At 48.0% G+C, this 142,776-nt stretch overlaps 1 protein-coding gene across 4 annotated transcripts; it reads left to right on the forward strand.

The window, feature by feature from the left end:
* Positions 1-3,969: 3,969 nt before the first annotated feature.
* On the forward strand, positions 3,970-95,704 carry PHF2 (PHD finger protein 2). Of its 4 annotated transcripts, XM_069865661.1 has the most exons (22): positions 3,970-4,121; positions 49,979-50,064; positions 55,462-55,576; positions 57,308-57,468; positions 60,367-60,508; positions 62,905-63,091; positions 63,635-63,797; positions 65,552-65,639; positions 66,576-66,682; positions 68,554-68,645; positions 70,129-70,218; positions 71,501-71,872; positions 72,866-72,985; positions 74,082-74,200; positions 75,055-75,233; positions 75,741-75,814; positions 77,516-77,673; positions 87,429-87,706; positions 88,777-88,872; positions 89,735-89,844; positions 91,242-91,503; positions 94,865-95,704. In XM_069865661.1, the coding sequence occupies exons 1-22, from the start codon at positions 4,024-4,026 to the stop codon at positions 94,951-94,953; spliced, it is 3,186 nt and encodes a 1,061-aa protein (XP_069721762.1). In that variant the 5' UTR covers positions 3,970-4,023; the 3' UTR covers positions 94,954-95,704. The 4 variants fall into 4 exon arrangements, with proteins under 4 accessions (XP_069721762.1, XP_069721765.1, XP_069721763.1 ...); XM_069865664.1 differs by lacking the exon at positions 91,242-91,503; XM_069865662.1 differs by lacking the exon at positions 88,777-88,872.
* The last annotated feature ends 47,072 nt before the right edge of the window (positions 95,705-142,776 follow it).

The following is a 142,776-nucleotide window of genomic DNA, read 5'->3' on the forward strand; positions in this document are numbered from 1 at the left end:
GGACTGGATGGTCTTAGAGGTCTTTTCCCACCTTAGCAATTCTGTGATTCTGTGACAAGTGTAGAATTTGGTGTGATGAGCTGCTATGCTTGCAAGTGCTGCCGTGCTCCTTAAAAATTCACATACTGGTTCTACAAAAGGAAGAAGGCTCTCCAGCATGTATTCTGTGTGTGCAGAGACAATGAGCTGCCTGGAGTCCTGTGTCCAGTTCTGGAATCCTCAACATAAGAAGGATATGGGACGGTTGGAATGGGTCCAGAGGAGGCCATGAAGTTGATCTGAGGGATGGAGCACCCCTGCTATGAGGACAAGTTGAGAGAATTAGGATTGTTCGGCCTGGAGAAGAGAAGCCTCTGGAGAGACCTTAGAGCAGCCTTTGACTACTTGAAGGGACAACAGGAAATCTGGGGAGGGACTTTTTAGATGGGCATGGAGTGGTGGAGAGGAATCGGTTTAAAGTGGAAGGGGAAAAATTTAGATGAGACATTAGGAAGAAATTCTTCACAATGACGGTGGGGAGGCCCTGGCCCAGGTTGCCCAGAGAAGTGGTGGCTGCCCCATCCCTGGAGGTGTTCAAGGCCAGGTTGGATGGGGCTTGGAGCCCCTGATCCAGTGGGAGTGTTGGAACTGGATAGGCTTTAAGGTCCCTTCCAACCCAACCCATTCCATGATTCTATGATGTCTATGACTGTCCCATACCTAAGGGCATCAAGATTGCTGAATATTGTGTTCATACCCATCCTGCAGAGTGCAGAGATGCTAGGAGATGCACTTGACCTTGCTGAGCAGTGAAGAGACTCTGTAAAGGTGTGTGCAGCTCTCGTGATAGTTCCCCAGCCTTTCCTCCTCATTCTACTTTACTCCCTAGACTTGCTTTTCCGCTTCTCAGTTGAAGCTAAAAGCAATTAAAATCATGATAGATAAACTTGAGAGGTCTGCTTTATAGAGGACAGATGCTTCTGCTGTTCAGCACGGTGAAGAATATAGGCCCCTTCATGTGTCTTGAGACATGCAAAACGTGGCATTCAAAACAACTGAGTCACGACTTAAACGGCAGGTCTATAATCTTCCTCCCGCATCACCACACCTTGAGCGATGTCAGAAGTCTAATTTCGCTCTCATAAACACCCCTGGTGGACCAGAGCGTGCCATTTCTGGTGCTAGTTCAAAGGGAGCTCTGCACAAACACTCGCTGAAAGTCACTTCTGTGGTATGTAAATTCAGTGGGCTATGCAAAGAATTTTGACATTCCCTCTTCTGTTGTCCAAAACAGGTTCTGCCTACAGGGACAACAGCCTTCTCTCTGTAAGAAAAACTTGGAAGTGAAGTCAAGAGTTGGACTTGATGGTCCTTGTGGGTCCCTTCCAACTCGGGACATTCTACAGTTATTTGGCCCCCTGCATGTCCCTTGTCCTCCACAGGACTTTGGAGGGGTTTTGCAGACTGATGATAAAAGGCAGAGAGATGCCCATTTTCTTATTTTTGGCTCTATGATAAATTAAAGTATTTCCCCTGCCCAAATGAGATGGATTCAAGATGCTGAATCCATCATAACTGGATTTAAAATCACACCTCAGCTGGGACGCCCTTTGTGTGTACTTTGTAGGAAGCTCTTGTGCTTCTCAGACAAGCAGTGGCTATGGAATGCCCTTGGGACACAGACTCCCCCAGATGCCCCACAGTGTGGTCACTTTAACCACCCTAACAGCTCTTCAGGGTCCTGGCTTTGAGGATGACAGATGTTCTGCATCCTCAGTCTCCGTTCAGACTCCGAGGTTCTTCTTGCTTCACTACTGCCCTTGACCCATCTATGTGGAAGCCGGTGGCTGTGGCTGTGTGTGGTCTTGGGCTCCATGGATCTTTTGTGCCCGAGGGGCCCTTCTCGGCACATATCCAGCACCCTCCCGCTTTGTTTGGTGCGTCGCAGGCACGAGGGTGTCCACCTTCAGCTCTTCGGTGTAGCAGCCCTGCTTGCAATGGTGAAAGGGCCGCCACAGGCAGATGCGGCGGGTACCTTTAAAAGCAGCGATACAACTCTACCAACTAAAAAGAAGGTAATTGTTTAATTTCTCGATGTAAATCAGCACCCGTGCACGTTTACAGGCCCTTACCAGCCACCACCACCCAGACAGCAGTCCATCAGGACCATTCTTTTTGCTGGTAGAGTAGCATGATACTTCCAGCTACTTTAGGTGTCCCTGCCTTGCGACACTCATCATTCCAAGAGAGGGGTTTTGCTTCCCTCTTGCAGACCTGCACTCAGCATCTCCTCACACCCTCTGTGGCCACGGCGGGGTCCCCCCTGCACCGCTCCCCCTGGTTGGAGACACAGGGGGTGGGAACAGGGTCCTGGGGGGACACAGGGGCAGAGCCACGCTCGGGCCACTCTCTAACAAATTCCCTGCTGCTGGCCGGCGGGCAGGGGAAGCCCCCAAAACCCACCAGGACTCCCTCAAAGTGCCCCCTGCTCCATCCCTGCTCTGTGATGCTTATTCATTCCAAGAGGGTTTTTGTGCCCTGCTCCTGCAGACCCACACTCAGCATCACCCCGCACTCTGGTTGGGAGACACACAGGGGACAGGGATTGGGGAGACAACGGGGATGGGAATGGGGATGGGGGGACCTGTGGGATGGGAACCGGGATGGGGAGACATGGGGGTTGGGAATGGGGATGGAGATGGGGACATGGGGTGAGAGCTGTGCCCGGGCTGCTCTCTTTAACAAACTCCCTCTGGAGAAGCCGGGCGGTTTCAGCCCCCAGACCCCTCCAAACTCCTCCAAATCCCTCCTGCCCCCTGCCTCATTCCAAGAGAGTTTTTGTGCTCTGCTCTTGCAAACCTGCATTGAGCATCCCCCCTCTGTTTGGAACAGGAACAGGGATGGGGACAGAGGGGCAAGGATGGAGGGACACAGGGACAGGGACGTGGACAGAGGGAAAAGGGTGGGGGCACACGGGCACACGGATGGGGACATGGGACCAGGGATGGGGGAGACACAGGGGACAGGGATGGGGACAGAGGAACAGGGGTTGGGATAGAGGGACAGGGATGGGGGGACACGGGGACAGGGATGGGAATCCGAGAACGGGACACAGGAACAGGGATGGAGGAGACACAGGGGACGGGGATCGGGGGGACAGGGGGGACGGGAATGGGGATAGAGCGACAGGGATGGGAGGACACGGGGACAGGGATGGGGACACGGGAATGGGGATGGGGACAGAGGGACAAGGATGGGGGGACACGGGGACAGGGATGGGGACACGGGAACGGGGATGGGGACAGAGAGACAAGGATGGGGGGACACGGGGACAGGGATGGGGACACGGGGACAGGGATGGGGACACGGGAATGGGGATGGCGCCGGGGGACAGGGATGGGGGGACACGGGGACAGGGATGGGGACACGGGAACGGGGATGGGGACAGAGAGACAAGGATGGGGGGACACGGGGACAGGGATGGGGACACGGGGGACGGGAATGGGGACAGAGGGACAGGGAGGGCGGGGATTTTGGGGGGGGGGGGGGCAGGGGCCGGGGCTGGAAGGGGGGACCCGGGGTCAGGGCCGCCGCGGGGTCGCTCTCCCGGCGAAGTCCCCTCGCCCCCCCGTCCCGTCCCCCGGTCTGACGTAAGGAGCTGACAAGGAGCGGGGTTACATTTCGGAGTGTTTACGAGGCGGCTCGGGTGCTGTACTGTCACCAGGGGGCACGCAACAGAATGCGTTTCGCCAAACATTTTGAATAATAACCATTTTCCCCAACAACAACAACAACAACCTCCTCCGCCGCCAGCGCCGCCGGAGCCATGCAGCCAAACTTTGGGAGCCGCTGCCTCTGCTGACGCCGCCGCCCGCCCTCCGGCAGCCCACACCGCCGTAGCTGCCTGGGTTTTTTTTTTTATTTCTTTCTTTTTTTTCTTGTTGTTGTTTCTTTTTCCCCCTCTTTCCCCCTGTTTCCCCCGCCCCCCCCCCCCCCCCGCCGCCGGAGCCGCGGCCGCGCCGCCTTGTTTTGAACGGCGCTAACATGGCGACGGTGCCCGTCTATTGCATCTGCCGGCTGCCCTACGACGTGACCCGCTTCATGATCGAGTGCGACGCCTGCAAGGACTGGTTTCACGGCAGGTAACACAAAGACATCGGGGTTTTCCCCCCCTTCCCCCCCCCCCCCCCGGCTTTCTCTCCCCCCACCCCCGTTTCCCCGCCGTGTGCAGTTTTGCAAACAGGCCTTTTTGGAGAGGAGGAGGAGGAGGAGCCACGCTGCCCCCGGCTCCCGCTCGCTCCTCGCTCTCCCCCTGCTCTATTCCGTTCGGTTTGGGTTTGGAAATGTCGGCGGATTCCGCGCACAAAGCCCCCACCGTGCGTGTCCCCCCCCCCCCCCCCCCCCCCGCGGTGTCACCGGGGCCATTGTGCTGCCCGCCCCGCCCGGCCCCGCTCCGGGGGCTCTGGGGGGCGCGATGGGGCCGGGGGCGCTCGGAGCCCCCCGGAGCCCCCCGGGAGATGGGGCTGGGGCCGCCGGGGCCGCCCCCTCCCCGCCTGTCAGCGGCTCCGGGGTTCGCGGCTGCCCCCTCCCCGGGAGATGCCGGGGGCGCTACGGGCGTTCTCCTCCCGGGATGGGGTCGCTCGGCGCCTTCTGCTCCCCCCGGGGGGGACTGGGGGGGCTGGGGGCGGCGGGCGGAGCGGCCCCGGGGCCGGGGGCAGCCGGGGGGCTCGGGCTGACAGCGCTGCCATCGCCGCCGAGTTAACCCCCGCGGCCGGGGCTGGGGGGACGGGGAACCCCCTGGCGCCGGGAATGGGGAGGGGGCGAGGGAACCCCGGGTCGCTCGGGATGGGACGCGGGGAAGTCGCCTGAGCTGGGGAGGGCGAGGGGAGACCCCGGGTGTTCGAGCTGGGGGGGACGGGGACAGGGAAGCCCCGGTGTTGGGCTGTGGGGGGACGGGGAACCCCCGGGTGTTGGGTTGGGGGAGGAGAGGAGGATGGGTGCTGAGTTGGGAGAGGACAGGGAGCCCCTGGGTTGCTGGGGACAGGGAACACCCCAGTGTTGGGTGGGGGGGACGACAGGGAATCCCCAGGTGTTGGCTTGGAGGGGACAGGGAACCCCCGGGGGCTGGGTTGCTGGTGATAGAGAACCCCTGGGTGTTGGGTTGGGGGGGGACAGGGAACGCCCCAGTGCTGGGTTGCAGGGGGACAGGGGATGGACGGGTGCTGGGTTGGAAGAGGACAGGGAACCCCCGGGTGTTGGGTTGCAGGGGGACAGGGAATCCCCAGGTGCTCGGTTGGGGAGGGGGCAAGGGAAGCCCCCAGTCTCGAGAGTCACACACGGATGACCCAGCAAAGTCCCCCGGCCAGGGGCGCGAGGGCCCTGTCACCCCCAGAGCCCTGTCACCCCCAGACCGGGCTCCCCCTCAGGGCTGTACAGGGGGAAGCCTGAGCAAGGAGGGGGGACCCCGCTTTTTTTGGCTGGATCTTGGGGAGCAGCGGGCAGTGGAGGGGGGTGGCTGGGAGGAACTTGAGAAGCTTCCTCTGGGGATGCTCCTGGCCGAGAAACCAAGGGCATGGAAAGTGTGGAATTGTAGAACCATGGAATGGTTTGAGATGGAAGGGATCTCAAAGCCCATCCAGTTCTAACTCCCTGCTGTGGGCAGGGACACCTCCCACTGGGTCAGGTTGCTCAAAGCATCCAACCCCTAACCTTAAACACCTCCAGTGATGGGGCAGCAATCACTTCTCTGGGCAACCTGGGCCAGGGCCTCATCTGAGGGAATCCCAGGGCAGCACTGGGGGTAGTGGGAGAAGAGATCTAGGAGGGGATTCCCTGCATCTTCCTCCTAAGGATCCTCCTAAGGAGAAGGATTGAGCGTTATTAGCTTCACAGCCATCCTCGGTCAGGGATAGAAATATGAAAAGTGAAATTAAAACCTGGTAAAGCCACCTGGCTGAGCACTTCTTGTGCCAGCTGTTCTGTAAGGTTAAACTGCAGCTCTGTCCTTTTATCCAGCTCTGATATTCACCTCCAGATTGCTGGTGGAGGAGGTAAAGACAGAGGCACCACTGCCTCAGTGCTGCATCTTAGCAGGCCCTGGGGTCCTGCAGAGCTTCTCCAAAATGGTCTGCGCACAGAAAAATCTGTGACAGAAACTTTGCTGTGGTGTCAGGGATGATGTTCTGCCATGGATTTAAAAAGCTGTGTTGAAGCAAAATGCTGCAATAGAGAGCTCTGGTGCTGACAGCGAGGTGCTCTGCAGGTGTGGTGCTGGGCATGAGGTTTCAAGGATCCGCACTTGCCCGTGGTCGTTAAGGCTTAGGCACAGGTGACAAGATGAGGCCAGTTCAGAGGCTGGAGACAATCATAGAATTATAGAATCACTATGATTGGAAAAGACCTCTAAGATCATCTAGTCCATCTGTCAGTCCAAGCCCACCGTGGCTACTAAAATATGTCCCCAAGTGCAACCTCTACACGTTTTTTGAGCCCCTCCAGGGATGGAGACTCTACCGCTGCCCTGGGCAGCCTCTGCTGGGGCTTCACCACTCTTCCAGTGAAGAATTTTTTCCTAGTATCTGATCTAAACCTCTCCTGGTGCAACTTGAGGCCATCCCCTCTCATTCCATCTCTTGTCACTTGGGACAAGAGCTCAGCACCCACCTCACCACACCCTTCTTTTTGGGAGCTGCAGGGAGTCATGAGGTCTCCCCTTAGAAACTTCAAGTGTTGGACACTTTAAACTTGTAAAACTTAAGAATATGAAAAAATTAAGATTTTAATGCCAAGTGGATTGGTGGAAAGCTAAACAGTAAAAGGAGATAAGCTTACTGCACACGGTGGTGAATTTTGATTAAAACTGATGAGAAGTGATTAGTTGCCACTGATCAAGAAAAGGATTTTTTGTGGACAGCTTGGGGACAATATTTCATTTTGAGGTATGAAGGGATGGAATAAAATCGTAGCTCTGTACCCTTTTTGCTTAACTCATGGTAGCATCCAGAGATTGAATTTAAAGTTTAGAAAACTGACGAGGAGGAGACTTTTCACTGTTAAAACCTAAGATGATTGTATTGGAGAAGTATGCTGGGTGACTTAGTAGACAACAGCCCATGTATGTCCCTGTTTGCTATTCTGCGGACAAACAAATATTCGATAAAGGAAAATAAAACTCAGGATTCAGTTGTATAAAATTGTCCCATCTCTCTCCTAGACACTCCAAGCGCTCGCAGTGTTAACTGCACTACAGCTGAAAACAAGCAAGTGGGCAAAGGTGCCTAAGGACACCTGCCCAGTTTTTGAATTGTTTGATCATAATTATGTCTCTTTTTAACAAGACGTTTGGTCGTATTTCACTGGCCCAGGTTGCCGAGAGAAGTCATGGCTGCCCCATCCCTGGAGGTGTTCAGGGCCGTGTTGGATGGGGCAACCTGATCCAGTGGGAGGTGGATCCAGAGGGGGTTGTAACTGAATGGGCTTTGAGGTCCCTTCCAAGCCAAACCATTCTGTGATCTATGAGATGGCTTTTTGGACTTGGAGAAGGCCAGGACAGGAAGAGAAGGGAGTCCCATTGTATGCTGATGGATGAAGAAGCTGAGAACCAGCAGGTGCCCAGGTAGTTGCTCTGTTGACCTCATCTGTGGGCCTGGCTGGGCAAATGGCTTTGTGCAGGATGTGCTGCAGGCTGAGGGAAATGTTTTCCATGCTGTAGACTGTGCTGTCTTGTGGTCGGAGATGTAGGACAAGAGTTCACCAGCTCAGTGGAGTGGATTAACCAAAGCCTGTTCCACCTGTGCTGTGTGAAGAGCACATGGTCTTCTCCTCTGCTTCTTGATGACAACACTGGCCATGATTTAAGGTCTGGTGTGTGTGGTTTAGGAGCTGCGGCTGCTGGAACACCCTCTGCTTCAGCCTCTGCTGCTGCTGGGGTGGGTTTGCTGGCAGGATGCTGAGGGCTGGAAGGAGTCGTGCTTATCGACAGGTCTCAGTGCCTCACCTGTAATGGGAGTGCTACAGGACCTCACCTTAAGGCAAGGCAGGTTTTTCCGTACAAGTTGGTTCAATCAGGAATCTGCACTGGGTTATTTGTTATGTCCCTAGATGAGGGAGTGTAATCTATTTTTTCTGCAGTGAATATTGTCATAAGACCCACCTGGTGTTGTGGGATGGGCTCATACAGTCACTTGGTAAATAAGTCATAGAATCGCAGAATAATGGAATGGTTTGGGTTTGAAAGGATGTCAAAGTCCTTCCAGTTCCAACCCTCTGCCATGGGCAAGGACACCTCCCACTGGATCAGGGGCTCCAAGCCCCATCCAACCTGGTCTGGAACCCCTCCAGGGATGGGGCAGCCACCCCTGCTCTGGGCAACCTGGGCCAGGGCCTCCCCACCCTCACAGCAAAACATTTCTCCCCAAGATCTGAACTTAATCTCCCCTCTTTCAGCTGGAAGCTGTTCCCCTTTGTCCTCTCTCTGCGCTCCCTGATCAAGAGCCCCTTCCCAGCTGTCCTGGAGCCCCTTTCAGTACTGGAAGGTGCTCTAAGGTCACTGAAACTAAGAGTAATATGTCAGCAATTTGAACCTGAAGACAAGAAGGATTTTAACAGTGTTCAAATCTTCTTCACCTTCCATACTAACAACGCATAGCTTTTTAAAGAGCTGGCTGTTCTGGTTCGTTGGGCTGCTTCCCTTCCCAGGCAAACACCCACTGAAGTGTCTGTGTGGACACTTTATCTGGAGTAATCAGCATGCTTTGTGGGCTCTATAAAATAATTTCTAAACAACCTGGTTTTCTTTTTGTGCTGGAATGGAGCAAACAGCTGAGATAACACGAAGGTAAACAGCACGGGACTTTTAGGAGTTTCCTCATCTTAAAATTCTACTCAAATTTCTGCCTCTGGCCACCATAAGCCAGTATGAAAGAGAGGAACTAGGAACTGTCATGCAAAGTGAGTCCTATTTTTACAAGGGACAATGCTGAACATGCCAATAGGGGAATAAAATCTCTCCGTAAAACGGTTTTTAGTTTTACTGTCTAAGAGACAAGCGCTTCGCCTATCCTGGCTGGGTTTCATTCTCTTCATGTGAGCACCTTGATTAACACCCGTTATAATTTTATGCTGCTCTGGTAACTGCGTGAACTACTTGCAGAAAACAAAACTTTCTGTGATGTTCCCAAATTACATACTTCACACCTGGTGTGATGTGTTTCAAAATATAATACAGCTGGGGTAGAAAAAGAAATGTGAAAATAGTTGTTATTTTATGCCTCATCCCTGGAGGTGTTCAATGCCAGGTTTGGTGGGACTTGGAGCAACCTACTAATGAAAAGGGTTGAATTCTGATCCAAAAAAAGTAGTTTGAATGGAATTTGAGGTTTACCTTTACCTTTTCCGCAGTGGGATTGTATTACAGGTGGGGAGGCCCTGGCCCAGGTTGCCCAGAGCGGTGGTGGCTGCCCCATCCCTGGAGGGGTTCAAGGCCAGGTTGGATGGGGCTTGGAGCCCCTGATCCAGTGGGAGGTGTCCCTGGCCCTGGCAGAGTGGTGGGACTGGATGGGCTTTGAGGTCCCTTCCAATCCAACCCATTCCATGATTCTGTGATTCTATGACATAGTGTTGTTTGTTCTGTAGCTTTAAAGCTGTTCAGAGAACTTAAGAAGCTTTTTTTTTTTTTTCATTTCAAATCCATTTTATATCTTTTAAAAATTCCTTTTAAATGGCCAGGGATGTGTAATGGTGGAAACATGTTGCACGCTTGTCCTGGTGCTGACACCGGGTTTGTTGCATTGTACTATCGTGCAGTCCCGCAGAGGTGATTAACACGGACTTCCAGATCATTGGGAGTCCGTCCAGATGGTAAAGTGAGTCAGTTTTGCTTGTAGCCAGTCGGTGTTGTGGACTCGGTCCTTTGGTGTAGTGAAATACACTTCTCATCTTACCATTTCACATCCATTTGTGCTCTGAGAAGGAGCCTGAGGTTCAGAATGGAAAATATGTCGGGATTTCAGTGTGCCATTAGAACTTCCAGTTGACCTCGGAGTGTCTCTTGGGCCGCTGCGGTATCGGTCACAGCTGAAAGAACACTTCTGTTAAAAGTATAGTCTCAACTGGAGTTGCAGATTCCCAAAATCCAAGTCTAAGTAATGGGAAGTGTGGACAGTAATGTGGGTAGAGTTGGCCTGCAAGTCCGTTGTTGCTATGCTGGTCCCTGGCAGTAAGCGCAGATCACAGAAGGGTGTTGTATGTAAACACTCTTCTGATTTCAGAGGGGCTTACCCAGATTTTACATCCAAAAGGACAAAATATTATGAACATTCAGCACATTTCGTGTTTAATTAAAAAAGAAAAATTTGTAAAAGAGTATGAATTAATGAAACAGTTTGAATTTATGAAAGAGTGAATTCAGGCGTGCTCTTCAGCCTCCTGGACCTTCAGCTCAGCTGTGTTTTGTGAGAACCTGCAAGCACCCAGGTGCCTGTTGGGGTCCAAGCCCTTACCAGGTACTGGCTTTTAATTGGAAAAGTTAAAGCCACGTCAGAACAGAGAAATCGGTTCTGCAACAAAGTGGGACTTGGTTACCCACTGCTTTTCCTTACTGCTGAATAACTATGTAATGAAGAGAATGGATGAAGAAATCTTGGAAAAGGTGATCACAGCAGCGTAACTGTGTATGGGAACAGACTGGGCAAGGGAAAAAGTGTTCTAGGATCACTATAAGGCTTTCTAAAACCCAGCAGTTTGAATATTATCTTAATAGATTTTCTTCTTTGTAGTCAATATACATTTTATGTTAGTGGTACTGTAGTGTCTCTACACACAAAAGGAAGGGCTTTTCACCATCCAGAGGGAGCCGGAGAGTTTGTAGAGGTGGGCTGTGCAGACCTGAGGAACCCGAACATATACAAGTCTATGGGACCTGAGCCCCAGAGTCCTGAGGGAATTGGCCGATGTGGTTGCCAAGCCACTCACCATGATATTTGAAAAGTCCTGGCGGTCAGGAGAAGTCCCTGGTGACTGGGTAACGCGGTGCCCATTTTTAAAAAGGGTAGAAAAGGCAATCCTGGGAACTACTGACCTGTCAGCCTCACCTCTGTGCCTGGGAAGATCATGGAACAGATCCTCCTAGAAGCTCTGCTAAAGCACATGGAGGACAGGGAGGTGATTAGTGGTGGACAGCAGGCAAGTCCTGTATGACCAACTTAGTGGCTTTCTCTGATGGGGTGACCGCAGCGGTGGACACAGGAAAGCCAGCGGATGTGATCTGTGTGGACTTGTGTAAAGCCTTTGACATGGTCCTCCACAACATCTTTCTCTCTAAATTGGAGAGGTGTGGATTTGATGGGTGGACGGTTCAGTGGATAAGAAATTGGTTGGATAGTTGTATTCAGAGAGTAGTGGTCAATGGCTCAAAGTGCAGATGGAGATCTGTGACAAGTGGTGTCCCTCAGAAGGGCAGGTTTAGACTAGACATGAGGAAGAATTTCTTCACGGTGAGAGTGGTGAGGCACTGGAACAGGTTGCCCAGGGAAGCTGTGGCTGCCCCATCCCTGGCGGTGTTCAAGGCCAGGTTGGATGGGTCTTGGAGCCCCTGATCCAGTGGGAGGTGTCCCTGCCTGTGGCAGGGGGTGGGACTGGATGGGCTTTGAGGTCCCTTGCAACCCAACCCATTCTGTGATTCTGCAATCTCTATGATTCCAGCCAGGGTTGCCGTCTGCTCTGTGGCAATCTGGAGTAATGCAAGATGGGTTTCAGCCAAGGGACAGAGAATGCAACTGCACAAGGACTCTCAGGAAATACTTGGTTCCTGGAACTATGCAGCTGCCATGAGTTTACAGTCAGCTTTGGTCTGCAGTGATATGTTTGGGTTACACATCTGGATTGCACTGGGGCATCTGCAGGGGCTCAGCGAGTGGTGCTCTGTGCATGAGTGCTCTGCTGGGACCGCTGGCCTTTTGTCTGGTGGGATCAGAGCATCCTTTCCCTGCCTAAAGCAAATGAACTTTTTGCTCACAGCTTTATTAGCAAAAATTTATTACACTTCAAAAATATAATCGAATACTGGGACAGCAGATAGAAAATCCCACTGTGAAGGGTGCGCTCCAATTGCAGTGTTACTCTGATGAACAGACCTCCAGCAGCTCAAGGGCAGTGGCTTTCTTGTTGTAACAACTTATTTTCCTGTTGGTCAGAAATTTACATGTCTAAAAATCACGGAATGGTGGAATGGTTTGGGTTGGAAGGGGCCTGAAAGCCCATCCAATTCAACCCTCTTGCAGTGGGCAGGGACACCTCCCACTGGATCAGGGGCTTCAAGCCCTGTTGAACCTGGCCTTGAACACCTCAGGGATGGGACAGCCACCACTTCTCTTGGAAATAAGTTATGCACAGTATACTTTAGGGTATTACCTGGCTGTTTATTATATTGAAATACATTTGAATTTTGAATGTATTTGCAATAGCAAGGATTTTAGCCAATTTCTCACTCTCTTAGATGGACTCATCCCTGAGGGGTTTGTCCCCAACTCCACATCATGGCTGAAGGACACTTTTCAGGATGGTGGTGGCCCTGTGACCACACTCACTGGGAGTGTGCTATGATCAGACTGCAATGTCTCCTGCTTTACTCTGGTGCTTGGTGCTCTCCAGGGCTGGGATCCCAGCCCAGGGTGCCTTCAGGGTGCTGAGGACAGTTTTCTCCTCATCTCAGAAAGTCCAGACTGCCCTTGTTGGGCTCTCCCGGCCCTTGGGTAGAGCTGGTGGGAGAGACTCAGAACGTGTGAAGGATATGTATTCAAAGCCAGGTTGGATGGGGCTTTGAGAAACTTGATCTAGTCGAGGTGCCCCTGCCCATGATGGGAGGTTGCAACTGGATGGGCTTTGAGGCCCTTTCCACCCCGAACCATTCCATGATTCTCCAATTCTCCAGTACCTTTGGAGTTCAAGAGGTTTGCACATGGAGTACGAGAGATCATAGTCTGCATTTGTGATTGTTGGTGTGTATAAAAATACACTCATTAAACGTGAGCCCTGTGGCTGTGACTGACTCTTTCGACTGAATTTGTGTTGTTACGGCTGTGGTGTGGAACAGTGTCTCATTGTCCATGCCCAGCACTGGGCACCCGCGCAGCCCTTTGCCTTCCAACACTTGATCCAAGACTGCAAATGGTTTTCATTATGGTTTGGTATGAACACAGAAAAACACGGGAGCACATGAAACAGCCAGGGGTCGTTGTTCAGAAATACAATCCCCATAGCCAGAACATAAGCGATATTTAGGCCCTTCTATTGAGCATCTCACCAAAGGCTCCGGCTTTGGACTGGAGGGGGAAGTGAAAGGGCTTAGGCTTCATTTGTGTTTGGCATGTGATGAGGGTACCTCCTGGATCATTGTGCTATCTATTTGTGATTTTGGTCACTCCGTTCTCTCACTAAATATCCTTAAATTCAATCGCAGCAGTTGCTAGGGAATGTAAAATTAGAGCATAACTGGTGCACTTCAATTTTTTTTAGCTAAAATGTGCAGTTTATTGGTTGGAATTAATTGGGAGCAGGACCACTCAAACATCCAACTCCTTACTGACTGGAAACTCCTATCCAAGCAATATTTCTTGTGGAATTAAAGAATGCTGTTGTGGTGAGGAATTGTGCTGGATACCTGAGTGAATACTGATTGAGCAAAGAGAAGTAAGCTCGGAGGCTTAGTAAGTATTTTTTCCGTGGTCACTTCAGAAGTCAGAAGTACCATGAGAAGCAGCAAGACACACAGGATGACCAGATAACTTAATGCTTCTTTCCCACTGTGTGTAATCTGTTTGGGAAAGAAGGCTGTAGGCAGCTGCTCGGCAGGCTCAGCTCACTCATCCCTGCCCATTGTGCATAGAATCACAGGATCATGGAATGGTTTGGTTGGAAGGGACCTTAAAGCCCATCAAGCCCCAACCCCTTGCTATGGGCAGGGACACCTCCCTCTGGATCCGGTTGCTTAAGGCACCATCCAACCTGTTGTTCCCCAGGGCTCCGTGTTGGGGCTGGTTCTGTTCAGTATCTTTATCCATGACAAGGATGAAGGGATCGAGTGCATCCTCAGTCAGTTTGCAGATGTTGTCAAATTGGGCAGAAGTGTCAAGGTGCTGGAGGGCAGAAAGGCTCTGCAGAGGGACCTGGTCAGGGTGTTGGACTGAGGCCAGTGAGATGGGGTTCCAGAGGGCCAAGTTCCGAGTCTTGCAGTTGGGTCACAACAACCCCATGAAGCGCTTCAGGCTTGGGGAAGAGCGGCTGAAAAGCTGCCTGCGGGAAAAGGCCCTGGGAGTGCTGGTCAACAGTGGCTGAACATGATCCAGCAGTGGCCCAGGTGGCCAAGAAGGCCAAGAGCATCCTGGCTTGGATCAGGCATGGTTTGGCCAGCAGGAGCAAGGAGGGGATCGACCCCTTGGACTCGGTGCTGGTGAGGTGGCACCTTGAATCCTGGGTTGAGTTTTGGGCCCATCACTACAATAAAAACTTTGGGGGGCTGGAGCACGTCTGGAGATAGGAATGGAGCTGGTGGAGTCTCCATTCCTGGAGGGGTTCAAACAATGTGTAGACGTGGTGCTGGCCTGGGTTGCCCAGGGCAGTGGTGGCTGCCCCATCCCTGGAGCGGTTCAAGGCCAGGTTGGATGGGGCTTGGAGCCCCTGATCCAGTGGGAGGTGTCCCTGCCCATGGCAGGGGGTGGAACTGGATGGGCTTTGAGGTCCCTTCCAACTCAAATCATTCCATGATTCTGTGATTCTATAAACTGTCTCTGAAATACTTGCTGAATTTGTAGGATTCCCATATAAGCCACTCTCTTGGTTTCCAATGAATTAAGAGAAATGTGTTTAACTGCCTCGGAACCTCCTTGATTCATTCGAACAGTGTGTGTCCTGACCTACCCTACTTTCTGCACTGACTTTGTCTCCCAGTTTACGCCTTATAAACAGTATCAGAAGTAGATCCATTTCTCCATCTGCAGCTGCCGTTCCCTCTGCGGTGTTCTCAGGCCCCTGCAGTTTCAAGTCGTCCTGGGTTATTAACGACACCGCTGGCTTCATTGAGACGTTCCCATTCCTTCCGCAGCACCCATAGCTGTTTTCTTCTGACGTGGGGGATGGAGGCCTGGAAGCTGAGCAGTGCTCAGATGAGAGGCCCACGGTGTTCGTAAAGGCAGTAACGAGGAGTCAGGAAATAACGTGCTGCCCTTGGAGTGGGCATTGTGAGCTCGTTCCCCAGTGTCATCGAACTGTAGAACCATGGAATGGGTTGGGTTGGAAGGGACCTCGATCCCACCCTGTTCCACCCCCCTGGCTGTAGGGGGGTGCTCTGGATTTGTAATTGCTGTGTTAATTGTTTTAGTCAGAACTCTGTGCTAAGCACTTGACATCTGTATGTTCAGAGAAACTGGTTAAACACAGAGATGGATGCAGAGGATAGAGAGGAGGGACCGCAAGGTTTCATTTTCGCTGGCTTTGCTCCTCCTTTCCACTCGTGTCTGTCAAATCCGTTAACCCCTCTGTGGGTGGGTTTGGTTTCACTCTCTTGTGCATGCACATTAATTAATACATTAATATTTTAAATGTAATATGTAATGCAGTGAAGAAAATGAGTGGTTTATCTCTGGAAGAGGAAGGGGAATGAAACTTATTCTGGAAGGTGGAGCTGGAGGAGGAGCAGGAAGGCCTGGTAGAAGTGTGGGCTGGGTTTGCTGGATTTCCCATCCTGCCTGAGCTGCCTCTGAGTCTGAATTCCCTCTTACAGGCATTCCCTTCCTCCCCTTCTGCCTGGCACTGGCTCATGCAGCCTTACAGCACAGCATGAGCCACCTTTATGATGGTTCTAGTTGGTAGAAACCCAGCAAACTTGTAATTGCACGAGTCTTCCTCTGCACTTCAGTATCTTCCTTTAAGGCAGAATGTGTGTCCTGAACAGCCTGTGCTCCTGTGCAACCTGGCAGGGATCCAGCACAGCCGAGTGGTGAAAACCCACTGTGGTGTTTCTGAATGTGTGTTGGAATATTTAGCTCCTGCTATACATGCTGTTTGAATCCATAAATCTGCGTACAAGGTGTGGTTTCTGGAATGCTGGTGTCAGAATGTGGGTGATGCCATTTCCTTGCTCTTCTGGAGTTTTTTTGGATTTCATTTAGAGTTTTCATTTTTTTCTCAGCAGAAGTTGCCTAATTTTACTCCTGCGTAACTCAAAGGTTTGGTTTGGATCAGCTGGATTTTCCTTCTGCATGTTCTCTGCTCACTGTAACTGAGAAAAAACTATGTGAGCAAGTTCTCTGGTGATGGGATTTTATTCTTTTGATTTTCAGGCTCAGTGTGGTCCGTTGTCCTTGTTGGATACTGGGGTGTGACTGTCATAGAATCACAGGATGGTTTGAGTTGGAGGGGATGTAAAAAGCCCATACAGCTGATCCTCCTGCCATGGGCAGGGTCACCTCCCACTGGATCAGGGGCTCCAAGCCCCATCCAACCTGGTCATGAGCACCTCCAGGGATGGGGCAGCCACCACTGCTGTGGGAAACCTTGGCCAGAGCCTTCTCACCCTCACAGTAAAGCACTTCTTTTTAAGATCTCAATCTCCCCTCTTTCAGCTGAAAACTGTTCCCCTCATCCTATCCCTGCACTCCCTGATCAAGACCTGCTCCCCAACTTTTCTGGAGCTTGTTTCAGCTGCCCTAAGGTCTCCTGGAGCCTTCTCTTCTCCAGGCTGAACAACCCCAGTGCTCTCAGCCTGGCCTCGGATGGGAGGTGCTCCAGCCCTCAGATCATCTGTCAGACTATAAAGTTTGTGTTGCAGATTCAGTTTTGATGTTTGCAATCTGCATTTCTTGGGGAGTAGATAAGAAAATTGGTGTCCACAGGGTGTCTGTGGTGGACCTTCAGAGAAGCCGTTGGTTAAAACGTGCACCACAGCCTCGAGGAAATGATGTAAAGCTCAGGCCTGCCCTGAGTTTGTTACCGGGGGTGAGATGCTCTTGCTCCCCAGCTAGCGTGTGCACCTCTGACCCTGCGTGGAACAGAGGCGAGCGCCTGGCAGGATGGGAAGGCGGTGGAGCAAGCGGGCTGGAGAGAGAAATAAAGGTGTTACGCTGTGTGTGTAACTCATCTGCAAGGTAATTATGGGGCTGCTCACCAACTACTTAGGTCTCATGTGTGATTTCTGTTAGTTTTTATAATACTGCTAAATTTTTCCATTTAAAAATGCTGACGTTAAGTTAATGCTGAAATGAATTTCTTAGAACCACAGAATGGTTTGGGTTGGAAGGGATCTTAAAGCCCATCCAGTTTCAATCCCCTTGCCATAAGCAGGGACATCTGGATCAGGTTACACACAGACCCACCTCCTCAGCCCGTCCAAGGCTCTTTGGGAATTTCTGGAGATATTTCTTCATGATGACAGTGGTGAGCCACTGGCCCAGGGATGCCCCATCCCTGGAGGTGTTCAAGGCCAGGTTGGATGGGGCCTCGGGCAGCCTCATCTAGTGGGAGATGTCCCCTGCCTATCACAGGGAGGTTGGAACTAGATGATCTTTAAGATCCCTTCCAACCCAAACCATTCAATTATTCTGTGATTCTCTAGATGCCATCCCTTCCCTCCAGTGTGTCAACCACACCACATAGCTTGGTGTTGTCAGCAAAGTTACTGAGGATACCCTCGGAAATAAAAGACAATAGGGAATGATCAATTCAACACAGCAGTTGTAATCAGAGATGCTTTACCTCTTGTGTTAAAGGAGCGATGAGGTGAGCCTTCAAGTTTTTAGTGGCCCAGCCCATTCTTTTTCCTGAGAGGGGCTGGCAGGTTTTTTTGTTTGCTTTGATTTTTTTTATTTTCAGGAGGCAGAATGAGCAGAGCTGTCATTTTTTTGCTTTGGTAGAAGGAAGTTTTTCACCAACACTGAGGACTTGCCATAAATGATGTTCAGAATATTTTTGACTACATTTTCCCGGTGAGAGAGCTGGCAAATTGTGTGAGGAGGAAAAGGAGGCTTCAGGGAGGTGTTTCTGAGTGGAATTCAGCAGCGAGTGGGAACATATTACGTGTTCAGAGCCCATCTGACTGCCAACGGTCACAGTCGAAACCTGCTGGCTGCAGCTTTGTCTTTGTTCTTTCTGAGTTTTGTGTTTCTTTGCATTTGTCAAGCTCCGAAATTCTGCTCAAAGCCGAGCTGTTTGCTTTAAATGCAGAGCACGGCTGTCAGGGCTGGCTGCAAGGGAGGTTCAGCTGCGCTGGCCCGCTGCCTTCCCACCAAAGTCCATGGCAAAGTGCCTGCGAGGGCAACGGGCTCCGTCCTAGGTCTTGCTCACACCACAGGCCTTCCAGGGGACAGAAACTGCACAGAAAAAGCCCAGTCATTTAAAGAGCGATGGAATGTTCTAGGGGAAAGCCAGCAGGCATGGATCGGGAGTGCTGGTCAACAGCAACTTAACATGAGCCAGCAGTGGCCCAGGTGGCCAAGAAGGCCAAGAGCATCCTGGCTTGGGTCAGCCACGGTGTGGCCAGCAGGAGCAGGGAAGGGATCATCCCCCCAGACTCAGTGCTGGTGAGGCCACATCGTGAATCCTGGGTTCAGTTTTGGGCCTCTCAAGGGGCTGGGGGAGATCTCATGTCTCTCTGCAGCTCCTGGAAAGGAGGTTGTGGTGAGGTCGGTGCTGGGCTCTTCTTCCAAGTAACAACCAATGCGACAAGAGGAAATGGCCTCAAGCTGTGCCACGGGAGGTTTAGACTGAATATTAGGAAAAATGTCTTTCCTGACAGAGTGGCCCATGAATTCAACCTAAGAGCCACTTTTGGAGCTTGCTTTTTGCTTTGCACTTAGATTACAGAAAGGATTACAAGCTTGTGTCTGCTCTGGCTGCCCAAGAACTTGTGCTTTTGCAACAGTGTGAAAGAGATAGTGAAAAAAGAGATAGCGAAAAAAGAGATTTTTTTTTTTTAAAAAAAAGGCATAGGATTAAACCATCATGGGAGAATGAAGAGCAGAAAGGTTCTGGGTTGAGTTGTGTAGGCCTTCAGTGATATGTTATTTGCCCATTTCAGCTGAATTAAAGTTTTTGTGGTGCTTTTTTTAATAGGGCAGTGTTCAAGGTGTCTCTAGGACAGTGCTGGTGGCAGGTGGTGCTGGGAGCAGTGGTCCTGGCTGCTGGGCAGGGCTGCTTCTGCCTGGGCTGTGTTTGCCCTACGGGCTGGGTGCCACGTGTTTCCCAGAACGGGAGCGGGGAGTGTGGTTACATTTAAAATGCCTGCTTAAATGGAGTTCAGATTTCTTTTTGAATTCTTTCTTCCTTGTATTCAGAGGAGCTTTGGGTTTGTCAGGTGTCTTGCCCAGCCTTGAAAACCCCACTCTGCTTCCTGCTGTTTCTTTGGTCTCAGTTACATTTCAGAGTAGGCAAAGTCACATTAGAGTGCTGGTATGGTGTGCTGGGAGTTGGTAACTTTTGCTTGAAGCTGCCCAGCACATAAAGGCCCTGAGGTGTTGGTTGACAGTGGCTGAACAGGAGCCAGCAGTGGCCCAGGTGGCCAAGAGGCCAAGAGCATCCTGGCTTGGGTCAGCCATGGTGTGGCCAGCAGGAGCAGGGAAGGGATCGTCCCCCTGGACTCGGTGCTGGTGAGGCCGCACCGTGAATCCTGGGTTCAGTTTTGGGCCCCTCAAGGGGCTGAGGGGAGACCTCATCACTCTCTGCAGCTCCTGGAAAGGAGGTTGTGTTGAGGTGTGTTCTTCCCCCAAATAACAAGCAATGGAACAGGAAGAAATGACCTCATGTTGTGTCAGGGGAAGTTTAGACTGAATATAAGGACAAATTTCTTTGCTGACAGAGTGGTGAAGCCCTGTCAGAGGCTGCCAAATGCAGTGGTGGAGTCTCCATCCCTGGAGGGATTCAAGAAGTGTGTTGATGTGACACTTGGGGACACGGTTTTGTGAGCACGGTGGGGTTCGGCTGATGATTGGGCTGGATGAGCTTAGAGGTCTTTTCCAACCTTGATGATTCTATGATTCTGTGACACTACATTTTATGCCAGACCAATGATTAATCTGGATGCCTGGTCCTGGAAGAGATGTTTGGCTTATGCCTCTGGGTAGTAGAAATATTATTACCACCTTTTTCTTTCTAAATGTGCAAGTTTGGTTTTTCCCCCCTCTCTCATGTATATTATCCATCATTCTGAGACTTATATCCTATCTGCTGTATCAAAAGAGATGTTCTATCTCCACGATGGCTCTCTTCAGCAATGAGATGATGCGGAGCATTGTGTGGGCAGAAGGACCCCATATTGTCACTCTGGTTCGTTATTGTTGAGGTGAGTTGGATGGAGTTGCAGAGACCTGCGCCAGAAGGACATTCAGTGCTGAGCACGGATGTGTACGTAGGCATGGAAAGCTGATTTACCATCTTGGAATAAGAATCAAACACGATAAAACTCTACCTAGGCCATTTGAAATGTAGCATTTGTCTTTTGAAAACATGTTTGAAGTGCTGGAAGTCAATGAAGTCAAGATACCAGAGCAGGTTACGCAACTCAACAGCAGAGTCAAGAATGGTTGTGGGGTTCTCGTAATGATTTGTCATTCTTAAATTGTGGTGGTGTTTGTTTTCACGTGGGAAGTTCTCCATCAATATGACAGTGAAAATAATTTCCTTTCATTCTCCCCTCCCTGCTAAACCGTGGGTTTGTTGTGGGAGCTTCCTCTGTGTGCATTACAGCTGGCTTGGATTGCTTGCCATGCAAATTAGAGCATGAAAAGGTGATGTCAAGGTACTATCAGAACCGCTGTGTGTTTATAGATATAAAGAATACATAAAAGTGTATGAAGGGTGAATGAAGATGAGAACCAACCAAACACTGGTGTCTGGTTTTAGTGAGATTTAGTGTAACAATCCCTATGCAAATTATGGGTTATATCAGATTTAAAAATAAGTTATGTAAATGGACATGACAATTACAGCCAAAACCACACAGGACTCAGCGTGGTATTTATGTGTATTTTACAAGTGGTTATTGTTGTACAGAGTTAATGATGTTGCCTGGAGCTTTGTTGCTGTTTAGTGTATTTGTAACGTGTTTACTTGCATTACGTGTAGTTTGGCTGTGTCCATATCTGTCGTTTCACACTGTGTATGACTCTGTGATCTGCAGAATGATCACATGCGGTGGATGTGGCGTTAGAAGAAATATAGCAAAATCCACCTTCCTATAAGAATAGTTTCCTCTGTGTGTTGCAGTGCGTGGCAGCGGCTGCAGAAATGAGCGTTTAGAATCATAGAATCATGGAATGGGTTGGGTTGGAAGGGACATTAAAGCCCATCCAATTCCATCTGGTTCCATAAGGACATGGGCAGGGACACCTCCCACTGGATCAGGGGCTCCAAGCCCCAGCCAACCTGGCCTTGAACACCTCCAGGGATGGGGCAGCCACCCCTGCTCTGGGCAACCTGGGCCAGGGCCTCCTCACCCTCACAACAAAAAGTTTCTTCCTAAGATCTCATCTCAGTCTGCCCCCTTGCAGCTGAAAACCGTTCCCCTTTCTCCTCTCCCTGCCTTCCCTGATCAAGAGCCCCTCCCCAGCTTTCCTGGAGCCCCTTTCAGTACTGGAAGCCACTCTAAGCTCTCCCCAGAGCATTCTCTTCTCCAGGCTGAACAACCCCAATTCTCTCAGCCTGTCCTTGTACGGGAGGTGCTCCATCCCTCAGATCATCTCTGTGGCCTCCTCTGTCCTTGCTCCAACAGCTCCATGTCTTTCCTGTGCTGAGGACTCCAGAACTGAACTCAGGGCTCCAGGTTTGGTATCCCCAGAGCAGAGGGGCAGAATCCCCTCCCTCCCTGCTGGTCCCTCTGCTTTGGATGCAGCCCAGGACATGGTTGGTTTCTGGGCTGCAAGTGACCATTGCTGGCTCATGTTGAGCTTCTCATCCTCCAGCACCCCAAGTCCTTCTCCTCAGTGCTGCTCTCAATCCATACAGCAAGACATGTCTGGTATTCCTCACCTGTGCCCAGGGAGCAAGTCCATACACACCCTTCTGGCCACTGGGGCAGGCCCTTCTCTTCCCTCCATCCTCCTGCGCACCCTCAGCTCCTCATCCAGTAGAAGCAATCTGTATTTGGTGTTTCATAGCATGAAGTTGGGATCCTCCACGAGGAGCAGCTGCACCAGAGGGCAGTTGGTGTTGCAGAATGTGTCTCCGTTCTGGCTGCAGGAGCGGCTGCTGGTCTGTTGGCAGCCAAGTGAAGGGTGCTGGGAGGGTTTGTGTGCGCATGCGGTGGGGATTTGGGGTAGGAAATGAAACAAGCACAGAGGAAAAAGATATTGACATGATTTTTAATGGATGCAGATGGCTACAGCTGAATTCAGTGTGATTTACATGAGCTGAATGCATGATCCATGTGTCTTTGGAAGGAAACATGTTTAGAGAAGGGATGAATGCAGGCTTTTCACTGCAGAGGACTGGATTTCTTTGTCTAAACTTTATGTTAGTTTCTCATGGTCTTCAGGCCGCAGAGCTACTTGCTCTCAACCGGTCATAGCAGAGGGCTGGCAGCGCGGATGTGCACAAGGGAGGGACTGAGCACTTTGAGAAAGACAGGAATGTAAAATAGCTTTTGCACATGGTAATGATCTGGTAAATAATTCCAGCATGCTTGGTTTGCATAAGGTAGATTGCTTTTATAAATAAGTAGCACTGCTTTATGCTGCTGGGTTTCAGCTGGCAAGCATCAGTGTGTATTTTTCTAATTCTGGTTTCAGCTCTCTGGAGTTTGCCTTTAAATTCATGTTGGGCCCTTAATCACCAGACAGAGCTGATCAACTGGAAACTGTCCTGCTGGTTACCAAAGCTAGCAAGTTACTTTGAGACAGATTGCAGAGCACTAAGGGAAACCTTCCAGTCACTCTTAGAGCAGCTTCCAGCATGGAAAAGGGCTCTGGGAAAGCTGGGGAGGGGCTCTTGATCAGGGATTGAAGGGGTAGGACGAGGGGGAATAATTTTCAGCTGAAAGAGGGGAGATTGAGATGAGATCTCAGGAAAAAATGTTTTCCTGTGAGGATGGGGCGGCCCTGGCCCAAGTTGCCCAGGAGGTGGAACTGGATGGGCTTTGAGGTCCCTTCCTCCCCAAACCATTCTGTGATTCTTTGATTGACCACATCCCACTAGGATCTAATGCCTATCCTGAGATGCTCTGTCAGCTGGAAGCAGGAAGAAATATGGACCCCTGAGCAGCAGAACAGGCATCTCCAACAGCAGTTCTGTGCCCTGTGCCTGTTGCTTTCATCCAGCTGACCTGCACCGTGGTCAGGTTTAGCACCAGTGTGGTTGCGGTGTCACAGAATGACATTACTCCGAGTCGTGAGAAGTGAGTACCTGAAGGGAGTGCACAAGAAAGCTGGGGGGTATGGAGTGATGGGATGAGGAGGAATGGCTTTAAATCAGAGGGGAGAAGATTTAGACTAGACATTGGGAAGAAATTCTTCATGATGAGGGTGGGGAGGCCCCGGCCCAGGTTGCCCAGGGAAGCTGTGGCTGCCCCATCCCTGGAGGTGTTCAAGGCTAGATTGGATGGGGCTTGGTGCCCCTGATCTCATGGGAGGTGTCCCTGCCCATGGCAGGGGGTGGAGCTGGGTGGGCTTTGAGGTCCCTTCCAACCTAAACCATTCTATGATTCTGTGATCTACTGGATTGCAGATGTGAGTTTTTAAGAGGCCAGTGTTACGGGTGCTCTCGAATGCTGGGGATATTGCATGGCTGTTTTTACTGTGGGGACAGGGCACTGTTGCAGTTGCGTTTGCAGCAGCATTGCTGTAGTAAGGAGAAATGAAATTCCAAAGTCATGGTAGGACTGCAGTCGATCTATAAGGTTTTTACGTAATGGTTTATTTCCTGATGTGGATGTGCTTTTTTTAAAGCTAATACCTATAATTGTAGCAGGCAAGAAATAAGGAATGTTTTACACATTGGTGCTGAAATTGTTTCATGTTGTGGTGCTGTTTTGCAGGAGGAATGAATGACTTCAGCTGGATTGGCTTGAACCCAGCTCCCACTCCATGGTTCTTGCTTTTAGCCCAGCTTGTGGTGTCCCTTCTTGCTCAGATCTTGAGGGCATCCTCAGGGCTCTTTCACAAAGGTGACTCGTGAAGCAGTTTGCCTGGTTGAGATGCTTTTCATCTTTGAGTTCTTGGAGCAGCAACGAAAGCCTGAGAGTGAAATGAAGCATCATTCCCAACAGTGTCCGTGGTGGGCTGCTGTCTTCCAGGGCTCCCTCAGACCGATCTTCCTCTGGAGTTGGCTGTGGTGGTCTGCAGGGTCTTGTGCACATCAGGACTGGATAGCTGGAAATGTCCATCCTCCTCTCCCGTCATGGATGCATGATGTGTTGTGTTAAACCCAGAGACTGTGACCTTGGTCTCCGGGGTCTCGAGAAGCCGAACAGTGTGTTGTTGCTGATTTGGGGTTTCTGACTTCCAACTTAGGAAGGTGTTTGTTCCTGGTGTGTCCCGGTTCTAGGTAGACTGCCTAGCAGTATGGTGCTGGTGACAGGTGGTGTCCCCGGGGCTCAGTGTTGGGCTTGGTTCTGTTCAATATCTTTATCAATGATTTGGGTGAGGACTGGAGCACCTCTGTTATGAGGACAGGCTGAGGGAGTTGGGGTTGTTCAGCTCAGAGGAAAGAAGGCTGCAGGGAGACCTTAAAGCAGCTTCCAGTGCTGAAAGGGGCTCCAAGAAAGCTGGGGAGGAACTTTTTACAAGGACACATAGAAATAGGATAAGGGGGGATGGTTTTAAATTGGAAGGGGAAAGATTTAGATGAGACATTAGGAAGAAGTTCTTCACATTGAGGGTGGGGAGGCCCTGACCCAGGTTCCCTGAGAAGTGGTGGCTGCCCCATCCCTGGAGGGGTTCAAGGCCAGGTTGGATGGGGCTTGGAGCAACCTGATCCAGTGGGAGGTGTCCCTGCCCATGGCAGGGGGTGGGACTGGATGGGCTTTGAGGTCCCATCTGACCCTTGACATTCTATGATGCGGTGATTCTTTGACTTTACCAAGGGCAAGTCCTGTATGACCAACCTAGTGGCTTTCTATGGGTGGGATAACCACAGCAGTGGACATGGGTAAACCTGCGGATGTGATCTATCTGGACTTCTATAAAGCCTTTGACATGGTCCCCCCGCAGTATCCTTGTCTCTGAATTGGAGAGATATGGATTTGATGGTAGATGGTTTGGTGGATAAGAAACTGCTTGGATGGTTGTATTCAGAGAGTAGTGGTCAACGGCTTGAAGCCCAGGTGGAGATCTATGACAAGTGGTGTCCCTCAGGGGTCTGTACAGGGACCAGTGCTGTTTAATGTCTTCATCAATGATATAGACAGCGAGGTTGAGTGCACCCTTAGCAAGTTTGCAGATGACACCAAGCTAAGTGGTGCACTTGCCACACCAGAAAGATGGGATGTCATCCAGAGGGACCTGGAGAAGCTGGAGAAGTGGGGCTGTGAGAACCTCATGAGGTTCAACAAGGTCAAGTGCAAGGTCCTACATGTAGGACGGGGCAATCCCCAATTTCAGTATGAGATGGGGGATGATGTGATTGAGAGCGGCTCTGCAGAGAAGGACTTGGGGTGCTGGTTGATGAGAAGCTTGACATGAGCTGCCAATGTGTGCTCGCAGCCCAGAAGGCCAACTGTGTCCTGGGCCGCATCAAAAGAAGCGTGAACAGAAGGTCGAGGGAGGTGATTCTGCCCCTCTGTTCCTCTCTTGTGAGACCTCATCTGGAGTATTGTGTCCAGTTCTGGAATCCTCAGCAGAAGAAGGAGATGGAACGGGTCCAGATTGGAGCTACAAAGTTGATCACAGGGCTGGAGCACCTTCCATATGAGGACAGGCTGAGAGGGTTGGGGTTGTTCAGCCTGGAGAAGAGAAGGCTCCAAGGAGACCTTATAGTGACCTTCCAGTACCTGAAAGGGTCCTGCAAGATAGCAGGGGAGGGACATTTTTACAAAGGCTTGTAGCGATAGGATGAGGGGCAGTGGGTATAAACTGGAGAGGGGCAGATTTAGATGAGACATAAGGAAGAATTTCTTCACGATAGGAGTGGTGAGGCCCTGGCCAAGGTTGCCCAGGGAAGTTGTGGCTGCCCCATCCCTGAAGGTTTTCAAGGCCAGGTTGCATGGGGCTTGGGCAGCCTGGTCTAGTGGGAGGTGTCCCTGCCCAAGGCAGGGGGGTTGGAACTAGATGATCTTTAAGGTCCCTTACAACCCAAACTGATCTATGATTCTGTGATCAAATACTCTCTCAGTCAGTTTGCAGATGACACCAAACAGGGCAGGAGTGTTTATCTGCTGGAAGGCAGAAAGGCTCTGCAGATGGATCTGGACAGGTTGGAATGATGGCCAAGGCCGATTGTATGTTCAAGAAGGCCCAGTGCCGAATCCTGCACTTGGGTCACAACAACCCCATGCAACGCTCCAGTGTTGGGGAAGAGCGGCTGAAAAGCTGCCCTGGGGAAAAGGACCTGGGGGTGCTGGTTGAAAGTGGCTGAGCGTGAGCCAGCAGTGGCCCAGGTGGCCAAGAAGGCCAAGAGCATCCTGGCTTGGATCAGCCATGGTTTGGCCAACAGGAGCAGGGAAGGGGTCACCCCTGTACTCGGTGCTGGTGAGGCTGCACCTCAAATCTTGGATTCAGTTTTGGGCCCCTCACTCCAAGAAAGTGCTTGAGGGGCAGGAGCGTGTCTGGAGAAGGGAAGCGGAGCTGGGAAGGGTCTGGAGCCCAGGGGTTGTGGGAGTGGCTCAGGGACCTGGGGCTGTTTAGCCTGGAGAAGAGGAGGCTGAAGGGAGACCTCATCACTCTTCTGGAAAGGAGGTTGTGGTGAGGTGAGTGCTGGTCTCTTTTGCTAAGGAACAAGGGATTGGATTATAGGAAATGGTCTCAAGTTGCACCAGGGGAGGTTTAGATTGGATGTTAGGAAACATTTCTTCACTGAAAGGGTTCTCAGGTGCTGGCAGAGGCTGCCCAGGCAAGTGGTTGAGTCCCCTCCCTGGAGGGATTTTAAAGACAGGCAGACAAGGTGCTCAGATTCCGTAGTGGAGAGGTACAGTTGGATTGGGTGATCTCAAAGGTCTTTTCCAACCTAATGATTCTATGATTCTTTTCTGTGCTGTCAGAGATTTTGATTGTGCATTAACTTTAGAGTCCTATGATCTAGAAACTTTACTTATTTCTGTTTGATTGATTTCCTTTTTTTCTAAGATATCTGGTATGCCATTTATACAACAACCCCAGCTGTTTTTTGCTGAGGGATAAAAGACACTAGTTGATAACAGGCACTTTTCTAAACCACTTTTGACCTGTACTCATGGATGAGGTGTTGTATTAATGAAAACAAATAAAGGGTAAATCACTGTGGAGAACAGTTTATGCTGGTTTTGTTGCACAGCTGTAATACAGGACTGTTTTGACAGTAACTTTCATATGGGCTGCATCATAGACTCATGGAATGGGTTTTGTGGGAAGGGACCTCAAAACCCATCCAATTCCACTCCCTGCCATGGGCAGGGACACCTCCTACTGGATCAGGGGCTCCAAGCCCCATCCAACCTGGCCTTGACCCCCTCCAGGGATGGGGCAGCCACCACTGCTCTGGGCAACCTGGAGTTTTTATGGAGCAGTGGTGAATTACAGAGGTGGTATGTTGAATGTGGAAGAAGTGCTGAGATACTAATATCATGGAAGTTTGTATCATACAGTAAAGGAAGGATGCATTTTTTCCCCCCCAAGATAATTCCCTTTCCTGCCCCTTTCTGCACTGGGCACAATTTACCCAGTGATTTCCAGTCTGTGTGTGAGTACGTTGCTATTATTTTTTTTATTTTATTTTTCTTTTTGTGGCACTTGGCTGTCAGGATCTGTTTGAGAAGGCACTTCATCACTGGATTTTTTGCATTTGATGAATATTGACATGCTTTGATCAACCCAACACTGAATTCCATGTAATTTTGAAGAGTGAGTGGAGAATTTTTCCACTATGAGGGAGGTCCTGGTCCAGGTTGCCCAGAGCAGTGGTGACTGCCCCATCCTTGGAGGTGTTCAGCGCCAAGTTGGATGGATCTCTGAGCAACCTGACCCAGTGGGAGGTGTCACTGCCCATGGCAGGGGTTGAAACTGGATGGGCTTTGAGGTCCTTTCTAACTCAACCCATTCGATGATTCTGTTGTTCTATTTTGAATTCCTATCCAGAGAGTTAAAAATGGTCTGTTCAGGTGTATCGCCTTGGTATTCTGTAACAGAGGAGCTCACTTGGTCTGGCTCACTGAGTCTGTCGGGGGCTTGGCTTGTGCCTGTTTGTGGTCATCAGCCAACACCTGGCACATCAGTGGAAGAGGAAATAGAAAACTGTATGTAAAGAACAGACGGTAACTGGCAAAAGGGGCGGGAGGGAAAAAGAAAGAAGCAGAGAAAACATGTCTGCCAGGCAGTTCTTTTTTCACACCTGCAGGCTATGAGCTCACACCTGAAGCAGGAGGTTCCGTGGCCTCATCAGCATCTGTTGTTGCAGGACTCGTGTACAAGCTGTGCTTTTGGAGGCTCGTGTCATGGTGCAGCCTGCCAGCCAGCACCTTGGGCATTGTGACCTTCCCCAGCTGCCTCGCCACGATGAGCTCCCTGCAATTCCCTTGTGTCCACATAGCCTGGAAAAAAATGCCTTTTCCATTACCGTGTGTGGCCAGATTCTTTTGTGGCCTGGTGCCACTCCTTTTCATTGGGTTACACAAGGAACACATTGAAAAATAAGAGGATGGCTTTGAGAGCAGGGTTATTTTTGTGTTATTTGTTTAATGCAATTCTTGACCTTTTGAGTTTAATTCGCTCTAGTATTGCAATTTTTTCCTTGAGTTTTGTTTTGTTCCTGCTTTTTACCACCTCCTCTTGCTCTGGTTCCTTCCCTCTTGGCTTGTTTCCCATCTGCTTTGGGGAAATCCAGGAAGGAGAAGGGGCAGAACAAGAACCAGAACAGCTGTAACCACACGGGGCCGAGCAGCTTCTCTGCCAAGCAGGCTGCGCTTGGCACGGCTCCGTTTCCAGCAGTGAATCCTTGGCACGGGAACAGTGTCTCCACAGATGTCCCGTGCCGGGTGCAAGGACTGTGTGTGGCAGAGGGTGGAAGGTTTGACCTGGGCTGGGTGACAAAGCGAGAGGGCAACAGACAAGAAAAGATACTCAAAGACAATCTCCATAACTGGGGCATGGATTTAGGAAAGAAACAGACAAAGAGTAAACTATAAATGCTAATCCCTGCTGTATTTGGAGGAGTCTTTTGGTGTCTGTTAGTGTGATCCTACATGGCAGGCTGGTGTGGCTGAAAACAGAATCAGGCTCTGACTATCATCACAGAATCATAGAATCATGGAATGGTTTGGGTGGAAAGGACCTCGAAGTCCATCCAGTCCCACCCCCTGACATGGGCAGGGACACCTCCCACTGGATCAGGGGCTCCAAGCCCCATCCAACCTGGCCTTGGACCCCTCCAGGGATGCGGCAGCCACCACTGCTCTGGGCAACCTGGGCCAGGGCCTCCCCACCCTGAAGGGAAAACATTTCTTCCTAATTTCCTAATTCCATGTTTCTTCGTCTTTCTTTTTTTTTCTTTTGCTTCTATTAGTAGCAAATAAATTAGGCAGCAAACTCGGTATCAATGAAACGGCTGATGAAAGACCTTGTACCCCAGAGTGTATGGGAAATGTCAGCTGGGAAGGGTGTATTTCCTTCCTCGCTACATTGCCTTGGTGAGAAGAGGCTGTTGGAAAATATCATTCATGTTCAGCTAAACCGTAAGCCTTCTTCAAATTATATCTTAATAAAAAAGAGAGCATCTTGGACAGTCTTTGATTTAGACACGCTGCATTTAAAGTGTGTCCTAATTATAGTGCTCATTGCTTAACATCAGTTTAATGAACATCCTCACTTATACGGACAAGGCTGGCAAATAGGAATTAATGCCGTTAAAATCTGCAAGTCTCCCAAAGGGAGAAAATCAAAAGGTTTATGAGGAAAATGTAACCTTATTATTTATAACAAGGCAAAGCACGAAATTGCCAGCTGTATGTTTTTGGAAGTGGCTCAGGGGCCCTGAAGGTGGCTTGGAAAGGACGGGTGCTGCGCTGTGAGAGGCCGCTGCCTGCCTCGTAGGAGCTGGTGGGGACCAAGAGGAGTACAGCTTGCTTTGGGGGACTTTCAGTCTAAGGTTCTGGTCTCACTGGTGGGCCCTTGGCTTTGTTCTGGTGTCAGTTGTCTGGTCACAGCCAGACCTCCTCTAATCAACTCTAGAAATGGTCACAGTGGCTCATCAAGGCCCCAAAATAAGGACTGAAGGAAGACCTTGTTGTTTTCTTGGTGAGTCATGAGAAAGTATTGATGATGCACGTCTCTGTTTTTATGATTTAATCACAGAACCATGCAATGGTTTGTGTTGGAAGGGGCCTTATAGCCCATCCAGTTCCACCCCTGCCATGGGCAGGGACACCTCCCACTGGATCAGGGGCTCCAAGCCCCATCCAGCCTGGCCTTGAACCCCTCCAGGGATGGGGCACCCACCACTGCTCTGGGCAACTTGGGCCAGGGCCTCCCCACCCTCACAGCAAAACATTTCTTCCTGAGATGTCATCTCAATCTCCCCTCTTTCAGCTGAAAATTATTCCCCCTTGTCCTACCCCTTCAATCCCTGATAGAGTCAGAACTGCTCCATTTTAAGAAATACCATCTTCAGAATTTCTTCATAGACCTTGGTTTCAACACACATGGAAGGTGGATGGTCCACTCACTCTTTTGATAAAGAAATGTTTCCTAGTTTCCAATCAAAACCTCCCAGGTGCAACTTGAGGCCATTTCCTCTTGTCCCATCTCTTGTTACTTGGGAGAAGAGCCCAGCACCCACCTCACCACAACCTGCTTTCAGGTAGTTGTAAAGAGCAATGAAGTTTCCCCTCAGCCTCCTCTTTACCAGGCAAAACAGCCCCAGGGCCCTCAGCCACGCTTCCAAAAGGCATGGAAGTGGTATTTGACACAGAGTAAAACATCCAACGTGAGGAGACCTCAGATGGATCTGTGTATCGCTGAGAAACAGCTTTAGGATTACCAGCATGCACTTAATTTGTCTCAGCACAGGTGGTTTTCCCCTTATTTCACTATTCATATTTACATTTCTTTCTTTTAGTAAGAAATAAGCAGATCCAAAGTCAGGTCCCACAGAGAAAGAGGATGGACTCTAAGAGTAGAAATTGGCTATGATTATTAACATTTTTGCTTGAATTTACATTTCGCAAGGCATTTTAGCTGAATGCCTTTTTGGTGTTTGGAAATGTTCTGTGTCTACTGTGCCAGGACGCTGGTGCCAGCCTCCAGGAGATGGAGCCCAGCAGGAGATGGACATCTCAAATTCCTCATGTGAATCGCACTTTACGTTACTGGTTCAGGAAATGTTCACTAAGGGTGTTTCACAGTTTATTTGTGTTAATGTTTGTCTTCTGCAGTGACTTCCTGCCTCTTGGGTATGGTTTTCTTTTTGTAAATTCACATCTTTCGCTTGAAGCAAGTGTGAGAACAAGATTACATCTCTGCTTGGCTCCTGACCTATTTAGTGTTGCTTCAGAGAAGCAGAATTGTCTCCTTGCCTTTCACCTGCTCACGAAGTGCAGAACTAAGGAACTGCTCAAGTGTTCATTGGCAGGGTGTGATGGCCAAGATTGTGAGTCCATCTCTTGCTGCCTAATTACAGAATCACAGAATGGTTTGGCTTGGAAGGGACCTCAAAGTCCACCCACTTCCAACCCCTGCCATGGGCAGGGACACCTCCCGTGGGATCAGGTTGCTCAAAGCAGGCTCCAGGCTTGGAGCAGCCACCACTGCTCTGGGCAGCCTGAGCCAGGGCCTCACCACCCTCACAGGGAAACATTTCTTCCTGAGCTCTCATCTCAGTCTCCCCTCTTTCAGTTGAAAACTGTTCCCCCTCGTCCTATCCCTGCACTCCCTGGTCCAGAGCCGCTCCCCAGCTTTCCTGGAGCCCCTTTCAGCACTGGAGGCTGCTCTAAGGTCTCTCCTGGAGCCTCCTCTTCTCCAGACTGAACAACCCTGACTCTCTCAGCCTGTCCTCATACAGAACATGCTCCGGCCCCTGGATCATATCCGTGGCCTCCTCAGGACCCGCTCTAACAGCTCCATGTCCTTCCTGCGCTTAGGGCTTCAGAACTGAACGCAGGACTCCAGGTGGGGTCTCACCAGAGCGGAGCAGAGGGGCAGAAACCCCTCCCTCGCCCTGCTGGTGGGTCCCACTGGTTTGGATGTGGCCTAGGACGTGGTTGGGTGTAATGGTTGGATATGTATGGTTGGATGTAACCTCTTCCACTGGACTCATCCAACCAGGAAAGCTCTGCATCCAGAGGCAAGCTCTGCCCCAACATTCAGGCTTCTGGAGAAGTGGAGCGGCCAGATGGTTGTCACTGCAGCGTGAAGCATAGATGGAGGAAGGGGGGAAACCACAGCCTGCTTATCTCCGGCAAAGCTGCACCTGGCCCTTCTGCAGCTGCGCCACTTGCAGAACCCAAGCCCTGCTCAGCCCCGCCGCTTTGGCAGCGCTGCCCAGCGAGCTGTAATGAGTGCAGTGAGCCTCATGCACTCTCAAATCCGCAATTCTGTTCCCTCCAGGAGCAAGGACAGCTGCGAGTGGTGGCCAAACAACTTCCTGAAAGCAAGTACAGTTTGTTTAAGCCAACCCTCCCTCCAAATTGGCTGCATACCTATCCCTCTGCTAATTGTTCCTATCCCAGGGTAGTCTCCAACATGCTTTCTCCCTGTGTGACTTGAAAGCCACCGCTATTCTGCTCTTAAGAAGATGTTTCAACAGCTTTAAAGTTCTTTGATCTCAAAGTCCTCGGCTGGCAAAACATGGCCTGAGAGAAGAGGAGAGTCCTTTGAGCAAATAGCTTGCATCTTGTTTTTCAAGGGTGCATTGGGGTGTGCGTGGATATCCCGGGTTCCTCTTCCACAACCTCTCTGAAGCTGAATTAGAATTAGAAGCTGAATTAGAATCATGAAATCACAGAATCATGGAATGGTTTGAGTTGAAGGGACCTCAAAGCCCATCCAGTTCCAAACACCCTGCCATGGGCAGGGACACCTCCCACTGGATCAGGTTGCTCCAAGCCCCATCTGACCTGGCCTTGAACACCTCCAGGAAAGGGGAGGTTTCTAGATTTCAAAAGGCTAGCCCAGTGCCTTACTCACAGAACCCAAGAACCCCTCTATTTCATCTGGAAAATAACATTTTTTTAGAGTAGATGTTCATTAAAATGCAGGCAGCAACATAAAGACTGTGGATGCCCCTCCAGAGAACCAACCAACTTTTATAACGAGCAGCATGAAAAGCCATCAATAGAAAATAAAGCTCAGTGTCTCTGTGCTCATTTCAACATGCTATGGGTCACTAATTATTGCTTTAATTTTCAAAGTATTCCCTTAAAAAAAGACAAGAAACTCCTCAAGGGAAGAGTGGTGGTCTTTGCTTTGCTGTACATGCCAATATAGAATTTCACTGCAGCCTGTGCTGACTCAGCTTGGGTTCAGGTAACTCTTTCAATGCAGCTGCTTTGATATTAGGGCCACAGAGATGATCCAAGGGCTGAGGCACCTCCTATATGAGGACACGCTGACAGAATTGGGGTTATTCAGCCTGGAGAAGAGAAGGCTGCAGGGAGACTTTACAGCAGCTTCCAGTACTGAAAGGGGCTCCAGGCAAGCTGGGGAGGGGCTTTTGGTCAGGGAGTGCAGGGATAGGATGAGGGGGAACAGTTTTCAGCTGCAAGAGAGGAGATTGAGATGAGGTCTTAGGCAGAAATGTTTTGCTGTGAGGATGGGGAGGCCCTGGCGCAGGTTGCCCAGAGCAGTGGTGGCTGCCCCATCCCTGGAGGTGTTCAAGGCCAGGTTGGATGGGGCTTTGAGTGACCTGGTCCAGTGGGAGGTGTCCCTGCCCATGTCAGGGGTTTGGAAGTGGATGTGCCTTGATGACCCTTCCAACCCAACCCGTTCCATGATTCTATGATAAGAGGCTGGCAGCGCTTGTGCGAATGGAGCTGTATTGTTTCAGCATGTGAACAAACTCTGTGATGTCCTGTAAACAGACCCAAGAGAATTGTTTGATTCCAGCCTCTGCAGAAAAGCAGTAGTTGGAGCTCTTGTTTTGATATCCACTGTCCACAGAGGAGGTCAGGAAGACCTTAAGGTAACTTCCCCTGCTGACTATAGACACGTGGGTGCTCTGCAGGTCATGAAGTCTGTTTGTGTGTGTATCTCCGTGGCACTGATATAACTCCTAGGTGTTATGACTTAGACTCAGGTTGTGCAAAATCTCTAGTTTGCAAGTTAAGAATCCCTTTTTCTGGGGATCATCTCAAACATAAATCTAGAATCTGCTTTTTCCAGGAGGTTCCCTGACACTGAACGCCTTGTGTACTGATTTGTGGTTCTGAGGCATGGTGGGGGCTATCGACAGAGCCAGGAAAACTGAATTCTTATGCAAGCTGATGTCTGTAAAGTATACTTGCAGCTCTTCCTGGAGGCTTCCTTGATGACTGGGTGAGAAACAGGGATGTTGGCTGACTCTTGCAAGAAGGAGGAATTTGGCAAGCAACGGGGAAATAGCAAGGCCAGAAGGAAGGTGTGGACTGCATGTTGACTTGTGCTCAAATCCCAGACAGCTGCTGCAATAAGGAAACAGTCTTGGGCAAACCAGTGAAACGCTTTGCAGTAAAACTAGTAGAGTGATGTTATTAACTTCGAATCTGAAGAGTTTGTTAACGGAGAAAAAGAGTATTCCCAGGTCAGGTTGTAATACTGGCAAGTTGTTGACAACCATCAAGCTGTTGCTGAGTTGATGGGACAGATTGTTGGTAGTAGAAGTAATTTGTACAAGTAATTTAATTCCTCAGTGGTCACTGAGTCCTGTTAGTAGTGCTGGGAACATCCAGGTTGAGTTGTCATAGAATCACAGAATGGTTTGGGTTGGAAGGGACCTCAAAGCCCATCCAGTTCCAAACCCTTGCCATGGGCAGGGACACCTCCCACTAGGTCAGAGTGCTCCAAGCCCCATCCAGCCTGGCCTCAAACACCTCCAGGGATGGAGGTCAAGGCAGTATTGGCACTCTTGGGTTCATGCATCGGCGTCTCTGTTGACTTCTGTTTGCTCCTTAATGAATGTGCTGGTTTGGTTGTAATCACTGATGGCTTTTCTAAATTAAAACAGATTTTGAGTTCCTCCTGCGTGCTTATAAGATTGGCTAGCCAAAACCTAAACTGTTTCATATCTTTTTGAGTTTCTCCAGATATCAGAAAAGGGTATTCCAGTTTTGCATGTCCCAGGAACCTCTTGAAATCATTGTCTGTTCTTAACAGACTTTTGATCTAAGAAAAATAAGCCTGATGTCAGTAGGCTAAATTTGCTCTGTGGAAGACGTCAGGAGAATATATAGGACACCCGGACCAGCAAAAGCAGGGAAACCATTTTTAAGTAATTACATTAGCTAAACATGATATTAAAAGAGATAAAGAGATGTTTTTGTAGCAGCTCACCAGGGCTTCAGTCCTCATCCTATGTGTTAAATAAGTGAAGATTATTGTTCTCTGCGGTGATACATCTGGGAGAGCTCTATGGTTTTAAAAAAAGAAAATTGAGTCAGTCTTGTGTTTGAGAGGTTGTTGGGCACTTCTGTTCCTTGCCCAGAGCAGTGGTAGCTGCCCCATCCCTGGAGGTGTTCAAAGCCAGGCTGGATGGGGCTTGGAGCCCCTAATCCAGTGGGAGGGGACCCTGCCCATGGCAGGGGGGTTGGAATTAGATGGGCTTTGAGGTCCCTTCCAACCCAAACCATTCCATGATACATTCTATGATTTTATGATATGAAACCAGGCTAGTTGTGTGGCATCCAGGCATTCCCCTGTGCTGGAGTAATTCTCACCTGAGCAATTAGGGTGATTTTTTGGTCCTTTGTGGCCAACTGGAGCACAGAAGGACCAGAACAGCATCTGGAATCTGGCTCATAGTTGAAATACAATACACAATTGAAGGAGAGAAAAATGCAGCCAAACCTGTGTTGTGTGGTAAGGAACTTTTCTCTGAAAACAGATTGGGACTGAGCTCGAAGGATGAAGATCCGTATATGGGGGGAAGGACAGCAATGTCCCTCTGCACTACAGGGAATATCGGTTTAGGAAGCATCAAACGCTTCATGTTGTTCATTCAATTATCATAGAAACATAGAATGGTTTGAGTTGGAAGGGACCTTGAAGACTGTCTAATTCCAACCCCCCTGCCATGGGCAGGGTCCCCTCCCGCTGGATCAGGGGCTCCAAGCCCCATCCAGCCTGGCTTTGAGCACCTCCAGGGATGGAGCAGCCACCACTGCTCTGGGCAACCTGGGCCAGGGCCTCCCCACCCTCACAGCAAAACATTTCTCCCTCAGATCTCATCTCAATCTCCTCTCTTTCAGCTGAAAACCGCTCCCTCTTGTCCTGTTCCTGCATTCCCTGGTCAAGAGCCCCTCCCCAGCTTTCCTGGAGCCCCTTTCAGTACTGGAAGCTGCTCTAAGGTCTCCCAGAGCCTTCTCTTCTTGAGGCTGAACGACCCCAACTCTCTCAGCCTGTCTTCATAGCAGAGGCGCTCCAGCCCTCAGATCATCTTTGTGGCCTCCTCTGGACCCTTTCCAACAGTTCCATGTCCTTCTTATGTTGGAGATTCCAGAACTGGACACAGGACTCCAGGTGGCATCTCATGAGTATTATTATTTTGTAGCAGTAGTATTATGTAGTAATGAACATACAGCTCGGAGGCTTCTGAGGGCAAATCCCACAAATGAAAATCAGAGCTAGACTGCCAAATGGCTTCAGGGGTGCTTTTAAAAATCACCCTGTGTTTCAGCGTCATTCAACTCGTCGCTTCAAGACAAAAAAAATTCCCCTTTTTTTCACCATATAATTTTTTTACTGCCTCTTTTTGGGTGAGAAATTACAGTTTTTCTTCTAATACATTCCTTCCTAAGTTAAAGTAGTGGTGTAGCGTGCAGTGCATTTTAAGGACTTGTTGTCTTACCATCAACTTAGAAGAGTCTTCCCTATGGCACTTTAACTCTATGTAGAGGCTGAAAGTGTGTTTTATAGAATCATAAAATCAAGAAATCATTAAGGTTGGGAAAGACCTCAAAGCTCATCCAGTCCAACCATCAGCCCAACCCCACCGTGCCTGCTAGACCACGTCCCCAAGTGCCACGGCCACACGTTTGAACTCCTCTAGGGACAGGGACTCCACCACTGCCCTGGGCAGCCTCTGCCAGTGCTTCACCACTCTGTCAGTGAAGAAATGCTTCCTAATATCCAACCTACACCTGCGCTGGTGCAGCTTGAGGCTGTTTCATCCTATCCCTTGTGCACCTGAAACAGTGGAGTATTTCAATATTTGTGCCCGAGTTGACAGCAGGGCAATCATGTATAACAGCCGCTCTCTGCAGAGTGACCTGAACTTCGTGAGGTGTTGAGATTATAGCATCGCTGGACACTTCAGCAAGCGGGTCAGATAGAACCTCTTTCAAAAGCAGAATGTCTTTCTCCACAACTAACCTGCTCCCACAAGCAGCAGCTGAGGACGGCTTATCATTAATAGCGTTCAGATTAATAGAGACAAAACTATTCTACCTTAGGGAAATATATCCTATAATAATAGTCTCTGTTGCTAAATCCGGTTTGCTTCTGCTGTTTTTAAACTTGTTTTATGACTCAGGCTCGAACAATGTGGGTATTGTTGATTACATGAATCTGTAATTCTCTGAATGTAATGGAAGTTCTCACTGTCTGCATTTTGTTTCTACACTGATTTTAGCTCTACTTGCAGTTAGGGGTGCACCTTCTGCACAATTTTCTGTCCATCTTTTCAAAACCCTGCATGGGAATTTTGGCTCTCTGGGCGGCTAAGTGTGGGGTGCCACTCGCAGCAAGAGCAGTGAGACCCAGCCTGAGCAGGCAATCATTTCACATCACTGGGGTTTGAGATTTCTGCTGAGATCTTTGCAGATATGACTCTGTGATAAACAGATAGGAGGACCCCAGGAACCTGGACAGGCTGGAGAGGTGGACCTGAGCAAACCTCATGAGGTTCAACAAAGCCGAGGGCAAGGTCCTGCACCTAAGACAGGGCAATCCCAAGGATGAACACAGGCTGGGTAAAGAATGGATTTGCATCAGCCCTGAGGAAAAGGACTTGGGGTGCTGGGGGATGAGAAGCTCAACATGAACCAGCAATGGACGCTTGCAGCCCAGAAACCAACTGTGTCCTGAGCTGCATCCAAAGCAGTGGGGCCAGCAGGGAGGGAGGGGATTCTGCCCCTCTGCTCTGCTCTGGTGAGACCATACCTGGAGCCCTGAGTTCAGTTCTGGAGTCCTCAGGACAGGAGGGACATGGTGCTGATGGAGCTGGTCCAGGGGAGGTCATGAAGTTAGTGGTACCCTTGCATGCCTTGTCATGGAGATGGTCCGAAGGCTGGAGCACCTCCCATACAAGAACAGGCTATTGGGGTTGTTCAGCCTGGAGAAGAGAAGGCTGCAGGGAGACCTTAGACCAGCTTCCAGTACTGAAAGCTGGGGAGGGGCTCTTGATCATGGGGCGCAGGGACAGGATGAGGGGAGTGATTTTCAGCTGAAAGAGGGGAGTTGAGATAATGTGAAGAAATGTTTTTCTGTGAGGGTGGGGAGGTCCTGGCCCAGGTTGCCCAGAGCAGTGGTGGCTGCCCCATCCCTGGAGGGGTTCAAGGCCAGGTTGGATGGGGCTTGGACCTCCTGATCCAGTGGGAGGTGTCCCTGCCCATGGCAGGGGTTTGGAATTGGATGGGCTTTGAGATCCCTTCCAGCCCATACTGTTCTGTGGTTCTATGGTTCTTTGGCCGTACACATGGATGCTTGGGTACTGAAGAGATAGGTTCTTCTCACCAGAAAGGGGGTTTATTGTCTCTTAATCAAGGAGGTGCTCAGCACCTGTGCTGGTCATTAGCATCCCTGAAGTCCCTCAGCCATTTGTGATTAAGAAAAATACCCCCCAGCTGGCGTAGCTGGCCGCAACATTTCTTTTTCAGGGAGGTCCTGATTTCACTCACTTTTATGAATAGTTTTATAGAGGTCAAGTGGTTCCTGCGTTCTCCCAGAGGGCTTGAGCTCTGCTGTGTGCTGCAAGGGCAAACAACGGGGGAAGAAATGGCCAAATGTTGTTCAGTCACACAAAGTGCAAAGTTTATCCAGGAGAGCAAAACTCGCACAACAACTGGCTGAAATGCAGGGGTGAAGAAGCGGAGAGAGCAGCTCCTTGCTGTGATTCAATCCTGCTTGCATTTCTCAACCAGACTCCTTTCCTCTTTTTAAAAGGGAAGGGCAACTGCTTTATGAGCAAGCGATTAACTTCTAGGACAACTGCACGCATGAAAGTTTGGGCAACACTCCCTGCACCAGAGAATTCCCAAATAATAAATAAGGTAGAAATGGAGATACAGCCCAGCCTCTGCCCCGAAGACACCATGCCCTCTCTCTGGGTGCTGGAGGTTGTGGTGGGAGTGGGCTTCTCAAAGGAGAAGTGTACTTAGAGAGTAAGGAGAGCATCATGTACAGTCATAGAATCACAGAGTCATGGAATAGTTGGTGTTGGAAGGAATCTCAAAGCCCATCCCTGCCATGGGCAGGGACACTTCTCACTGGATCAAGTGCCCAAAGCCCTATCCAACTTGACCTTGAACACCTTCAGGAATTTCAGCAGCATTCCTGCTCATGCCGTTTTTCTCATCAGAGCTTGGACCTGGCTCTCCGGAACGGCTGGTTCAAGCTGCTCTAGGGTGCTGGCGATGGCCTCATATCCTGTCTGGACACCCAGGGCTGGCCAGGGTTGGTGCTCCCCATGCTATCCTGACCTGAAGGGCTGGAGTGTATTGCACAGCCCTGCCCCCTGTGCCAGATTTTAACAGCACACAGCCAGGATTGACTGCATTGTGACTGTTCGCTGGAATAAAACTTTTTTCATGTTGTGCCTCCAGCAACTGAGTACTTGAATGGTTTTGTGGCTTTTGGGCATGACAGCTATGCCAAAATGCAGTGGTGCCTTGGGGAGCTGGGGCACCTCCCATACAAAGATAGGCTGAGAGAGTTGGGGTTGTTCAGCCTGGAGAAGAGAAGGCTCTGAGAAGACCTTATAGTGACCTTCCAGTATCTGAAGGGGGCTCCAGGAAAGTTGAGAAGGGACTGTTTACAAAGGCATGGCTTGATAGGATGAAGGATGGTGACGTTAAATTGGAAGGGGAAGATTTAGATTGGACATGAGGAGGAAATTCTTCATAATGAGGGTGGGGAGGCCCTGGCCCAGGTTGCCCAGGGAAGTGGTGGCTGCCCCATCCCTGGAGGTGTTCAAGGCCAGGTTGGATGGGGCTTTGAGCAACCTGATCCAGTGGGAGGTGTCCCTGCCCATGGCAGGGGTTTGGAATTGGACAGTCTTTAACGTCCCTTCAAACTCAAACTGTTCTATGATTCTATGAATATGTGTCCTATGTTAGAACAGCATTGCTGATATATGCTGTAGGGACTTGTTTATAGCCTAATGGCAGTGGCTGTGTGGAGATCTGATACTGTCTGCCTTGGCGTTCTCCTGGAGAAGCTGGCTGCTTGTGGCTTGGGCAGGCATACTCTTCACTGGGTAAAAACTGTCTGGATGGGTGAGCTCAGAGGGTTGTGGTTAATGGAGCTAAGTCTTGTTGGCAGCCTGGCACAAGTGGTGTCCCCAAGTCTCTGTGTTGGGGCCAGTCTTGTTGATGAGGGAATCGAGTGCTTCCTCAGTCAGTTTGCAGATGACACTAAATCAGTCGACAGTGTCGATCTGCATGAGGGCAGGAAGGCTCTGCAGAGGGACCTGGTCAGGGTGGATTGATGGACGAGGCCAGTTGTATGAGGTTCAAGAAGGCCCAGTGCTGGGTCTTGCACTTGGCTCAAAAACAACCCCATGCAGCACTCAAGGCTTGGGTAAGAGCGGCTGGAAAGCTGTCTGGCAGAAAAGGACTTGGAGGAGCTGGTCAAAAGTGGCTGAATGTGATCCAGCAGTGGCCCAGGTCGCCAAGAAGGCCAAGAGCATCCTGGCTTGGATCAGCCATGGTGTGGCCATCGGGAGCAGGGAAGGGATCAACCCTCTGGACTCAATGCTGGTGAGGCCACACCTTGAATCCTGGGTTGAGTTTTCGGCCCGTCACTACAAGAAAGACATGGAGGGGCTGGAATGTGTCCAGAGAAGGAAAACGGAGTTGGGAAGGGTCTGGAGCCCAGGGGTTCTGGGGGGGCCTGAGGGACCTGGGGCTGTTTACTCTGGAGAAAAGGAGGCTGAGGGGACACCTCATCGCTCTCTGCAGCTCCTGGAAAGGAGGTTGCGGTGAGGTGGGTGCTGGGCTCTGCTCCCAAGGTACTGCTTTAGAAGTTGGAGAAATTGATTCAAAGAAGTTGCGTGATTTAGTTGAGATTTAAGAGAGCCATAACAACTTGGCGAATGGTGCAGGTGTTTCCAGTACTCTTGCATGTTGCCGAAGCTCCTGCGCTCCTCAAGGGAACAGCACAGATGCGGTTTGGTTTTGAAAGGAAGTCTTTCCCTCTAAATTTATGTTTCTAATGCTCCAAGAGTGAGCATGTATGAAGTGATGTCAGGTCCTAGTTGCCCATATAGCTAGAATTATCTCTCACTTAGGCCATAATTCAACAAGTCTTATGTGTTGGACACTTGCATGTGTGCCCAAGCTAGCACACATGGCATTTCTCTCACTGTTACATGCTCTTTGGTCTCCTTCTCAAGTGACAGACGTGTGGTTTTTTCCTGTTCTCCCGAATGACTTCTGAACTCGCTGTTTAGCTTTAACCATCTCTGACAGCAGGTCTCAGAAATTTCTGTATGTGTTGTGAAAATAAGTGGCTGATTAGATGAGACAAATCCTTCTGCTTAGGAAAAGCCGCCTCTGTTTTCTCCTTAGATAATGGAGAGCATACATGGAAGAGCCCTGGTCAGACTACACTCCATAACAGCCACCAGAAAAGAAACACCAGATCTAAATCCAAGGAACAGCTTATTTCACTGCTCTTTGATGGCTTCTTTCTGTCCCCTTTTTTGCCTTTTCTTAACAGCTCTTGCTCTCAGTGTTGGCTGTTGCATTTATAGATGCTGTGAGGTGGGCACAAGAAACTGCTGTTGCTTAATATTGGCCCAGCATCAAAGTCATAGAATCATAGAATGGTTTGGATTGGAAGGGACCTCAAAGCCCATCCAGTTCCACCCCTGCCATGGGCAGGGACACCTCCCACTGGATCAGGGGCTCCAAGCCCCATCCAACCTGGCCTTGAACCCCTCCAGGGATGGGGCAGCCACCATTGCTCTGGGCAACCTGGGCCAGGGCCTCCCCACTCTCAAAGGGAAACATTTCTTCCCAAGATTTCATCTCACTCTCCTCTCTTTCAGCTGAAAACTGCTCCCTCTTGTCCTGTCCCTGCATTCCCTGATCAAGAGACCCTCCCCAGCTTTCCTGGAGCCCCTTTCAGTACTGGAAGCTGCTTTCAGGTCTCCTGGGAGCCTTCTCTTCTCCAGACTGAACAACCCCAACTCTCTCGGCCTGTCCTCATACCAGAAGTCAACCTTGGATATGGGGAATGGATCAAAAAAGCTGTTCTGGGAGAACACTGTGAAAATGTTTTTTGATGGATCTTGAACCAGGGCAAGATATTTGGTCAAGCTATCTAAAACTACCTTTAATGCACCTGAACATTTCTTTTTAAAAGCTAATTTGTCTGCTAATACAGTGCCAGGCTCACTCTGGAACATCCAAGCTCTCCAAAAGGCTATTTTTTCTTTAAGCGAAAGGAGAGATTCAGAGTATTTCTGAAAATCCAGCACAACTTTTCCCAACAGCTTTCGAACAAAAAATCCCAGGCGAACCTCAACGTGTGGACCCAGACACACCACCCCGGTGCTGGCACTGGATGCACTGGAGGGAATGGTCCAGGTTGGCCAGAGCAGGGGTGGCTGCCCCACCCCTGGAGGTGTTCAAGGCCAGGTTTGGATGGGGCTTGGAGCAACCTGATCCAGTGGGAGGTGTCCCTGCCCATGGCAGGGGGTGGAACTGGATGGACTTTAAAGTCCCTTCCAGCCCAAACCATTCTGTGGTACTATGAAAACGATAATTTTTTATCAGTGTGAAAATTCCCTAAACTTTCCCTAATTTCAGCATGCTCCCAGCAAAGTGATAAAGATTGAGAACAGAATTTAAGTTAAATAAAGAGTATATAACAAAAACTCCAGTAGTTTATTTGCTCGCTACAAATTCTGAACAAAACGTTTAACCACAAGCGCTGGTGCCCTGTGCTGGGCCGTCCAGTTGGCACGGTGGGAGCCTGAGCAAACCCTTTTGGTCCCACTCGCACAAATGCCTCATCTACAGAAAAGTTCAGTTTCTCTCCTTGTCTTCTGGTTGATAATGGAGATTACATGTTTTTGGTAGAACTGATTTTACGTGGGTGTTAATTTTTCTCCTAAAATTAGTTAAAATGTTATCTCGCTGGAGATGACAAATCAAGTTCCTCATATACATTCACGCTATTAACAGTTCTCATTTATGCACCTTATATTATTGTTGCCTGCATAAAAGAAGCATAAAACCATGGAATGGTTTGGGCTGGAAGGGACCTCAAAGCCTAACCAGTTCCACCTCCCTCTGGATCAGGGGCTCCAAGCCCCATCCAGCCTGGCCTTGAACACCTCCAGGGATGGGGCAGCCACCCCTGCTCTGGGCAACCTGGGCCAGGGCCTCCCCACCCTCACAGCAAAATGTTTCTTCCCAAGATCTCATCTCAATCATCTCCCTTCTTTCAGCTGAAAATTGCTGTTAACTTTGTCAGAATGCTGAAATTTGAACGTCCCCTTGTTGTGAACACAGAGGCAATTTCACTTTTAAGTGGCAAAGAGCAAGAGTTTCTAATGAAAATGTAATTTGTAGCTTCTGACTGCAAATGCTTCTTTTTGTGCTAGTTCTCATTTAAGCCTCTGTAAAGCGTGTGACAGATCAGCTGAAACAGCAGTAATATTGAAGGTCTTGCTTTTCATTATTATTATTATTATTATTTTCCCATAACAGTTTTGGTAAAATTCATCTGCATCAGTCACGATGTTTCACTTTTATCACACTGTCAGATTCGTTTTACACTCAACCTGAGTTAAATACCTTATGCCATAGAATCATGGACTTCTTAAGGTTGGGAAAGACCCCAAAGATCATCCAGTCCACCGTGCCTGCTAAACTGCGTCCCCAGGCATCATATCTACAAATTGTTCGAAATCCTGCAGGGATGGAGACCTCACCATGGCCCTGGGCAGCCTCTGCTAGGGCTTCACCACTCTGTCAGGAAATGTTTCCTAATATCCAATCTAAACCTGCCCTGGTGCAACTTGAGGCCATTTTCTCTCATCCCATCTGTTGTTCCTTGGGAGAAGAGGCCAGCATCCACCTCATCAGAACCTCTTTTCAGGGATCTACAGAGAGCGGTGAGGTCACCCCTCAGCCTCTTCTCCAGGATAAGCTGCCCCAGGTCCCTCAGTTGCTTTTCATAACAGTCCTTCACCATTAAAAAATTAACCATTAAGCTGTTTTAAATCATTCTGACAAGATATTCCTAGATGCACATGGGCAGCAAGGTGAGACAAGGTTTCTACAGGTGAGCAGCACAGTAGAGTGGTGCCTGCTGGCTGCCATGTGGGGCTGGGGCTCCTGCATCTTCTGCTCTGGCTTCATCCCTGGTTCCCAGCTGGCACGTTACTGCTGCAGCCCTGACAGACAGCGAGTGTGAGGCTCTGCAGGACATCTGGGGAGTGTTTTCCTTCCTTGCTTCTTTATTCTTCACCAAGTAAAAGTTTTGTCCTTCTAATTTATTTTGGGAACCTGATAGTTCCTCCAAGAGGAATGTGTTTGGTCCTGCCAAATGTCTTAATATTCACAGAGTTCAAAAGGAGCAGCTGGAGACAGGGACGTCCCTAAATGCTTCACTGGAGAACACCCTCTTTACACCCTTGCATGACTTATCACGGAGATGATCCATGGGCTGGAGCACCTCCTATACGAGGACACGCTGACAGAGTTGGTGTTCAGTCTGGAGAAGATGAGGCTCTGGGGAGACCTTAGAGCTCCTTCCATTGCTGAAATGGGCTTCAGCTAAGCTGGGGAGGGGCTCTTGGTCAGGGAGTGCAGTGACAGGATGAGGGGGAATGGGTTTCAGCTGCAAGTGATTGAGATGAGATCTTAGGAAGAAATGTTTTGCTGTGAGGGTGGGAAGACCCTGGCCCAGGTTTCCCAGAGCAGGGGTGGCTGCCCCATCCCTGGAGGGGTTCAAGGCCAGGTTGGATGGGTCTTGGAGCTGCTGATCGAGTGGGAGATGTCCTGTGGCAGGGGTGGAACTGGATGGGCTTTGAGGCCCCTCCCAACCCAAATCATTCCATGATTCTGTGAGTCTATGAAATCTGCTCCTTTTGTTGCTCCAAAGGCTGCTTCCAGTCTTGCTCCTGCGAGTTTTCCCTTATATTCTGTCCATCCTTTTCCAAGCTCTACCTTACCGACTGCCTTGCAGCCCCTCCACCGGACCTCTTCTGTCTGTTTTTATCTCATCGGCGGATCTGAACAGTTACACAAAGTGCTATTGAGAGCTTTTTCCAGGTCTTCCATGTCGATGGTAGCACATCCAGGACTGATCCTGGCAGATGCTGGCTGTGGCGGGGGCTGTTGCGGAGCTGGCTCCCAGGCCTGGCTGAGTCTGAACCCATTTGATCATTGTAGGGGGTCAAACACTTGGCTCAAGTCCTTTTCATGTTTGTGTTTCTCTCAGGCAAACTGGCTGATAAAAGAAACTGGAGGGACCAAAGTGGGGCATTCCCATGGAAAAAAATAGATGCAAACCACAAAGCACCATTTGTGCTCGATTTTAGGGGTTGAGGGGAAGAGCAGTGCTGTTTGGCTGCTAGAGATGACTTGGTTTTCTTCAGCTGGAGAAGGACTTCGATTCTTTGTTATTTAACCACTCTGTGAAATATGACATTTGTAAATGAGGCTGGGGGTCGCTTCAGGACTGGGTACTGACATCCGCCAAGGCTGGCAGGCTCCTGGTTCTCATTTGCAGGTGCAAACGCTCTGGAGACCTGGTCATCCCCGTGGAGCTGATGGACCCCTGGCTACCAACACTTTGCCGCTTAAACCCAATACACTTGGCAAGAAATCCTCATTCTCCTTCTGTCAGGAATGTCCTTGAAGGGCTGGAAATCCTTGTTCTTCTCCCTTGCAGGGTTGTTTCTGTCTTTCTGTTTTTAACTATGTAAATTCGGTTTTTAATGTGTATGTTGACACGGGGACCCACAGAGTTTTGCTGGTGAAGTGTCTGACTCTTTGCATTGAGAAAAGTGGCACAAACTGGAACTGGTTCATATTTTGCTTGAAAATCACCCGAGATATTTCAGTGGGGTGATCACCAACTGTGTCCTGAGGTGCATCCAAAGCAGTGGGACCAGCAGGACGAGGGAGGGGATTCTTCCCCTCTGCTCTGCTCTGGTGAGACCCCACCTGGAGCCCTGTGTTCAGTTCTGGAGTCCTCAGCACAGGGAGGACGTGAAGCTGTTGGAGTGAGCCCAGAGGAGGCCACGGAGATGATCTGAGGGCTGGAACAGCTCCCATACGAAGAGTGAGAAGGATAGGGTGAGAGGGAGCAGTTTTCAGTGGCAAGAGAGGAGATTGAGATGAGATCTGGGAAGAAATGTTTTGCTGTGAAGTTGGGGAGGTCCTGTTGCCCAGAGCAGTGGTGGCTGCCCCATCCCTGGGGGTGTTCAAGACCAGGTTGGATGGGGCTTTGAGCAGCCTGATCCAGTGGGAGGTGTCCCTTCCCATGTCAGAGGGTGGAACTGGATGGGCTTTGAGGTCCCTTCCAACCCAAACCGTTCCATGATTGTGTGATCACTAGGAAAGTTTGAACTGACAGTTTCAGATACAATGAGGGCAGCAGCTTTTCCCTATATAAATGTCTAAACCTCATTCAAAAGCTTTGTTTTAGTTGGAAAAGTTGACTGCATCTTTCAGGGGACCGTTGGTGTTTGAGGTCAGTTATTTTTACTTCTCTGTTTTGTTCTAGTTAAGTGTTTTTTCTTGCTCTCAGAACAATAGCTCCCACCGTGCCACAGCCTTTGCCCAGTGCAGTGGCTTCTCATTCCTCCTCTCATGGCAATCCATGCAGCGCCCAAGGGTCTCATCTCCTTACTTTAGCTAAATATAGACTTTTCAAGCCCTAGCGTAGAGCCTAATCCATACCTTTACTAAGCTTAACAAGCTGAATCCAGTGGCATAAGCAGCTGACACAGCTTTATGGGTAGAGGAATCCTCTCCATTCTCTTATGCTTGCTCTAATCTACCAGGGTTTGTTTAAATTTTCTGCTTAATCTGGTATTTTGCTGTCTGTGCGTGCTTGCTTCTGAGATCTGGGTTGTTGTGATGATTTTTCCTGTCTGCAGACTTATGTGTTTTCCATGCTGTCTGTCCAGGGAGACCCAATAATATAGTATTTCTTCAAGTAACTGCTTAGTAAAAAAAAGACCGTCAGCCAAATCTGCAGTCGCTTTTCCACCATTCAGAACAAATGTCCTGTTTACCAGCCCGTTCACAGGCTGAATTCAGAAAATGAAGGGCTGCAAAGCCTCTCTCACCCTCTGCTCTTGGTTTGGAGGGATCTCGGTCCAATACATGCTCCAGCGTCTGCATAGGGTGAAAATATCCACTGAGGTTTCTGGCAGAATCTTGCTTCGACGAAGCATTTGCTATGGTTGTGGAAAAGTTGTGTTTCTTTGTCTTGGCTAAGTCGGCTTTTCTCAGCTTGATTGCAGGCTCAGTATGGGGCTTGATGATGATCTTTTCTCAAAGCAAGTAGATCTGTGGTTTGTAATCGAGGTGCGCACATCACTGTGTGCCTTGGAAACCACAGTGGTTTCAAGCTCTCCTTGAAGCCCAGCTACCCCGTTCCTGGAGGTGTTCAAGGCCAGGTTGAATGGGGATTTAACAACCTGATCCAGTGGGAGGTGTCCCTGCCCATGGCAGCAGGATTGGAATTGGCTGGGCTTTGAGGTCCCTTCCGATCCAAACCATTCTGTGATTCTTTGCAAACAGAAAGGTTCGTGGTGTATTTTAAGAGTTGCTCACCCTACCCCAAGCATGGACACATTTGTGTAAGAGCTCACATATAGCTTGTGCATGCATTTGCATGCACACATCTTGCCAGGGTCCTTACAGCAGCTTCCAGTACGGAAAGGGGCTCCAGGAAAGCTGGGGAGAGGCTCTTGATCAGGGAGTGCAAGGAGAGGATGAGAGGGAACATTTTTCATCTGCAAGAAGGGAGGCTGAGATGAGATCTTGGGAAGAAATGTTTCCCTTTGAGGGTGGGGAGGCCCTGGCCCAGGTTGCCCAGAGCAGGGGTGGCTGCCCCATCCCTGGAGGTGTTCAAGGCCAGGCTGGATGGGGCTTGGAGCCCCTGATCCAGTGGGAGGTGTCCCTGCCCATGGCAAAGGTGGTGGAATTAGATGATTTCTAAGATCCCTTCCGACTCAAACCATTCTATGATTCTATGATACGTGGTCGTGCCTTGTCTGTCCTTTATCCGTGCACTTTCCTGTCTGCCAGCAACAACGAGTTTGTGTTCCTGCATCTAAACCATCACGTTTAGTCATTACCAGTGTATCCAACCCACCTGAATTTCTCCCATTATTTTGTTTGTAATTTTAGACATTGTATTGTTGTCCTAAAGAAGTTGAACATGGTGAGAATGGTTTGAGAGACCCTGTAAGTCTCTTGGCAGAACTGATGCCCTCCTTTGCCTTGCCTGCAGGAGAGGAACAAGCACGCTCCTCTCTGCTTCCTTTGAGTCAGAACTAGCAGCTAAAAACTCTGAATTCCTCATGGGTCCTCTTGCCTAGCTGGGCTCTCCTGGGGCCATGACACAAGGCTGTATCTCACAGGACCCAGCTGAAATACTTCTTTCCTGTGCTGGCAATGTGCCTTGCAGCCTGAGCCGCTTCAGACCAAGCAAGCAGGAGCTGAATCCTGATTGTTTTCCCTCGATCAGAAGGAATGGTGCCATTCCAGAGTTGGATTATTTGGCTGGCTGCTTGGCACTTCGACTGTGCAACAACTTCTTATCTCAGATGCTTCATTCCTGGGAAGTTGGGTTTTGTTTCTCCCCAGCGCCGTGCTCTGCTGTTGGATTGCAGTCACGCGGCGAGCCCGTGGGCTGCGTTCTATTGTTACGTGTGTTGTGCCATCCACAGTCAGCTCGGTGGGTGTTCGAAGCAGCTGCCATGGTACACCCCATCTTCTTGGCAGCCAGAAGTGCTGTGAGCTACGTGTCTTCTTCTCCTCTTCATCCACATATATTGTAATAGAAGTGGAACCTGTAGAAGTCTTGCATATGGTGTGGCTTGCCAACATGACTGTGGTACCTAGCAGCTGTCTGTACATGCTTGGGATAGAATGTGTGTTTTGTTAATTAAGTTTATGTGTGCTTGGAGAACTCTGTGTAGATATAAAAATGGTCTCCCTGGAGAAAATAAAATCCTTTGGGACTCTCTGCCACATTTTAATGGAGATCCACACCAAGCTGGTGTGGGCTCCTGAATGACACATCTTTTAGCATCACATCGGGAATGTAGGCTGCAAAAAATCCAGTCTGTACCAGTGTAAAAAGCAACCAAGCTTTCCTTTGGTATCACTGTTAGCAGCCAGCGGGGCTGCAGAGAAAATGCACGGTGTGTTGGGGTTTGCATTTTCTCATTATTAATTGTGCATTTGGAGATGAACTCAGGCTAATGTAATGCTTGCTTTTATCTGTTCCAGCTGTGTGGGTGTTGAAGAAGAAGAGGCACCAGATATTGACATCTATCATTGTCCAAATTGTGAGAAAACCCACGGCAAGTCGACTTGTAAGTATGTTCGTCCGCCTGGTCTGCAGACACAAGGTGCATTCTGTACATTCAATCAAAAGAAGCCTTTATTTTTCATTACAAAAAGACACGTCTAAATATCTTGTGCCATAAATATTAGAATTCAAACCATGAGGTGAAAACAGAGGGGAAGGAAACCATGAATGGGATTGTGGAGGTTTGGCCGCAGCTCCCTGCCTGGCCTCAGGCAGCGCGGATGAGCTGACACGAGGCACCTTACCTGGACGGCTTAGTACTGTGGGCTAGAAAAATCCTACAGGGACAAGTTCTAGCAGAGCGAGTTTTAGAGACTGTATGGTGTTTTGTGTCTTTGGATGAGAAGAGTAAGGGACAGCATGTTATGCTTGGCCTGGATATAAACCCAAAGGGGTTTCAGTGGCAGCCAGAACTGTAGGATGCACTGGGGTACCAGTTCTTGCAGTTCTTGCACACGAGAAAGTTCTCCTGGGTAAAAGTGATTGTTTTTCTCAGTGGGAGTTCTGTCTGGGAAAGAACCGTAGGATGGGTTTCCTTTGGTCAGGTTAATTCACAAATTCTTTCTATTATACAATAGGGGGTGAAAAAAAAAAACCAGTTGCTGTAGAAGATGAAGTGCTTTACTTGAAAGCCATTTATTTTAAATGAGCAACAGTGATGTGGTGGTTCTCACTGCTTTGCAACCCTAGAGCCGCACGCGGAAGACGAGCACTGTGCTCATCTCCCAGGAGCCGAAGGAATCACAGTGTTCCTTTGAAATATGGAAACTGATGACTCTCGTGTTAAAATTCAGTAATTTTCAAAGCAAACAATTATTTCTGCACAGCCTTAAAAGTTAAAAACATTTCTAGAGGGAAAGGAGAGGAGTCTGAAACATTCAAGTTGAGGGTGAGAATTGGAATCACTTTTCCACTTTGTCTTATTCAGACGAACTGGAAACCTGGCTGACCTGCAGCGATTCCTTTCTCCCAGCTGGGCTGCTAACAACTTTGGCCCAAGCAGGGCACCCACAAACTGGGCAAGCTGGCAGAAAGCCTCTTAGGAGGCTTGTGCTGCAAGACTTAACAAAATCAGTCTGTCTGCACAGAATGATTTAGGACACTCAGCCTTTCTGATGTTTTGTTGGAAGATTTCTGACAAACACACTGGAAATCGGTCAACCAACCAACCACAGAGCAGCTTCAAGTGGACAGTTGGATGTTAGATGAGTTGTGCTGAAGATGGGGGTGTGATTGCAGATGCTCCCAGGCTGTTGTTGACCCAGTCTGGAAGCAGCAGCAGAGGATTTCTAGTTTTGCGTAACACTAACATGTGTCTGACGCTTTGATTTCTTTCACTTTGCCTTAAATTATGAATGATGAAAGACACCTACTTCTCACTGCAAGGGGAAAAGTATCAGACAGGACAAGTCTATAATCGGGAATTAAATATCGATTCTATAAAAACTGTGGGGCGTAATCATATAGTTCCAGAAACATCAGTTCAATGTGTAGATTACAAGTTTACTATGACAGTTAAGACAGGGAGAGTGGAATCAGCAATAGTCTTCTGATGCCTGAAGAAGGATCTTAGCAATCAAATTCTTTGTATCTGAATAAAAATCCAACTTGGCAGTCTGTCCCTCAGCCTGCATGGTGCAGCATGGCAGAAAGTGCTGCTGCGCGTTAAGAGCCCTGTGGATGTAGGAGGTTATCGGTGTGGTAGGGACACAGAGCATGACATCAGTCTGCAGCGCAGCGCTGGGATTTTGTTTGCTCCCTTCAAATGCATTACAGAAAGTTTAATGGTGTGCAAGACCAATTGCCAAAGTAGCTGAGCATACCCGTTCCAGGAGTGTTTAAACATTATCTGTCGATGCTCGCCCTTTGGGCTGTAGTGAAGGGGGAGATGGCAGGTTCTCAGGCTGCTCGGCCATTTTCACCATTAACTCTGAGCCATGGATCCTGTTGAAAAATGAGACCATTATCCTGTAGCCCCTCCTTGCGGAGCGCAAAGGGCCAGAGAAGTTAAAGGACCAATTAAATGAAGGCAGGAGCAGCTTGGCTCAGTGCGTTCGTTCTGCCAGGCATTTGTATGCAGGGCGTCTTGCGACACGGCACTCGGGCTCTGCCGGGACTTCTGTGAGACGAGCGTTTTCATTTGTTTATTAAGCACTACAATATATGTTTAAACTCGTTATCTAGCAGTATCAGCTCTGAAATAACCGAGGAAGTGTTGTTCCAGAGCCAGTAGTTCACCGGGAGGATTTAATTATCGCAAGATTAGCTAGGGGGAAAACACAGACACCAATTGTCTGTTACGCAACTCGTCTGGATTTAAAAATATACGTGTATTTCTGGAGCAGCATTCCGCAATCTATGTTTTCCAGATGTCAAATTTAAAAATCATTTTCTTCCTCTTACATTTTTCCACTTCACCAGTGTGGCTTAGTGGCTATGATTTCAGAAGATTGCTTCCCGTCATCAGACTTTTGAAGCCATTTTGGTTTAATGCCATTTGTAGGGACTTGTCTTTGGGAGAAATTGCGCCCATTCCCACAGTGCTTTCTAACATCGTTTAAATAAAATGTGAGATCTTTGTTTAGGCAGGCTTGGCTCATTTTCATAACATGATCTGAAGTATTCGGTTTGATCGCTGCCTCATTTGCAGCAGGGAAAAGCAGGAGAGATTCTTTGGAATCGATGAAGTTACATAAATGCAAACAAACCAAAGTCAGGCTAAAACTATTTTTGAGTAGATACAACCTTTCATAGAATCATGGAATGGTTTGGGCTGGAAGGGACCTCAGAGCCCATCCAGTCCCACCCCTGCCACGGGCAGGGACACCTCCCACTGGATCAGGGGCTCCAAGCCCCATCCAACCTGGCCTTTAACCCCTCCAGGGATGGGGCAGCCACCCCTGCTCTGGGCAACCTGGGCCAGGGCCTCCCCACTCTCAAAGGGAAACATTTCTTCCCAAGATCCCATCTCAATCTCCCCTCTTTTAGGTGAAACCCATTCGCCTCATCCTGACCCTGCACTCCCTGATCCAGAGCCCCTCCCCAGCTTTCCTGGAGCCCTGTTCAGTACTGGAAGCTGCTCTAAGGTCTCCCTGGTGGCTCCCTTCTCCAGGCCTTATTATAAATCAATGGAGAACTAACCGGTTGCTTCTAGGTATCCGTGCTTCATAAATACATTTGAACAACTGTATGTATACCTTTGAAGTCCAGAATTATTGGTTTTGAGATACAGTTTGCATAAAAACCCATTCCCTTTTTCCTCAGGAGGGTTTTCTGCAGAAGCTGGTTTTACTTCCCAATAGTCAAATTTAGATCAGAAAGTTCTACAAGAAAAGAATCTGTGCACATTTAAGACAAAGTAACGTTTCTGGACAAAGCAAGTGTTCATTGCACATGTTAATGGGGCTTTAATCCTTGCTGTGGTGCTCGTGGTAGAGATGAAACGTAAAGGGAATGACTGAAAATGGGCCAGATGTCGATTGTTCGATGTAATGTAAGGAACTGCAGCAGCTGGCCAGGAGATGACACCGCCTGGCTCTGCCTGAGGGATGGATGGGAGAGTTGGATGGGAAAGGTGGATGGGAGAGGTGGTTGTGAGAGGTAGACGGGAGAGTTGAAGGGAAGAGGAGGATGGGAAATGTGGATGGGAGAGGAGGATGGGAGAGGTGATTGTGGGAGGTGGATGGGAGAGGCGGTCATGAGAGATGGATGGGAGTGGTGGTTGTGAGAGGAGGCTGCCTGCTGGTGCTCGGTGCCGAGGAAAGTAGCTCCCCAGGGCTTTTTGAACAGTTGCAGTGAATTTCTTAATTCAGCACTAACTTGCCACTTTTAATTCTCGACACTCCATGCTCTCTGAAGTGTAATAAAAGATAACGCTAATATGATAAGCTCTTTAATTTTCACTGTGGCAAGTGGCACCGGTGTCACTGGGACTTAGGCAAAGAGTCCCGGTGTTGGTTTGGGTCTGCTGAGAGGGGGAGGAGGCAGCCGTTGGGAAGGGAAGGAGAGGAGGAAGGTTTGGCATTCATGTAGGGCTTGTTTCCTTTGTTACCAGGAGCATTGAATAATACACTAAGCCTGAGAGTCATTAAGATAAAGAACTAGCAGCTTTAATGAATATATCCAGCTAGGCTGGAGAGCTGCATGGAACTAATAAACCCACCATGCTTTGTGCAAAACCTGGGATGGATTCGTTAGGAGATGTCGCTACTTGAGTTATTCCAGGGTTGTGGTCGGGAAAGCAGTTTCCTTTTTCTGAACCTCATGGCTCATAGCTCTGGCCTCCCGATTCCTTTCCTAATGAAGGAACGTGTGGATCTGTGTGTGTTTGCGTGTGCAAAGAGTGAGGAGAGAGTGCCGTCCACACGTGGTCACTGACGAGTCTGGTTCCTTCCTTAGCTGGTTGGAACTGTAAGAAAAGCTTGAGCTCTTGGTTTTGGGGTACAATACTGAGTTTCATGAGTTAAAACAAGGGTGAGAAATAGAAGAAAGTCATGACATATGAAAATCCTACTAACGGAGGCTGGAAATGGTAGGAATATGCACTTGGGACAAAATCAGGTTACTCTCAAAATGAGTGTGTTTGGACAGACTGTGGAAGTGGGAACAGCTGAGGGAGAGTGCTGACTAAGAGAAAAAGTGGGGCCAATTTTTCTTGCTCTGCGTTCTCTGGCTGTCAGAGAGGCAAGGCAAACAGAAACATTTGACTGACCAATTTGTGCTCATGTCAGCTGACCCTTTTCCCTGATGAACTTGCCCCTGTGTCTCATTCATGGGGAACACAGCGGAGGGGCCCTCAGGCCACTGTTACCACCTTCAGGCTCGCCTTTCCAAACCTAGGAATAAGAGGAGTTCAACAAATTGCATTTGTGGTGCCCTTACATCTTTTTTTTCCCTTCCTTTCCTTTTTCCTTCCCCGTGCATGCTGTGTGCAGAGCAAAATTCAAAGCCCATCACATCTGCCACTGCTGGACACACCTTTAGACCCAGGTAATTAATGGCAAATACATTCACAATGATCCAAACCGCGCACTGAGTAGGCAGAAAAGTGGCTTTCCAAGAGTTTTTATGATAAGGATGAAGTGTGTAGTCTAGCAAGTACAGAACGTCCAGAGCCTGTGTTTGCATAAAGCCTGTGGTAGCTGTGCAGCGCGGTAATTATCCGTCTGGTTGCCCTTATGTTACAAAACGAACACTGTTCAGCATGTAATAGATCTTCAGGCTACAGTATAATTGTCTAATGGTGAATTGAGAGCGATATTAAAACTTGTGGTGCAGCATAGTGGGGGTTCCCTCTTCTCTGCTCATGGAAGAAATGAAAGGAAGATTTGTCCTTCGTTCCAATGTCTGAATAATTACCCTCCACTTAACATGCGGTACTGTCCAACTCATTCTCTTCCAGTGAAAAAGAAAAGAAATTGGCATAAGCACGACACTGGGCAGGCGACAGAGGTCAAACCTGTACAGAACGGGAGCCAAGTCTTTATAAAGGAGCTTCGAAGTCGTACTTTCCCAAGGTAGGTTGTTCAGCGGTGTGTGTGATGGCGGCTGTTGAGGTAAAGCAGATTTACCCAGTTCCTGTGAAGGGAACGATGCTCCTATTGAAAGCTTGATATAGGACAGAACGGTGGAGTTTAAATGAGGGCTGTGTTATCATAGAATCATGGAAGTACAGAATGTTTTGAGTTTGGAAGAGACCTCAAAGCCCATCCAGTTCCACCCCCTGCCATGGGCAGGGACACCTCCCGCTGGATCAGGGCTCCAAGCCCCATCCAACCTGGCCTTGAACCCCTCCAGGGATGGGGCAGCCACCACTGCTCTGAGCAACCTGGGCCAGGGCCTCCCCACCCTCACAGCAAAATATTTCTTCCCAAGATCTCATCTCTTGCAGATAAAAACTGTTCTCACTCGTCCTGTCCCTGCCCTCCCGGATCAAGAGCCCCTCTCCAGCTTTCCTGGAGCCCCGTTCAGTACTGGAAACGGCTCTAAGGTTTCCCTGGAGCCTTCTCTTCTCCAAGCTGAACAACCCTGTCGCTCTCAGCCTGTCTTTGTATGGGAGATGCTCCAACCCTCGGGTCATCTTTGTGGCCTCCTCTGGACTTGCTCCAACTGATTGCAGAGGGCCCAGGCTTTTCCTTTTTTAGATTTGTGCAGTCATATTAAAATCTCCTCTTTATTGAGCCCAGTTCTTCTGGATTTACCTAGAACCTAGGCTGCGTGAGGACAAGAACAAGAATGTGTTTGGCCCCTACAACATTTCCCTGCATAAGAAACTAACTAATTTTTTGGATAGAATTATTCAGTCTTTAGATGCACTGGTGATTTTGCTGAAATCTCCATCTTGAAAAGAAGAACAATGACATCCTCAGTTGCTGCAGCGACAAAGACTCTCTTGTTTGGGATAATGAATAGTGCTAATTGTTAGGTGACATGTTCCACACTTTATTAGGCTGCTTCACAGCCATTTGTAAGAGTGGTGATTTGCTTTTGGTTCTTTAATATAGGCATTAGTCAAATAAATCCTGAATTGTAAGAACTGGATGAACCTTTGAGCAACCTGATCCAGTGGGAGGTGTCCCTGACCGTGGCAGGAGGTTGGAACTGGATGGGCTTTGAGGTCCCTTCCAACCCAAACCATTCCGTGACACTATGATTCTATAAATGACAAATTATTTTAGAGGAATCTTTGGAAACTGTTGAAACAGACTTTGCAAACACCAAACTTCTTCTGATATTTGGAGAATTTAATTTCATATTTAATTTCAGAAACTGATTTTTTTTTTCTCCCTAAGGTCTCACCTCAATCTCCCCTCTTTCAGCTTAAAAACATTCCCCTCGTCCTATCCCTGCACTCCCTGATCAAGAGCCCCTCCCAGCTTTTCTGGAGCCCCTTTCCGTACTGGAAGCTGCTCTAAGGCCCTCTCTTCTCCAGCAGTTGGGGCTGAGCAACCCCAACTCTCTCAGCCTGTCCTCGAATGGGAGGTGCTCCAGCCCTCAGATCATCTTCATGGCCTTGTCTGGACTCACTCCAACAGATCCATGTCTTTCCTTTGTGTCCTTTGCTTGAGTGAATTTATTCTGGATGATTTTAGTGTGCCCTGCGTGCTTTGCAATAAATGTCTTTTTGGCTTTTGTCTTATAGACCTAATTTGCATATAATTGCTTATTCATAACCTTTTATTTTCCGTAGTGAAATGCAGAAGATGTGTGAAAGTGCTTCACCGCTGAATCTGTGTTTACTTTTTCAGTGCTGAAGATATAGTTGTGAAAGTGCCTGGCAGCCAACTAACGCCAGAGTATTTGGAAGAAAATGGCTTTGCGGAGCCCATCCTTGTCCCAAAGAAGGATGGCCTGGGTTTGTCCGTACCTGCACCCACATTCTATGTCAGCGATGTTGAAAACTACGTCGGTGGGTATCTCCCATGCAGGTGGTGTTGTATGTTTTGGAGGTCACCTGAATTTTAAACAGAGGTTTTTATTATCTGTATTTAAAAGTGTAAAATATATTGTAAAATATTATCTATGTCTTGAGCTATCCTGACTTCACTGTTAGTGGTAGCTTGTAGTTAGCAGTTCTGTCACTCTCGTTTCTTGTACCAACTCCTGTTTCTTGCAGTGCACCTGAGCCAAACTGTACTGTATTCCTCAGCACTGAGAAAATTGTTTCTTCAGGCCAGGTCTTAACTGATCCGTGCTGACTTGCTTTGTGTCAAAGGGATCCCTAGACTGAGATACATGGGTTAACGCTGCTGTCAGTGAGAGCTATTTTCATTGCTGCTGGTCATTCGGATTCATTTTAGTATCTTCCTGTCTCTAATCTGAGCCCAAACCATTCCATGATCTGTGAATAAAGGAGAATTCAAGACCCTTGATTTTATTGTTCTCTCCATCTGGTTGCTTCTACAGGAAACGTATTTTCCTTGCCCATCTTCTTGCCTGACCTTCTAATATCTGAAGGGGGGCTACAAGAAAGCTGGGGAGGGACTTTTTTCCAAAGGCTTGTAGTGGTAGGACGAGGAGGAATGGCTTTAAATTGGAGAGGGGCAGATTTAAAGTAGACATAAGGAGGAAATTCTTCACAATGAGGGTGGGGAGGCCCTGGCCCAGGTTGCCCAGAGCAGTGGTGGCTGCCCCATCCCTGGAGGGGTTCAAGGCTAGGTTGGCTGGGGCTTGGAGCCCCTGATCCAGTGGAAGGTGTCCCTGCCCATGGCAGGGTTGGGACTGGATGGGCTTTGATGTCCCTTCCAACTCAAACCATTCCATGATTCTGTGGTGTGCTACACTTAGCAGGTGTTCATGGACGACCAGGGTGTTCCTGATCTGCTGGCTTCCTCAGCCTCCAGCTGAAATAATCCACCCTTCCAAGAAAACAGTTAGGGAATAGCTAGAGGGAAGAGGTTGTTTAACCTGGAGCTGGTGCGGGCTTTGGGAGTGAACGGAGCAAGTCCATGCTGATCTAACTGCCCTGGGGTCAGTTTGCCTGGACGGGATCTCCCAGGCAGGGATTTCTCTTTGTAGGTTATTGCTTTGGACCTAGAATGTGTTTTAGAAACAATCTAAAGTGAGTAGTAGTGGACAAACCACCACAACCGAGACTGCCAGATGCGTCTTTACTGCTCTGGCTTTTCATGTAAAAACACACTGATTTATTTTTTCCTCTCCTAATGTGAAAAAAAGCTATGAATGAAACACTGGGAGATGAAAACTAAGGCAAATTAAAACCGAAGGGAAGGACTGGAGAGATGCTTTTCTTGCAGAAAGAGTAAGAGTTTGCTTAGCAATGGGGACTCCAGAAAGCTCTCACTTTCTGCTGGTGCCCGGTGTTAAATTCCACCAACTGACTAATGTTAGCATCCACACTGGAGGTTTGTGCCCGGCGAGGACTGTTTGAGGAGATGTGTAAGTACGAGCAGCTCATTCTCCATACTGTGCTATGGCGGGGATGGAGTTGTGATAGGTGGAGTTTGGGATAAAATAACAAAAAGTTTTTTTTTTTTTTCATGGCTCACCTGAAATATCTCGTTGAAAATACAAATTTTTCTGCCAAAATCCTCCTTGGTTACTGTTACGGTTTAGCCCTGGCCTGGCTGATTTTGGCAGCTAAAAACGTGTAGTTGCACTCCTAATTCCATTCCCCTCAACCCCAGTGAAAGGAAAATGAGAGGAAAAGACTTGTGGGCTGGAAACTAAAACTACGGCTTTAATGAGATAATAATAATGATAATGATGATAATAATAATAATAATTATAACAACAACAATGATAACAGTGTTATAAAATACATACGAATATATGAGATCATGCCCCCCTCCATCCCACCCCCCCGATGACTCCATCACCACAAACGCTGCAGAGCAGACATGAGGGAATGGGTCGTGGCCAGGATGGAGCTGGGCTGAGAAACAGGATGCAGGAATGCACGGATCCAGCATCAGGGCAAACCGATAGATGAGATCCTCACTGGACGTTGGCCATTGCAGAAGAGAGCGAGACCCTCATGATCTCTCAGTTTTATCCGCAGTGTGATGTATGTGGGATGGAATCCTCTGCTGGTCAGGTCGGGTCACCTCTCCTGTTTGCCCCCCCCCGTAGGTGCCACCCTTTCCCTCCATTTCTTTTAAGACTCCACCAGCTCCAGGATGGCCTTGGTTTCCATAAGAATAAGCGTAAGCTCTGGCCTTTTTGCATCCCAGTGCCCCGTGTGATCCCTGCTGGAGAGGAACTGTCAGAAAAACATACTGAAAATGAAGTTACTTAGACGAGACTGAGTTAGAGTCAGAAAACTGACTCTGATTTAGCTCAAACCACAACAGGTACAGATTTTGTAAGCAAAAAAAAATTAAAATAGTGCATAAGAGACCTTACAGTGTTGGGAGTTCTGTTTGACAAGGTGTCTTGTGCAGGATTACACTTTCTACTATCAGAGAATCCTGCAGCGTGTGGGTAGGGCTGCCTGTAGACACGTGTGTATTTCCATATAATCTTCACCATGCAAATAAATCTGTAATGAAATGAATAGATAGAAAATAACATCTTTTAATAATAAAAAATAGAGGAATAATTATGTCAGGGGTATGAATACAAAAGCTCTGGCTTATGCATATACATTTGATGTCTATACACATCTTTTATAGATCTATGTATGTGTGTGCATGCATGAACAACCAGGAAGAAAAGTAAAAGCTGAAATGATGAGAAAATCCAAAGATGGAGATGTTTCTTGAACTGTTAGCTCACCCCCAAGCGTGCAGCGTGGGGCAATTCAGGCTGCCCTTCATCCTCTCTTTTTCACTGAATGAATTTTTAGGACCAGAGAGGAGCGTTGATGTCACTGATGTCACCAAACAGAAGGACTGCAAGATGAAGCTCAAGGAATTTGTGGATTACTACTACAGTACAAACAGGAAAAGGGTCCTCAACGTCACCAACCTGGAGTTCTCGGACACGAGGTAAGAGTCCAGCCTGATGCACTGAGCGGTGTCTGGGATGTGCGGTGGGGTTTGGCTGGGGGAGTTTGAACAACCTCTGTCTTCACTGGTTCCCAGTGCTTTGACTGTTGGATAGCAGCTTCTTGCTGCTCTGTCTCTCCACTGCGTCGTCCATGTGCGGGCAGTTCAGTCAAAGTACGGAGATGAAAATGCTGTTTGCTCTGTGAGAACGGCACTTAGCAGTCAAAAGGGGCGAGCGTTGTGGTAACCCACATCTGCGCGTCGTCGGCATCGCTGTGCCAGCAGCGTGCACCTACCAGAATGGAACATTAGGGGCTGGATGGGGCTTCGAGCAACCTGGTCCAGTGGGAGATATCCCTGCCCATAGCAGGGGGGTTAGAACTGGATGGGCTTTGAGATCCTGTCCAACCCAAACCACTTTATAATTCGTGGAGCTGTGCAGCTCAATTTGTACACTTCTGGTCATCCTGGGTGGCCGGTACTTCTGGAAGGGGAGTGTCAGAGCAGGAAAAGATTCCTTTATATACGAACACTATCCAGAAGACGATGAATGTCAAGATGAAAATAAAGAATGGCTGTTTTGGTGAGTGTTCCCTTTTAGCAAGAAGACTTTGAGTAGCCCTAGAGTAGGAGGCTGATGAATAATTGCGTGCTCATTTATTTTAAAGCTGTTACCTTTAGCTCTGTCATTAGTGTTTTGGTAGCGCACACCCATTCCTGCAGAAAGCATTTCTCGTAATTATGGGCTTCCAAGATTACCAGTATCTTAAGCTGAGTTTTTTTTAGCTTTCTGTCGTTATCTAGAATGACGGGAGGTCTTTTGTTCGGAAGGGCTGCTGGAGCTGTCAGTCATAAGCTGCTAATTTAGACATTAACTAGCAAATATTTTATTTCTTAGCACAGACAGTGACGCTTTAATTGAATGTGCTGCTCCATCTTCCCCTGCCATTTTAAACGGAGCCATTGTTATCAGTGCTTGACAGTAGCATAAATGAGACATGGGGGCATTTAATCGTAGTTTGAAGTGCAGATGTTTTCACTGATGTGATATCTGAGAGTGTCCAACAATGAATCTCCACCCCCTGCAAATATTAGTCCAAATTTTAGACTACTTAAGTATAAAATTGAGCACATTCTGGAAGGAAACACTTTTAGTACCCGTTTATCATGCCACTACATTATCTTTGCTGTGATGTATTGTATATGTTCTATATTAATATATAAACTATGCAAATAAATATATACAATATAGAAACATAGAATCATAGAATTGTGAAATGCTTTGGGTTGGAAGGGACATCAAAGCCCATACAGTTCTACCACCTGCCATGGGCAGGGACACCTCCCACTGGATCAGGGGCTCCAAGCCCCATCCAGCCTGGCCTTGAACCCCTCCAGGGATGGGGCAGCCACCACTGCTCTGGGCACCCTGGGCCAGGGTCTCCTCACTCTCACAGCAAAACTTTTCTTCCCAAGATCTCATCTTAATCTCCCCTCCTGCAGCTGAAAATCGTTCCCCCTTGTCCTATCCCTGCCCTCCCGGGTCAAGAGCCCCTCCCCAGATTTCCAGCAGCCCCTTTCAGTCCTGGAAGCTGCTCTAAGGTCTCCTGGGAGCCTTTTCTTCTCCAGGCTGAACAACCCCAGCTCTCTCAGCCTGTCCTCAGATGGGAGGTGCTCCAGCCCTGGGATCATCTTCATGGATGTGCTCATTGTAAATAACTATGTTCTTTTGTATAAATTATATAAATTAATATTATATGTTTTTTATTTTAAATACATTCACATTATCTCCCAGGGTCACACCTTTTCCTTCTTCTGAGCTCTTCATGTCATTTTGTCAGTCTAGATCAAAACATTTTCAAAATCAAATCAAGACTTATTTAGTCCTTACGTGTTAAAGTCATTATTATCAGGATTTTTAATGCTAAACGTGTGAATTTTTAAGGATTGTCAGAGCATTTCTGTAAGAGAGTGCACATTTCATGTTCCTTCTGAAAGGGCTGGAAAAGTGGCTGTGATATCAGCGCTGCTGATGATAATCTACAAGGTTAACCTACATGTTGAGCCTGCATGGCAAAAGGCAGTGACAGCATCTATGTGATCATAAATGCTGCTGGTGCAAGAAGTCAAGGGATCGCTGCTAGGTCATTATAGTTGAAAAGCCTTAAACCTCTGTCTGTAAGCAGTTCTCCTGGCCTGCAGAGCAGTTCCGTGGACATGTGTGGAGCTGCCTCAGAGTGCTGTGCCAGTGTTAGATCCCACACTGCTTCTTAGAATCATAGAATAACCAAGTTGGAAGAGACCCACCGGGTCATCGAGTCCAACCATTCCTATCAAAATTCTTGTTGTATCCTTCCCTAAAAAGCTGCATATTTGTTGTTCATTCTCTCTGAAAGGATGTCCAGTTTCGTAGAGCCTCCAGATATAGTTAAGAAGTTGTCCTGGGTGGAAAACTATTGGCCTGACGATGCTCTTCTGGCTAAGCCAAAAGTCACCAAGTACTGCCTGATCTGCGTGAAGGACAGCTACACGGATTTCCACATAGATTCTGGAGGAGCTTCTGCATGGTACCATGTGCTGAAGGTGAGGGGTCAGGTTTTTGTGCTGTATCTAATAACGAACTCAGTTTTATATGCAAAGATCAGCCTAAAATCCTCTCAAAAATTCAGGTCTCAGGATTTTTTTTCCCAACAGTATCCGTAGGAAATGCACAGAGTGGGTGCACTGTCGTTAGCACCAGAGAAGCCACTTGGAATGTGAAGTTGTCTGTGTGTCTTCAGTCTGTTTGGATTTTAATATTTGTTTAATGCCTTCTGCACATATGTTGCTTAAGACCCTTAAGGTGTGACATCCTGCTTTTGCAGGATCGTGGAATCTGGCACTGTAAACCTTTTGCAACACCAGTCCCACAAATGGCAGCAGATGTGGTCAGCTGGTGATGTGATTATTTCAGCCGTCCTGTACGAAGCTGCCAAGTAAATTTTATTTCAATAGTGTTAAAATACATAATGCTATGTATTTCTTTAGGTAAATATTTGTGTGCACATAAATGTGTGCATGTGTCTCTGCCAGTGCAGCAGTGCTTGCTTTGGCTGCTTGTTGCTAATTTTATGTTTTCTAATTCAGGGAGAAAAGATATTTTATCTCATCAAACCAGCCCCTGCAAATGTTTCTCTTTACGAACGCTGGCAATCGGCAGCAAACCACAGTGAGATGTTTTTTGCAGACCAAGTAGATAAATGTTACAAATGCACAGTTAAACAAGGACAGACACTCTTCATTCCATCAGGTGAGCAGGCTGGTGAAGGTGAGGTTTCCTGCTTGTTTAGAGCTGCTGAAGAGCAGGTCCAAAATGCTCGAGGGATGTGATGGGATGGCTTTCTCTGAGAAAGTACGAAGGAGGAGGCAGAGTGTTCTGCTCTTGGTCTGGCTGGGTTGTAGTAACTCATGAGTTCTCTCTCTTTTGCCGTCTAACAACGAACTCATGTTGGATTACTTTCTGACCATGACTCCCCACAAAATCCTTTCCACAGTTATTGATTTCCTGTGACAATGAGGTGGGAGTGTGCACTTACTGTTTCACAGAAGACTGAAGACCTAGGTGTCACTGATTTTTCATAGAATCATAAAGTCGTTTGGTTGGAAAAGACCTTTGAGATCTGAGTCCAGTCGTACCTGTCCACTCCCAAACCATATCCCTAAGCACCTTATCTACCTGTCTTTTAAATGCCAACAGATATGGAGACTCTAGCACTTCCCTGGGCAACCCGTTCCAGTGCCTGAGAGCCCTTTTGGTGAAGAAATATTTCCTAATATCCAATCTAAAGCTCCCTGGCACAATTTGAGGCCATCTCCTCTCATCCTATCACTGGTCAGTTGGGAGTAGAGACCAATACCCACCTCACCGCAACCTCCTTTCCGGTAGTTGTAGGCAGTGATGAGGTCTCCTCTCAGCCTCCTTTTCTCCAGGCTAAACAACCCCAGCTCCCTCAGCTGCTCCTCATCAGACTTGTTCTCCAGACCATTCCTCAGCTCCATTGCCCTCCTCTGGACACGCTCCAGCCCCTCAATGCCCTTCTTGCAGTGAGAAGTTTTATGGGTGACTTGGTGTGCTTGGGCTTTCATTGCAGATTTGGGATGGTGGATTTTATTTTTGTCATTTCCCGGGAGGATCTTCATAAGGGTGGGGAGTTGATCAGCAGATAGAGTAGAGTTTTAATTGAATGCATTTCTACTCCTGCTCCTGTCTGTCACCTGCCTCTCACCGTGAACAATTATTTCCTCATTTGTGTTGCTGCTCCCAGCACTCCCCGTTGAAACTGTAGTCTCTTGGGACAGAGATTTCCTCCTCCTCTCTGTGCCTTTAAACGATGCGCTGCCCACTCCATCCGTACTCCAAGCTGAGACATCTGGGCAGTGTGAGTAAGTCACAACCCTGGTACTTGAGTTTCAGGAGCAGCATCCAGTGATGCTGTTGTTTTGTGTGAGCATATTCTTGCACAGAATGTTTGCACAGTTGAATTTTACCTTGAATGTAAAAAGTGGAAAGCAGGTATTTCTCTAACGGCCGTATGTGGAGCAGATGGTGGAATAAACACTAAGCAATTTATAGAGATTCACTAATTTGAATGGATTTTTGTATGAAAATAAAAGTTTGGAAGGCACCTGTTCCTGACACTGGAATAAAGGCAGCGTCAGAAGCTGTCACATATTTTTATGGTCATGTGACAGCAGCTGCCACTGTGTTGCTGCTGCTGCTTTTCACAGTAACAAGAAAGCTATGTGAGCAGTGTGTCCCCTTTCGCTGTCTGTGCCACTGGAGGTTGTCCTGAGACTGGAAGCCAGAGTTGCATTGCACCATCCTGGGCCGGGCTTTTGTCCTGCATAACAAGAAGATCTAACTGGTTCTGGTGCTGTCTTGGGCTGAAGAGCCGTGTGGTACCTAGAAAGTAGGTTGCTAAGTATGAGCATCATATTGTGAATAAAGTCTTTGTTATTGTCATTCTGGTTTTTATCCTTGAGACTCTTCTCCTTCTCTTACAGGTTGGATTTATGCAACTCTAACACCTGTAGACTGCCTGGCCTTTGCAGGACATTTCCTACACAGTCTAAGTGTTGAAATGCAGATGAGGTAATCTGTGTTTGAAATCTAAAGTGAGGGAGAGGCTCAGTTTTTCATAGAATCATAGACTCCATAGATTGGAAAAGACTTTTGAGATCATCAAGTCCCACTGTACCTGCCCACTACTGAACCCTAGCCCTAAGCACTTCATCTGCCCGTCTGCTGGGATGGTGACTCAGTCACCTCCCTGGGCAGCCTCTGACAGTGCTTGAGAACCCTTTCAGTGAAGAAGTTTTTCCTAATGTCCAGTCTGAACCTCCCCTCGTGCCACTTGAGGCCGTTCCCTCTTGTCCTGTCACCTGTCATTTGGACAAAGAGACCAATGCCCACCTCGCCACAACCTCCTTTCACGCAGTTGTAAACAGTGATAAGGTCTTCCCTCAGCTTCCTCTTCTTTAGGCTGGATAAACTGATAAATTGGCCATCCGCTCTCCTATTAATTAGTCCACATTTGCAGTAATGTTGATTTAGCTCTGTTGGGCAGTAGAGTATACCCATCTTTGTCCCCTTTGACCGTGTTCTCCTGTGCTGAGTTATTCCAAGCTGTCTTCACACCCATTGTGTAGCGCATGGAAGGGTGTGTGAGGCGCTTGGGTTGATGTGGACAAATCCTGAAGGAAGAACTGTTAAAAACTCAGGAGTTTTACCCCAGAATGGTTCGTTCCTCTTCTGGGTAAGCCCCCACCTGCCCCGTGTAAGACAACACAAGTATTTCTTCACTGATGCTGGATGAATAATGCTATAAAGCTGTCTCACACTGTATCCCACCATTTCTTACTAGTGTTATTTTTATGTTTTGCTTTGGTCTGATGCCAGAACACGTGGCTGCAGCACAAAGAAGTGAAGCACTGCAAGGTGAATTGCGGGTGTTTATAAGCAGCGCTTGTCACGTGTGATGGACCTCTAACCTGCTTTGCTCTAAGTTCATGTGGCTTTGTATTGCAGGGCATATGAAGTAGAAAGACGATTGAAAATCGTCAGTCTGACCCAGTTTCCAAACTTCGAAACTGCATGTTGGTATATGGGAAAACATCTACTAGAGACGTTCAAAGGTAAAGCTGCGTTTTGTTGCCTGCCTCAGTTGCTCAGCTTGGGGGAGGTAGTTACCCTGTTTCTGCTGACCTGTCACGTAGAAGGTGGACAGGGCCCAAAATCAGTCTGGGAAAATTACTTCTAACGTACCAGCAGAACATGCTGATCTGGTCCAGCTCTGCCCTTACTGTCCCACTGTCTCACTCGAGGAGGGATCTTAACTGCCCTTCTTACCTGTGCCTAAGGGAAGGTTTCATCTTCTTCATAAAATGCATTTATGTTGCCTCAGAGGCACAGAATGGTGCAACATTTGGTTTAGGTTTTAGTTACCTGTCAAGTCTGGACACGCTGTCAGCCCAAGGCATAGAGTGGCAGTTTCTTGTCCCATCACTCTGCCAATCCCAGGTGAAGTTCCTGGGCAGGTCACATACATGCGAGGCCGCAGGGACATCGGAGATGTGGCCAGCAGGAGCACTGAGAATTTTAGCCAAGTTTTCTGTGGACTTCAAAATCTCCCCTGTCAGATTCCTTTGGAGCTGATCCAAACACCCGTGTGCGTGTGATCTTGGCAGATTCGGTCTCACTTTGCTCTTTGCCTCTATTTTTTTATCACGGAATGTGTCGAGAGACACCACCAGATCCTTTTTATTAACGAGAAAAATGTGTCTAATTAAGAAGGCAGGTGAGGGGTCCCTGTGAGTGTGTCCTGGAAGGGGCTCCCTAGTGACCAGCGGAATGGAAGCTGGAGTTGAAGGCGAGCATTCGGGCACACTTGGACCTGTGCAGAAGTGAAATGCTTTGCCCACTCTAACCTTTGTTTCCACCTATTGGTACTTGCTTTTTCAGCCAGAATCAAGGAGCTGCTGACAGTACCTTTTTATTCCTACAGCCTAGAATGTGTGGCCAGGGAAGCTAGCTTGAGTGTGGGACCAAGAAAGGAGCCGGAAGGATTGCCAGTGTAGACATAACTGACAGGAGCACGGTGTAGGAAGGCTGAGTTGGATTTATGACACAGTAAATATACTCCTTATTACTGTCCAGTTACAACAGGGATTCGTTGGTGGTTTCCAGCTTTCAGAGATAGCTTTCACAGTTAAACTTTTTCAAATTAAAGACTTTATATAAAGCAACATTTGCTAGCAGCGTGTCACGGGTTAGCCCTGGCCTGGCCGATTTCGGCAGCTAAAACCAAGCAGTTGGGCTCCCAATTCCCTTCCCCAAGCAGTTGGGCTCCCAATTCCCTTCCCCTCATGCCCAGGGAAAGGAAAATGAGAAGGAAAAAACCTTGCGGGTTGGAAACTAAAACTACAGCTTTAATGAAATAATAATAATACAATTAAAATAATAGAAAGTAATAAAATCTATGCAAATATATGAGATCACATCCCCACCCTCCCCCTTGGTGACCATATGTCACCACAAATGCTGCAGAGCAGACACGAGGGAATGGATCGTGGCCAGGAGGGAGCTGGGCTGAGGAACTGAATTCGGGAATACACGGATCCAGGACCAGGGGCAAACAGACAGACGAGGTCCTCACTGGGTGCTGGCCATTGCAGAAGAGAGCGAGACCCTTGTGATCCCTCACTTTTATCCCAAGTGTAATGTACATGGGATGGAATACTCTGCTGGTCAGGTTGGGGCCACCTCTCCTGTTTGCTCCTCCCTGCAGGTGCCACCTCCTTGGTTTCCAAAGGAATAAGTGTAAGTTCTGGCCTTTCTGCCCCATATGATCACTGCTGGAGAGGAACTGTCAGAAAAACACGCGGTGAACTTTCAGAAAATGAAGTTACTTAGATTAGACTTAGCTGAAGTCAGAAAATAAATTCTACTTTAGCTTAAACTACAACACAGTGTTTAATAATGTTCCTTTTTTTTTCACTCTCCTCAGGCTTGCATAAAGCTGGGCAGCAGCCTCCTGCTCATTTACTTCAAGGAGCAAAAATTCTCAATGGTGCTTTCAGGTCATGGACTAAAAAACAGGTAGGAGAAGCAGCCTGCTTTAATGTTCTGTCCCTCACATTTGTCTGTCACTGGAACAGTGAGCAAATGCTACAACAAATAATACTTCCATAGCAAACCAGCTAATTTGAAAATCCCAAAGAGAAGGGATTGGGTGGACAGGTGAAGAGGGGATTCCACAGTGTCACATGAGGAGTCAGCATAAAAAAGGCACCACCGGAGTTTTAGAAGAGCCAATTCTGTCCATGACCAAAAGGGTACTGAGTGATCTTATGACTCTTAGCATATTCATAGAATCATGGAATCACAGAAAGGTTTGGCTGGAAGGGACCTCAAAGCCCATCCAGTTCTACTCCTGCAATGGGCAGGGACACCTCCCACTGCATCAGGGGCTCCAAGCCCCATCCAACCTGGCCTTCACGTGCCAAATCAATGAAGCAGACAGAGGTTGCATATATAGAACAATACCCGCATTTTTGTGTTCTCAAGGTGACCATTTCCTGCAGGTCAACATGTTAATTGAGCCAGGAAATACATCGTGGTTGGAGAAAAGGCTTCAAGGGATTTGCAGCCTCAATTTCCTGCTGCAGTAATTTCAGAAGTGGTGTTCTCGCATGTGTTGCTCCTGAAGTTTTGGAGAATTAGCTGCAGGAGACAAGGCCATTCAATCATAAAACGTGAACAGGGCTTGGACTTGGTGAGCTTAGAGATCTTTTCCAATGTTAATGATTCAATGATTCTATGAACTAGCAGCTTTGGGATTCTCAGACATTTTAAGAATGGATCAGTACCCAGTGTTATGTACGCAATTAGGTTGGTTTGAGGACTGTCCCAGGTGAAAATTTGGCAGCTCCCTACTGCGGAAACCCAGTGCTCGAGGCTGAACTCGGAATTGCTCCCTGGTTTCTTGTAGAAGGACTGGCTGGTGTGGAAGCTCTTCTCCGGTGTGGAAGCTCTTCTCTGTTGCGGAAGCTCTCTTCTCCATGTTGCCCCATTTCTTTTTCCACTTGCCATGCAGATGGGAAGTAGTGAGTCACAGCAAGTCAGGCTGCTGGTATTTAGGTAGAGTTGGGCTTTGAGTGTTAAGTGACAGGTGAGTGCAAATGGTGGTGGTCCTGTCAGGGAGCTCCCAAGCCACTCTGCTGACAAGGTATGTGCCTGTTACACGCGTTGAAGACACAAATCTCTCCTTATAGATAGTCAGAAAAGGAATTTCCTACAGAATCTCCTGTAAGGGTGTGAGCAAAGCGATGTTACAGTTGTGAAAAAGCAATAATATCCAGAAAAGTCTGTTGATGTAATTGTCTTCTCAGGACAACTATTTGCTATAGTGTCCAGAAGGGGGGAAAAAAAGTATATTTTTTCCTTATTTGGACTAGTAATGGCAGTCAGTGTTGATTTCAGTACATAGGGAAAATAGAGATGTGTCACCCAATGAGGGGATTTTTACATTTTGTTAAAAAGCCATGCATGGAAACAGCAATCTGGCTTTGTTCTGTTTCAGGCATTAGCAGAGCATGAAGATGAACTACCGGAAAACTTCAAACCAGCACAACTTATCAAGGACCTTGCCAAAGAAATAAGATTAAGTGAGGTTTGTGCTCTTTTCATGCTATGTTGTGGGTCTTCTAATGATCTAGTCTACAAAAAGGATACTGGAAATAAAGGAATCTTTTTTCCCCCTGTCTTCATTAGAAGAATTCATATGAGGTTTTGCAGCAGGGGGACTGCTCAGTACTCTTACTTGTGGCTGACTCGCCACGTATCCTGGGCTCCTGTTTGCTTTCTCCACAGCTTTGTGCCATGTCTGCCTATCCCACATCCTTCCTCCTCTGCTTTCTCCTAGCTTGACTGGCCACACCTCCCCCTCCATCCTTGTTTTCTCTTTCCCTTTAGCTACTCCCTACCCCAAAATATGATAGAACTCCAGGAACACTGTTGCCGTCCCTGTGATCATGCTCCCTATGTGGTAACTCTTTTGCCTTATGTTCGTTGGTCTATGATGTTGTCTGAACTTGGGACAGTCTTCCTGTACATTGTCCCAGTTGGAAGCCTTGGTCTTGGCTGGCTCCTAGGTGGAGTTGCTGTAGCAGATGCAATAATAATGATATACACCTTCCAAAACCCAAAACCAACCCAAAACCTGCCAAAAATAGAGGTTACATGGAGGCATCATCTTCCACTTAGTGGAGATGTGTGACCGTGCCAGGTGACCATAGTGTGTTCAGTTGTTTTAAGAAGACACTGCATTACATTCCATCTCTTTTCTAACTATATCCAAAGACCTCAAAATTGAACTATATCTTGTCCTTTTATTAGCTTTGATGTAGTATTTAAGTTTTCTGATTGTCAGAATAGCAAGTTAAGCAGAAAATAATTTCTTTTTAATTAGTCAGACAGTGTTAATTTTAATTGGGCAGCTATTTTACTGATTATTTTTCCTGAGGGCACAAAAGATGATCATGCTACATTTATGACAGCTGAATTAAATGGAAGTGGTTTGTGCTTGAGCTGGTTAGCATTTTGAACAAAAGGCCATTCATTTGATACTTTTGTTTGTACGGGCAGCGCGTTTAACAGCCCTACCTGATGACAGAACCCGGCGAGCGCTGCAGTTCTTATGAAGCCGCTGGAGTTCCTCCAGGCCAAAGTTGTGTTTGAGCAACTCTGGGGGCAGGAATTAGTGGTGAGCCCGGCTTTATCATTGCGTGGGATGGGGTCTTCATTCCCTGGCCAGCCTGACCTGTGGATGCAGTTCCCCCATTATGGAAGGGGCGATCTTCGGGGTTTGTTTCTGTAAGAAGGGGAAGGGGGCGAATATCTAACATGAGCCTTGAATGGGTCTGAATGCCTCCCTGCTTTGTGCTAAACTACAGAACGCTTCGAAAGCCAGCAAAGCAGACACGAGTGCCAACACGAATGCCGAGGAGATCTGTCCTGTGGAGAAAGAGGAGGCACCATCTCCTGTCCAAGTGACGCCTCTGCCCCCACCGGTAGAAAAACTCCCTAAAAAAAAGACTCCCAAAACTGTGAAAACCCCCAAACAACTCAAGCCATCCAAACCTCCCAAACCTCCCAAGCCACCCAAACCCCCTAAGCCTCCCAAAACACCTAAAGTTAAGGGAGAAGGCAAAAAGAAAGGAAAGAAGGCAAAAGAGAGCCCGCCGCCAGCCATCCCAAATCTTGACTTGCTGGAGGCGCACACGAAGGAGGCTTTGACGAAGATCGAGACGCCAAAGAAGGGGAAGGTGGGTCAGATGTTAACCTCTCTCTTTTCTCTCATTGAAATAGGGGTAAAAATCACTCTTATGTCTCATGAAAAACATAATTTAAGCAACACAGTGTAAAACTCTGTCTTCACTGAAGGTTAAAGTTTTGTAAATGCTGGGTTATCACCTTTTATATCTTCTTGATTTGATTTAACTGTTTGCTTGGTTATCCATTTGATTTGGATTCTTTTGATTCAAACTGAGTCTGGCAAACTACTGCCAGTTCCCTGCCTAGACTGAGGTGAGATAAAAACTGAAAGACGTCTTTAATGGCTTTTTTTTGCCCCTTGCATCTGTAACATCCTTATTTCAAGTGTTATAAGCACTCTTGTGTGCATTTTCATTGTTGTCCACGTCCATGAAAGGGCAGGCGGAACTGGATGGGCTTTGAGGTCCCTCCTGACCCAAACCATTCTGTGATTCTGATTATTGGTTATCAAAGATGAAGGAACTCATTTCTGAAGCATCTTCTTTACGTGAGATTTTGCCGCAGAATGAGTGAATGAAGATAAAAACAACAGCTTGCTTCTGTTTTTGCCCATGTAGGACAAGTTTCAATTTGATGTCCTTTAATGCGACGTGAATTTTGCTGACTTCAGTAGGGGCCAGGATTTCTTTGAGGCACTGACAGAGCAACGTGTTGTACGCTGTTTGTTAAGAAGTATCCATAAATCTTTTCTAAAATCCTTCTGAACTTCCCAGTGGTTCCTATGTGTTTTGCAAACCTGTCCACGGAGCAGTGGGCAGGGAGATTCGTATGTTGGTGTGCTGGTGTTAAGGAGAAATGCAGCTCACCTTCTGCCTTCTCTGCAGCAGCAATATTTGATGGAATCTCATGTTTGGATTCAGAAAGAATGAATCAGAAGAGGAGTTTCCAAAAATATCTCATGTTATATTCCAGCTAATAAATGTGTTTCAGTAACATGCCAGCACTCCATCCTCATTACGATTCTGTGCTGACTTTTTCCCCAGGCTGCCAAGAATGTTTTAAGTGTTCCCAATAAGGAAACTGCTGGTAAGCAGAATGAGGTGGAGAAATTTGAAGTTCGAGAGCAAAATAAAAGCAAAACTGAAGCCAAATGGAAATATAAGGTAGTTATATTACCTGTTAAATACTTATCTCCTGTTAAATTCTGCTGCTGGCTCTGCCATGTGGCAACAAGTCAAGGGTGGAGAAACGTTCATAGCTCTACCTAAGCAGCGGGTGCGAGCCAGTTTTCAGTTCCTAAAGGAAGAATTTTGAGTGGAAAATAACCAAGTAATCGTGGATAAAGGAAGTGGGGGATAGAGGGGAGATTTCTTCAAAAACAAATGCGGAATTGTCCATCCTTACCCTTGGTGAAGGCAGTGGGAACGCTGCTAATAGTGAGATTTTTCAGTGCTGATCTCTTCAGTGATTCTAACTTTAACATTGTTTTAGAGAAATCAAGAACTAATAATGATATAGAAGGCGAATTAGTGAAATCTAAATTATGCCATATGGATCAAAAGCCTGCCTTCCTGGAGGGCTGGTGTAAGATGAGTAAAATACATTCATAGAATAATACGCTTTTTCTCCAGGTACCATTTAAAACATGGTGACATTGAAACAGGTGTCTGGATTTTGCCTGCTTTGAGAACTTCTGGTGGCGAGGGTGCAAACAAATTCTCTGAAATCAGACAAATCACCTGTATTTTCACATGGGGAAACTTCTATGAATTGTGAATCATTAACATTAGAGACAGCTAATTTTTTTGTGTTAACAAAAGTCACGGTTAATGTGATTAGATCAATAGGTACCAATTAATCCCACAGCCAGTACTGCTTAGGGAAGTATTAAGGTGATGCTTAAAAAATAAGCTTTCCTTTGCATTGAATGACTTCGATATGAAATTATTACATTCATAATTCAGGCTTTTCTGAAGGGGTGCAAGGAGTGGAGCCTGGGAATAAACTGCAGTCATATTTGTGAGGTTGCAGGCACAAATAGATTCTCTCCTTCACCGTGAAGCGCTTCTTGACTGGGCACGAGTCCCTGAGTCATGTATTCTAGGGAAGACGGTGAGCCTTTTTAGTTACCACATCTGGGGCAACATACTCTTCATTGCATATGGATCGATGGATTCTCGGATGTTACCTGGGAATCTGAAATAGCAACAACTCATTCAGCTAATTGTATTACTTGATTTCGGGTCTTTTGCCTTTCAGAACAGCAAACCTGATTCCCTTCTCAAAATGGAAGAGGAGCATAAATCGGAAAAGACCCCTTTATCAGGAAATAAGGATAACAAATTTACATTCTCATTCTCCAATAAGAAGTTGCTTGGGTAAGGAAGAAAAATAATACACATCAACATTAAAAAAAACCAGATTAAAATGTCTTGTCATTATTTATGTTTTTTAGACAAGAAGATGAAAATTTGCCTTTTTGGTCCATGTAGAAAATACCTTACGCAAAGAGTTCTTTGCTCTAGAATTTGATTTTGCCAGAACTCAGCATAGTTGGCTGTAAGGGCAACGACCTGCCTTTGAGGCTGGTGCTTTGCTTCAGAGCAGTGATTTCAGTATCTAGGCAGTGTCTCATGTTCTGGTACTGCAGGTTCTTACTTGTCAAATTGTATTAAGTGGGTGGTGTGCAGATCTGACTCAGGCGAGGTTTTTAAGACACTGTTAGATGATCTCTGCAGACCAGAATTCCCTGCTGGTGTGCATGGTGCTTGTCACGATATACCTTGAGTTAGTTTTAAATGGCATAGTGCTCATTTGGAGATGACCGAGGCCACTCTAACTCAGCATCAGATTTTGAGATATAAACCGTATGTACGGAAATGTGTTTGTAAAATTATTTGAATTTCTGTGGCATCTCTTTACTGGAAGAGTGATGAAGCATTGACACGGGCTGCCCAGGGCAGTGGTGGAGTTTCCATACATGGAGATGTTCAAATGACATGTGGTGGTGGCACTTGGAGACAGGGTTTAGCAGGCACGGTGGGGTTGGGCTGACACTTGGACTGGATGAGCTGAGAGGTCTTTTTCAACCTCAACAATTCCATGATTTGCTGGAAGTATTCAAGTTGACTGAGCTTTCTACATGAAGATATTCATTGCCTTCCTTTCTGTCGATTCACAAGGTGTTTTCCTATCAGAGTATTGTTACTGATCTGTAATTCTTTCTTTTCAGTTCAAAGGGAGTCAAAACCCAGGTGAATACAAGTGTGTTTGGGTCACTGCAGAATTTTAAAGAAGATAAAGCAAAACCTGTACGAGATGAATATGAATATGTGTCAGATGATGGTGAACTAAAAATTGATGAGTTTCCAATCAGAAGGAAGAAGAACACTACAAAAAGAGAACTGCCTTGTAAGGATATTTCCCATTTTGTTTGTATCTGCAAAACAAAGTCTTACCTGTTGATTGTCCCAAATTAGTCTTTAAAATATATGTGGTATATGATATATGCCTACAAAAAAGCTGTAAGGGGGCTCTTTATTAGGAAGCGCAGGGACAGGATGAGGGGGAATCATACTGCGCTGCAAGAGATGAGACTGAGATGAGATCTTAGGGAGAAATGTTTTGCTGTGAGGGTGGGGAGGCCCTGGCCTAGGTTGCCCAGAGCAGTGGTGGCTGCCCCATCCCTGGAGGAGTTCAAGGCCAGGTCGGATGGGGCATTGAGTGACCAGTGGGACCAGATGGGCTTTGAGGTCTTTTCCAACCCAAACCATTCCATGTTTCTATGATAAAGAAACCTCATCTCAACTGCCAGTCCAATATTAATGGTGTTGAACTGCTGTAGAAGTTACAACTTAGGAGGGCTTTCTTTTGAAGGGCAAAGAACAATGATGTTGTTTTTCTTTTTTTTTAATGCAGTTTTATCAGATAAAAAAGACACTCTGCAGCACACTCCTGTTAAGAAGCCAAAGGTGGAGTCGGTATCGTACAAGGTATGGTCATTATTGTATCTGTCACAAGCAAGCGCCCTTTGTGTGCCTCTTAACAGCAACAGCAAAGCGTTCTGCCAGGATGCCGTCACATCCTCTCCATTATTCCACCATCACAGCCTGCCCAGAACACGGAGCATTCAGACAGTGCAAGGACTAAGCATAATCTGGAGCTGTGGCTTGGGCTCCTTGTACATGGTTGGGCCTGGTGGGAAGCGTGTGTGGGAACCGAGGCAGTTGCACAGAACCACCAGACCTGGAGCGAACCGTAAAAAGGAGTGAGAAGGATTAGAAGGAGTTTTCTGTCGTACCAGGCTTGATCCTACATTGCTGACAGACACAGGGTCTGTCCAAGCTGTGCCCCCAACATGTGTCTGTCCCCGCCCTTTCCATGTGCTTTAAACACTGGCCGTTAAATTTCCATGTTCACTTTTGACAGATAAAACTCAGAGTCAAGCTCACACAACTGAACTCATGTCGTTTGGCATTTCACATTGCTAGAAGCCGTTTAATACCTGTTGTTGCCAGTGAAAGATTTTTTTTGCTGTAACTTAGAGTTTCCCTCTGCCTGTTACAGGCTTACATCCAGAATGCCCTTGACTCATCATGATGCTTTCGTGTGTCCCTGACTTGAGTCAGTGTCAAAGTGCCTATACTTTACCTTCAGGAAGCCAGACAGCACAGGCTTAAGTTTGCTCTGTGTTAGCACTGGAGGTCAGTGTTGGAAAGGAAATGATACTAAATTACATTAAAATTAAATGTTTTACCTGACTGTGGTTCATAGAAATTCATATCTGAACCGATCAGGAAAAGCAAACCAGCATGTTAACAGAGAAGTGTGGGTTACCGAAGTGTGTGGCCTTAAGAACTAGAGTCTTTTCCATCTTGGTTTGGATCAGGGATGTTGAAGAGCAAGTGGAGACCTCCCTGCTTCAGTCAGTAAACGATGCCTGGTGTCTGGTGCACAGAGAACAGGGTAATGTTGGTAATCCCTCTGCAGAAGCCTGAAGAGAGAGGCTGGTGCCTGGAGAGAACGGGGATTGGCAGTGTGAGCAATACCGGACTTTTAGAGACCTGAAAGCAGGGCAGCGATGGGGAAAGAAGTAGTTCTGTTATATTCTAGAAAGCAGTGCAGAGAAATCCCGGCCCCAGAAAGATGGGTGAATGCAGGTAGCTGCTGTCAGTGGTCTCATGCTGCTGTTTGTACGTGTCTATCCCATTCCTCTGTCAGATCAAGCTGTTCTCTTGGAATAGGGATGGCAGAAGTGGATCTGTCCCTGTATCTGAATTGGCCCTGTTAATGGTCCTGCTGGACATAGACCCGTGCCCTGACGTGTATCTTGGCAGACAGAGATCTGGCCACACGTTTGCTTCTTTTGCCGCGTGGGTCGTGACCCAAGAACAGGAGCCAGGGCTGAGAAGGCAACACAGCACCTGGAGACAACACTGGTTTGATCCCATGTGCAGGGTCAGATCTCAAAGCTGACTCTCCCAGGATTGGTAGGGGAAAGAAAAACCTACCATGCTGACAGGTTGCAAGGACAGATTTTTACTGTGTACCTGGTTTTGTTGCTGTTTTTCTTACGTGAAAGCAAATTATGAATGCTAGCCCTGTGTTCTTGAAGGAGCAGCTGAAATTCTGGTGATGTTCTTGTCGACTTAGTGAGATTCTGGGGGTTTTGAGCCATTTCCTTCTTTTTGCAGAGTGATGACTCGTCAGATGAAGATTTGCTTCACATTGACACAGAGGCAAAGCCAGGGCGCAATTCCAAAGTAAAGAAAGAGAGCGGAAGTTCAGCAGGAATTCTTGATCTTTTGCAGGCAAGCAAGGAAGTTGGGGGTTTAGAGTATAACACCAACAGGTATGCACCGAGGGATGGTTTGTCCTCTTACCCATAAACAAAAGTTATTCTTTTGTGGTTGTGTGTGTGAGTGAGAGAGAGAATGGATTTAGCAGTTCAGTAACTGCTCTTTCTCTGGTAAGCAAATCGTTCCTTGTGTGCTGGAGGGAGAGGTGTGTGGGAAAGGTTTTGTTATATAAACAGACAGAGGCATTTCATGTTTGTAAATGCTGAACGTCCATTTTAGCAATATACCATAATACATAAATCATTCAAAAGGAAGAGAGAGCTCAATGAATGCAGCTTGAGAGCATGCAGAATGCTGTTTAATGTAGCAATAATTGAATAGTCAAATCTTATGAGGAGCAGCTGAAGGACCTGGAGTTGTTTGATCTGGAGAAGAGGAGGCTGAGGGGAGGCCTCATCACTCTCTGCAGCTCCCAGAAAGGAGGTTGTGGTGAGGTGGGTGCTGGTCTCATCTGCCAAGTAACAAGTGATAGGATGAGAGGAAATGACCTCAGGTTGCACTAGTAGAGGTTTAGATCGGATATGAGGAAACATTACTTTCCTGACAGAGTGGTGAAGCTCTGGCAGAGGCTGCCCAGGGCAGTGGTGGAGTCTCCATCCCTGAATGGGGTTAAAAAATTGAGTAGATGTGGCACTTCAGGACATGGTTTAGTAGGCATAGTGGGATTTGTGGTTGGACTGGTTGTTTTTGAGGTCTTTTCCAACCTTAATGATTCTCTGTTTCTAATAAGATAATCTAAATTACCAGCGTTCCTTCCACAAGCCACTGTAAGGTGCCACATGGGTTGCCGAATATTGAATGTTTGAAAGAAGAAAATATCTACCCTCTTTCGCACCCCTGGTCATTGTTCTTCTCCCCACTGAAACACATGGTTTGGGAAAAACTAAACGTTTTCCTGGGTACCTCTATACCTAAAATGCAAGTGCTTGTCTGGTCTTGGTTATGTTTCACGTGGGATCATGGTAGGCGAACAGTGAAGTTGACAGTGAAGATGATCTGGAGTATGGTTAATGAGGCACAGCACTAGATCGGTTAGTAATCCAAACCATGAGCAGTTAAAAGAAATTCAGACTTGGTAAATATGGTTCCTAGACTCAAGTGCTGCAGTGTAGAACTGTCTGGAAGGTTTCTTTAGGGCCCATCTCAAAACAAATGGATGGGTTGACTGCCTCTGCTCCTCACAGGCTGAGTCTGATCCTGAACTACTGATAGAGGATTAGGTAATTGAAGTATCCTTGTCATTTCAGAAAAAGCTGAAAGAGCTGGGACTTTTCTCATATGGAAATAATTTGCTTAATGCGAAACTTAGGAAAAAGTTCCCAGGAAGGGGGTTTGGGGAACTCAGCTGAGTTTATGGCTTCCACATGCAAAATTACACTGCAGGCATGAACTTCTCCATCTTATGTCCTGTGCTCCCTGGTCATCTGCTGATTAAGTGGATCTTTGCTGCTGCAGTCCCAACTGAAGTGGTGGCTGCCCCATCCCTGGAGGGGTTCAAGGCCAGGCTGGATGGGGCTCTGAGCAACCTGATACAGTGGGAGGTGTCCCTGCCCATGGCAGGGGGTGGAACTGGATGGGCTTTGAGGTCCCTCCCGGTCCCAACCATTCCATGATTCTATACCACCTTCAGTGCTGCTGGGATGCCCCGATGGCATCTTTTCTTCTCCCTAGTTTCTCTAGGTCTGCCGCGGTTATACAAAGCCACAGAACATGTGGAGGAAGTAGAAGGAGCTGTAAGAGTGATCTGATAGTTGGGAACAGGCTGGATGGAGAGGCTGGTGCTGTCGTCCTCACCCATGCTGTGCCCCCGCTGGGTGTGGGGTGTGCAGCTTGCAGTTTTGAAAGTTAAAGGGAAGTGAAAACATGGCCTCAGAGGGGAAGATAGTATCAAAACCTAGGAAAGACTGGAAGTTAAAAGCCATAACTGAGAATTCCACAAGATAAGCCTCGTGGTCAAAGGGGAACATATGGAATAAATTACCAAGGGAAACCATAAAAGCAAATTTTATCATTGATTTTTTAAAAAAAGGGGGGGAAAAGTTTTTTTTGATGTGGAGAGAGAAAATGGAAGTATTAAGGTTGTAGCGCAGTGACAGAGCTACAGAGACATCTAAAGCAGGCAGCGTTACTGAAGCAGAAACACCTTTTGGTTCAACCTTCTTCAATTTTCCTCCATGACTGCTGTCCCTCAGACATGGAGAGGTTGATGAAAACAGCCAGCCACCTCCTGTGATTGCGGAAGGGATGGGAAGAGGAACCAATGTGTCTGCAGCTCCCAGGAAATATAATTGTTGTTGTCTGAGCTCAAGTGGTTCTCGACTTTCTTTATCTCTTGAGATTTGGCCCAGCCTGGTGTCTGCTCTTCAGAAGAAATAATTACATTGGCTGTTCCTGTCAGTTCCTTTTCCATTTTCTATTTTGGTGCATAATGGAACTAGTGTTTATGTCAAATTTACACTTACATTTTGGCAGGTAGTTAGCCCAGAAAGCCAACAGAATCGTGGGCCACATCCAGAGCAGCAGGGCAAGGGAGGGGATTCTGCCCCTCTGCTCCACTCTGGTGAGACCCCACCTGGAGCCCTGTGTCCAGTTCTGGAGTCCTCAGCACAGGAAGGACATGGAGCTGTTGGAGTAAGGACAGAGGAGGTCACTGAGATGATCTGAGGGCTGGAGCAGCTCCCATCCGAGGACAGGCTGAGAGAGTCTTGTTCAGCCTGGAGAAGAGAAGGCTGTGGGGAGACCTTAAAGCAGCTTCCAGTGCTGAAAGGGGCTCCAGGAAAGCTGGGGAGGGGCCTTGATCAGGGAGTGCAGGGATAGGACAAGGGGAAATGGGTTTCAGCTGAAATAGGGGAGATTGAGATGAGATCTTAGGGAGAAATGTTTCATTCCATGGTTCTGTGATTCTATGTCAGCAGGTAGTTTGGTGTAGCTGACTCTGGGAATAATGTTGCTAGTGTAATATGAATTCCCTGCTTGAAATTTGATATAAAATCAGAAAATTTGTCAATCACTGTTAGATTTAGAAGAAATCTGCCCTGGCCATGTTCACACTGCTGCCATGCCGTGTCTAACGTGGTTTGCTGCCTGCTTGCAATGTGCAGGAATGCAAGAGTAAGCACGAAGAACAGAGTAAAGAAACGGTCCTCAGAGATTCTCTTTGTTGCCTGGAAGGTGTTTTTTTCTGTCTCCAGTGGGTTAAAAGCCATTCAGTGATGGTGTAGGACTGAGGCCTTTCATTTTCTCTCCCTTCAGCTTGAGCTCCAGACCCAGTGTGTTTGTAGCCTTTGTGGTTTCTGAAATCAAAGTTGCAAACACAGTCGCGTAACTGAACTCCGCATGAATTACTGCACTGTGTGTGGTGGTTCAGAGGGAATGTGTCGTATCAATTTTGGCTCTTGTATAAACAATTAAACTTTGGCAGTGTGTGTTGCAGCTTGATTGAAAAAAGCTCCTGATAAATGCAATTACGATGTTTCATTTCATAATTAGGCTGGGCTTTTTAAATGGCCATAACATGCTTTTTTTCAAAGAATGGAAGAAACATGATACACAAACATACTGTGTCACAAAGTAATGCCAGTGTGGTCATGTCTGACCCTCAGGAACGATTTCCATCTTTCTGTCCTTGAAAGGCAGATAAAGGGTAGACAAAATGCCTACAGGAAAGCTGGAGAGGGGCTCTGGATCAGGGAGGGCAGGGAGAGGACAAGGGGGAACAGCGTCCAGCTGAAAGAGGGGAGATTGAGATGAGATCTTAGGAAGAAATGTTTTGCTGTGAGGGTGGTGAGGCCCTGGCCCAGGTTGCCCAGAGCAGTGGTGGCTGCCCCATCCCTGGAGGGGTTCCAGGCCAGGTTGGATGGGGCTTGGAGCCCCTGATCCAGTGGGAGGTGTCCCTGCCCATGGCAGGGGTGGAACTGGGTGGGCTTTAAGGTCCCTTCGAACACAAACCATTCCATGATTCTGTGGTTCTGTGATTAAATCATAAAAGCAGAGACGTGCATCATCAATACTTTTTCCTGACCCAGCAAGAAAACAATGAGGTCTGCGCTTTGCACAGCCTCCTTTTCAGGATTTTATTGTTTCCTTTTACTCTTGTAAAAAGACAAGGACATCTGATTGAGAGACTAGTTTACTGCAACAACTTTGCTGCCTGTGTTTCATTATCAGCCACGCACAGTGCAGGAGCTGAAACTGGTCTTCACTGCAACCTGCCAGCTTCTCTGCAAACCCCAACACCGCATGATGGAACCTCAGCAGCCACTGCACAGTCCACAGGCTTAAGCACCACTCAGATGGCCAACAGGGCATGGCCGAAGTGGCTCTGTGGCCACTTGAACAATCCACAGGGCTGGGGAGGACGAGTCCAAGGTGTGCCAAGCCCAGCTCCCACCCTGCATGCATGCTGAGCTGGTGCAGAGCCCTGTGGGCCGAGCTTGCACCATACTGAGAGGCCTGAGTTTGCAGCCTTGCCGTGAGCCACTCTGTGTCGTCATCGCCAGCCACGGCCTTTCTGCTGCTGCTCCCAAGACCTGCAACTGGCAGCGTGTTTGCACATGAGTATTGGAAGGAAGTTTCAGAAAAGAAAGGAAAATGCACTGTTAAGTCTCATCCCAAGTAAAATTTCCCCCATGGCCAACCAGCCTGAAGCGCTGGTCGGGACAGTGAGATGAAACATAGAACAATGGAATGTCTTGGGTTAGAAGGGACCCACAAGGACCATTGAGTCCAAGACAACTCCGGTATTAACACGGTGGAGCTGAGGGTGTTGGACAAAGGCTTCTGGAATATTGTCAAGCTTGGGGCCATGACTGCTTCCCTGAGAGCTGTTCCAGGGCTCCACCACCCTCTGGGGGAAGAACCTTATTCTAATGTCCAACCTAACCCTCCCTTGGCACATCTTCCTGACATTCCCTCAGGTGCTATTACTTGTCACCAAAGAGAGAAGGTCACTGAATCTTCTGCTTTGAGGAAGATGTTATTACACAAAGGCTGGAGAGCAAGTCTTATGAGGAGCAGCTGAGAGAGCTGAGGTTGTTTTTCCTGGAGAAGAGAAGGCTGAGGGGAGACCTCATTGCTCTCTACAACTACCTGAAAGGGGGTTGTGGAGAGGAGGGTGCTGGCCTCTTCTCCCAAGTGACAGGGGACAGGACAAGGGGGAATGGCCTCAAGCTCCGACAGGGGAGGTTTAGGCTGGACATTAGGAAAAAATTTTTCACGTAAAGGGTCACTGGGCACTGGCAGAGGCTGCCCAGGGAGATGGTTGAGTCCCCTTCCCTGGAGGGGTTTAAGGGACAGGTGGATGAGGTGCTGAGGGACATGGTTTAGTGTTTGATAGGAATGGTTGAACTCGATGATCCGGTGGGTCTCTTCCAACCTAGTGATTCTATGATTCTGTGATTCTACACTGCAGCATCCTGTTTGTTCAGCCTGCTTGCAGATGAGGAGTAGTTACTGGTCTGCCCCCTCTCCCTCTCCCTCTCCCTCTCCCTCTCCCTCTCCCTCTCCCTCTCCCTCTCCCTCTCCCTCTCCCTCTCCCTCTCCCTCTCCCTCTCCCTCTCCCTCTCCTCTCCTTCTCATTTTAAGTCATAGCTGTAACTCATAGATAGTTTATTTCCATACATGATATTTTTTTAATTCATTGCTGAGGCTACAGCAAGGCCTTCCAGAGCTCAAAACCTGCCTCCTGACTCTTCCTATTGGGTTTAGAAAGCTGGAATACATCTCATGGAAATATACTCAAGCACATGCCCTAGCGAGAAGCCCTTTGCCCGTGGGCAGCTCTGCCTCTTGGAGCCGTTTCACCCACAGTCAGGTTATGGTTTGACTCTCAGTGGTGCTGGTTTTGATCAGATTCCACAATTTGTTTGTTGAAGCTTGCGTTGCTTAAGGCGCTTCCTCTCTGCTTTGCCCATTTCGTGGTCAGTGCTTGATGGTCTGTTTGCAATGCTTTGAGAGCCTGGTGTTTGCAGAAATAGTTGGGGGAAAAAATGGAGAGCAAATCTGTTAATTTCTTATAGATGGTGCAAAATATTCCTTGGACGGGGAGAAGGCTGAGGCACCTGGCATGGTAATGAAGGGATTAAAATATCTCTTTCCTAAATAAGTTTTTCGATGTTCTTCTGTTTGCTGAGTTGCTCACTGTCAGCACCAGTCTTAAATAATTTTCAGGATTATTTATAAGCGCAATTAGTGCACAGAAACTCTCATTATGTCTTGTACATAACTCTATCCAGAGTCCTGTAATGATTTAATGTGGATTAAATTAATCATAGAAAAGAACCATTGAATCGTTAAGGTTGGAAAAGACCTCTAAGCTCGTCCACTCCAACCATCAACACACCAGCACCCTGCTTACTTAACCATCTCCCAAATTGCCACGTCTTCATGTTTTGAACCACTCCCGGGCTGGGGACTCCACCGCTGCCCTGGGCAGCCTCTGCCAGTGATTGAGAGCAGCCTACAGAGAAGGACCTGGGGAGCTGAGTGATGAGAAGCTCGACTTGAGCCAGAAATATGCACTCCCCACGCAGAAAGGCAACCATGTCCTGGGCTGCAGCAAAAGCAGCGTGGCCAGCAGGGAAAGGGAGTGGATTGTCCCCCTTTACTCCAATCTCATATAAGATCAATATAGATCTCATATAGATCAATATATAACTTCTATATGAGATCAATTAAGAACTTATATCATGTAACATAAGATCTGATATCTCAACAAGATATATAAGAACAAATAAGAGAAATCAATGTGGTACTGCAAATTTACTTGGGTGATCCTGTGCATTGGTGGCTTCCAGTTTTATAACTGTAAAAAATAATCATTGCTACAGCAAGTTTTTTTGCATTTCACTATTTACCCAAACTCTGAAGTTCTGGGAATATTTGATGATATGTTCTGCCTGTTGCAGAGTTAATGGCTGGTGTTCTGTGATGAGACTATCGTTCTTTTATGTTCTTTTCTATTGCGGGGAACTTTCCCATCCTGCTAGGGTGGGAAGCAGGCAAAATTCGCAGATCATTTTACATCAGCTACTCTTTAGGAATGTGTTCCATTCTGTAGTAGATGTGTCGTGCCTGTTGACTGCCAGCAATAAAATTCCAAAAAGCAGGTTTGATGAAAGCCAGCTTTCCACCCACCCCGTAGTCCGCCCATGCAGTCCGTGTATCTCCAACATCTCCCATAATCAGTCCATCCCAGAAACCTTTCCAGTGACTGCAGAGATCTCTTGAGTTGCTTGTGCCCTACCCCAGTTCCTCTTCTAGAGGAGCACAGAATCACAGAAGGGCCCTCTGGAGTTCATCCAGTCCAACCCTCTGCTATAGCAGGGTCACCTCCAGCAGCTGCACAGGAGAGTGTCCAGGCAGGTTGAGATCTCTCTGGAGAAGGAGACTCCACACCTCCCTGGGCAGCCTGTTCCAGTGCTCCATCGCTCTTGCAAGAACGAAGATTTTCTTCACGTCCAGGTGGAACTTCCCGTGCTCCTGTTTGTGCCCGTTGCCCCTTGTCCTGCTGCTGGACATCTACAAAAAGGGCCACAGGGAGGACCCAGGAAACTACAGGCCTGTCAGTCTGACCTCAGTGCCAGGGAAAGTCATGGAACAGGTGATCTTGAGTGCTATCATGAAGCACATGCAAGAGAACCGGGTGATCAGGCCCAGTCAACATGGGTTCACAAAAGGCAGGTCTTGCCAGACTAACCTGATCGCCTTCTATGACAAAGTGACCCGGCTACTGGATGAGGGAAAGGCTGTGGATGTGGTCTTCCTGGACTTCAGCAAAGCCTTTGACACAGTTTCTCACAGCGTTCTGCTTGAGAAACTGTCAGCCTCTGGGCTGGACAGGCACACACTCTCCTGGGTGGAAAACTGGTTGGATGGCCGGGCCCAGAGAGTGGTGGTAAATGGTGTGAAATCCAGCTGGAGGCCGGTGACAAGTGGGGTTCCCCAGGGCTCAGTGCTGGGTCCAGCCCTGTTCAATGTCTTCATCAATGATCTGGATGAAGGCATCGAGTGCACCCTGAGCAAGTTTGCGGACGACACTAAGCTGGGTGGAAGTGTCGATCTGCTGGAGGGTCGGGAGGCTCTGCAAAGGGATCTGAACAGGCTGGACCGCTGGGCAGAGTCCAACGGCATGAGGTTTAACAAGGCCAAATGCCGGGTCCTGCACTTGGGGCACAACAACCCTATGCAGTGCTACAGACTGGGAGAAGTCTGTCTAGAAAGCTGCCTGGAGGAGAGGGACCTGGGGGTGTTGGTTGACAGCGACTGAATATGAGCCAGCAGTGTGCCCAGGTGGCCAAGAAGGCCAATGGCATCTTGGCTTGGATCAGAAACGGCGTGACCAGCAGGTCCAGGGAGGTTATCCTCCCTCTGTACTCGGCACTGGTGAGACCGCTCCTCGAATACTGTGTTCAGTTCTGGGCCCCTCACCACAAGAAGGATGTTGAGGCTCTGGAGAGAGTCCAGAGAAGAGCAACAAAGGTGAAAGGGCTGGAGAACAGGCCTTATGAGGAGTGGCTGAGAGAGCTGGGGGTGTTTAGCCTGGAGAAGAGGAGGCTGAGGGGAGACCTCATTGCTCTCTACAACTACCTGAAAGGACGTTGTAGAGAGGAGGGTGCTGGCCTCTTCTCCCAAGTGACAGGGGACAGGACAAGAGGGAATGGCTTCAAGCTCCGCCAGGGGAGGTTTAGGCTAGACGTTAGGAAAAAATTCTTTACAGAAAGGGTCATTGGGCACTGGAACAGGCTGCCCAGGGAGGTGGTTGATTCACCTTCCCTGGAGGCGTTTAAGGCACGGGTGGACGAGGTGCTGAGGGATATGGTTTAGTGTTTGGTAGGAACGGTTGGACTCGGTGATCCGGTGGGTCTCTTCCAACCTGGTTATTCTGTGATTCTGTGATTCTGTGGGCAGCACTGAACAGTCTGACCCCGTCCTTCTGCCCCCCATCCTTTAGGTGTTTATCCTGGGGTGGTGACAGTTCCCAGTGGGATCTGTGGGAACTGGCCCTGTGTTTGACCTCCCTCTCAGTAAAGAAATATTGCCTGTTTTCACATCTGAGTCATCGAACCTGGTGCAGCTTTGAGCCATTCACTCGCGTGCTATCTCTGCATCGCAGGAAAAAGGAGATCAGCACCTGCCTCTCCCCTTCCCCTGCTCAGGAAGAATCTTGCAGAATTTATGCATTTCACTGATCGAAGTGCAAGAAGGGGGTATGGACCTAATCAAGGCATTTCTGACACTGGTCAAGAAATGAATTAACAGAATAATAGATTGATGGCATTATGCCAGACTAGAATTAAACACCAGTACCTTTTCCCTAGCAGCAGGAGTAAGTGGACACTACAAAAAGAAAAATAGCTCAAGTATATTTACGATTTCCCAAATTGCTTTTCTGCCTCTAACCTTTTTTTTTTTTTTTATTGCATTTCAGGAAATTTCTTGACTCAGATCAGACATTCTCTGCCTATTTAGTAATGCTTACTAAAACTTCTTTTATAAAACTGCCCAATCAGCCCTTAGACCTGTTCAGGTTTTTACAGCGCGCAGCATCCCTTGACGAAGAGTTTCATTAATCTGAAGAGTTTCATTAATCCACTGCCTGTTGCGTGAGGGTTAAAGAAAGCCACTTTCCATCCTAAACTTACCTCCCAGTAGAATGATTTGAGATAGGAAGCAAACATGAACTCTTCGAGGGGTTCCTGGTTTTCTGGAGGTGCTGATAGCTCTCGTATTTCTCCCTGTTTCCCTGCAGTCAGCCACCAGCCTCGCCCAGCACACAAGAAGCCATCCAGGGCATGCTGTCGATGGCCAACCTCCAGTCGTCCGAGTCCTGCCTCCAGACATCGTGGGGAACCAACCAGACGAGGAATAACTCCATCTCCACACAGAACTCTAAAAAAACAGGCGGGGGCAGCAACAAAAACGCTGGCAAGCGATTACTGAAGAAAAGCACAAAGAACAGTATTGACATTGAAGATTACGATGAAGATCAGGACCACTTAGATGCTTGTTTTAAAGATTCAGATTACGGTAGGTACAAACGAAGCCACATGCCTGCGTCTGCCTGTACATAGTTATGCACGTTTCCATGTTTCTCATGATGCGCTTGCTCACTTTCTGCCACATTGAAATCTCCTGGGTGTTTGGTGAGGAGGAGGGCAAATATGAGGTCTGCATGGCAAAATGCAGCAAACAGTATGATAGGTAGACTGACTTCAGAGCCGGTGGTGGTGTGGTCATCCAGGTAGATGGTACTCGAGGCCCTCGAGGCATAATCAGAAGATCTTAAGAAGCATGGAAGCCCACTGAAACTGCAGCAGTCAGCCAAGAAATAGGAAACAGTCCCAAAAATGTGCCTCAGGCATTGGTACTTGTGACAGAAATATCCCTGTCTGCACAACAGCAACAAAATACCTGGCTAAGATGAGCAAGAGGTCGGATTTGTACTTCAAAAAGGGATCTAGCAGTGGCAGGGAATGCAAGCATTTGGATCAGAAATGGGCACAGTTTTGCACCAGTTGTATAATTTCTGCCATAATAATTGTCAGGAGCATTTTTTAATATAAGAAGTGGGGAAATGAAGAAGAATAATCATGTGAAGACTGATAGGGAGCAGAAAGCATGAAGTCCTGAAGAGGGCATGAAGTTGGTGAAGGTTTATGCTGCGTTATAATAGCGTCTATGCTCATAGGTGTCCCTGGCAAGCTTGGCCGTCAGAAGTCATTTGTTACGATTGGAAAAGTAGAGTGTGTGCTTGCACAATATTAAGAGATGCCAAGGTGAAGTGGAGATGCTGTGATACGTTGCAGAAGGTGGCTGCCCAGCCCTTTAGGGCGCACTGGGATGCATTGGTAGTGCTGGAAGGTGCTTTGGGAAAGGGCAGCCCCTTGAATAGAGTTGTAGCTTCCAGACACATGCCACACATGAGCAAGATTCTGCTCTGCCAAGGTGTGGATTTGCTCATTATGTGTCTGTATGTCACCACATGCCTGTAGTGACTACGTGCACATAGCCACCACACCTGTACAGAGCAAGTGTGCCTCTAAGCAGGGTAGAGCTGTTCCCTGCACTGAAACTATTGCCTTTGTTTCCTACTGTAGTTTACCCTTCTCTTGAATCAGATGAAGATAATCCAGTATTCAAATCCCGATCAAAGAAAAGGAAAAGTTCAGATGATGCCCCTTACAGCCCAACGGGTAAGTCCACATGGTCTGTGCTGCCCACACTCAAGCCAAGTCCTGCAGGCCCATAAAAAAGCAGACAGTTTTCAAGGAGCGTGGAAATTGCAAGACCACAACTACCGATTTCTTTATCTTGTGAAGGATTAATCCTTTCCAGCATGGTGGGAAGTGATACTATGGCACTGGGACTCATGCCGAACAGCATTAGCCTTCCTCCATCTATCAGTTGACAGGAAAAAGCAATTCCTGGATTTATTTGCCTTCACACTCTTGGTAATGAAACATTTGGTGGCCGCCTTAGCAGAGAAACCCCAGACAGCTGTGCAGCCATGGCTTTCACATGCTGACTGTAAAAAGTAACAAGAGAGCATGGGAATAGTCTCCTCTAGGTTCAGCCAAAGCTGATGGTCTGGAAGGGTGGTTTTGTTGCAGCTCACCAGAGGGTCCTTAGACCCTTTCGATGTAGTCCACTAATGGGATTCTTCGTGGCTTGCTCTGTGTGTGTGACAAGCAGACCATGTTGCATCAGCTTGTGGCACTGCATGTCCACCCGCAGCCGATGTCACGGTGACTGCTGTCCATTTGGAAATGATGATGGGGCGGCTCGTGGCTGCAGCACGGGCAGAAACCTCCGGTGGCTTTGGCTTCAGGTAACAGTGAAGTTGCTGAGCTACATTACATCAAATGGTTTGGGTTGGAAGAGGCCTTAAAGATCTTTATTGGCAGCTTCTCCCCAGGCTGACCAGGGGCTGTCAGTACCTCCTGCCTTTGCACACATGCCAGGGAAGCGGGGGTGGAGGCTGTGGCATCCCTGGCCCTCCCCACGCAGGACACGGGCACGTTCTGCTCATCTCACCAGCATCTGCTTTCCTTGCAGCACGAGTCGGCCCCTCGGTGCCTCGGCAAGACAGACCAGTGCGAGAGGGCACTAGAGTCGCCTCCATTGAAACTGGACTCGCCGCTGCCGCTGCCAAGTTGTCACAGCAGGTGAGGTTGCTTGGGAAGCAGTAGCTGTCAGGAGATGAAAGGCCTCTTCCCCAGCAGCGGTCATGCCCGAAGAGCAATGCAGTGTCAGTTCTTGGTGGTTTTTCATGCCAGTGACACAAGGCTTGGAAGTCTCAGGGGAAATAAATAAGATGAAAGTCTGATAGTGTCCACAGCGTGTCTGACCCCACCACAGCACAGGTGATACATAGTGGGTGTAGAGGAGTGTGAGCGAGTGAGCATAGGACTAAAGGAGGCTGCCTGAAAGAAGTGTGCATGAACCACATATTGATGCATAGATTTGAGAGCCTGACTGGTGTGACTGCCATGTTTGTGGAAATCAGCTGCTGGGAAGCAGAAGGATTGACTTCCAAAGACTGGGTCGACCTTGGGTAACCGTGGGTCAGTTTAGCAAAGATTGCGCTTTGGGTGTTGATAAGTGTCAGGTGTGTGAAGAGGTCAGATAGACGGTAAGAGCTAACACACAAGCGTGCCTCAAGTTGTGCCGGGGAGGTTTAGATCGGATATTGGGAAACATTTCTTTTCTGAGAGTGGAGAAGCCCTGGCAGAGGCTGCCTGGGGTAGTGGGGGAGTCTGCATCCCTGGAAGGGTTCAAAAAATGGGTAGGCGTGGCACTTTCAGACTTGGTTTAGGAGGCATGGTGGTGTTGGGCTGATGGTTGGACTGGATGAGCTTAGAGGTCTTTTCCAACCTTAGTGATTGTATGGATCCAAGTGTGACGCTGTGAGGTGTGAAGGTACTGGAGCAAAGTTGGTGCGACACCCTGGCAAGGTGCTGGCAATGCAGGGTTTGGTGGTGTTGGGCTTCTTTGACGTTTACTGTTGAGAAGAGCTCTGAGAATGGTAGCTGGGTGCATCGAGAAGGGGACTGAAGGCAGGGAAAGAGGGCGGTGCCAGCCCACTGCTCTCATGCTGTGTGTATGTAAGTGCAGTTACAGGTCAAGTGTGCATCCTGGTGGGAAGCAGAGCCTGTGAATCAGCGGGGTGTTTAATATCCTCCCTGCTATTGTGAAAGTGAAGATACATGAAGATAGGAGATGCCAGCTTTTGTGGAACATCGAAAGATTTGTTCATGCAAAGCCACACTGGTCTCCCAAGGCAGGGTCGTTGTGGTCCTGGCTGGCTCCTACTCGCCGCTGAGTTCGCAGAGTTAAGATACAAGGAGGCTCTGCACAAAGCGTTGAGGCAAGAAAGGCAAGTGTGTGCGTGCAGCAGAGCAAGCTGTGAGCGAGATGCTATCCGAACAGCCCCTGAGCAGTTTGTACGTGGCAAACCTCGTGGGTTTTCCTTGTATCAGGACCCTAAGCAACGCCGCTGGCCCTTGCCGTAGCTAAAGGTCTTCTGAGGATTAATCTGAGCTTCATCTTTGTCATTTTAAAGGAGGAACAAAAAGGGAAGAAGAAAAAAAATACCAAAAAGAAGCTGTCACCCAACAACGCGAACAAACCGGCTCAGGAAGGCAGCTCTCCAGAGCCGAAGCTGGAGTCACAAGCCAGCAGCCTCACAGATCACGAGTACACAGCAGGGGCCAGCACCTTTGGGGTCACCCAGCCCAACAAGGGATCGCAGCCGATGGCACCCGGTGTTTTCCTCACACAGAGGAGACCCTCATCATCCTCGCCGAACAATGCTTCCGCCAAAGGTACAAGGAAACGCCTGGGGTTACGGTGTAGGAATGGGGAAGGGTGAATTGATCATGTAATCCGTGCCTTTTGCAGGGCCTTCGTGTGCAGGGTCTGTCACGGGTGTGTAGAAGCGCTTCAGCAGGTCAGGGCTGGTCAGAGATAGGGCCCATGGCCTTGGCACCGTGGGCCTAAATAGGCGTTTGCTGCTGGGCTGTTTGTTGCAGGGTGCAGGCGTCCCGGTGCTACGAAACAATCCTGAGCATGCCCCGAGGCTCCTGAGGAACACCTGAAGTGGTGACATCCCAGCCCAGCCTGTCTGGTGAAGGCTTATGCAGGGGAAGATGCAGCCGTGAAGTTCTGCCCAGGGCTAGGTCAGGCACAGCTGTGGTTGGGTGGTGTTCGTACACTGATCCCCACACTGACACGAGCGTGAGGACACCCTGTCCAGTGAGTGCAGAGCAGTGCAAACCTGCAGGCCTCCCTTGAGAATTGCTGCAAGGGAGAGAAGCTCCACATGAGCCGGCAATGGGCGCTTGCAGCTCAGAAACTGTGTCCTGAGCTGCATCCAAAGCAGTGGGGCCAGCAGGATGAGGGAGGGGATTCTGCCCCTCTGCTCTGGTGAGACCCCACCTGGTGTCCTGAGTTCAGTTTTGGAGTCCTCAGCACAGGAAGGACATGGAGCTGTTGGAGCGAGTTCAGAGAAGGCCGCGGAAATGATCTGAGGGCTGGAGCACCTCCCATACAAGGACAAACTCAGAGAGTTGGGCATGTTCATCCTGGAGGAGAATGGAGGGAGACTTAGGGCAGCTTCCAGTACTGAAATGGGCTCCAGGAAAGCTGTGGAGGGGCTCTTGATCAGGGAGTGCAGGGACAGGATCGGGGGAAGGGGTTTTCAGCTGAAAGAGGGGAGATTGAGATGAGATCCTAAGGAGAAATTATTTGCTGTGAGGGTGGGGAGGCCCTGGCCCAGGTTGCCCAGAGCAGGGGTGGCTGCCCCATCCCCAGAGGGGTTCAAGGCCAGGTTGGATGGGGCTTGGAGCCCCTGATCCAGTGGGAGGTGTCCCTGCCCATGGCAGGGGGTGGAACTGGATGGGATTTGAGTTCCCTTCCAGCCCAAACCTTTCTGTGATTCTGTGAATGTCAGACCTCGGGAGTGACACAGTCACACAACCTAAGCCAAGAGAGAGAGAAAAAGGTGACTTGTTCACAGTAGGGAAAGTGTTGCAATACTCAGGCTGTCCTGGAGTCTGGGCTGGGACCTCCTGTTCTGTGCTAGAACTTTGCTCAGCGGGCATGACAGAGGCAGGTGTGTAGAACGGACACCGTGTAGAGTGTAAGTGTGCGATACCTCTGGAGGAGACCCCGGTGTAGTGAGGTGACATCACAGAGTTTCCTATGTTCTCCGTATTTGAATGGAGCAAATAAGAGTTCGTGCATATTCTCCTGCCAAAGAGTAGGACATCCAAGCAGCTGGAATGGGCCGTATGAAAGGACCTTCATAGCCCATGGTAGGCACTAGGGCCCTGCCAGGACCTGGTACACCCATGGCTGTCCATGGAACCAGAGTGAACTGTCCTGCCTGGAATTGTCTTTGTGGTGAGCTGGTGGCAGTAGTGAAACAGGTCCAAGCCAGTAGAAGATGTGATGGGAAGTGGAGCACTGGGTGGAGCTGAAGTCTGGCCAGTAAGCTGGGTGACCCAGTCGGGGCACTGTGAAGGGAGCCTGACCAGGAATGTGGATCACACTGAGCTCGTGGTGTAGCTCAGTCGTCAACAGAGGGAAGGAGCCATCTGCTGAGAAAGCAAGTGGCTGACCTGGCAGCGAGCAGAGCACTTCCAGGCCCTCCTGTGCAAGATCTTGGGACAACTGAGGACACCAAGGACGTCTCTCTGCCCGGAGCACAGGAGAGTCCTCAACCAGGGAATCACCAGCCTGGTCATCACTGGACTGAAGGGGCTGTTGAAGGAGGCAATGGGATGAAGCATAATTAGGGAAATCTGTGACCTCCTCAAGGAAGGTTTCTCAGTCTTAAAGAGGTGAAAGGATGAGAAATGAAGAAGCTTCCTATGATAAACCTTAAGGACACTTAATGCTGATGGGAAAACTGGAGAGGAACCAAGTCTACAAGTGTCACACACGAGCGCACCCACGTCAGCATGATGGGAAGAGAAGAGGCTCTGTGGGTTTGTGTTGTGCCTGGGAGTCCCTGGTGCCTTGGTGAGAGGTGGATTTTCTGGCCGTAAGGCGTCAGCTGGCGAGCAGGGGGGCAGTGAGCAGCTGTGGTGGCTGCACCAGTTCCTGAGGAGCAGAACTCGGAGCACAGAGCTCCCAGCTCATGAGCAAGGACCTGGGCTCCTGGTGGTGGTGTCCTCTGATTGTAATGGGGCACAGGGAGGGTAGTTCATATTGGATGTGTTGTAGGGCCTTGGGACTGGCCTAAAGCCGTGGAAGGAAGTGTGTGTGGGGGTGTCTCTGTGTGCATCTTTTCAGTGTCCTGGCAGGGTGGATGCAGGTGGTCTCTCTAGCGCTGTGGGAACAGAGGGCAAGAAGAAACATGGAACAGGCTGCCTAGGGAAGTGGTGGGGTCCCTGTCCCTGGAGGGATTTAAAAGTCATGTAGATATGGTATTTAGGGACAGGGTTTAATGGTGGAGTTGACAATGTGAGGTTCATGGTTGGACTCGAAGGTCTTAAAGATCTTTTCCAACCTAAACAATGCTGTGATTCCATGGAACTGCAATGGGATGGGGGTTGGTCTCAGTGTGGTGGGCGAGGGACCAGGTGTCCTCCAGGCAGTGCTTGGCCCAGGACTCAAAGTGGCATGTGAGCTCTGCGTCCCTGTGCCCTAGAGGATGCCAGAGGTGCTCAGTGACCCTAAGGGAGAATGAGGTCACGTGGTGGTGCCCACGGCTTCCTGCAAGGTGTGACGAGCTGTGGGGCACCTGTGCACCTGCGGCCTCTCCTGTTGAGCACCGAGTTTGGATAGTGCCCCCCATGCAGACGGGTCACCCGGGAGCAGGCACTGGGGCAAACGGCAGTGGGGCTGGCGCTGTGGGACCAGAGGAGCCACAGCAGAGGAAGGGGATGAGATGAGCCCCAACACGAGTGCTCAGAGGGATGTGTCCCTGGGCACTGGGAGCTCAGAGGGCTGTGTCCCTGGGCACTGGGAGCTCAGAGGGCTGTGTCCCTGGGCACTGGGAGCTCAGAGGGCTGTGCCCGTGGTGCTGGGTCAGCAGAGACTCTGCTCCCCACCGGCTGCTGCCCGCAGGAGCCCCCACATGTTGGGGGAGTCGTGGCTGTGGTGTTTCTGGGTGGGGGAGGTGGTGGCTGGCGCGGTTCTGTGGGTTGGGAGCAGCCTCTCACCCCCCTCTCCTTGCAGGAAAGCGCACGAAGAAGGGGATGGCCACGGCCAAGCAGAGGCTCGGCAAGATCCTGAAGATCCACCGGAATGGGAAGCTGCTGCTCTAGCAACGGGCAGCCCCGCGCCACCGTGCGCTTAGCCCCCACCACGACTACCCTGCAACTTTCCGCGGTCGGAGTGTACAGATCCCTGCTATAAATATTTTTTACTCCAGCTGTCCGGCGAGCGGCAGCGAGGGCGGCGGCGGCCTGGGAGCGGCCGTGGGGCCGAGGCGTTGGGCTGCGAGGCGTTGGACGCGTTTCTCAGGCAACCCCTGCGTGGCTGCGTTTCCGGAGGCATCATCCTTTTCCTAGAATGTAGCTTGTACATAGCTTTTGGAATAACCACCGCCGGTTTTTTATAAGGGGAAAGTCTCTCCAGGCGCCGGTACCAGCTCTTTGCGTAACTTCTTGTATGAGGAGGGAGACGAGTTATTTTACTAGCACCTTGTGGAGTGTTTTCCGTGTTTTGTGACGATGTAATTTATTAATGTTTGTAGCTTTTTATATTTGTACATTTCTTATGGGCTTTGTTTATATACACACATTACCGGGGCGCGGCGCCCGCGGGGAACCAGAGCCACCAGAGCCACCCGCGGCCGTGGGCGAGGGCCGTGCCGGCCGGGGCGTCGCGTCGGCTTTTTTTATTCTGATTATTATTCGTAGTATTATTATTTTTTTCGCGACATGTACATTTCTAACAAAAGTTTATCGTGGCTATCTATCTATGACGGTGTTTTATTTACCGATTCATATCAAAATGCTCTTGTATCGAGTTCACAAAATCGAAGTAAACCTAGAGCAAAGTTTAAAAAAAAAAGGGGGGGGGAAGAAAAAAAAAGAAAAAAAGAAAACAAAGTAAACTATTTCAGGTTTTGTACACAACTGCCTGGGCCTGGCGTTTTTGTTGTGGGGGCAAGGGGTGGCGTGCAGGGTGCCGGGGAAGCAGAGGTGGCCGTGGAGTCCCTCGGGGCTGGGAGGGAGCAGGCAGGGGTCCAGGGAATGTTCCTCAGGGGAGAGTGGAGGTTTAGATGAGATAGTAGGGAGAAATGTTTTCCTGTGAGGATGGGGAGGCAGTGGCACAGGTGAAGTGGTGGCTGCTCCATCCCTGGAGGGGTTCAAGGCCAGGTTGGATGGGGCTTGGAGCCCCTGATCCAGTGGGAGGTGTCCCTGCTCATGGCAGGGGTGGAACTGGATGAGTTTGAAGGTCCCTTCCAATTCAAACAATTCCGTGATTCTATGATATATGGGAATTTGTTGCTACTAGTACCAACTTATTAATTGTTGATATAAAATCAAGTGTTAGGTCAAAACTAGATCTGGTTTTGGTTTGCTCCATGATTCAGGTGACAGTGCACTCAAATTTCAGGCCAGCAAATTACGCAAAGGTATTTCTGAGCTACCTGCACTTTCTGTTCTGATATTGGTAATATGTTGGCATCACCCAGTTTGCAGACCGCCATTTATCTCCTATTCATGTAATCATAATCAAGCCCACCGATCATGGGGTGTACGGTTACGTGCCAGTGTGCGCCTTGGATTCAAAAGTGGTTTCAAGCCCACCTTGAAGCCCACCTGCCCCACCCCTGGAGGTGTTCAAGGCCGGGTTGGATGGGGCTTTGAGCAACCTGATGCAGTGGAAGATGTCCATTCGCATCACTCCGATTTCCCTTCTGGCTGACGGGACCCCAAAGGCTGGTGAGTTCTGGGGTTGCCCTTGCAGATGGTTTGGGCTGGAGGGAGGTGGCTATAGCAGACGCTCACCAGCGGAGGGAGTTCCCAGCCCATAAACCACCTCAGCCCAGGAGCAGGACCTGATGCCATAAAATGCCTGGCACTTCCCAAAACTTGGCGACAGGAGCAGCCTTTGTTTCCCAAGTGTATCGCAGCGCAGGAGGGGATGCCCTGTGACCGTTCCAGTCTGCAGCTACCAGCAACCCGAGGAGGCCACCACTAAGTTGGCTCGGTCTGTGTAGAGAACACCCTCAGAAATAAGCAGTGAGAGAGCGCCGCTGCCACAGCCAAAGGGAGATTCAGCACTGGCAAAGCAGCACAAGCTGGTGCTCTCATCCAGTGACTGAAGGTAAGTGCTTTTCCAGCTCTCCTTTGCAGTAGCCCAGGGCCGGCCTGGGCTATGGAATCATAGAATCATTCAGGTTGGAAAAGACCTCTAAGACCATCAACTCCAACCATCAGCCCAAACACAGCTGTGCCAACTAAACCATGTCCCTAAGTGGTGTGGCCACACAGGTGTTTTTAACCCCTCCAGGGATGGGGGCTCCACCACTGCCCTGTGCAGCCTCTGACAGGGCTTCACCACTCTGTCAGGAAAGAAATTTTTCCTAATATATAATCTATAACTCCCCTGGTGTAGCCTGAGGCCATTTCCTCACATCCCATCCCTTGTTACTTGGGAGAAGAGCCTAGCACCCACCTCACCACCTCCTTTCCAGGAGCTGCAGAGTGATGAGATCTCCCTTCAGCTTCTTCCAGACTAAAGGCTCAGTGTGGGACCTGACTGTCCACATCCCTGGGTCCAGCCAGGAGGATCCCGACTTCCACAAAGTCCCCTTTGGACAACTTTAGAAAGCACAGCCAGGAGAACCCAAACACTTTGTCTTAACCCACAGCTCAGGCTGGCCTCGCTACAAGCAGAGTGGCTTTTCCAGCAACATAAGCCCATTTTTTCCACAGGTAACACGGGTGCTGTGCGCTCCTGCTGAGGGGGGCTGGGAGTCTGCCCTGGGGTGCCAGACACACCCCAACACGGCACCAACTTTCATTGCTGGACAACGTGGATTCCAATACAGCAGCACAGACATCAGATGTTTGAACAGCGTTTTCACACTTGCCAGAGCATTTGTTACCCTTCCCTATCATCTGGCAACCAATGACAGGATCCAAGGGAATGGCAGGAGGATGTGCCAAGGGAGGGTTAGATTGGACATTAGGAAAAGTTTCTTCCCCCAGAGGGTGGTGGAGCCCTGGAACAGCTCCCAGGGAAGCAGTCACAGCCCCAAGCCTGACAATATTCCAGAAGCCTTTGGCCAAGGCCCTCAGCCCCACAGTGTGAATGTTGAGGTTGTCTTGTACAAGGACAGGAGTTGGACTCAATGATCCTAGTGGGTCCCTTCCAATTCAGGGCATTCTATGGTTCTATGATTATCCATAGTAGGAAGGCTTGAGGCTGGTGCCGCAAGCATCCTCCACGTGCTGCTTCTCCAGTATTTCCATGATGCCATTTCAGAAAAGACGGCCTTGGGTTGCTTGGGGCTTCTTACTGTTTTACTATGGATTTACCTTGGCTTTTTCAGTCTTCTCCCTAGGAAGAACAGAGGGGATTGTTGCAAGTCATTCTTCAGTCCATGAATCCATCCAGTCATTTCTGATCTCTTGCCTATTTCCTGAATTAAAATTGCTTCCTTTACCTGCCCAGTTTTTGTCCCCAAGTAGTCCATGGCTTTCAGTCAGGTGCTTATGTACCCACTGACAGGGGTGTAGCTCAACCCTGGCCACCCTACGTGTGGCTGATGGAAGCACAATTAGTGCCTTTCTCTTTAGAGATGGCCTGATGACCCTGTACCGTTAACACCTTCTCCAGGCAACTCCTTCACACACCCCATCTTGGCCAAGATCCAGAGGGCTCTGCCTTTGACGAGTTCTCCTCTTACGCAAATGAAATATAAAAACTAGAGCATAGACAAGAAAATGGGAGGAGGGACAGCCCAACTTACCTGCTGGCTGGCTTGGTGCTTCCCATCAACACAGCAGCCTCGCACTGACAACAGAGACAAAGGTGCCCGGCACAGGTCTGATCTCTCTCCAGCTGCTCAGCAGACCTCCCCAGCAGCCCTCAGAGCAAGCACGAGGGAGATAGAAAAGTCACTTTTTTGTTTTCCTTACCCACTGGCAGCCCCTGAACTGTCCCAGCCCCTTCTGCCTTGCTCTGTGCTTGGTGGATGCTGCCGCAAGGGGCTCCAGGAAAGCTGGGGAGGGGCTCTTGATCAAGGAGTACAGGGAGAGGATGAGGGGGAATGGATTTCAGCTGAAAGAGGGGAAATTGAGATGAGATCTTAGGAAGAAACGTTTTGCTGTGAGGGTGGGGAGGCCCTGGCCCAGGTTGCCCAGAGCAGTGGTGGCTGCCCCATCCCTGGAGGGGTTCAAGGCCAGGCTGGATGGGGCTTGGAGCCCCTGATCCAGTGGGAGGTGTCCCTGCCCATGGCAGGGGGTGGGACTGGATGGGCTTTATGATCCCTTCCAACTCAAACCACTCCATGTTTCAATGATTCTATGATTTTAGTTTCACAGTCACTGACAACTTGAAATTCATAAATCTGCTGCTTAAAATGTGAAGGATGTCATCGCTGAGGAGGTTTATTCTGTATTCGTGTATGCAGAGAGGCTGTTGGCTGCTCCTGGTGAATGATTACGTTTGGGTTTCTACAGTTTCTGTCTTTAAACTGACAGGAATCGTTCAGAAATGGCCATTTGGCACAACCCCGTGTTAATCTCGCAGACCCTCCATCCGTCTCTCGTCTGTGATCAAGGCAGAAGCTGCCTGCGCTCAGGGACCGCGTTTGTTACTAAAACAGTGGCACGATGCCATCGTGCACTGCAAACGCCGTTCTTTCCATTAACATCTGCCAGGGATTTGTAGCACCCACCCCGCAGAATTCACAGCATTCGTGTAAACAGTTGAAGTTGCTCTCTGTGTGTCACAAGAGAAAGTCTGCTTCTCTTCTTCCCTTCAAAGTGTAATAAATGTAATTAATTAGATTTCCTTCTGTTTCCAGTCTGCTGGGAAGATGCACTTTGAGGTCCATTTTTAGGTCCCTCTTCTCTCAAGCGTTACACACTCCTTTCCCCCAGCAAACTGTAGTTAGTTAACATTTCGCTCCAAGGCCCATCACAGCCTGTAGCTCCCAGGCAGGGCTCGGCTCACTCCCTGCCTCACCCCTGGTGGGCGTTTGTAGACCGTATGCAGCCCCTGATGCTTCCTCTCACCTTCGACTCCATCAAATTAATAATTAGCAGTCACTGCAGTGACAAGGAGACACATCCTAAAAGGCTTTGTGTTTACACTACTCCTTAATTTGCCTTTTAAGAAGCTTTCTTAGGCAGACCAAGGAAGACACGATGTCCCCTTTCTTCCCAAGGTCACTGGGGCATCTTTGGTTCAGCTCCTCGTGCCGGAATGTGCATAGTGCCTGTAACATAAGGGTGTTCATCATTCATTTCTTGCCCTTAGCTGGGAGAGGGCGGTGAGCGCCAGAGGCCAGACCCCTGCTGGGACGGCAGCTCTTTTGCAGATGTTGTTTTGTGGTCACTTCATGAAGGCTGCTGCAGCTCTCCATAAGGACCATGCAGTATGCAGGGCCATCATGGGCATGGATCAGCCTGGGAGGTAGAGCAAAGTCTGTGTGCTGGTGTCTTCCATACAACAGGAGGACTTCTAGCACAAGGCTGTTTGTGTAGAACCTCCGACACGTCTTAATTCTTGGTCCACTTCACACAATGAGAACCGTCTATCTCAAAAAGGATTTATTTGCATTTGTGGTGTGGAACAAATAGTCCTTTTCCAGAGCTGGATCTCTCTTAAAGTTTGTGCTACTCAGAAACCTACTGAGAAATAGGGGAGATTGAGATGAGATTTTAGGAAGAAACTTTTGCTGTGAGGGTGGGGAGGCCCTTCCCCAGGTTGCCCAGAGCAGGGGTGGCTGCCCCATCCCTGGAAGGGTTCAGGGCCAGGTTGGATGGGGCTTGGAGCCCCTGATCCAGTGGGAGGTGTCCCTGCCTGTGGCAGGGGCTTGGAATTGGATGTGCTTTGAAATCCCTTCCCACACAAACCGTTTCATGATTCTGTGATTCAGAGAAGTCCCTGATCCCAAAATCTCCTTTCCTTCCTTCTCCCTCTTCTTTTTCTCTCTCTTTTGTAGCACCATGATGTGCCTTCAGCGCCCGGACCAATAACTCCCCCTCATCTGCAAGCAGGATGAACAAACAGGACGCTGCTGTGTAGGAACATCTTCCTCAAAGCTGAAGGTGCAGTGATGTCCTCTCTTTGGTGGCCAGTCGTAGCACCTGAGGGAATGGCAGGGAGATGTGCCAGGGGAGGGTTAGGTTGGACATTAGGAAAAGTTTCTTCCCCCAGAGGGTGGTGGAGCCCTGGAACAGCTCCCAGGGAAGCAGTCACAGCCCCAAGCCTGACAATATTCCAGAAGCCTTTGTCCAGTGCCCTCAGCCCTACGGTGTGAATGTTGGCGTGTCTTGTGCAGAGACAGGAGTTGGACTCAATGGTCCTTGTGGGTCCCTTCTACCTCGGGACATTCTAGGATTCTATGATTCTAAGTTGAGGCCTTTCATCCAAGTGAGTTGCGTCTCTGCTGTAGGCTGGGCAAATAACTCAAGCATGTCCCATCACACACGTGAGCCTCTTTGGCGTCTGGACTTGGTGAATGGGCAATAATAATATAACTGGTTTATTAACCGCAGCATCCTCTTGAACCCAGGTGTGGTGGTGGGCAGAGCACACCGGGATAATGTCATCCAGTGATCCATGAGCAGAATGCTCAAGAGGTCCTTAACGCAACAATGAAAGAGATGGTTCATCACTGTCATTTGAGCCATTTAGATGAGTTAAGTGCCTCTCTCCCTCTGTGCACAGCCAGGGAGGGCTTTCTTCAAATTGCACCTGATATGCTCATAGGTAAACCACTCAATACCTAGTGGCATCATTTTTCTTACTGTACCTCCAGTTTACAAGTCTGAGCTTAGTAATTACTTTTCTCTCAAACAAGCTGTACCCTGAGGAATTACAGTTGGATTTAGTCTGCTGCCTAACAATAGCCCACGATGAAGAGAATGAGAATACGCTGGCTGGAGCAGCTCTGCTTTGACATGTTGCCATAGCCAACTGAAGGCTCCAACCAGCCTGGGCTTGCATGGTCACCCTCTTGTGCTCAGCTCCAGGGAACAGCTTCCCTCCACAGTCAGCACACATCCCTTGGCCAACCTCAAACTGGCTCCCGTGAGAACTGATGCGAAGCAAAGGGTGAGAGGTGCTGCTGCACAGCCTGTCTTGGACAGGGCTGAAACCTGGATGAAATCCCAGGTTGGCCAGTGGCTTCTGTGGAAGTTCAGAGGAATCAGGTCTGCCTGCCTTGTGAGTAAGTAGCTTATCTTTTTGCCTTTCTCTTGCGGGGAGAACCCTGAAGCTGAGACCCATGGTGAGTGACACAGTTTAATCTTTTAGAATCACAGAATCAGAGAATGGTTTGGGTTGGAAGGGACTTTAAAGCCCATCCAGTTCCAACCCCTGCCACTGGCAGGGACACTTCCCACTGGATCAGAGGCTCCAAGCCCCATCCAGCCTGGCTTTGAACCCCTCCAGGGATGGGGCAGCCACCACTGCTCCGGGCAACCTGGGCCAGGGCCTCCCCACCCTCAGAGGAAAACATTTCTTCTTAAGATCTCATTGTAATCTCCCCTCTCTCAGCTGAAAACTGTTCCCCCTCATCCTCTCCCTGCCCTCCCTGATCAAGAGCCCCTCCCCAGCTTTCATGGAGCCCCTTTCAGCACTGGAAGCTGCTCTAAGGTCTCCCCAGAATCTCCTCTTCTCCAGGCTGAACAATCCCAGCTCTCAACCTGTCCTTGTATGGGAGGAGTTCCAACCCTTGGATCATCTCTGTGGCCACTCCTGGACTCGCTCCAACAGCTCCATGTTCTCCCTGTGCTGAGGACTCCAAAACTGGACACAGGGCTCCAGGTGGGGTCTCACTAGAGCAGAGCAGAGAGGCAGAATTCCCAGCCTGGCCCTCCTGGTTCCACTGCTTTGGATGCATCCCAGGACACAGTTGGCTTAGCTGCTTAGATGGTTATGATCTCGCTGGTAATGACTGATGTGGTGGCCAACACATCACATCTGTACGAGGGTTATGGGTCACAATGTTCTTTGCCATGAAGGCTGGAAGGCCACCAGCTTGCTTTAGCTCAACTCCTTGCACTTGCTGGCAGCACAAACTCTCCTCCACTGGTCATTTTTTCTCCTTTCTCTGATGAACTCAGCAGTTCCAGCCACAGAGCCACTTTGTTTTATTGCCGTCATAAAATATATTTGGTGGGTTGGTTTGGAAAACAAACACCTCTGCAGAATATGGAATATCAGATGCTGCAGTCCAGAGGAGGTAGAAAGGGAAGAAGGGGCGAATGATTCCTAGCAGCATTTATGAATAAATTTATTGGAGCAGCCTGTAAAATGGGACACAGAAGAAGTTCTACAATAAGAAATTGCACTAATACCGGATGGTTTACATGTCCCTTGCCCAAGGTTAAAGACTCTAACAGCTCCTTTCAACATACTTTCTTAATTCAAGCTCACCGGCCACGTTACTTTGCCTCAATATGTGCAAACCTTTAACTCCTCTCGAGGGATAACATGAAACCCGCTCTGAGAATGAAATATTAATTAAAGAATCCAGCCGTGCGCCGGGGCACTGTGTGGCCTCTAGGAAGCTGGAGGAAGGCAGAGAACCCCAGTGCTCGCTCTGTGTGGGGCTTTTGTTCCCCACATTCCACCCATCCTGCCCTGTCACAGCTGATAACAGCTCGCAGCCCACTGAAAGCAAACTGTCATGGCTAAGTGTACCTTGGCCCCTTCCACTCAATATCCGCTATTAACGAGCTCGTTATCTCGAGCAGGTTTTACACAAATTGTTCCCTGTCCGGCATTTGGCATAAGCAGCGATGACAACTTCTCGACAGATGCTGTGGCTTCAACCATCTGCAGGGATTAAACCTTCATCACCTTAGGTGACATTTTTGCTCCAGAGACAAAGAAAACTTTTCTTTTTCTCCAGCTGCGCGCCTCAGTTTCTCCGAGACACCGTTTCTTCACCAGACGCTTTCATTGTAGCTTGTCTGTCACAGAGCCATTTGAAAACCACTGTGAATTGACTTCTTGCCTTTCTAACATCAAGCAGATTTAATCCATGATGCTCACTCATGCTTTTTTAAATCTCCACCTGGAATCTTCTGCTTGATCCCAGAATGTCTCAGAAAGGTTGTGGTTGCCGCTTAGGCCACCAGCTCCCAGCACTGGTGAAAGCTCGCGCCCGCCACAGGTGTCCAAAGAGAAAGTAGCCCTGCTCTGTAATGCGTGACCTTGAGAGGCACAGATTTTCATGAACTTCTGAGCTATGTGCAATGGGAAAAAAAAATCACCAAGAACGTCGTGATTGTCTGTTTTCTGCACAACGCTACAGATATATGATTTGAGGATCAGAAAGGAATTTAAAAAAGGGAAAAGCTTAACACTAGGGTTTGTTTGTCCAATGCTTAAAATTGGATGGGGAATTAAATACATCCAGGCAAAGCAATTAGCTTCAATTAGCAAACTCTGTTGTTTGTTTTTAGTGTGTTTTAGCTAGGTACAGTAGCATATGAAGAGGAAAAAACATCAGATGGGGCCTGTTTATACGATGGTTTGTCTCATGAAAATGAGTCAGTCCTCAGGTCCAATGTTTCTCAAAGTGCTGTGGCTCACTCCCCCCATTGCACTCATCTTTCCATTGAGCTCCCAATTATCACTTTGCATTTTGATTCCTTCCAGAGCCCTGCTGGATATTTGTCAGGTAGGACTAACCATGTGTTCAGCAGGATTCCTACAGACTTCACCTGTTTGATTGCACAGACCTGCAAGCAGCAGGATCCCACGTTGCTCGTGGTGTTACTGGCCAGAGCAGATGTCCTGATGACACTGTGATGGAGAAACACTTACTCTTCGTACTAGCTGTACTGTGCACAGCATGATGAGTTTTTCTGAACAGTTTTTGTAGCCTTTCCAAGTGTATTTCCAGTGAGAAAAAGCCATGAGAGTGTCCTTCCAGTGCAGCTCAAACACCCTTCGTGTTCTAGAGCTGCCCTGGCTCTGCATTTAGTGCTCTCCTCTTGATAGAAGTTCCCCTTGCCATTGCTCTTTAGGTGAAAAGGAGAGAAAGTACTCCTCTCCTCTTCTACTCCACTCTCATGAGACTCCACCTGGAGTCCTGTGACCACTTCTGGAATTCCCAGCATAATAAGGTTATGGAAATGTTGGAAAGGGTCCAGAGGGGGCCACGAAGATGATCTGAGGGCTGGAGCAGCTCCCATCCGAGGACAGGCTGCGAGAGTTGTGGTTGTTCAGCCTGGAGAGGAGAAGGCTGTGAGGAGACCTTAGAGCAGCTTCCAGTGCTGAAAGGGGCTCCAGGAAAGCTGGGGAAGGACTTTTTACAAGGGCATGTAGTGATAGGACAAGGGGGAATGGCTTTAAATTGGAAGGGAGAAGATTTAGATCTTAGGAAAAAGTTATTCACCATTAAGGTGGTGAGGCACTGTCACAAGTTGCCCAGGGTAATTGTAGATGCCCCATCCCTGGAGGTGTTTAAGGCCAGGTTGGATGTGACTTTGAGCAGCACTCCTCTAGTGGGAGGCGTCCCTACCCATGGCAGGGGGGTTGGAACTGGATGGGCTTTGAGGTCCCTTCTAAACTAAACCATTCCATGATTATGTGATTCTCCTGTGCCTGCAGATTGTCAGAACTTCAAAATGGCTTTTCAAAGGACATAATATGAACACAGGTAATAAAATACATTTATTGGAGATGCTGTTACAGTGAACATTTCTGATGATTGCCCATATGCCCTTGTTAGCGAGGACTGCCTTCTCACTAAATCCCTAAATATGTAGAAATGACAAGAGAAGCTTCACCGTCCAAGTCACCTTTCACATTCAAGACAAGCAGGTGCTCCCAAAAGTACTCTCAGAACTCTCATAATTGTGAACTATTGACACCACATTGTCAGAGTCGCAGTGGTGAGGATTTATATCAACACTCTATGATTCTACCCCAGGAAACCACACATATGCACTCTAAGGGTCTGATGTCATCCCCCCCAGGTAGTTAACCTTCCACCCGCTATGACAAGATGGGAGCGATGCAAACTAAGCACCTGAAAATCTCACCTTGGTATGTACCTTGATACAGGTGATGTTGTGACTGTTTTCATAGAATTACTAAGTTGGAAAAGACATCTAGGATCATCATGTCCAACTGTCCTATCAACCACTAAACCATGTCCCTGAGAACCTCATCCACCTATCTTTTAAATACCTCCAAGGAAGGTGAATCAACCACCTCCCTGGGCAGCCTCTGCCAGTGCCCAATGACCCTTTCTGTGAAAAATTTTTTTCTAATGTCCAGTCTCAACCTCCCCTGGCGAAGCTTGAGGCCATTCCCTCTTGTCCTGTTCCCTGTCACTTGGGAGAAGAGCGCAGCTCCCTCCTCTCCACAACCTCCTTTCAGGCAGCTGTAGAGAGCAATGAGGTCTCCCCTCAGCCTCCTCTTCTCCAGGATAAACACCCCCAGCTCTCTCAGCCGCTCCTCATAAGGCCTGTTCTCCAGCCCCCTCACCAGCTTCATTGCTCTTCTCTGGACTCGCTCCAGAGCCTCAGCATCCTTCTTGTGGTGAGGGGCCCAGAACTGAACACAGGATTCAAGGAGCGGTCTCACCAGTGCCAAATACAGAGGGGGAAGAACCTCCCTGGACCTGCTGGTCATGCCGTGTCTGATCCAAGCCAAGATGCCATTGGCCTTCTTGGCCACCTGGGCCCCTGCTGGCTCATATTCAGTCGCTGTCAACCAACACCCCCAGGTCTCTCTCCTCCAGGCAGCTTTCCAGCCAGACTTCTCCTGGTCTGGAGCTGCACAGGGTTGTTGTGCCCCAAGTTTAGTGTTTGATAGGAATGGTTGGACTCAATGATCCGGTGGGTCTCTTCCAACCTGGTTATTCTATGATTCTATGATTCTATGAAGTGCAGGACCCGGCACTTGGCCTTGTTAAACCTCATCCCATTGGTCTCAGCCCAGCGGTCCAGCCTGTTCAGATCCCTTTGGAGCCTCCCGACCCTCCAGCAGATCGACACTTCCACCCAGCTTAGTGTCATCTGCAAACTCGCTAAGGGTGCACTCGATGCCTTCATCCAGGTCATTGATAAAGACATTGAACAGGGCTGGAGCCAGCACTGAGCCCTGGGGACACCACTTGTCACTGGCCTCCAGCTGGAGTTAACTCCATCTCTCACCACTCTCTGGGCCCAACCAGTTTTCCACCCAGGAGAGTGTGCGTCTGTCCAGGCCAGAGGTGACAGTTTCTGAAGCAGAATGCTGGGAGAAACTGTGTCAAAGGCTTTACTGAAGTCCAGGAAGATGCATCCACAGCCTTTCCCTCATTCAGTAGGTGAGTCACTTTATCATAGAAGTCAATCAATCAGGTTAGTTTGGCTGGACCGGCCTTTCATGAACCCGTGTTGTCTGGGCCTGACTGGTTTTCAAAAACGCCACAAGAATTTTTCCTACCCTTTCTACTATGAAGAACCCAATATGATGAGAAAATCAAAACACACTTTTCAGAGGGAGGGACCCCATGACAGTTCACAGGAACAATAGAATCCTAGAATGCCCTGAGTTGGAAAGGATCCACAAGGAACATAGAGTCCAACTCCTGTCCCTGCATGGGACACCCCAACACTCACACCGTGGGGCTGAGGGCGTTGGCCAAAGGCTTCTGGAATATTGTCAGGCTTGGTGCCGTGACTGCTTCCCTGGGAGCTGTTCCAGTGCTCCACCACCCTCTGGGGGAAGAACCTTTTCCTAATGTCCAACCTAATCCTACCCAGCACATCTTCCTGTTATTCCCATGATTCCTTTCATTGGTGACCAGAGAGAAGAGCTCAGTACCTGCTCCTCCTCCTCCCCTTGTGAGGAAGCTGTAGACCACAATGAGGTCTCCCCTCCTGGAACATTACTACATGCACAGAAGGGATCTTTCAAAAAAGGAAAAAAAGAGGGAAGGAAAAAAAAAAAAGGCAAAGATTGCCTAGGAGAAGCAAACAAATGGATATTCACAGAGTTGTCATCTCTAGAATGGGAACAGAAAGTGAGAGGTTGGGTTCATTATGGGGTAAGACCTCGTGAGTTCATTCTTCAGATCATCAAAGGTCAGTTATCCTGTTGCATACAGTGAAATTACTGGGAATGGAGAATGCTGATGTACTGCTTGGTCTGGCCAAGTGTTGTGTGCCTTCTGGCAGGCCAAAGCTATTGAGCTGTGAGCCTGGAGAAGACCAAGGAGACAGGAGGAAGGGTGGCAGTTATCCATTCATCCTTATCTGAAAATAGGGCTCGTTCTTCTGAACATGTTTCTTGTCAAGCAGAATATCAAGTCATCTATAATGAAAGCAAACGAGCAAATAAATCAGAAGTCCTGGTTATTGTGGTGCCCAGAGTTAAAATGAGCAGACTCTTCTGTTTCTACAGCTTTTGCTTTTACTGTCAAAAGCACTATTTTTGTAGTGCTATTGATACTGTAGTTCTCTACAGTGCTCACTTCCAAAGCTTCCACCAGTCTCTCAGCAGTACATTAAGAACCGTTCATAACCAGATGACTGCTGACAAAGCCCACAGTTAATCTCCCCCATACCTCCTGCTTTGGCAAGGCTGAATAACCTGTAACTCACAAAAATAGATGGCAAACCAGCCGTACCTTGCCCAGGCCATTTCTGACCTCCCTCGTCTATCATTTTTATTGAAGAGTAACACCAACTCAATCATTACCCAACAAGATCATTGTGAAGTATTTTCCTGAGTTTTAACAATCTTGGTTCACTAAATGAGGAGCAGGGGGAGAAATAAATCTGTAAATCTTGGGCAGCAAGTGGTTTTTTGATTCATACTTCCCTCGCACTAGAAAAAGAGGCTGATGAACTGCTAACACGTCTCTTTCTGTGTCTGCAAATGAATATCCTTGGCTCTTGGAGGGCTGACATGAGCCTAAGAGTATCTGCTTCCAGTTGTTCTTGGCTGGGATTTTGTCCCGGTAAGGGCAGAGTTGGCACTACAGTCTCTACCATCAGAGCTCTGCTGGAGGTGGACTACAAGCCACATCCCACCACCACCACCATCACTTTCCTGCTGCTGTGCCTCTCCTGAAAAGGCAGGTACGTTGGTTGTACCTCTATAGAACTGCTCCTTTGCAGAAGCATGTTCTGACAATTAAGGGCAGAAGAGACTGGGAGGGGGCAGTACAACCGCACATCAAGGACAATGAACTGTCTCATTGAAAAAATTTATTGTTGATTGCTAATAGACCCTGTTACGTGGGCGGCACAGATTCCTACACCGGATGGTGTTGAAGGCAAGGTTGGATGGGGCTTTGAGCAACCTGATCCAGTGGGAGGTGTCCCTGCCCATGACAGGGGGTGGAACTGGATGGGCTTTGAGGTCCCTTCCAACTCAAACCATTCCATGATCCTATGATCCTGTGAAATACAATATTAAATGGTGAAAGGGAAGGGACTGTGCACAGAGCAGAGCTTCTGCCTGAACCCCAGCACCTCACTCTGCATGGTCAGCATGGTGCTTTCTAGGAAATTCCCACCCAACAATCATCTTCATTTGTTCATGTGCTGCAGGCTGGCCTATTCCAGCAGCGCTTGCAGTCGAATTCACCTGGAGTTCCAGGTTGCCATGAAGTGTGACCAGGAACGCTGCTGCAGAGAAAGCAGCGAGAGACATATTTGGGATGTTGCCAACAGATCCTTGTGTAGCTCACTGCTTGTACACAACTCTGTGCATATTAAATACTGTAAATACATAGCAACTATCCAACCACACCCTCACAAACCTCTCAAATGGGTCTATTTTGCCACCAAACAGGCTGAGAAAGTTGGGGTTGTTCAGCCTGAAGAAGACTCCAGGGAGACCTTAGAACATCTTCCAGTACTGAAAGGGGCTGCAGGAAATCTGGAGAGGGGCTTTTTACAAGGTCCTGTAGTGATAGGATGAAGGGGAATAGCTTTAAATTGGAAGGGGGAAGATTATGATTAGACATTAGGAAGAAATGTTTTGCTGTGAGGAGGCCCTGGCTCATGTTGGCCAGAGCAGTGGTGGCTGCCCCATCCCTGGAGGTGTTCAAGGCCAGGTTGGATGGGGCTTTGAGTGACCTGGTCCAGTGGGAGGTGTCCCTGCCTATGGCAGGGGGATTGGAACTGGATGGACTTTGAGACCCCTTCCAACCGAAACCATTCTGTGATTATATGATTCTGAATTTTGTTTTATAGAAATACCTTATTTGTCAGCAGTGCACTCTGTGCTTCATAACACATTGTCGTACTTAACCCAGTCTCTTTTTGAAACGGAATAAGTGAGCTTGAGAGAAACCACAGCACTGAAGATTAAGAGGAGGGATCAGAAGTAAGCCACCTGTCAGACAGGATAAGAACCCAGGGCTTTATAATTTGGATTTAACCAGTCATTTAAAGTATAATAGTCATATGTTTTAGTGTTGTCTGTACAGTCTAACTTTAGAATATGCGTACAACATAAAAGGGTTCTCTGCATTTAAATCCAGTTTTTCGGCTATTAACTTCTTCACTGCACTAACCAGTAATGGTGACGAACCGGACTCTGTTACAGCTATGTCTTCTCAGCAGCAATTTCTTGATATGCAGAAGTCAAGGGAGATTTCTTTCTTAAAACCCTCTCCACTCTGGCCCTAAATAGTGCTTGGCCAGGTGAGGCGCTTCCTGCTCACACATCTGTCCTGGGAAGTCACATCAGTTGTGCCACGTGTGCAGAGTACAGATTTGCACTGATATAGAGAAATGGACCATTCTGTGCCCGCAGCACTCAAATACGTGCATCTTTCTCTACTTACACGTTGCGCTGGATGAGATAAACCTTGGCCCAGGTCCCTTTCCCAAGACAGACCCTGGCTAAGGTGTCAGATCTGGAGAGCAGGCGCCCCAGCAGCATCTCCTGCTGGATACACGGGGCTTTTGCTGGGCTCAGCCCTAAGAGGTGAACAGAGACAAAAATCATTCGTTGTCTGCACAGTGATTCTGAAGGAGAGAAGTGTCATTGCCGCTGCGAGTTAAAGATTTGCTGTTTCTTAAAGCACTGTGGTTGCCAGCATCCCAAGAGCAAGCAGTTAATTCTGTGTACTGAGGCAGGACACTGTATTTAAGAGGCATTTCTCTGAAAAATGTGCTCAGTTTTGCTATGAACCAATGCGCCTGGTGGACTCACGTGTGATCTGGCCACAGCTTTTCTGCGTGGCTCCACGGTGGAGGTCCTGAGCTCAGATCTACCTACAGAGTCACGAGCCATTACACTGCTTCTTCATCCTTGTTTTCCATAATGAATAACTGGCATGAGAAATCTAGAATAGCTGGGGCCTGTGCGGATGTCATCTGGAAAGGCATCACTTTGCCCTTAGACATATTCTTTTTATATATATAGATAAACACACACGCACACATTTATATATATGTGTGTATTTATATATACGAAAAACTAACTTTATATATAACAATAGCTAAAAGCCATACTTTGAATTGTTATTCATTGTTATTGTTATTTAACGGCTGTTACTCATAACAGCCCTACAGTACTTTGGATCATAATCTCCTTTTGTGGTATAAAATGGTCCAAACAGCTGCTAAATGGAACAAAAGTGTAATCCATCAGCATCAATTTGAATAAACATAAACATCCCATTTCCTTGCTGACAAACATGGCATGAGCTGAGCAGCTCGCTTGGACCGACCAAATGATGCTCCTGGCACTCGAACAACGTGGAAAACTGGGGTATGAGGCTGAGCCTGGCATGTGGCGCTGAGCTTGGGGGATGTGAAAGGAAAACATCATGCATGCACTTTTTAAGGGATTGGAGGTTGGGGAAGATGGATTTGTGTGGCTGCGAGTGCTGCAGTGGGCAGTGTTGTTTCACAGCCCTGGCTGCTCACGCCTGCTCAGAAAGCCACCTGGGGTATGAGACAAGTGGCTCACCTGCCACTAGAGTGGGAAAACTCCAGCAGAAAAGAGTTCTTCTTGCCTCTGCTGTACAATAATCCACACTTCATCCATCTTCTCCATGAGGAGATCGTGCCCAGCGTGGTCCTTAAGCCAAAACCGAAGAGACCTCAGCACAATGTTGGGCTTTTGTGGGGGGGAGCTGGGCAGGGCTCTTGATCAGGAATAGGATGAGGGGGAATGGCTTTAAGTTGAAAGGGGGCAGACTGAGATGAGATCATAGGAAGGAACATTTTCCTGTGAGGGTGGGGAGGCCCTGGCCCCGGTTGCTCAGAGCAGTGGTGGCTGCCCCATCCCTGGAGGTGCTCAAGGCCAGGCTCAATGGGACTTTGAGCAACCTGACCTAGTGGGAGGTGTCCCTGTCCATGGCAGGGGGTGGAACTGGATGGGTTTTGAGGTCCCTTCCAAAACAAACCATTCCATGATTCTAGGTTTTTAGTGCCTTTCCACTGCCCCACCAGCACGGGGCAGTATCCATTCTTGAGCAAGCTGACAGATTTCTAAGGACTGACAGGGAGGGACACTTTTAGGTAACAAAAATTAAACCTGGAAACTATTAGCATGAGATTCCTCTGGAGAGCACACTGCCAAGTGCTTTCTAAGCGCCTTCTTCCACAGCAGCTGCACCTGCCAACATGCTCCTGGCAGCTTAGAAATGACCATGGCTGGAAGAAGAGCATGATCAGTAAAGTCTGGTGTTAAAGTGGCAGAAGTGCTTTCTCTGATTGAATTTGAAAGTTATAAACCTGAAACTAATCAGAAAAACATTTTTTCTCTTTGAGATGCACAGCTATTTTGAAAACATATACATTTCTCTTCATCTCAGGCTCAAACAAAAGCAGGCGCTTGGCATTTGAGTGCCCCTTAGCTGACAGGTTGGGTTAGGATGGATGAGGTCATGCTTGTCAGCCCCATCCCAGCACGTCTCCTTTCCACTGTGCCTCTCCACTGAGTGACTGAAAGTGAGTCTAAAAACAGCTAAAAAAAGGAGACTTGAATGCACAGTCCATAACTTCTACTGAGGTGGAGAAAGACTCTACAACTTGATCTGCTGGGGAAGGCAGATAGGACAAGAGGAAATGGCCTCAAGTTGTGTCAGGGGATGTTTAGATTGGATATTAGGAAACATTTCTTCACTGACAGAGTGGTGAAGAATTGGAAGAAGCTGCCCAGGGCAGTGGTGGAGTCCTCCCCTTGGAGGGGGTTGAACAATGCGTAGACATGGCACGTCCTAGCCAATCTAAACCTCCCCTGGCACAACTTGAGGCCATTTCCTCTCATGCCATCCCTTGTTACTTGGGAGAAGAGACCAGCACCCACCTCACCACAATCTCCTTTCAGGGAGCTACGGAGAGCAATGAAGTCTCCTCTCAGCCTCCTCTTTCCAGACTAAACAACCCCAGGTCCCTCAGCCACTCCCAGAACCCCTGGGCTCCAGATGCTTCCCCAGCTCTGTTCCCTTCATCTGGACATGCTCCAGCCCCACAATGTCCTTCCTGTAGTGAGGGGTCCAAAACTGAACCTAGGATTCAAGGTGCCAGCTCACCAGTGAGGTATTGGGCTTCATTAATTTTGAGGCAAATCACTGTGCCATCCAGGAGAAATGACCTAATACGCAGCAAAGGAAACATTATGGTTTTGAGTCTGAGACTACATAGGAGTTCTTTATCTAAACAGCCAAGCCTCTAAATCTTTCTAAAAGAAAATTATCAACAACGTGGCTTTGTTAATAGCTAAAAGATTTTAACGTATCGCAAGTGCATGCAAAATGTCCATGTGCTCTTAGCTACCATCAGCCCAGGCTCCCAGTCCTGTTTCAATGTGATCTGCTGTGTGAAAGTAATTGGAAAAATATGGCTGAAAATGTGTGTACACATGCACATAAGAAAAACAGCTTTCGTTAAACAACATTAAACATTGATACATGTGCCAGAAGATTTAAACCACAAGAGCTTCCTCCGCTTTACTACAACAAGCAATAGTCATGTGGAATAGTATCTGCTCAGATTGCTTGAGTTCAATATTGGTAATTCCAAGCAAAGAGGTGAAGTCAAAAAAGAGAGGAGGGCTGAAGCTTTGGAGACTGGCATCCGAGTACTGTGGATCTTCACTGGTCACAAAATCAATGCCAAGTCACTAAGAGAAGTCATCACCCTGAGACTTGTAAGAGTGAGACTTCCACATTTGCTCGGAGCAGCTGTCAGTGCAAGAACCGTGTCCTGGGGTGCATCCAGCACGGCATCGCCAGCCGGGAGATGGAGGGGATTGTCCTTCTCTGCTCCACACTGATCCAGCCCCACCTTGAGCACTGGGGGGAGTTCTGGGCACCACAGGATAAAAAGGGTCTGAATATACGGGAGAGACTCCAGAGGAGGGCGTGGAGTTGGGGAAGGGATTAGAGGGAAAGTGTTTGAGGGGCAGCTGAACTCACTGGGTCTCTTCAGCCTGGAGAAGAGGAGTCTGAGGGGAGACCTCTTTGTGGTCTACAGCTTCCTCACAAGGGGAGGAGGAGGAGCAGGCTCTGAGCACTTCTCTCTGGTGACCAATGACAGGACCCGAGGGAATGGCAGGAAGATGCCAGGGGAGGGTTAGATTGGACATTAGGAAAAGGTTCTTTCCCCAGAGTGTGGTGGAGCACTGGAACAGCTCCCAGGGAAGCAGTCACGGCCCCAAGCCTGACAATATTCCAGAAGCATTTGGCCAACACCCTCAGCCCCACGGTGTGAGTGTTGGGGTGTCCTGTGAAGGGACAGGAATTGGACTCGATGGTCCTTGTGGATCCTTTCCAACTCAGGGCATTCTAGGATTCTATGATCTGGCAAAGATGTAAACTGATTTCTATTTTCATGGTGAAGCTTATTTTTTTGTAACAAATGAGCACCCCCACAGATAAGCACAACTTGAATTTCTCGCTACAGCCCATTTCCTGCTACAACCCTGCCAAGCAATGTAACCCCACATAAGTGATGAAATTGCACCTGATGCCCTCTGTTTGCTCTCGAGGAACCTCTTCTGCCTCTCCCCTGCCCTGCATTCTGCCCTGCTGAACTGGAGGGATGCTAAATCAGAGGAGCGATGCCTCTGCTCAACGCTTCTCCTCCTGTTTACAGTATGAGAGAATGAGCCAATCTGCCTGTTTACCCGTGACGTTGGCCAGCATGCTGCTGTAATGGGAGTGCAAAGGTCATGGGTTTAGTTTGTAATGTATTTAACTTGTTTGTTTGGGGGCTAAATTACCAGAGTTTTCTGTTAGGGGAAAAAGAGAATTGTTTTTAAGTGGCCTCTGTAACATGAACCCTGAGGTGCGACATGGCCTTTGAATGTCACCTGTGACCAACCAAGGCTCAAGTGTGACCCTTGAAAGAGATTTTGTAGAGGTCTCAAAAAAGGCAGATAATATGGCAAAGGAGATTTTAGTTAAATGCATTTGTTCATGCCATCGCTTACAGCAGAAACACATTCCATGCACCAAGCTGTCCGCATGTGTGCAGATGAAAAAGTCCCATGCTCAGTGCTCCTGGCTTGGACTGTGCAGACAAGCTTTAGTTTCAGCCTGGCCAGGTGACAGAGTTAAGGGATACAGTCAGGGTAAATGGCTGTAGCATTTCAAGACCCCATTCCTGCTCATCTGAAATTCACAATCTCCCCTCCCCTCCCCTCCCCTCCCCTCCCCTCCCTTCCCCTCCCCTCCCTTCCCCTCCCTTCCCCTCCCTTCCCTTCCCTCCCCTTCCCTCCCCTTCCCTCCCCTCCCCTTCCCTTCCCTTCCCTTCCCTTCCCTTCCCTTCCCTTCCCTTCCCTTCCCTTCCCTTCCCTTCCCTTCCCTTCCCTTCCCTTCCCTTCCCTTCCCTTCCCTTCCCTTCCCTTCCCTTCCCTTCCCTTCCCTTCCCTTCCCTTCCCTTCCCTTCCCTTCCCTTCCCTTCCCTTCCCTTCCCTTCCCTTCCCTTCCCTTCCCTTCCCTTCCCTTCCCTTCCCTTCCCTTCCCTTCCCTTCCCTTCCCTTCCCTTCCCTTCCCTTCCCTTCCCTTCCCTTCCCTTCCCTTCCCTTCCCTTCCCTTCCCTTCCCTTCCCTTCCCTTCCCTTCCCTTCCCTTCCCTTCCCTTCCCTTCCCTTCCCTTCCCTTCCCTTCCCCAAAAGAGCCAGTAGGGTTTTTATAACTGGGAGTGTGGAGTTTTATTATTTAAAAGGTTTTATAAAGGAGTTTTAAATAGACCATAGAATTGCTCTAGCAGGTTGGTTTTGGTTTTTTTGCTGTTGGAAATTACCCAGCCATTTGGTTTCTATTTTTGCAAAGAGCACAAGGTTTTTGAACAATCATTTGATATGCTTGTTGATGCATCACAAAAAGGAGACAGGCTTTGAATTCTCCTTAAAAAAAATCATGTAAACACAAGGCTTATGTATAATTGCAACAAAATACCATCTCCTTGTTGAGCGCTTTCACATGCAATTTCCTCTCCAACTACTGCATGTAAGCACACTTATTGTATTTGGGAACCTCCTAAATATCAGGACAATCAGGATCAATAGCTCAGCAAAGGCAAATTATAGTTTAAAATGTCCATGTTTTACAACAAGATGTCTAGATGGTAACAGAGGAAGAAAGAAAGAGGGGTTTTAATGGAGAAAGGTGGTCGGATGGCCCATTTCCCACTCCCTCGTGTCACAGGACCGCCCAGCGCACACAAGCAGCGTCCACCATATCCAAGGACCACAGAGCAGACAGAATCACAGAATCATGCAATGGTCTGGGTTGGAAGGAACCTCAAAACCCATCCAGCTCCACTCCCTGCCATGGGCAGGGACACCTCCCACTGGATCAGGGGCTCCAAGCCCCATCCAACCTGGCCTGGAACCCCTCCAGGGATGGGGCAGCCACCCCTGCTCTGGGCAACCTGGGCCAGGGCCTCCCCACCCTCACAGTAAAGCACTTCTTTTTAAGATCTCATCTCAATCTCCCCTCTTTCAGCTGAAAACTCTTCCCCTCATCCTATCCCTGCACCCCCTGATCCAGAGCCCCTTCCCAGCTTTCCTGGAGCCCCTTTCAGCACTGGAAGCTGCTCTAAGGTCTCCCTGCAGCCTTCTCTTCTCCAGGCTGAACAACCTAAACTCTCTCAGTTTGTTCTCATTTGGAAGGTGCTCCAGCTCTCAGATCATCTCCGTGGCCTCCTCTGGACTCATTCCAACAGCTCCATGTCCTTCCCGTGCTGAGGACTCCAGAGCTGGATGCAGGGTTCCAGGTGATTACATTCAGGCACAGGAGTGGAATTCCAGTCAGATGAGGGCATTTGCCTCTCTGCCCTAGATTTCTATTTCTTTTTGTAAAGAAAAGGCAGTGACTTCCACCTAGTGGGTCTGTGTTCATTTTTTCTGGCATTTTTGTTTCCCTAGAGCAGTGGGAGCCTGTAACAGGTTGGAGCTCGGGGTCTGTGGCTGTGCTGGACCCAGCCCTGCTCCTTGGCTGCGCCAACCTCACCAGCTGGAGGAAGGGGCTTCCTGGGAGACGGTGCCTTAGGAATGCCATAACGAAACAAACAACAGCACCAGAACATTACACAGGTTGGAAGAAATCACAACTAATGTAAAATTCATCATGACAGCATGTAAGAAAATTATGAAACACCATGGAAATGAGTGGATTGCCTTGGTTTCCTGTTTAGTTTCTTGGTTTCTGTGCATAGGGCTCATTCCTATATGCTTCCCTTCTTCTTTCTCCCAGAAGCCGGCCAAAATGCTGTATGCATTTTTCATTTCTTGATCTTCAGTGTCTTCATAGAAGCTTGTAAGTTCCTTTTAGCTTAGCACGTAAGGCATCACCACCTTCTTCCCTGCAGTTGGGCCTTCCAGACAAATAGTTGAAAGTCTAAAACCTATTTATTTGTACATGAAAAGCCTCAAAATTCTCAGAGGAAAGGTCTAAGGTACAATTTGTACCACTAAGGCCATTTGTGGTTAGAATGGTTACACGGTTGTAACCATGGTTATAATCATCTAGTACTTAAAGGGGCTCCAGGAAAGCCGGGGAGGGGCTCTGGATCAGGGGGTGCAGGGATAGGATGAGGGGAAGAGTTTTCAGCTGAAAGAGGGGAGATTGAGATGAGATCTTAAAAAGAAGTGCTTTACTGTGAGGGTGGGGAGGCCCTGGCCCAGGTTGCCCAGAGCAGTGGTGGCTTCCCCATCCCTGGAGGGGTTCCAGGCCAGGTTGGATGGGGCTTGGAGCCCCTGATCCAGTGGGAGGTGTCCCTGCCCGTGGCAGGGGGTGAAACAAGATGGGCTTTGGGGTCCCTTCCAACGTTAACCATTCTGTGATTCTCTGATATTTATGGTTACAATTTTCCTCTTCTGAAACTGATATTAAAATTTAAACTACTTAGAGTTCTGTCTGTACCTGGAGGCAACACAGGATCAAGTTTCTGGTTCTTCAAAGCCCTTCAGCTTCCCCTATGCTGAATTACAGAGCTCTGGGCTAAGCACAACAGGGAATTCATGCAACTTGGACTCTGCCAGAGCTGCAATACAGCAAGGTGTGTTTCGTTTTATCCACATAGAGGCAATCACAGTGCTAGGGCACTCAATATTGTTGTGAACTAAAAGAGCTGCATAACATGAGCATCCTGGAAAACTGGCATGACTGCAAGCTGAAATGGGTTTCCCCTCTACTTTCTGTATATTTTTTTTATTTTTGAGTTTGTTTCTGCCATGCCCTGATTTATCAAAGCATTAAAACATATGCTTGACTTCAAATGCCTCACTGCAGCTAAAACCAATGACATAGTTAGTCTTTGATGGATCAGGGTCATAAAGAAATCACTAGTGTTTCCAAACAAATACTTCACTATGTTAATTGCTAGCAAACCAAACCCTATAACCTCTTCTGTTATAGGGGTGGGGTGGTACGTCTGACTAGTGGGTTAACATGTTCCTAATTGGGATGCCCCAGCACAAATATAGACATCACACAATAGAACTATAGAATCATTAAGGTTGGAAAAGGCTTTTAAGATCATGACTTCCAGCCATCAACACAGCACCACCATGCCTACTAAACCATGTCCTGAAGTGCCACATGTACATATTTTCTGACCACCTCCAAGGATAGAGACTCCACCATCAAGTCCTGAAGTACCAGAGCACTAGGCTTGGTTGAATGCTGATGCATCACATGTTTACCTGGAAACATCTGTCCAAACGTGCAGAGGCTGGGCAGGGCACGGGCACAGTGCGAAACCTCTGCTCTCCACCAGTTTGCATCTGCGTGCAAGAAAAGCACAGGGCACAAGCTTGCAGCACTCCTGACCCTGCTGGCACATCTCTGGGTTGGAGACACCAGACGTGTCACGGTTACGTAAACACATCTGTGAAGTCCTAAGGTCCCTTCCAACACAAACCATTCTATGATTCTGTGATTCAGCATCTCTTCAGCAAATATTTCCCATCTGGCTGTGGACACGGGGTAACCCTCTCCTGACCACATAGTCCTTGCAATCCATGTTTTGCCTAAAACTGCAGAGGCTGGGAGGGGAGTGAAAAGCACAAGCATAAGACATGTATGGTGAGGTGATGATGCTCAGAACCAGGTGGAGAGGATGACATTGTTTTTGATGGGGACATTAGCCAGTCCAGAGCCCAGTGCAGCCCAGGACACTGGCACGTGGCTTCCTCTTTATGTGAAGCTAAGAAAGAACCACGCTTTTCTCTGAAATCATAAATCCTTACTTATTTGTGGAAGCAGGAGGTGAAACTAAGGATACTGAATGTCTTATATCTAAAAATACACCCACACTGCATACGCTTGTGTATACACCATGTGTACACACCATAGACACATATACATAGATATAAACCCATACATAAATATATAAATATGTAGCTAACATATAAATACATGAACACTTACGTAAAAATGTGAAAGCAGTACTACAGGAGCAGCCCTCCCATACCCATTTGCTCTGACAGCCTGGGGATATTCCCTTTCTCTCTCTATACTGGCTGCTTTCCCCTCCAAAATTCTTAGTAGAACAATAATATTTTAACAGTTGTGGCTTTAAAAAGCTTGATTACGACCAATCCTTTCTCCCAGGCAATTGTATATTTAGCAGAAGGGAAAAATTAAACTTCCCAAGAATGAGGTTATTTAGGGCATAAAATTCAAGGAAATAGGTATTTAGGTCATTGCGGGCATGGTTTTTATTTTCCCTAATTTTCAGATTACTTTCGATGAAGTCTGTTCAGAGTGGAAACTTCTTGATGTGAAATAGATACTATCTAAATCATTAGAGCTCATTCATTGCCATGTGCCACCTTTTAGGGCAATTAAACCTGACCTTGAGGTTATGGAGCTGAACACTCACCGACCCAGGGCACTTCCTCTGAATACGAATAAGCTTGTAGTGCAAATACAGTCAGGAGGCAGCATCGCTCCTGGCACAGATAATGCCTTTGTTAAAGGGAGCTGGGGTCTACAGACTGTGGAGCCTATTGATTCAGAACATTCTCTGTTGGGATCAGTTCGGGGTTGGTTGTTTTTTTTCCTTGACATCTGGAGTTTATCCCTCTGCCAACCTCTCAACCCCCCACTGAAAAAGAGAGAGTGAGGGAAACAGCCAGGGGGACTCACGGACAGGGTGAGCCCCAAGTGAGCTTTGACAAAGTTAGAGAAGGAGAAGAATGTTGTCTTCATTTTTAAGTCTTTCGGATGTTAATATTTTTGTGTGGTATTTACCGGCTGAAATTGAGGTGGTCTCAAACCCTCATCCCTGATTCTTCCCAGCTTGGTTTCTTCTCACTTTCCAACTTTACTTAGTTCTTCCAGCAGCACCTGTGCACCAGATTTGTAGCCCTTTGATCACTGTGTATTTACAGGGCAAGAAATAGCCAGCATGCGAGTGACTGATTGCCCTGGAAGTGTCTGGGAGGCCAACCTACCCATCAGGCTTGGTTCAATGCCTTCTTCCTCTGGCAAACCAAATGTGGAAGCTGCCTCTACTTATATTAAACAGAAATGGAGATGCTGGTAAACAATTAAATGGGGTCTTATTTAGAGAACAAATCTTTTTCATATGCTGCCAAGCTATGCTTAACAATAACTGTCAGAATCTGTTAAAAGAGCAGAGAAACAATATTGCTTGGTACAAAACTAATTTTGCAAGTGTTTGTTCACAAACTGCATCTCATGTTTGGTCTCATTTATCCAAAAACTCCCAACAACCCGAGACAGCTTCAAATGATATTTCTTTTAGCTTTCATAATGTGTTAAGTAGGGAAAAAAATCCATCTGGCATTCCTTCACCTGGCAGGATGGCTCCTCATTAGGCTGCTGACCTGAAACATGATCTCCACCATGACCTACGGAGAAATGAGCATGAGGGGGACCCACCTGCAAAGTAAAAGCCCTTTTTGAGACATAATGTCTGACAGCTGATATGTTAGCATTCAATTGTAGGAGACTGTCAACTTGTCTTTTGTTGCTGTGATGTGCAAAAGGGGGACATTACAGGGGTCTTGTTGGGTTGTGATGACTTCAGAGATGATCCTTACTTTTTTTTTTTTTTCACTCCATTTTCTCCATGATCTGCTGGAAGGCAGGAAGTCTCTGCAGAGGGATCTGGACAGGCTGGATCAATGGGCCAAGATGAATTGTATGAGATTCAACAAGGTCAGATGCCAGGGGAAGAGTGGCTGGAAAGCCACAGGCAGAAAAGGACCTGGAGGTGCAGGTTAACAGCAGCTGAGCATGAGCCAGTGGTGGCCAAGAAGGCGAACAGCACCCTGGCTTGGATCAGCCATGGGATGGCCAGTAGGAGCAGAGCAGGGATTGACCCCCTGGACTCGGCAGTGGTGAAGCCACAGCTAGACTGGGTTCAGTTTTGGGAGCCTCTGTACAAGAAAGACATTGAGGGGCTGGGCAAAAAACCTGGGGCAGGATCTGGAGCCCAGGGGTTGTGGGAGCAGCTGCGGGACGTGGAGCTTTTTAGCCTGGAGAAGAGGAGGCTGAGGGGAGACCTCATCACTCTCTGTAGCTCCTGGAAAGGAGATCGTGGTGAGGTGAGTGCTGGGCTCTTCAGCCAAGTACAGGTGATAGGATGAGAGGAAATGGCCTCAAGCTGTGCCAGGGGAGGTTTAGAATGGATATCAGGAAAAACACCTTTACTGACAGAGTTTGTTGAGCGAGAAGAGCAACAAAGCTGGTGAGGGGGCTGGAGAACAGGCCTTATGAGGAGCGACTGAGAGAGCTGGGGGTGTTTAGCCTGGAGAAGAGGAAGCTGAGGGGAGACCTCATTGCTCTCTCCAACTACCTGAAAGGAGGTTGTGGAGACGAGGGTGCTGGCCTCTTCTCCCCAGTGACGGGGGACAGGACAAGAGGGAATGGCCTCAAGCTCCACCAGGGGAGATTTAGGCTGGACATTAGGAAAAAATTTTTCACAGAAAGGATCATTGGGCACTGGCAGAAGCTGCCCAGGGAGGTGGTTGATTCACCTTCCCTGGAGGGGTTTAAGGGACGGGTGGACGAGGTGCTGAGGGGCATGGTTTAGTGTTTGATAGGAATAGTTGGACTCGATGATCCAGTGGGTCTCTTCCAACCTGGTTATTCTATGATTCTATGATTCTAAATTGAGGACCAGATTGTACTGCAGCTATCCAAGCTGACAGAGCTGGGGGGTGTATGGATGTTACTTAGGTCATCTGAATGAACACTTGCTTCCAAGCAACTCTTTCAGTTTGTTTGCACGTAGAAGTTCAAGCTGCTGAAGGAACTAAATCAAACCTGCTTGTTCCTCATGAACACAATCCAAGAGGACAAGATGTGGAAATACTCTGGATTGTTGCACTTCCGAATTTCTTTATAGCATCCATCCTGTACACAGTGTGTGCAATGTCACGGCACAGTGTGGAGAGGCAAGGTCAGGACTTAATGTTGGAGGGCAACACTTTTCCACCATATTTTATGAAAGTCTAAAAACCAGCAAATATTCACAGCCACGGCAGATCTGGGGATTCCAATAGATTTATAATTTTTTTTTTTTGCACATGTAACTATTGAAAAGATGATGAAGACTATTTTAAATCCAGCTTTATCCAAACCATCCATCTAAGGATGGATGCAGCCTAATGAAATTGTTGTGAGAAGGGTTCTTCATGCTGATTTTTAACTTCCTAATTGCTAATACGTTATAAAAACACTTGTTCAAGAAAACCTTTTGGCTTTAAAAGGCTTGAAGATGGTATAGAAAAGTCCTGAAGGCTTAGTTGTATCTTGGACTTCTTCAAAACTTGGTAATTACACTTCTATGACCTGATTACAGTACCTTTCAAACAAAGGTAAGCCATAATTTGGGGAGTCCATGTAGACAGATAAACTGATATTTCGCTGAAATTCACTATTAAGCAGTGTGTTCCAAGTGTGTTTGGAATGGAACAGAATGGCATGGCATGGCAGGGACTTCAATGACTTCAATGCCGATTCAGTTCCAACTCCCCTGCCACGGACAGGGACACCTCCTGCTGGATCAGGTTGCTCATATCCTCATCCAGACTGGTCCTCGACAGTTCCAGGGATGGGGCAGCCACTTTAATCACTGGTCTTATCACGTCCACAAAAAACAAACAAACCCAAAACAACTGTCATTGTTGCAGTATTGTGCTCCAAAGAGTCCTTGACCTGTTTTCATAGAATCCTTAGGTTGGGAAACACCTTTGAGATCAAGTCCAACTGTACCTGTCCCGTACTCCTAACCACTTCATCTACCCATCTTTTTAAAAACTACCAGGGACAGTGACTCAATCACCTTCCTGGGCAGCTGTTCCAGTGCTTGATAATACTTCCAGGGAAAAAAATTTTCCTCATGTCCAATCTGAACCTCCCCTGGCGCAGCTTGAGGCCATTCCCTCTCGTCCTATCATCTATCACTTGGACAAAAAGACCAACACCCACGTCTCCACAACCTCCTTTAAGGCAGTTGTAGACAGTGACAAGGTCTCCCCTCAGTCTCCTCTTCTCAAGGCTGAACAACCCCAGTTCCTTCAGCCACTTCTCATAAGACTTGTTCACCAGCTCTGTTCCCCTTCTCTGGATGTGCTCCAGGGCCTCAATTGTCTTTCTTGTAGGGAGGGGCCCCAAGCTGAGCCCAGGATTCAAGGTGCAGCCTCATCAGTGCTGAGTACAAGGGCAGAATCAATTCCCTCATCCTGCTGGCCACACTGTTTCTGATACAAGCCAACATGCTGTTGGCCTTCTTGGCTACCTGGGCCACTGCTAGTCATATTAGGGACATTTTATTTTCTAAACAGCAAAATTAAACATGTTAATGAACTGTTGAATTAGAAATTGTACACAGCAGGAGGTTTCCTTTCCCTGGAGTCAGGCACCCACGTGTCCAACATACACAACTCTATAAATACAAGATGTATTTTTGTAGAGCTGAAGTAGCAGATTTTGTATTAAACACTACTTCACGATCTTAAATTTTCTATAAATAAATTAAGTGTTGTGTAATATGATCTGAAAATAATGATGCTATTAAGCCTGTTGAATTACTCTTCTCTAATCCTCCTCTTGCTCTGACTCCTACCCAGATGCAGTATGGAACCAGAGACTGGACTGTTGCCTTTCAAAATCCAGCCTACATTAAAATCATCTGCTTGATCAGGGAACAGCATTTCAAGCAGGGAGGCAAAGTGAAAGATACTTTGAGAGTTTGAGTTACAGAAATTGCTGGCTTTTTTCTCTTCTCAAGTAAAGGGACAATTAACATTGGGCCTCTTAAATAAAGACAAAATAATTGCAATTCCAGATGGAAATCTTACCATCTAATCCAAGTGAAACGGGTTTTCTTTCCAAGTGGAGTGGCTGCTAATTCCTGGGGAATGGCATAGCAATTTGGGGATTCTGCATGCACTGGATTTATGAACATACAAAGAAACAAAATACAAACTGGCTTACCAGAAACTGGAAATTGTCCCATTACACAGCGGGAATGTACTTTAGTCCCAGCTTTCTAGGGAGGGCCTGCAGTTTTCCCGCAGCTTTGATACCACGGCCAGCTGGAAATTCTGTGTTGCTTTAGACAACTCATACATGGTGACAGAGGTGCTTCCTTTGAGAGTAGAGGTCATTCAGCCTGGAGAATGGAAGGCTCTGGGGAGACCTTAGAGCAGCTTCCAGTGCTGCAAGAAGCTCCAGGAAAGCTGGGGAGAGGCTCTTCGTCAGGGATTGCTGGGGTAGAATGGGGGAAATGGTTTTCAGATGAAAGAGGGGAGGTTGAGATGACGTCTTAGGCAGAAATGTTTTGCAGTGAGAGAGGAGAGGTCCTGTCCCAGGCTGCCCAGAGCAGTGGTGGCTGCCCCATCCCTGGAGGGGTTCAAGGCCAGGTTGGATGGGGCTTGGAGCCCCTGATCCAGCGGGAGGTGACCCTGCCCATGGCAGAGGGTGTGGAACTGGATGGGCTTTGAGATCCTTTCCAACTCAAACCATTCCTTGATTCTATGATTCTATGATTTGTATGATTTCAAAAGTAACTGTCCCTACATCTGCAGTGGTCTTTGGTCTGTAGTTTTGATGCCTCACTGAGTTTGTCATGTTTATTTACAGAATAGGATCAAAGTTTCTGACTTGGAGGCTGAAGCCAGCACTCAGCCTTCTCAGAAGACATGTGCACGAGTTGTTTTTCCTCCCGGGTTCTGTTCAGGCACATTCCCTCCATGCTACATCCATGACGTATATTTTAAACAAACCTCTCCATTTTTATTCCCCTCCAGCTGGAATGCAGCAAAGCCAGACACCCAGTGCTTTGATGATAATTATGCCAACTGAGATTTTCTGTGCTTATTTTTCAACATTACAGGAGCAGACTGTTGCTTCCTAGCACCTTGACCTTGGAGTAAAACAGGTTTCTCTGGTGGCTAAACATTTTCAGGATAAGAACCTGGTCTCTTTTGAACTTTATGTATAAATGGAGAATCAAACCAGCCACTAATACATGCTCCCAAGTGCAGCACTTGAGTTCATGAGAACAGCATTCTTCTCCTCTTGAAAGCTGCTCACGTTGTACATTCACATCCCTCAGGGAGCAACTAACTTTGTATGTAAGCAATTAATTTGAAACCCATATTACTGTGTAATGAGAATAATGAAACATCACTCATGCTGTCACTTACATGTGCATCATTTTGGGAAATAGATGCTGGAGATTTACTCCACTCTCATCTCTCATGGAGCACCAGCAGAGCCTGACTGTGTCACTGGCAGTAGAATTGTAGGATACAAATGAACTTGTATTTGATTAGTTCAAAAGCTGCAGTTTTCATAGAATCATAGAATGGTTTGAGTTGGAACGGACTTTGAAGATCATCCAGTTCCACCCCCTTCCATGGGCAGTGACACCTCCCACTGGATCAGGGGCTCCAAGCCCCATCCAACCTGGCCTTGGACCCCTCCAGGGATGGGGCAGCCACCACTGCGCTGGGCAACCTGGGCCAGGGCCTCCCCACCTTCTTTGTGGAGAATTTCCTCCTTAGGTCCAGCCTAAATTTGTTTTACTTGATTAGCTGTTTCAACGGGAAACAGTAAGCACATCCTGCCTTCTCTGACCACAAGGCAAATTGAGCCGTTACCAGAAAGATGCCGCAGAAGGAGCCGGTGCAGCCTGTCCCCCGGCGCCCCAGCGGCATCCAGCGCGTTGCTTGGGGCTGCATCGTGGTGGGTCCTGTATTCTTGCACAGAGGAGAGCAGAGGGGCTGTCGTTATCGGCTGATGGCTATTTATTAGTGAAGGCAGGATGAATGTTCTCATAATCTAATTCCCATTAATTAAGTACTTCATCCTCAAAATCATCAGCACAAGTTGGTAGTCGTGGAAAACCAACTGAGAGGACTCCGATACTTCAGTGGCACCATAGCCCAGCAGCCTCTCTGTGTTAGCAGTGTTTTGGTATCATTTTTTTAACTAAACTAAATTTTATCAAGCTACAAGTATCCTAAAGGTAAGTAGAAATTCTCCGTCCCAGGCATGGGAACGCAGCATTCAAAGGAAAAATATGGGTTAAAGCCAACCCATTTCTTGTAGGATTTTAAATATCTTCATTGGTAACACTACTCTGCTTCCTTTATAACACGCCACTAGAAAGAGTAAGGGTGGCAAAGTGAGGGCCTGCGTCCAAGGAAGCACAGTCAGCAGGGCAAGGGAGGTGACTCTCCCCCTCTGCTCTGCTCTGCTGAGACCTCACCTGAAGTCCTGCATTCATTTCTAGAGTCCTCAGCACAGGAAGGACATGGAGCTGTTGGAGTGAGTCCAGAGGAGGCCACGGAGATGATCCGAGGGATGGAGCACCTCCCAAACGAGGAACGACTGAGAAGTTTGGGGTTATTCAGCTTGGAGAAGAGAAGGTTCCGGGGGAAGACCTTAGAGCAGCTTCCAGCACTGAAAGGGGCTCCAGGAAAGCTGGGGAGGGGCTCTCGATCAGGGATTGCAGGGACAAGATGAGGAGGAATGGTTTCCAGGGAGACTGAGGTGGGATCTTCTGAGTAAATATTTTTCTGCGAAGGTGGGGAGGCCCTGGCCCAGGTTGCCCCATCCCTGGAGGTGTTTAAGGCCAGGTTGGATGGGGCTTTGAGCCCCTAATCCAGTGGGAGGTGTCCCTACCCTTGGCAGCGGGTGGAACTGGATGGGTTTTGATGTCCCTTCCAACCCAAACCATTCTGCTTTGAGTAGGTGGAGGTTGGCAGCAATAGGGGAGGCAGTATTACCATCTCCACTCCAGCCATTAGGAAGAGCAATTTGCCCACAAACAATCTGGAAAGTGTTGTCTTAGATTACAGTAAAGTTCAAGGAGCTGGAAATTCCACCTTCTTCTGATTAGCCCAGCCTTCTCTACGCAACCTTAAGTATCCAGTGAAGTGCAAGGAGGGTTTTGATAACAGCAGAAGCAACTGGGTGGTATGTAACTGATCTGCAGCACAGGGATGTGATCCCGGAGCTCCTCACTGCTCCCAGTCACTCCCAGTGCAAAAGCACAAAGCCTTTGCATACTGAGAGAAAAATTAAAACCCTTGTGGCCGATTATGGTCTAAATGGTTATTTAAAGGGATGGGGATTATTGATATAAACAACAGAAATTCAATGATATGGCATCACCACCCCGATATGAGGTTCAGCTGATGGTCAGAGCATTGTAAGACCTCATGAGCACAAAGCTGTTGAGGGAAGAGAAAAATAACACAGATAGCAATAGAAAACATTCATTCTAGATCAATTAAAACTAACTCTTGGTCTGAGCCAATGTCGATTATGTGACGCAAATTAATCAAGACTTTGGAAACAAGCTCGCTTATTCTGTGTATCAGGATTTTTTTTTCCATAGATCTCTGATCATGCTATTCTTTCAAATGCACCTTTCTCCCTCCTCAGGTTTAAGAGCAGTTGTTATAATGCCAAAGCAACTGATTATAAAAAAAAGTGAACATCATCCTTATTTCCATCAGAAGCAAATAAAGCAAAAGCTGTGTTGAATTTTCATCCATCTTTATTATATTTAAGATTTGACAAAGGAAATCAAACTCTGAGAGGCAAACAAAGACTCTTCCCAAACAGTGGTTATTGACCCATGGCCTTTATCACCAGAGGAGAGCTAGTAGGAAAGCAATGAGCACCTACTGGAATCACTTCTACCTCCAGAAGACAGAAATAAAATACCTGTGTGCTTTAGTTAAAAAAGAGTGAAGTTCTTGCACTTCATAGACTTGATCCAAAACCTGTCAGTCATTGCTGCTAACTCAAATGGGTTTGAAGTCTATCTGTACACAGGACCATGTCTTCTTCTATTAATCCTAGAATCATGGACTCACAAAATTGTTAAGGTTTGAAAAGACCACTAAGATCATCAAATCCAATCATCAACATAATAACCCCGTAGTAAACTATGTCCTGAAGTGCCACATCTCTATGTTTTTGAACCCCCTTAGGGATGGAGACTCCACCACTGCCTTGGGCAGCCTCTTCCAATCCTTCACCACTCTGTCAGTAAAGAAATTTTTCCTAATATCCAATCTAAATCTCCCCTGGAACCACTTGAGACCATTTCCTCTTGTCCTGTCATTTATTACTTGGTTGAAAAGACCAGCACCCACCTCGCTACAACTTCCATTAGCTAGTTGCAGAGAGCAATGAGGTCTCCCCTCAGCCTCCTCTTCTCCAGGCTAAACAACCCCAGTTCCCTCAATTGCTCCTCATAAGACTTGTGCTCCAGCCCCTTCACCATCCTCTTGCCCTAAGCAGAGGCAGGGCAAGAAGAGTTGCTTCAAGATTCATTTTCTTTGAAGACAAGTGATGATTCAGCAGGAATAAGTCCACAGACATGGGTCACAGGCAGAGCTTCAATCATCCTCAGATGAAGGATGGAAGAAGCTGGTGAGGGCATATCCTCCTTCATTTATTCCCACCTCCCCCCCTTTTTTTTCTTTTTTAAAGTGCCATTACCTTACTGAAAAAATACTTATAGTTAATCAGCAGTGCTTAATCCTATTCACTTCCATCTGTGCCTCTTTGTAGCCTGACACCTCTCCTGTCCTGAGGCCATGGAAAGCAGAGGGTAGTTAGTGCTCCAGCTCTGCTGTTGGAGGCCTCTGGGGAGCAGCTGTCCCCAATCATCCTGTCCACAGCCCTTTCATTCCCAGATTACATCTTATACCAACAGTTTGTGTGTGGGAAAAATCAAAGATGTCAGGGGCTCCTCCCAGGACATGCACTTTGCATAAGTTGCCCAATCACGGGGGTGCAGGCGCTTGACCTTTGTGCTTGCGGAGAATAATGAATTGGGGGCCCGTCTTCAGGCACTCACCATCATTATCCAGCCCCACCAGAGCTCAGCAGTAGAGTAATCACTGACATGCTGAAGCAATGAAAGCAATCTGTTGTTAACTGGCTGAACTGGCTTGTCCCAAGCCCCAGACTTCCTCGTTTGGGCATATTACACGATGGTAATTGTCTCTTTCTTTAAAGGAGAAGAAAAAACTCAACAGGGTAAAAGATGCCTCCTCGTAGTCTTCCTCCCCCTGTCCAGGGGTTCAAGAATGGAAAACCCAAGAACGTAATTTCAGAAACCATAGGCAGTAATGGAAGTTGAATGCCTGAATAAATCCTAACAGACTAGAAAGACTTCATAACAAAAAAATTCTTTGATATTAGTTCTTTACTCAAGCTCATTGCAATGGATCTACTGACTCACTTGGATTCACTGCCCAGGGAAGGGACCTTGGTCTTTTGTTACACTTGATCAAGGCATTTCCAATGATTTGAAATGAAAACATGCTTAGAATTTCTTTATGGGTGCAACACTGAACTGTAATTCACTGTAGATAAAATGTTATGAGTGTCAACCCAGCTACTGATCAGGTGAGGGAAGTGAAAACACAACTGCTTGCATGACCTTCCCACGGCAGCTCTGCTTCAGCAGCACTGGGCCATCACCCACCCACCCAGGGCTTTCACCCCAGATTCTGTTCTCCTATACCCACTTCGTTACCTGTAGCTGCATATCTGCCAACAGTAGTATTTTAGTTGTCTATTTAGCTTTTAATTGTCTAGCTAGCATTTAATTTCTGTTCTGTTTGGCAAGGACCATACTTGTGGGGTTCCTGCACATAGACATGCTGAGCCTGCTCCACTGCGGCACTGCCTGGGTTATTTTTAGCTTCAAAACTGATCCTTTACATCACAATATACTCATAAAATGATGAAAATAAAATGCAGTTATGGGTGTCTTGGCTAGGTGTCTATTTAAGCCCATCACAGGATCCCGTGGCTGATGTAGGTGAACTTTGCTGCTTGCCACTCACACCATGCTCCTTACATGGTGCCGACGTTCCTGGATCACAACGAGTAGCAGACACTCGAGCAGCTTTATGGAGGGGATGAATGGGCCAAAGCCACTCAGTCTGGCTGCGTATCCCACAGGGATGATCTTTGTGCCCAAAGGCTGTGACCCTCCTCCTCCGCAGGTCCCTGTCCCCACCTTGCTGCCTGCATGGCCTGAGCCCTGCTCTAGGCAATGTTAGGTTAAGCGTTGAACTTAATGGCCTTAAAAGCCTTTTCCAACCTAAATGGTTCTATGATTCTATAACTTAGAGCACAGCCCATCCCTCTGGTCTGTTGTTAATCCTAAGCAAGCTGCAACCTTGTAAACAGCTCATGCAGCACAATCTGCACTCCCAGGCAAGACAGAGGCTTCAGTAACTCCATAAAGACACGGAAGTTGTTAAGAACCCAGGACAGGTGGCATGAGAGCATCACACTGAACTCCTATTAATCCTTTCAACATTTATACATCTACCCTCATACCAAACACTGTTTCCTCACTGCAGAAACACCAGTGTTGAAGGTATGAAGAGTACTATGAGATACACTTGTCAAACCTGGTCAATGTTTTATGAGTGAGTTAAGCACTTTTTCCAGCTGTTAAACAAAGGCTTCCCTTCCAACTTGGCGAGGGAAATACTACTTAGTGCCCAGGTCACGTTAAAAAAAAAAGTATTGTTATTTTATGAAGAGTGTGAGATGATGCTATCATTCTTCCCTCTCCAATTCAATAGTTTCCTGTTGCTAACTTGTTAGCAGGTATTTTGCGGCATTAAATGACGTGATGTTATCGAGCTGTGGGGCCAAGTTTTGGATCTGATTGACTGAAGCAGTGTCCTCTCTTCAGCTCCCAAAGAAATTATCTCCATTTTCCATGCCACACACCAGGAGATGTTGTCAGGCTCACATAAACAGGTATTTTGACAAGGAAATTTAAGTTTTCCTTCTGTTGTTTTGTCTAATACTTCTCATGTTTTGTCTATTGTATTGCAGATTGGTTAAAACATGAGTGCAAACAGAGATAAGAATGTACTATCAGCTTCCCAATTCTATCAGACAATACCTGTGGGTTGAAGAAACCCACTCCAACTTAGGAAAATATTTCCATGTGTCAATGCAAAACCTTAGAAAACGAAGTTTTGATACCAAACATGCCTATTCCAGCCACAGCCTTGTCACTGATGCTACAGTCATGCCCACTGACCCTCAGCTAGGAGAACCAGCTCCACTTGCCTGTATCATTAACATTTCAGCTAAAGACTATAAAGATTATTAAATGTGTCTGCCTGAAGGGCCAGGCCACATGCATCCTCCTGTTTTCAAGGAGGACCACAGTCACGTGTTGGCAAGGTGCTCCTCATCCTCCTCCCAATCACCCACCCTTTCTGGGGAAGCCCCGCACTGTATTTGTTCTGTTTGCTTGAGAGGACACAAGACCCTCTATCCATGCCCAATGTGGCAAATCCTTATAATTTACCTATAGTAATTTTGCTTGTCTTGAAGTACTAAGGGCTGTTCCAGTGCCCTCTGGCAGAAGAAACCAAGTGTAACAGTTGCTCACCAAGCGTGAGAAGAAGCAAAGCAGCATGAGTCACTGATTCGAAATAGCCACAGGTGTTTCCTACATCGTTTGGCAGATTTCAAGTATGATCTTTATTTATAAATACATATAATCATTAGAATGGTTTGGGTTGAAAGAGACTTTGAAGCCTATCCAGTTCCAAACCCCCTGCCAGAGACACCTCCCACTGGATCAGGGGCTCCAAGCCCCATCCAACTTGGCCTTGAACACCTCCAGGAATGGGGCAGCCACCACTGCTCTGGGCAACCTGGGCCAGGGCCTCACAGCAAAATATTTCTTTGAAAGATCTCATCTCAATCTCCCCTCTTTCAGCTCAAAACAATTCCCTCTCATCCTATCCTTGCGCTCTTTGATCAAGAGCCCCTCTCCAGCTTTCCTGGACTTCCTTTCAGTACTGGAAGCTGCTCTAAGGTCTCCCCAGATCCTTCTCTTCTCCAGACTGAACAACCCCAGCTCTCTGAGCCTGTCCTCATGTAAGAGGTGATCCAGTCCTGGGATCATCTCCGCGGCCTCCTCTGGACTTGCCTGAACAACTTCATGTCTGAACAAGTCCATGTCCTTCCTGTGCTGAGGACTCCAGAACTGAATGCAGAGCTCCAGGTGGGGTCTCACCTGGAGCCCTGAGCATAGAGTAGTGGGGAAGAATCCCTTCCCTCACCCAGCTGGTTCCACCAATGTCATAAGTAACCTCCAGAGAGGTGGCTGAAGCTTCCAAGCAAGCTGTTACTGCAGAAACCATGATGCAGTCCAGTGGTCTACACAATCCTCGCTCTTTCTGCCCCTCTCTGTCCATCCTCCAGACCTTGTAGAGGCAAAGCAAACAGCACGTGTTTCTTAAACAAGTATCAATCACAATCATATCAGTATTATAGCATCGGTGCAGGCTGTTTCCTTTAAAATTTAAGCAATCTTGCAATGTGCCTTGAAAAATGGGGAAAGCTGGGGGGATGAAATCTTGGCTCTCTGCAGCTGAGTGGTACAACTAGCATTGCTTCTGTGGAGGTTGGTTCTCACACCAGCCCTTCTGGTCTGGGGCAAATAGGGAAATTACATGCACAGTGCGGGGCCCCACTTTTGGGAGGGAAGGTGTTGGTTCAGGGGTCTCACCCCAGCTGAGCAGCAGGGCTCTATCTACAAGGAAATTAATAGTTGGTGTAGGTATCTCCAGTATAAGTTATGAAGTTGTTAATCCTCCACAGGTTTTAATAATCATTTAGTATTTAGTGAATACGCTATACCATAAATGTCGTATTAAACCTAAATTAAATGCAGATTTGGAACATAAATGTGCTATAGAAATTTATGAGGGATCTTAGCAGGAGAGTAATTTATTTTAGACGCTGCTGTGAAAGCTACAGAATATCAGTTTCCAAATGAGTCTGAAATGCTGTGGTTTAGTTGTCAGTTATTAGAGAACGTGTCTGTGGTGGCGTGTCCTAAATGCACCGTGCAGTCCCAAGATTTAATTCATCAGCGGGAATTTCCAGGTCTGTAAAAGGCAAATGAACAATTTCCATGTCGGTACAGAACTGCACCACCTGGAGTCGCCGTCTGCAGGTCCTATTTTCTCCATGTTAACCAAACTCAGGAAGTGCAGGAATCCTGTGTGCATCCCTAAAAGCTGCAGACATAAGGTCTGATGATGTCTGCTTGGAGCATCAGTGTTTTTATCCAACATTTAAGATGTCCAGCATGCTATATTGGTTGCAGTACCAAATTTGAGACTAGGCACAACCTCTCTGGGCACCCTGGGCCAGGGCCTCCCCACCCTCACAGAAAAACATTTCTGCCTAAGGTCTCACCTCAGTCTCTCCTCTTGCAGCTCAAAAATGTTCCCCATCATCCTACCCCTGCACTGCCTGGTCAAGAGCCCCTCCCCAGCTTCCCTGGAGCCCCTTTCAGCATTGGAAGCTGCTCTAAGGTTTTCCTGCAGCCTTCTTTTCTCCAGGCTGAACAACCCCAACTCAGTCAGCCTGTCCTTGTTCGGGAGGTGCTCCAGCCCTCAGATCATCTTCGTAGCCTCCTGTGGACTTGCTCTGACAGCTCCATGTCCTTCCTGTGCTGAGGACTCCAGAATTGGACACAGGGCTCCAGGTGGGGTCTCACCAGAGCAGAGCAGAGGGGCAGAATCCCCTCCCTCACCTGCTGGTCCCACTGCTTTGGGTGCAGCCCAGGACGTGATCGGTTTCTAGGCTGCAAGCGCCTATTGCTGGATCATGTTGGGCATCTCGTGCTCCACCACTCCAAGTCATTCTCCCGAGGGCTACTCCCTATCCGTTCTCTGCCCAGCCTGTCATTGTGCTTGGGATTGCCCAGACCCAGCTGCAGGACGTTGCCCTTGGCCTTGTTGAACTTCATGAAGTTCACACAGCACTACCTCTCCAGTCTTTCCAGGTCCCTCTGGAAGCTACCTTTCCCTGACAAGGTTGGTTGATGAGCCAGGATTCCTAAACCCAGCTGTCTTCTCTGGCTCAGCATGGCCCTACCTGACATAGCTCCCTGGCACCATAAGGACAATCCTCCCCACAAAAAATAGTTAGATATGTCCAGCTGAAAGGGCAAAGAACTGAGATACTCATGCTGAAATGAAAAGGAAGAACAGAGCAAAAGTATGGACGCACTCAGCATCACTGCTGGCTCCAGCGACTGTTGAGAAGAGGTCTCAGAGCACCTCAGGTTGCCAGTGAGAAGCTGAGGGTCTGTCAGTAGTCACAGTTGAGTCCTGCAGAAGCAGTGATGCATTCATTCTGGTCTTGGGTTCCTCCTCTTCCCTGAGAGTCAGCATCCAGGTCTTGGCGTCCTCTTCTTCTCTGAGAGTCATCATCACAGCTCCTGCAACCATCACTGCAAAGCCTGAAGGTGTGTTGTTTATAAATTCAAGAAAGCCATTCCCAATAAATTTCAAGCATCTCACACACAGTGAAGCACCGTTAGAGGACAATATAGCCTGTGTTGACATGCTCTTGATAGAATTTACGTCAACATTACTGTGCGTTAATTTGAAATACTCTTGCTTTAAAGGAGGGAAGGCAAACCTACAACAATTTCAAGCATCTTACAAAGCTGTTGATGACTGCAAAAACTGGACCTCATCCCCACTGTAGCATATTTTTGGCTCAGATGGTCAGGCTCTGTGGTATGCAACGATCCCATTTTCTGCTGAACAGATCATCAACACAATTGAATGGACCCTTAGTAATTCTGTGGGTGACACTAAACCGGGAGGAAGTGTCAACCAGCTGCGGGGTGGGGAGGCTCTACAGAGGGATCTGAATGGGCTGGATCAATGGAGTGAGGCCAACGAGATGAGGTTTAACAAGGCCAAGTGCAGAATCCTGTGCTTGGGACACAAGAACCCCCATGCAGCACTACAGGCTCGGGTAAGAGTGGCTGGAAAGCTGCCTGGCAGAGAAAAACCTGGGAGTGTTGGTTGGCAGTGGCTTGAACATGAGCCAGCAGTGGCCCAGGTGGCCAGAAAGGCCAACAGTGTCTTGGCTTGGATCAGAAATGGTGTGGCCAGCAGGACGAGGGAAGTGATTGTCCCCTTCTACACTGGTGAGGCCACGTCTTGAATCCTATGTTCAGTTTTGGACCCCTCAGTACAAGAAAGACATAGAGGCCCTGGAGTCTGTCCAGAGAAGATGGTGAAGAGACTGGAGAACAAGTCTTACTAGGAGCTGCTGAGGGAACAGTGATGGTTTAGCCTGAAGAAGAGGAGGCTGAGGGGAGACCATTTCACTGTCTATCACTGCTTGAAAGGAGGTTGTGGAGAGGTGGGTGCTGGTCTCTTTGCCCAAGTGATAGGTGATAGAATGAGATGGAATGGCCTCAAGTTGCACCAAAGGAAGTTCAGATCGGACATTAAGAAAACCTTCTTCACTGAAAGGGTTATCAAGCACTGGAATGACTGCCTAGGGAGGGGGCTGAGTCACCATTCCTGGAGATGTTTAAAAGACAGGTAGATGAAGTGCACCCTCCTCTCCACAACCTCCTCTCAGGTAGTTGGAGAGAGCAATGAGGTCTCCCCTCAGCCTCCTCTTCTCCAGGCTAAACACCCCCAGCTCTCTCAGCCGTTCCTCATAAGGCCTGTTCTACAGCCCCTTCTCCAGCTTTGTTGCTCTTCTCTGGACTCGCTCCAGAGCCTCAACATCCTTCTTGTGGTGAGTGGACCAGAACTAAACACAGGATTCAAGGAGCAGTCTCACCAGTGCCGAGTCCAGAGGGAGAAGAACCTCCCTGGACCTGCTGGCCACGCCATGTCTGATCCAAGCCAAGATGCCATTGGCCTTCTTGGCCACCTGGGCACACTGCTGGCTCATGTTCAGTCACTGTCAACCAACACCCGCAGGTCCTTCTCCTCCAGGCAGCTTTTCCAGCCAGACTTCTCCTAGTCTGTAGCACTGCTCAGGGTTGTTGTGCCCCAAGTGCAGGACCCGGCATTTGGCCTTGTTAAACCTCATCCCATTTTTCTCAGCCCAGCGGTCCAGTCTGTTCAGATCCCTTTGGAACCTCCTGACCCTCCAGCAGATCCACACTTCCACCCAGCTTAGTGTCATCTGCAAACTTGCTAAGGGTGCACTCGATGCCTTCATCCAGGTCATTGATAAAGACGTTGAACAGGGCTGGACCCAGCACTGAGCCCTGGGGACACCACTTGTCACTGGCCTCCAGCTGGAGTTAACTCCATCTCCCACCACTCTCTGGGCCCTCCAGCCAACCAGTTTTCCACCCAGGAGAGCGTGCGCCTGGCCAGGCCAGAGGTGACAGTTTCCAAAGCAGAATGCTGGGAGAAACTGTGTCAAAGGCTTTACTGAAGTCCAGGAAGATCCATCCACAGCCTTTCCCTCATCCAAGAGTCTAGTCACTTTGTCATAGAAGGAGAACAGGTTAGTTTGGCAAGACCTGCCTTTTGTGAACCCTTGTTGACTGGGCCTAATCACCTGGTTCTCTTGCATGTGCTCCATGATAGCACTCAAGATCACCTGCTCCATGACTTTCCCTGGCACTGAGGTCAGACTGTGGTCAGTACCATAGTCAAGAAACAGCATCCACCTAAAAATCCTCAGTGGCTGGGAGATTAGAACAAATTCTTGGGAAGACAAAATAGTGGAGAAGAAGCTGTAATAATTGGTCCAATGATGGTGCTTTATTTTAGTGTCATGTCAAATTTGCTTCATAGTCTGCACCACAATGTAACACAAAGCTGTTGTGTCCACACGTGTATTTCCTAACGGACCAACTCTGTTGCTAGTAATTCTAGAAGCAAATGTAAACCTTACCTTAATCAGGCACTGTGGAAATCTGCTCCCATTTGGAGAGAGAAAGAAGGGGAGAACGGAAATGACAGGACAAGGGCAAGTTCCTCTGCATGCTGGTATAAGCACTCTAGGTAGCTTCTAGAGGGGAAAAAGAATCACATTGACTACGTGCTTTCCACGGGGCAAACCAGTGTTGATGATGTCCTGTCACTCACAGGACTGATGCATCTAAGATTTCTGTTTCCAGCCCTGCATTTGATTAAAGGACACTCCAACTCCAGAGCCATGTTGTTATGCAGGACGCCTGTGTTAGCAAACGATTCACTAACCATCACAATATTAGCTCAAGGTTTAGGAATTTTCTAGCATAGGAAGATTAAGACAATTACAATTAAAATAGGTACCATTTTTAATTAATTGTTTGCAGATATGGCATAGAAGCACTACGACTTGCTTTGGGAAAGTAGCAGTATGATTTTGCTACACAGATTTCTAGCTGAAAAATAGTTAAAATAAATGCTCAGAGCCTGAACTTGCTAAAATCCATCCATCTGCATTCACATGGAGACATGTTGCACTTACAGAGGTGAAGAGCTGTCCCAGCATGCTGGTGTCCTCTTTAAAGCTGAAATTAAAAAAGTAATTTTATATATCTATATATGTGTATATATAAAAATATATATATACATATATTTGATTCAATCACCTGTAGATTTTCTTACAGCCTGGGCAGATCTTCGGGTCTAGTCTACAGACAATAGACTAGATGTGTAAACAAAACTTGTTACTGGCACAAGTTCTCCTGCTGATCTCCACGGGATGACCTGCACAGCACCGACTTCCCTCTAGCTGCTCTGCAGCACAGTGAGCAAAAAGGCATGCAGGGCAGAAAGATCTTAGTTCTCCATTCCAGCTGAGTCAGAGGCTGAATATGTGACCTTCTGTCACTTGGTCTTCTTATGTCAAAGCCAAGACTGATTTTAAAACTAGAAACGCACTGAGAACCAGATGCTCCAGCCGAGCCAAGCCTTTCTGGGTAAATATATTGCAAAGAGCACAAATCATAGAATTTCAAACTTTGGGAATCTGTATATATGTAAATGTATACAAAATTCTGCTGTTCCTCGACAATAGGTTCATACTTTAGAAGATCAGAAATCCAGCGGACTGAAATTAATAATGCATTAGAACAAACACCAGTGCATTGTTTCCCATTTAAGGAACTGCCTGGATATAAATAAACCCTTGCTCGTATCCTGTGATTTAAACAACAGAATTGTTCTTACCCAGGGTAACAATTGCACCTTTTCAGATAAATAAGAGGGAAAAATTATTTTCAAGAAGAAATCTGAGGAATTAGTCTTAGACTCTGATGCACCAATGCTTCTGCTGTCACTGTACTGAAACCACACAACTGGAATGAGACAGATTGAGAGGGTCGGGGTTGTTCAACCTGGAGAAGAGAAGTCTCCAGGGAGACCTTATTGCAGCCTTTTAATACCTAAAGGAGTCCTAAAACTTTTTAGCAGTCCCTGTAGCAAGAGGACGAGGGGTAATGGTTTTAAGCGAAAAGATGAGAATTTTAGACTAGACATTAAGAAGAAATTTTTTACGCTGAAGTTAATGAAGCACTGTCTCAGGTTACCTGTAGAGGTGGGAGATGCCATATCCCTGGAAATATTCAAGGTCAGGTTGGATGGGGCTTTGAGCACCCTGATCCAGTGAAAGTGGAAGGTGTCCCTGCTCACTGCAGGGTGTTGGACCGGGTGACCTTCATGGTCCCTTCCAACTGAAACTATTCCATGATTCTGTGATTCTATGAATATGGCTTAGTTCCAAACTCTAGCTCTCAGTATTTCCAAAACTTAGGAGGAGGCTGAACTGGATGAGCAAATTACTTTTCTACTTTTGATGCTCTACCTAAAAGTACTAAATCATACATTGCCTAAGTTTGCAGTAGCATCCGTTCTCACTGAGACCAAGTTTTCTTCCTGCAGAATGCAAGAAGTATGGAAACATGGATAGACGTTTGCCCAAAACAACAACTTGGCTAAAAATCGAGAAAATATTAACAAGGATCAGGGATTGCAGATCCTCCCTGAAATAATTTTCTTACAGAACCCCTCTGCCAGCAGTGGGGCAGGGTATTACGGCAGCAACAGGAACCTGTTTTGCTTTGCCTCTTGGGTTACAGCCTGTAATGAAAGCAGCTCATGACTATTCAGGTTTGCTGCCCAACAGGCAGATGAATGATTGCATGTTCACCCATCTGACAATGCCTCCAAATCAGACCAGAAAGAACCCAGGCAAAGTATTTAAAAATATCATTTTTAAAATCTGAAATGCGGAGTTCAATTTGATAACCAATTTGTACTGTCCCGTGTGTTTTATATCCGAATACAGTAACAAGGTCATTTTCCCTGTAACTTCACAGGGAAGAGAGTTGGTTCCAAGGCAGATTATCAGCAACTTTATTTTTATTTATGAAATGTAAACGGCATTTGACTACAAAATTCACTGCTGTGCACATGGTATTTGGAGTGAACATGAAAAAAAAGCATCTCATAAAGTATTTTCCTTTGCTTATATTATCAGTTTGTGAAAACAAGCCTCTCATGAGCAAAGCATTTTAAACAGACTTTTATTAGCGTGCAGTACAGCAAATTATGGCTGTTTCTCACATAATTTCATTACGTCAAGCACTGATTTCTTTTTTATGTAAATGAGAGCCTATACACCCATGCAATTACCCTCCACACATACATTAGTTTAAATGCTGGGGTGCTGCACAGATCATCTTTTAGGCTTTCTGTTCGGCTGCAAATCAGTTCTCAGGTTTAAATTTTGTTTAAAAGTTCTTGGCTAATTGATCACTTTAGAGATGCTTTAAACACAGGTAAAACACCAACAAAGACTTCTAAAGTAAGCTTTCTTAATGGATGAATTGCAACTATCCATCATTCTGCTTGCTGCTTCCCTGCCACCATCCCATTATACTTAATAAGTTCTATTAAAGCTGTTAACATACGGCATCTGTTAATGGAAAGTGTATAATGCACAAGGCATGAGGGGGACCTGAGGGCTCCTAGAAGTAAAGTTTGGAACAGAAAGACAAATTCTGACCATTTGCAAAGTTAATGTAACAACAGGTCAACGCTTCAGGCCTTTCTCGGAGATGATTCCCATCTAAAGCCTCGACTGCAGAGGCAATGGGGTTACATTCACTGGTGCAGCGCTGTTATATTTCAAATTCCTCAGCAGTCGAAATGAGGACATTGAAGGAAAAAAAAAGATATATTGATTTTTGGCTTGAGCAAATCGTGTGACACATGACCAGCCTGGATCTCTTTTGGAGAGCCTGTGCTCTGTATTACAGAGATTAAGTTTGATCATTCCTGAAGGAACACAGAAACCCCCAAAGTTGGGTAGTAAGGGCTGTAATAGTTGCCCTTAATGTCTGCTCTTAGCTGATTACTGACATCTTGAAAGCATTGCTCAGGCAGGCATTCTCACAAGCTTCTGTCATGTGGATGCTCTTGCAGATGGAGAGCATGCAGCATTGAAAGTGGGTGACTGGGAGCTTCAAGGACCAGCGTGTAATCAAATGCTTTGAACTGTTCTAGCTTGTGAGACCGCTTTACTTGTTACTAGGGGGACTATCAGAACGTATTATAATGACCAAATCCAGCCCATGTAGTAACAGCTGCGAGTGTAATCCAAAAATTAGCTCATTAATTCACAGGAAAGTATTTTCTACTTCTCTTTCATCACAAAAAATGTGTCTGCTTGTTAGCAAAATCTAGAGCTTTAGCTGGAACCTTTAAAACATTAGCAATGCACATGTGCTTTTGTATGCCTTAGTGGGAGATTTATTAAGTTTATTCTCTAATCTCTGTTTACAAGCAGAAATATGATGAACATAAATCTTTGGAAATAAGATTTCAAGCTACAAATCCAGTTTGCTATTTTCCAACGTCATGATGTTATTTCAAACCTGCAATTAATTCTTTTCTTCATCGGCCTGTTTGTTTTTAAAAACAATTTCACTCCACTTGACCTTTGTATTTCTTGGAAAAATGTTCAAAGTTGGAAATAACTCAAGATGTTATCTGTTAGTGCTTATTTACCATCCTCAGCAGGCTAAACTGGAGCTGAAGCTTAGGAGCCCCAGTGAGATGTGAGATGTGAGGGGCAAGGTTGCAAGCTACCAGTAGGAAACAGCATCACAGTGACAACAAATTGAGGACTGACGCTGTTTAATATCTTTGTCACAGGCATAGACAGTGGGATTGAGGACACCATCAGCAAGTTTGCTGATGACACCAAGCTGTGTGGTGCAGCCAACATGCTGTAGGGAAGGGATGGATCCAGAGGGACCTGGACTGGCTGGAGAGGTGGAGCTGTGCAAACCTCATGGAGTTCAACAAGGTCCTCCACCTGGGTTGGGGTGATCCCAATCACAAATCCAGGATGAGTAGGGAATGGTTTGGGAGCATCCCTGAGGAGAAATACTTGGGGTGCTGTGGCATGAGAAGCTCAACATGAGCCAGCAATGAGCGCTTGCAGCCCAGAAAGCCAAACCATGTCCTGGGCTGCATCCAAAGCAGTGGGACCAGCAGGGAGAGAGGGGATTCTGCCCCTCGGCTCCATCCTGGTGTGACCAAACCTGGAGCCCTGTGTTCAGTTCTGGAGTCCTCAGCACAGGAAGGACATGGAGCTGAATTTGGAGAAGTTGTTGGAGAAGCTGAAGTTGGTGGGAAACACGCTGTGTCAGCAGCACTTGACAAGCCCCACTTTGAGGCCAGCTCCAAGTAGCTTGTTTCAGTCTAAAAATTAAAGTAGCCTCAGCTAGCTTTCAAAATGAAAAACCTTTGCTTGTATGATTAGCTTTTAAATTATCAATAAACTCAGGCATGCCAGGCCTCTAGCACAGCTCGCTCAGACCCACACATTCATTAGGCAGGAGAAACTTTTAATTGATGCAGTAGTCTTAGGTAAACCCAGGCGCCCATGCCTAGAAGGAAAAGATGCTGCACACTGCTTAGTTGGTTACAAAGGGAGAAGGAGACTATTTCTAAGCTTCAGAGGCTGAAAACCCACAACAAACCCAAACAACTATAAACTTTAAACTAGATTATTTCTAAAAAATACATCTCTCTGATCATAAAAGCACGGTATCAGAATGGAAAACAGGACACAAATAGTTTTCCAGCATTTCTTCAGCTCCATATATTCAACCTCCTGGGTCCATGACAACACCTTGACATACTGCACATCTGTAGTGCAGCTCCCCAAACTGGAGG

The sequence above is a fragment of the Phaenicophaeus curvirostris genome, chromosome 11 (assembly GCF_032191515.1).
Source record: "Phaenicophaeus curvirostris isolate KB17595 chromosome 11, BPBGC_Pcur_1.0, whole genome shotgun sequence".
Classification (NCBI taxonomy): Eukaryota; Metazoa; Chordata; class Aves; order Cuculiformes; family Cuculidae; genus Phaenicophaeus; species Phaenicophaeus curvirostris.

Excerpts from the sequence above, each read along its gene's own strand:
- PHF2 (XM_069865661.1), top strand. The coding sequence starts at position 4,024 with ATGGCGACGGTGCCCGTCTATTGCATCTGCCGGCTGCCCTACGACGTG. Across the intron at positions 68,646-70,128 it reads GGTCATGGACTAAAAAACAG|GCATTAGCAGAGCATGAAGA; the intron begins GTAGGAGAAGCA and ends GTTCTGTTTCAG. Across the intron at positions 70,219-71,500 it reads AAGAAATAAGATTAAGTGAG|AACGCTTCGAAAGCCAGCAA; the intron begins GTTTGTGCTCTT and ends GCTAAACTACAG.